The sequence below is a fragment of the Alosa alosa genome, chromosome 16 (genome assembly GCF_017589495.1).
Source record: "Alosa alosa isolate M-15738 ecotype Scorff River chromosome 16, AALO_Geno_1.1, whole genome shotgun sequence".
Taxonomy (NCBI): domain Eukaryota; kingdom Metazoa; phylum Chordata; class Actinopteri; order Clupeiformes; family Clupeidae; genus Alosa; species Alosa alosa.
In genome coordinates, this window is record NC_063204.1 from 32145826 (window position 1) to 32254345 (window position 108520).

General features: G+C 40.0%; 1 protein-coding gene across 2 annotated transcripts; it reads right to left on the reverse strand.

Annotated features, from left to right (window-relative positions):
- Positions 1 to 3418: 3418 nt before the first annotated feature.
- On the reverse strand, positions 3419 to 81644 carry cdk13 (cyclin-dependent kinase 13). 2 transcript variants are annotated; one of them, XM_048266347.1, is made up of 15 exons: positions 79893 to 81644; positions 79717 to 79755; positions 66508 to 67086; positions 66243 to 66404; positions 66023 to 66162; positions 65749 to 65919; positions 44411 to 44600; positions 35926 to 35982; positions 32573 to 32674; positions 32367 to 32444; positions 23258 to 23374; positions 22368 to 22499; positions 22013 to 22200; positions 10897 to 11439; positions 3419 to 4725 (listed from the first exon to the last, which is right to left on the reverse strand). In XM_048266347.1, exons 1-15 carry the CDS (start codon positions 81026 to 81028, stop codon positions 4034 to 4036), a joined length of 4326 nt encoding a protein of 1441 aa, XP_048122304.1. In that variant the 5' UTR covers positions 81029 to 81644; the 3' UTR covers positions 3419 to 4033. The 2 variants fall into 2 exon arrangements, with proteins under 2 accessions (XP_048122304.1, XP_048122305.1); XM_048266348.1 differs by lacking the exon at positions 79717 to 79755 and having other exon boundaries at positions 79893 to 81642.
- Between the last annotated feature and the right edge of the window lie 26876 nt (positions 81645 to 108520).

Sequence of the window (108520 nt, forward strand, 5' to 3'; positions counted from 1 at the left end):
TATTACTCAAGTACAAGTTAAAATACCGATCTGAAAATGTACTTAAGTAAAAGTAAAAAGTAGTTCATTTAAAATGTACGTTAATAAAAGTTACTTACTTTTTTTTTTTTTTTTTTTTGGGGGTACCAGAACAACCAGTTTTACCAGAGACTTTCTAATGAGGAGATACACCACTCAAAAAATCCTCCATAGTAATGCATGGGGTTAGTCAGTTGTCTACAAATATCACAACCCTTCCGCGGCAAAACGTTGACATGTGAATACATTGAGCCAATCATGTGGTGTGTTGTAAAATACATTGAGCCAATCATGTGGTGTGCTGTGAAGACATCGTGCCAATCATCTGTTGTGATCTCGCTGCTGGAGCAAGATTGGTGTCGGAAGCCTTACGCGACACGCATTTCTGCCGCAAATAGATGCACGATAAGTGGCCAAAAGTGTTGCAATATGGCCGAAAGTGGAGGTACTTGCCTGAAAAGGACTTTGGTCCTAGCTCGAGTTGCTGCAGCCAGCAGCTAAGGCAGCCATGTTCATGCTCCCAGTGTGTAGCTGTAGCTGTAGCTTCGAGCTAGGTAAAACCGATTGTTTCAGTTTTGTTCATACCGACAGTACTCGGTGACGTTGAGAAATGGAGATCTATGTGAAAAATCACCGGAGTTCTCCTTTAAGAGCAGTAGTTGATTTTCAAAGTTAGTTGCACTCATCCTTGTGTCGCTTTGCAGTGAACAGTAATCCAGCACAACTGAAATGCCCCTCACAGGCAGCTGAGGCAGGCAGGCCAATGTTGAGTTGCAGAGAGTTTTTTTTATATTTGGAAACGAGCAGAAGGTTCAGCAGATTAAAGGGCGTCAAACTGGGGGGGAGAGTGGGAAGTATAGGGCCCCAATGGAGGAGAGGGCCCTTGAAAAGTGGAATACGGGTGTACAACATTTTCACCAGGCATTAGTAATAACTCAGGTAATCCACACATAAAAAATCCAAACAACTCCATAAGTAGTCATGTGTAATGAAGTGGAATAACACAGGGAAAAAGTATTGAACAAGCTAAAAAAAAGCACTAAGGCAAGGAAAGGGAAGGAACGAGCTGGAATCTGTAAGTAGTTAGAGTAGTTATCCTTTCTATCTGTGCAAATTAATATAAGCTTGGTTAGTATATTGATGGGCTATAAAAAGGTTTTTCATTACCAAGGTGTCACACAAGAAACATTTCATGATGGATAAAAGCAAAAAGCTCTCCCTAGACCTTTGCAACCTTATTGTGGCAAAACATATCAATGAAACTGTTTACAGATGCATTTCAAAACTACAGAATCTTCAGTAAGCAGCATGGGAGCCATTATCTGCAAGTGGAAGAAACATCACTGCCAGGATCTCCGAAGGATCCGAAAGTCAGAAGGATAGACAATTCCAAGAGCCAAGGACCACTGGGAGAAAGCTCCAGAAAGACTTGAAGGCAGCCAATTCAATTCAATTAAACAGTTCTGGAAGTAACTAAAGATCAGGATTCACAAGAGGGACCCCTGGAATCTGTTTAGAACAATGGGCCAAAGTCACACCTGATACTGTGACTAATGCGTTTTGTCATACAGGAAATGTCTTGAAGCTGTCTTTACAAACAAAGGCTTTTCCACAAAGTATTGAAGAAATTTCAGTAGGCACGTTCAATACTTTTTTCCTGTGTCATTCCACTTTAATACACATAACTCTTATGTTTGGATTTTTTTATGTGTGTTTTAATATAATGTATGGTGAAAATTTCAAATAGACAAAATATATATAATATAATATATATATATATATATATATATATATATATATATATTCTAATAGACATATACATATATATATTCGAAGACATATACATATATATATATATCCACCATATATTTATTTTACCTGAATATTGTAACTTCATAAATGTCAAACGAAATTTAAAGTTTGACTAACTGGATTTTGTATACAAAACATAGTGAAAACTGTCTAAGGTCACGCTCACTCTCCCTTGCTAAAATCACTTTCAGAAAGACTGCATGGCGCCAGCTTGATTCATGTCCTGTTGTAGGCTACATGCTGATCATTATCACTAGGCTAGTGGTTTAGGGCGCGATTTCTTTTCTCTCCCTTTCTGTTTTCTTTAGTCTTAACTTTTTTTTTTTTACTCAAGTAACGTATGGGATATTTTATGTACCGATTTTATAAACTACTTAAAAAATACAAAATACACAGAAAAACTACAATACAGTAACGTGAGTAAATGTATTTCGTTACTTTCCACCTCTGCTGTTTGGAACATATCAAATACACCCCGATCCATTCGTCGTACCCACAAATCAAGCTTGGCTTTAAATGCAGCGACTTTATCTGCCAGTTTAAAGACAGTCGTCATTCTCCCCTGCAGTGACAGGTTGAGGTCATTAAGCAACCCGAATATGTCACACAGGTAAGCGAGTTTTGACACCCAGCCCTCATCACTAAAATATGCAGCTAACGGTGACTTTTTCTGTAAGAAATCTCTGCAGCGGCTCTCGCAACTCAAACACTCTGGCCAGTAACCTGCAACCAACCAATATGGATAGCGTACCACGGTGACCCATTCACCTTCTCTAACAACTGTGCCTCAATATCCTCGGACATATCAATTCGCCTATGGACAGTGCTTGCAGAAAGCGGTACCTGAGCTATTTTTTTAGCTGCAGCCTCCCCAAGTTCATTGCACAGGCCTTTACCAGCAGGCAGAATTAACTCTTCCCCAATAGTAAAGGGCTTCTTAGATTTAGCAATCCGACTAGCCACTATGAGGCTTTTAGCGCAGCCACGTTCACCGATGTGGTTGCTTTACGCACTAGTTTTTTGTCCTTCTTGCTCGCGTTTCTTACGCTCAAAGAACTCAAGGGGTTTGTGGAGCAAGTGTAGGATGCTTGGACTCTAGATGTCAAATTAGCTTTGATGGTTTCATTGCTTCGTTTGACAACTTATCGCCAAATACCACACATTAAGGACTTGGTGCATGCGAGTCACCGGTCTCTTGCGAAACCATATTTTAAATATGACTCGTCCATATTCAGTGATTGAATGACCCCTTCTTTTTCTTTGAGGTATCTGGCTCACCATCCCCAGTGGGTATTATTGCGAATGTGACATTATTGCGAATTAAATTGAGTTTATTTAGTTTGCATGCATTTTATTTTAAACTCTTGTCGTAGGCTACGGCCCGGTTAGGAATGTCCCGCGGCCCGGTTGGGGACCGCTGTACTAGGATACATATCAAAAGGATATGAAACAGCAATTCAAAAATGTGATGAATGGGTAATGTGATCATTTACAACCCAAGACAATACAAGACTGGCTAAAATCTCACGCACACGGCAACCCAAGACAATATAAAACTGGCTAATCTCACGCACACGGCACACCAGAGTTATTGTTGGCATTTCTTTAATAAATTCTGGCCAGAGAAAAAGTATAAAAAGACATTGGTTGCACATTTTTTTGTGCTTGGTTAAATGTCTTAAAAAATAATTTTCAACTTTATCAAAGATCTACACAAGGGCTGGTGGGTGTTGTTACCAACACCACCTGATTTTCAACATCATTCAGTAGATTTCCATACATTCAGTCAGCCAAGTGCTTCTGGTCTCTATACAGTCTAATTTAAATCCTCTAGTGAAAAATTAGATGATCTCCAGGTGTTCAAAAAGATCTTAAAAATGATTATTATTTAATGTCTAACGCATACATACAATGATTCTTCCAGCTTTATTCAGTAGTTCAAAACGTCTTAACACAGTTGTCCCTATGGAAGTGCTGGTGAAGCAGTCTTTAGCCATAAAGGTTCTTTTAAATTTCAAACTATGAATGATGATGAAACCAAGCATATACAGACACACACAAAAATTATGAGCAGGAAAAGCTCACCATAAAAGATACCCTGGGAGTGTGTCTATTACAGAGGAGTATAATATCTTCAAACAGTATCTTAATATTATTAAGAATCCAGTAAACATATTCCTTGCATAAGGGCTTAGAATGGCAGTCAGAAAGGAGGACACTGTCCTCTCAATGATGCAGTGCTCATGTGAGGGGCAAATCCATGGGGGAGAGGTGGGGCTCCAGACTGAGAGGGTGATTCCCATGCTTGGCCATGGTGAGATGTCACTGTTGAAGGAGGAAATGGCAGAGCACCATCCTTTCCTGAAATGGTGTGGTTGTAAAGTTGGAGGCTGGAGGAACCATTGACCGGTACTGGGCTTTGACTGTATTCAAAACGGTGGTCTTTATCACCACTGAAGACCATTCTGTTTATGTTATTAGTACCTCCCCCTGACCCCGCTGTTGCAACTCCTGTAACTCCCCCTGGTAAAGAATTCTGGGGCACTGTCGTACCGGCAGCAATTGGCTCTTGCTTATGGATGCCACAAAATGCATCCCTTAGAGTGTGCACTGGTATTTTCCCACTCATCATATGACTTAGGTAGCCATCTGGAAAACTGGAAGAGGGGAAGTGGGCAGGCCCAAGGAAATCACCTTCAGAACTAGGACCCTCCACACCCAGAGGAGGAGGGTACTCGGGCAAGTGACACTGTTTGATTTCAGAGCCTTGTCGATAGTCCAGATCTTCACAATGAGGGGGTGGCTCAGGAGGCTCTGGAGGTCTCTGGTCTGGAGGTAAGATGGGCAAAGACTCCTGTGATCTGGAAGAAGACAGCACCTCACTTCCAATAGATACTGCAAGAGAAAACATATATTAGCCAACAGATCAAAGAAATGCTTGTGCAAAATTAGTAAGAAGCAGGAGCCTCATTACAGAAAATTCCTAACTCTATGATCCTAAACTGAGATAAGACAGGATTTCATTTAGATTTTTGGTATTACAGAAACATGTACCCTAACTACATTTAGGAAAATATCTTAGCTCATTATAGGATAGGAATTTGGCCATCACAGAACAGTCCTAACTTAAGACAGTCCCAAGTTAAGAATTTTAAATTAAATAGGCATAAACCCAGCCCAAAATAACTTTGGCAGTCTTGTCAAGCCTAGCCTCTGACTAAGAACATGATTCTCAGAGACATACAATCATGTCACTAGATTGGGAAAATTGGACAAACAGCCTAAAGATATAGGCTATGGCCTTGTCCTAAATGGAAGGCAGCTGCCTGCTGCCTTCAGCTATCTAACGAGTCACTTGCCGTACCAGCTATGAATTTTGTTTTGGATGGCCTATAAAAGATAGCAACACAAAAAGCTGTTGCTAGGATACCAGAAACCAGAATAAGGTAAACCTCGACTGCACAGCTCTTACCAACAGCTACACATTTTGTTGGCAGCATGAGGGATGCATCTATGCTGGCTTCAAAATGTGTCAAAACAAAGGCATGTTAGAAGGCAGCATTTTATACCACTCTGTGATTCAGACATGCCTTAAAGAACATATATATGAAAGAAGTTAAATTAAGTCTAAATTAATTTCCATAATTTCATAGTCAAGCATGCAAGCTTTAGTTTGTTTTAATATCATTTCTTTAGGTACCCAAATACTTACTACTTACTACTTGTAACATTTAGTTGTAATTGAGTGGGTGTATTCCTTTGGTTGCTAAGGACTTTTAAAGACATCATTACAAAAACTTTAAACGCAATTTTCTATGCAATGTATAGTGCCAAAACATACTGTAGCTTACATGCTATGTAAACTGGTCTAGGGACACTTGTGACAGCATCAAGCACGCATTTGAAAAATCACACTGTGCGCAATTGGATAACACTATACGACCAATGTTAACTGACTGATTCTAGACTTTGGCGCAATTGGATAACACTACGACTGTCATCTGTTCAGCTTGCCTCTGACAGTTGGCCTTTGCCAATTTGGCAACCCAAATAAGAGGACGCGCCAGCCTATTATTAATACGCTATTCTAGAATTCATCGTTCAACATAAACGAAAATACCACGAGATTTCGCCCCATAACTCAATTTTTTTTACGGGTTATAGTAATGTTGTCAAATAAGCCATTACTTCAATTCATCGTGTTTCCTTACTCTCTGACGACATGGTGATTAGCCCATGCCTTGAACATTTGCCGGAAGTTTTCACTTCCCATCTCCGGTAGCCTGGCCTTAATTGCCTTCCTACGTACTTCTGCTCGATTTTCATCTCCACTGTACATCTATAGGAAATAAACTACCGGAGTTTTGGAACGATATATCAGCCACCCCATCTCCTAACTTCTCTTTGGCGTTACAATATGTTATCTTCAACCTTACTGTTGAATAGTAATCTGCTATTTGCTATTCTTCCACTAACTCTTACATTTGTATCGCAAAGCTGGCATGGTCATTTACATCCATCTTGTTCACTTTGGTGGGGAATGATTGTTGTATACAATTTCTGAGCGTTGTAGGGTAGCTTAGTTCACGATCGAACTGGCGCATAACATACGTCACGGCCAAACGTTAGCGATTGGGTGAAATCAGATCCAATCGTTTCAAACTTCTACAGAGTCCACACATCCAGCTTGCAAACGTTCGTCAATAGCCGAGATCCCAGACCCTTGTAGAAGCGAAGCGTACCAAGGGGATGGCAAATGGCCATTTTTATTTAAAAAGAAATACATATGGGACAGGATCATCCAAGTGAATAGCTATAGCTTGACTAATAAGCGCAAACTGAAGCTATCTCCCTTAGTGTCATTGACCGCATAGGCTCATTTGACTTTCCTTGAGTAGGCCAAAGCATTCACGTTATTGTTGTCACACTTGTGTGCAAATTATAGGAATATGATCGAGAAATTGTAATGTTGTGGAAAGGTGGCCTGGATCAACTTTGTTTATTCTATTTCGGGTGGTTTTCGTGTACGAGATGTTTTAGTAGGAATTCCACACAAGTCTTTGTACATGAAGCCCCAGGTGTCTTGCTACGGGCATGAGTAAGAGTTGTTTGGATAAGATATGCAAAAGATATCAGTAAATATATCGGTAAAATAGGCACACATAGGCTTTCGCCGCTCTACTGTAGCCACTCCCCCATCTGCGTGTTTGTGTGTTAACCGCATATCTGTCGAACTGTTCATGGGATTGATTTCAGACTTGGCAGGTGTCTTGATACGGGGTACCAGTAAGTGCAGTGTCACAAAAAGTGCAAAAGATATTGTTAAATATATTGGTATAAGAAGCACACGTTGGGTTTCTCCGCTCTACTGTAGCCACTCCCTCTCTCACAGTACAGCGCGGGACCAGAGACAGAGGATAGAAGCGGAGCTTTGGTAGCACTGAATCAGGGCACAGCATGGGTCAAGATGTTTGGATGATAATCAGAGTATCAGAGATTCCCCTCACCCACGGCGGAATGGGTGGGTGGCGGAATTGTTTTCTGAATCTGTAAAATAGCACCAGGGAATGTTTGCGCCGGAACACGCCTCCTCTTTTCGCTGAACCACCCCCAGGAGCTCAAGTTCATTTCCTAATTTAACGACCTGCGTCTGTGTGCATCTGTGGAGGGGAAATTCCGCTGTGCGTTCAATGCAAAATAGGAATGATACACGCACCAGTGTATGAAGTCAATTGCGCTACGTGCAAGATAGAACCCTATGTGTTTTATGTAATTTAACAGTAGGTCATTATCCCCTCCATCCAAGTTCTATTGTTTAAGTTACTTAGTTTCAGTCAGTCTCTAACAGGCGTCTGTAGTAGGCTAGTGAGTTTGGTCGTTTGGTTATTCTTTGACAAATAAAACATTCCATGCTAACGTGAATTTGAACGTAGCTCGTTTTAAGGCAGAGCATTGTCCCACCTTGAATCAGTTATCTATCAGATTATCAGGTATATGTGGGCTAACCAGCAAACTGTAGCCTACAAAATGAACAGATTCCGTCTTCAGTTTAACTTGTATTTAATCAAATTGTAGCATTACGGGCATGCGTAAGATGCGTGTCTCACACAGTTGATCCGATGCGTGACACTTGAGCCATTCGTGTCGTTGACTTCAATGCTGGCTGCAGGTGTTTTGCTCATTTCTGCAGCTGTGGATACATGAACTCCCGGGCTATCGAACACTGTACTCCTCTGCTCTCATGTATTTTACGACCCTCTCTGATCTGCTGACCACTTCTAGTTAGCATGGCATAGCGGAGCGAAAGCATACGGTTTCTTTCCTTAGAGCAACTGTTGTCACGACAAATCTAACATTACTGCGAGTAGGCTAGTTGGCAAATAGCCTAGATATTATTAATGCTGTTAAGACATCATTTTCATCTATGGTAGCCACAATACATTTTAATAGCATTAAAAAGTTGTTTTTCTGTCACATATGCATTGAACTATTTAAAGTCTTGTTTTACCATTTTGAATGGATTCAGCTCACTCGCGATTCAGAAAGATGGATGCATTTCATAGCACTCTGTCAACGGTCACTATTATTTTAAGTTCTTACCAGGGATACTATCCTGATTCATATTTTATGCCTTCTACTGGCGCAACACATGCAGGTTTAAGATAGCTTTTAGATTAAGGCGAGACACTACAGGTGAATAGGGTAAAATTTTTAACAAGCAGATATCACTATGAAACTTCCCCAGTTGATTACTTACATTAATATGAGAAAAAAATGTATTACAAGTTTGCTGTAATTTAATGTTTACATATGCAAATTAGGCATTATCTAATTAAATACGCGCTAATCTGCATACATTTTTTAAGGCACGAAACCTGAGCATTGGATACAGCCAGTTTCAAAATTATGTTTTCATTGTGTTCAGATATTAGATGGGGAAACATTTACAGAGGGATTTATGAATATCTACTTTTGTTATCCTGTAAATCAGAAAATTATATCACTAGCCCTAAAAAATCTATTTTTTTCCATGTTTTTAGGCATAAAATGTCATGTAAGTCAGGCTAGGAATAATATATCAACAAACCCCTCTGTAGAAATCTTCGACATATAGTTAGGCATAAGTCTAGAAAGTTTGGTGTATGTACGTGCTTCTGAAGTGGAGTTTTTGAGCTCAGAGGAAACTCATTTTGAGAAAACAGCCTTGAAAGACAGCCAATGAGATTCCGTTCTCAGCCTAGACTCGCCTTTGAACTTTCGCCATTGGTTGCTGATACAAAGGAAGTGTCCATATATGGATCACATAGCGTGATACAGGAAAAACAGAGCTTTCCAACGGTAGTGATATCACATGTCACATGATCTGTTTTGGACCACGGTCGCGGGAGTGCATGCAAGGTTAGAATGCTAACTTTTGCTGAATTTAGGAGAAATATACAGGCGCGAGTAGACACAATATAATGAAATAAACACCTAAATGTGTAAATCGGACGTTTTTGTTGTAGTAGTGTGATAGAATACATGCTAAGGTAACATACTAGCTCAAAATCTCGAAATTGACCAGTGCATGAAAAAACGATGTTTTCACCTGCCGTGTCTCGCCTTAAGTGACAAGGGCTGCATAAGAAAGGTGGGGGAGGATTGGGGGGCTAACCCAACTGCCAGGGGTCTTGGTGTGTGTGTTGGGGGGATGACGGGGGAGATGGGATAGTGTGCTGTGTATGTGGGGAGAGGGCAGTGTGCAATATGTGTGTTGGAGAAGCTTCCTCATGAGACAATGTGCTGTGTAGGTAGGGGAGAGGGGGGGCAGTGTACTGCAAGTATGGTGAAGGGACTTACTATTGCAAGCAGAGTACTGTATGTATGATGTATGTGAGTGATGACAGTGAAGATGTGTGTGTGGGCGGGAGGGGATCGGAGCAGTGACTGTGTGTGTGTGTGTGTGTAGTGTGTGTGTGGGTAGGTGGGGGCAGTGTGCTGTAAGTATGTAGAGGAGGTGTGTTGGAGAAGATCCTGAAGACAATGTGCTGTGTATGTAGGGAGGGGGAGGGGGCAGTGTGCAGCAAGTATGTAGAGGAGGCTTACTGTAGCAAGCAGTGTGCTGTATGTATGTGAGGTGATGACCGTGATTATGTAAGTGTGTAAGTAAGAAAGGCTAGGCAATCAAGGACATGGGTAGATAGATGGAGGAGAAATCAAAAATAATAAATAAAAAGTTCTATAGAGATGTGCAAACGTTGGAGAAAGTCAGATATGTGTGTGTGTGTGTGTGTGTGTGTGTGTGTGTGTGTGTGTGTGTTTTGATGTGTGCTGAAATAAGAAAATAAATAAAAGATCTGTAGCATAGGGAGAGGGATGTAAAAGTGCTAAAAAGTCATGTAGGTGTGTGTGTGTAGGGGGTGAATCATGAGTGCTGAGGAGTGAATGAGTGCGAGTTCAGAGTTCGGATGGCCTGGGGATAAAAACTTGTCCCGAGTCTCTCAGTTCTGACTTTGTGACTACATCTAGGCGTCTTCTTGATTTCAGCGGTAGGAATAATCCATTGTTAGGATGAGAAGAGTCCTTCAGAATCTTTTGGGCTCTTAGGAGTACTCTTCTAGAATAGATTTCTTGTAGAGTAGGGAGTTGAGTTCTTATAGTACGTTCAGCTGAGCGCACTACTCTCTGCAGAGTACTACAATCTCTAACTGTGGAGTTCCCATACCAGGTGATGATGCTACCAGTTAGAACACTCTCAACCGCTGAAGTGTAGAAGGCCTTTATTATGTAAGAACATAATGTAATCTTAAAAACGGCTGCCCTGATTAAAAAAAAATGTAACTGATCTCAGCTGGTATTCTGTCTATAATGGAGTGGAATGGAAATTTCTAAATGACCCCAAACTTTTGACCGGTAGTATATCTACAGGGATATTGTTGGGTTTTACATAGCTACAGCTTATGAAAAAGTAAGGATATGTTCAACTGAGAGGTCTACTATGGCTTGTCTTAATATTCCAGTCATCCACTTAGAACAAGCAATCAATTTGGGCACAACAAGATGCATTAACTTTAAATAAGAGTTCACCTGGAGACTTTGGGCTGGGCTTAGTAGGCTGTCTGACTTCGGATGGAGGCAACAGAGAAGATATCACTGCTGACCCAAGTGGGACTCTTCCTTTAGGCAAGTCAGCCCCCTCTCCTCCTGGATTAGGGTTTGGGCCTTCTCCCTCTGGCTGTTGCTGAGGCTGCTGAACCTTCAACAGCTGAGCCAGAAGCATAGTTACAGCTGTCTGTGTGGCAGCTGCTTCTGATGCCTCTCCCCCATCAATTTTACTGTTAACAGGGAGGGGCGACAGAGGTCTAGGGAGTGGTGGAGTACGAGGTATTTTGGGAGTATGGGAGGCGGGTAGAGGTGGAGCAAGGGTCTCATTAAGGTTGTCAAGCTCAACAAGTCCTGTAGGAGGAGCTCTGGTCAACTGCTGCAGAGTTTCCAAGTTCATCTTCGAGCTAATGGCATGGCAAAATTGAGCAGAGGCTGATGCTGTGCCTGTAGTATTCTTGGATTTAAGCAAATTGAACAACACCGCCAACTGCTCTTGTGTCAACTGTGGGCTTACATCTTTAGGATCTGAAAGTGAAAAACAAGGACATAAAACAGATTTGTGAACAAAACTGGAGGATGCACCAATACTGATTTCATCATGCTGTCAGTTTCATGGTATATCACAGTATTTGGTAACACTTTACTTGACAGTATCTCCATAAGAGTAACATGACACTGTCATGAACATATAACACTGTCATGACACATGAACCCTAACCCTAATCCTAACCTCTAACCCTAATCCTTACCTAATCCTAACTCTAAACCTAACTAACTAACCCTAAACCTTCTTATGACAAAAAACAAATGTCACTTAATAACAAAAGCGCTACGTCATAAACATTGACTGACTGACTATATGATATATTCATGACAGTGTCATGTCACTCTTATGTCCATACTGTCAAGTAAAGTGTAACCCAGTAGGTATTTATTAATTTAGCACAACTCACACTATAGGTTTGTATTTTACTTTATGAATATATTGAACACTTACAGAACACACTTTCTTTACATACATACACACACACACACACACACACACACACACACACACACACACACACATTAATAATAATAAGCTTTATTTGTATAGCACCTTTCATACACAGAATGCAGCTCAAAGTGCTTTACATTTGAAGCATGTAACACAATAATAGTCAGTCAGTCATTATCAATCACTTTTCTTCATTGCTGGGTCCGTTTATGATCCACTCAGCAACATATCAAAAATATAGAAAAAATATAGCTGCAAGCAGCAATGAGGGGGCCAAGCAGTTAAGCAGGAGTTGGGATTGGATTGGACTGGACTTGACTGTGTTGTGTTGTGTTAGATTGGATTGGACTTGATTGGATTGAATTGGATTGGACTGGACTGGATTCGAAGGTCACCGAATTTATTGTGTGTCCTCAAGATGTACTCCTAAGTCCACATACCAAGTTTGGTTTAAATCGGTGAAAGTGTTGATAATTATAGCACACCTTGTGGTCAAAGCACACCAAATTAATTGTGGGTCCTTAGGATGTGTTCACGAATCAACGTACCAAGTGTGGTGTCGATACGAAAAAGTGCGTCCTCAGGATCGGGTCCCGAGTCCATATACCAAGTTTGGTTTCGATATGTAAAGGCGTTATTGAGATATGAGCTAATTTCCTGTATCTCTAGCGCCCCCCTAGTGGACAAAGGTCACCAAATGTATTGTGTGTCCTCAGGATGGGGTCCTAAGTCCATATACCAAGTTTGGTTTCTATATGTGAAAGCATTGCTGAGATATGACTCTACTTCCTGTGATTATAGCACCCCCCCTAGTGGTCAAAAGACTACAAATTTATTGTGCGTCTTCAGGATGGGGTCTCAAGTCCATGTACCAAGTTTGGTTTCAATATGTGTAAGCATTGCTGAGATATGAGCCTACTTCCTTTGATTATAGCGCCACACTGTGGTCAAAATGTACCAAATTTCTTGAACCTCCTCCTAATTGGGTCCTGAGCACATGTAGTAAGTTTAGTCCTGACACGAGAAAACCTTGCTGAGATATCACTTCACTTCCTGTTTGGCGGCTTTGCCGACAATTTTAATTGGCTGTTACGGGAAAACACATTTTACCTAATTGCAGCGCCCCCTAGAGGTGAAAGGTCACCAAAGTTTTTGAACATCCTCCGGATGGGGTCATGAGTCCACATACTAAGTTTGGTTATGATATATGAAATGGTTGCGGAGATATGAGCTCACTTCCTATTTGGCGGCTTCGCCACAAATTTCGATTGGCTGTTACGGGAAAACGGTTTTAATTCCGAAGAGGAAAAGGGATAACTTTTGTGCTGCTTGGTCTGAAGATCATATGTACTAAGTTTCGTGAAAATCGGACAAACTATGTGAGGCGTGAAACTTTTTAAAGGTTTTTGACAAAATCCAAAATGGTGGAAAATCCATCATGGCGGAAATTGACATCATAGGGTGCGTTGAACTCCGCTTGGTCCAAGGATTCCAACAGTACTTCATTTTTCAAAATCAGGCCAATGGGTCAGAAGTGTGTGAACGCATGTGCAACTTTGGCCTGTTGGTGGCGCTAGAGCAGTCGAGGTGCCGACTTGAATCTTGGTGAAATTAATCATGAGACTGTGCCTAATTAGTGAACCAAATTTCACAACTTTTCACCAGACGGTTCTATGGGCTGCCATAGACTCCCATGCCAGAGGAATAATAATAAGAAAACTAACAAACACAATGGGTGCCTTCGCAGCTTCGCTGCTTGGCCCCCAATAACATGTCATAAGACTGGCAGCCTTAACCCTTTACCCCCCATAAGCACGCCATATGGCAACTGTGGCAAGGAAAAACTCCCATATTCCAGGAAGAAACCTTGAGCAGAACCTGACTTAATAGGGGGAGCCCATCTGCTTCTGGCTGGCTGCGCCCTCCAATGGCAGCAGATGTAGAATAATCTGAAAAAGTAGTCTACAGGATAAGATGAGTGAACTAAAAGCTTTCCTGTACAGGTATGTTTTCAGATATTTTTAAAAAATATTTACTGAACTCGCCTGCTTGATGTACAGAGGCAGGGTGTTCCATAGTTTTGGGGCATAATGGATAAAAGCAGCTTCTCCACTTTGCTTGTGGAGCACTTTGGGTACGATTAAAAGAGCAGAATTGGATGATCTAAGTTTCCTTTGTGGTTGATAAGATATTAAAGCTCAGAGATTTATGAAGGTGCTATGCCATTCAGAGCTTTGTAAGTAATTAACATAACCTTAAAATGAATTCTATAGGAAATAGGGAGCCAGTGCAGTTCAGCCAACACAGGGGTGATGTGTTCTCTCTTGGTCTTAGTTAAAAGTCTAGCCGCAGAGTTCTGTATGAGTGCCAATTTCTTTAGATGTTTTTTGGGAAGACCAGTGAAAAGTGCATTGCAGTAGTCTAACCTGCTAGTGATAAAGGCATGAATTAGTTTTTCTGCATCTTGTTGAGTTAAAAAGAGCCGCACTTTGGCAATGTTTCTCAGGTGGAAATAGGCTGTCTGAGTAACTTTACTGATATGGGGCTTAAAACTTAACTCTGCATCTAAGATGACATGAGGCTTGTTACTTTTGGTTTGACCTGGTGCGCCAAGTTCCCCAGATTACTAAGAACAATGTCTCACGCTCTCTGTTTTGTCATCATTTAGTTTCAAAAATGTTTTGCTCATCCACTGATTAATGGAGGTTAGGCATGCAGTGAGGGAGCAAAGGCCATCTGGGTTAGTTGGCTCCACAGAAATATACAATTGGGTATCATCTGCGTAGCTATGGAAATTTACATTATGCTGACTTATGATGTTTCCCAACGGAAGCATATATAGGGAAAATAGCAGGGGACCAAGGCAGGTCCCCTGGGCCACACCAAAAGGCAAGTCATGTTTTTCCGACACATGATCTCCTAGACTGATATAAAAATCTCTGCCAGTAATGTAGGTTTGAAACCAGTTTAGAGCATTATCAGAGAGACCCACCCACTTAGAAGTGAATTAGGATGCTATGATCAATGGTGTCAAATGCCGCACTCAAATCCAGAAGAATAAGGATTGAGACTTTGTTTGAGTCAGTAGCTAGTCTGAGATCATTGACTATTTTTACTAGAGCTGTTTCTGTGCTGTGATTTGATCTAAAACCTGATTGGAATTTTTCAAGGATACTGTTTTCGTTGAGGAAGGTATTTAACTGATTACAAACGACTTTTTCAAGTACTATGCTCAGGAACGGTAGATTTGATATAGGCCTGTAGTTGCTCAGATTGGTATGGTCAAGATTTGACTTTTTAAGTAAAGGTTTCACAACAGCGGTTTTAAAAGCAGTTGGAAATATACATGTTTCTAATGAGGTATTTATTACCTTAAGAATAAAGGGAGCTAAGCTATCATATACATTTTTGAGGAATCTAGTAGGGATTGGATCCAAAACACATGTTGAGGAGCCGGTTTGAGTTATAATTTTACCAAGCTCAGATTGAGTAATATTGCTAAAGAACCTTTTTTTTGGGGGGGCTGTTTTTGGGTGTACTATCAAACATATTACTTGTGTTACCAATAGCCTCCCTTATAGAAATTACTTTGTTTTTGAAGAAGTCTGTAAATTATTCGCATCTTAGAGAGGATGCCTGACTGGGTGTATCAAAAGGTGTTTGATGCAATAGCCTCAGGGACGGATCATGGCTTGTGCCAAGTGTGCACGTGCACAGGGGCCCTCAGCCAATGGGGGGCCCTCGGATTTAAAAAAAAAATTGCCATGAATTTAGGCTAGATTATGCCCGGTGCTTCTGTTTGTTAATTTGCGGCACAACTGAATGGTGTTATGGAACCGCGGACCGAAAGAAAAATAAACTAAATGTTTTCCTGATCAATAAATACTTCTTAATTCATATTAAGAGACATAACATTAGGTGGAAGTGGTAGGCTATGAGTGCTCATTCAATGTGTTTGCGAAAGTGAAACTGACCCACTCGTGAATGAATGAATGAAGTGGATTCCTGCAATGTTCATGAAAACAGCATAGCGATTGGATAGCCTATTAAATCGCGACTTGTTGTAGGCCTAACAGTAGCTTATATCGTAGCAAATAGCCTATGGCGATGCCGATGACAGATAGGCCTACACTTATTTCACTCGTCTCGCTGGAGGATCCGCTGAAATTTGTGACCTGCGAAAATTCATACGTGTTTTTGATTAAATCCAATATGGCGGCCGAATCACTTACGATGACATCACAAGTTGGCCTGGGTCGGCCTAAGGACCTCCAACAGTATTACCAGACACCACTAGTGCGTTTTAATTCTAAGCACAACAGCAGCTACAGGCCAAAAGGCATGTTTCTTAATTACGCCCCCTAGAGGTCAAAGGTCACCAGATTTCTTGGCGTCCCCTGATTGGGTCCTGAGTCCATGCACCAAGTTTGGCTTTGATACATGCAAGGGTTGCTGAGATATGAGCTCACTTCCTGTTTGGCGGCTTAGCCACATATTTCGATTATTGTTACGGGCTTAACGGTTTGAGTTCAAGGCGAAAACAAATAACTTTTGTGAGGCTTGGTCTGAAGATCAAGTGTGTCAGATTTGGTGTCGATCGGACAAAAATTTGTGACCTTTGAAGACTTTTTAGTGTTTTGATGAAATCCAAAATGGCGGAAAATCCATCATGGCGGAAATTGACGTCATAGGGTCGCGTTGAACTCGGCTTGGTCCAAGGACTCTAACAATACCTAATTTTTTTGAAAATCGGATCAACGGATCAAAAGTTACGTCGCGTGAACGCGACATCCAACTTTGCCTGTTGGTGGCTAGAGAGCTCAAAGGTGCGGTATGAAACTTGGTGAAATTAATCATGAGACTGTCCCCAATCAGTGTGCCAAATTTCAGAACTTTTCACCAGACGGTTCTATGGGCTGCCATTGACTTCAATGACGGAAGCGTAATAATAATAATAATAATAATAATAATAATAATAATAATAATTCATAGAAACACTAAGGGTTGCCTCGCAGCTTCGCTGCTTGGCCCCCAATAATAAGAATTCACAGAAACACTAAGGGTTGCCTCGCAGCTTCGCTGCTTGGCCCCCAATAATAAGAATTCACAGAAACACTAAGGGTTGCCTCGCAGCTCGGGCTGCTTGGCCCCTAATAATAAGAATTCACAGAAACACTAAGGGTTGCCTCGCAGCTTCGCTGCTTGGCCCCCAATAATAAGAATTCATAGAAACACTAAGGGTTGCCTCGCAGCTTCGCTGCTTGGCCCCCAATAATAATAGTAAGAAATCATAGAAACACAATGGGGCTTGCCCAGCTTCTCCCTTGGCCCCAAATAAGGCAAGCAGCAATGGGGGGCCAAGCAGTGAGATCAACAGGCCAGATTTGCCATGTAAAGTCAATGCTGTTGCATCAGACATATAGCCTTAAGCAGTCACAGCAAGTTCCATGTACAACCCAAGATTGGCTGAGTTACAAGGTCAAGTTTCACATCAAAACATAACTAATTTTGTGGGGCTGAACCAGGGCTGAGTGTCGCCGCCCCTCCCCCAGCCAGCCCACCGCCAAGAACCGCCCCTGCCCATCCCACCCCGTCCCACCCTTGCACACACATTAGAATGAACTAGATGGAACTTGCTGTCATCAGTTTCACATCAAAAATAAAAGATTGACTGAGATATGATCACACTTGCTGTGATTTAAACACAGAAGGTCAAAATTGACGTCATAGGGTTGAACTCGCTTGGTCCAAGGACTCTAACAATACCTAATTTTTGAAAATCGGATCAACGGATCAAAAGTTACGCGTGCGTGAACGCAACATCCAACTTTTGGCCTGTTGGTGGGCTAGAGCCAAGGTGCCGGTATGAAACTTGGTGAAATTAATCATTGGACTGTCCCCAATCAGTGTGCCAAATTTCAGAACTTTTCACCAGACGGTTCTATGGGCTGCCATTGACTTCAATGACGGAAGCGTAATAATAATAATAATAATAATAATAATAATAATAATAATAATAATTCATAGAAACACTAAGGGTTGCCTCGCAGCTTCGCTGCTTGGCCCCCAATAATAAGAATTCACAGAAACACTAAGGGTTGCCTCGCAGCTTCGCTGCTTGGCCCCCAATAATAAGAATTCACAGAAACACTAAGGGTTGCCTCGCAGCTTCGCTGCTTGGCCCCCAATAATAAGAATTCACAGAAACACTAAGGGTTGCCTCGCAGCTTCGCTGCTTGGCCCCCAATAATAAGAATTCATAGAAACACTAAGGGTTGCCTCGCAGCTTCGCTGCTTGGCCCCCAATAATAATAGTAAGAAATCATAGAAACACAATGGGGCTTCGCAGCTTCTCCGCTTGGCCCCCAAATATAGCTGCAAGCAGCAATGAGGGGGCCAAGCAGTGAGATCAGCAGGCCAGATTTGCCATGTAAGTCAATGCTGTTGCATCAGACATATAGCCTTAAGCAGTCACAGCAAGTTCCATGTACAACCCAAGATTGGCTGAGTTACAAGGTCAAGTTTCACATCAAAACATAACTAATTTTGTGGGGCTGAACCAGGGCTGAGTGTCGCCGGCCCCTCCCCCAGCCAGCCCACCGCCGCAACCGCCCCTGCCCATCCCACCCCGTCCCACCCTTGCACGCACACATTAGAATGAACTAGATGGAACTTGCTGTCATCAGTTTCACATCAAAAATAAAAGATTGACTGAGATATGATCACACTTGCTGTGATTTAAACACAGAGGTCAAAAATTGACGTCATAGGGTTGAACTCCGCTTGGCCCAAGGATTCCAATGATACCTCATTTTGCCATTCGAGTCAACAGGTCAAAAGTTACGTCCGTGAACACAAGTCCAACTTTGCCTGTTGGTGGCTTAGAGCTTTGAGGTGCCGGCATGAAACTTGGTGAAATAAATTATTGGACTGTCCCCAATTAGTGTGCCAAATTGTATAACTTTTTACCAGACGGTTCTATGGGCTGCCATTGACTTCCATTGCAAAATAATGCGCATCAGCAACTACTGGCCAAAATGCATTTTTGTCAATTACAGAGCCCCCTAGAGGTCAAATGTCACCACATTTCTTGAGCGTCCTCCCGATGTGGTCTGAGGTACATGTACTAAGTTTGGTTTTGATACATGAAAGCGTTGCTGAGATATGAAATCACTTCCTGTTTGGCTTTGCGCGAAATTTTGATTGGCTGGTACAGGCCAAAGCTTCTGTCAATTGTTCCAGAAAGCAATGCACTCATCAGGCATGGTCTGAAGATGGTCTCTGCCAATTTTGGTGAGGAACAGATGAAATTTGTGACCTGCCAAAACTTTCTTGTGTTTTTGATTTAATCCAATATGGCGGCCGAATCAATTACGATGACATCACAAGTTGGCTTGGGTCGGCCTAAGGACCTCCAACAGTAGTAGCAGACACCACTAGTGGGTTTCAATTCTAAGCACAACTGCTGCGACAGGCCAAAAGGCATGTTTCTTAATTAAAGCGCCCCCTAGAGGTCAAAGGTCACCAAATTTCTTGAGCGTCCCCCTGATTGGGTCCTGAGTCCATGGACTAAGGTTGGTTATGATAGATCAATGGGTTGCTGAGATATGAGCTCACTTCCTGTTTGGCGGTTTCACGCAAATTTCGATTGGCTGTTCTGAACGGTTTTAGTTCAAGGCTAAAAGGAATAACTTTTTGGCGGCTTGGTCTGAAGAGCATGTGTGTCAAGTTTGGTGACGATCGGACAAAATTTGTGACCTGTGAAGTTTTAGTTTCACTTTCACTAAAATCCAATATGGCGGAAAATCCATCATGGCGGAAAATTACGTCATAGGGTGCGTTGAACTCGGCTTGGTCCAAGGATTCCAGCGAAAACTTTTTGATGTTTTTGATTAAATCCAATATGGCGGCCGAATAAAATACGATGACCTCACAAGTTGGCTTGTGTCGGCCTAAGGACCTCCAACAGTATTATCAGACACCACTAGTGCGTTTTAAATCTAAGCACAACAGCAGCTACAGGCCAAAATGCATGTTTCTTAATTACAGCGCCCCCTAGAGGTCAAAGGTCACCAAATTTCTTGAGCTTCCCCCTGATGGGGTCCTGAGTCCATATACTAAGTTTGGTTATAATAGATGAATGGGTTGCTGAGATATGAGCTCACTTCCTGTTTGGCGGCTTCGCCGCAAATTTCAATTGGCTGTTACGCGCGAACGGTTTTAGTTTCGAAGACGAAAAGGAATAACTTTTGTGAGGATTGATGTGAAGATCAAGTGTGTCAAGTTTGGTGTTGATCGGACAAAATTTGTGACCTGTGAAGTTTTAGTTTCACTTTCACTAAAATCCAATATGGCGGAAAATCCATCATGGCGGAAATTGACGTCATAGGGTGCGTTGAACTCGGCTTGGTCCAAGGATTCCAACGATACCTCATTTTTGACAATCGGCCATACGGGTCAAAAGTTACGTTCGTGAACGCACGTCCAACTTTGGCCTGTTGGTGGCGCTAGAGCCCTCGAGGAGCCGACATGAAACTTGGTGAAATTAATCATGGGACTGTCCCCAATCGGTGTGCCAAATTTCACAACTTTTCACCAGACGGTTCTATGGGCTGCCATAGACTCCCATGGCGGAAGAAGGATGTTAAATAATAATAATAATAGTAAGAAATCATAGAAACACAATGGGGCTTCGCAGCTTCGCTGCTTGGCCCCCAATAAGAACAAATAGAAAAACAATGGGTGCCTTCGCAGCTTCTCTGCTTGGCCCCCAATAAGAAAACTAAGAAACACAATGGGTGCCTTCGCAGCTTCGCTGCTTGGCCCCCAAAAAATCTTTTTCCAGTTTTATTTACAAATTTAGCCGTACAACATAAAAATAATGGAAAAAAGGCAACAGGTCTGAAAATTAATAAAAAAAATGAAAAACTAGAATAACAGGGTTGGAAAAGTCATCAATCCCCTGATTTAATACTTCGTAGAGCTACCTTTTGCTTTAATTACAGCCATCAATCTGTTTGAATATGTCTCTATTAGCTTTGCACACCTAGATTGGACTCAAACATGTCTTAAAACAACCCTTAACTTTCGTTTTCAAAACTGTGCAACTCACCCGAGTGGTTAGTGGTGTTCGTCTTTCGTGTTTTATTTGGCATTCTGTAAAATCCCATTGATTTCTGTTGGAAGACTCATTGCACATTGATATTACTGCACCACCGTCTATGCTTCAGGTTCAAATATTGAGCGGAAGTTTATCCGCGGTTGTGAGGTGTCTGAATAAATAGTTCCAAAATAGCAAATAAGACGGCTGGAAATCATACATTGCGCCGATATATTTGCTTTTAATAATCAACGAACACTACTAACCACTCGGTGAGTTGCACAGTTTTGAAAACGAACGTTAAGGGTTGTTTTAGGACATGTTCGAGTAGCCTACAGTATGCCTGTTGGCAGCCACTCTAAGTAGTCAAAGGCGATTCAAAACGAGTCAGAAAAGTCGAGACAGGACCAATCGTCAAAATTTTGGTGTCGACCACTCTAGTTCATCCAAAACAAACCAGAAAAGGGACTCAAAGTGCTAAATACCAGAATTTTCCTTCAAGCCACAGCTTTGTTCTTTTGGCAGTATGTTTAGGATCATTGTTGTGTTGGAAGGTGAATGACCTGCCCATCCTCAGCTGTCTAGCAGAGGGACTCAGGTTTTCCTCAAGAATTTGGGTGTACTTGGCAGCATCCATTATCCCTTATATCCTGACCAATTGCCCAGTCCCCGTTGAAGAGAAACATCCCCACAACATAATGTTGCCCCACCATGCTTCATAGTAGGTATGGTGTTTTGGGTGGTGTGCTGTGTTTGGTTTTCACCAAACATAGCGCTTGGAGTTCAGTCCAAAAAGTTCAATCTTAGTGTCATCTGACCATAAAACCTTTTTCCACATGGTAGCAGAATATTCCAGATGTTTTTTGCATAGTGCAGACGAGAAATAAAATATGTGGCAAAAAAAATATTTTATCTGTAATTTTTGTATATTTTTTATGGTGCTTAATTTATATGAGCATTCCATAGTCAGCTATGCATAATGGTGTGCCACAGGCCCTTACCTGGAAGGGTAGTGGAGGCCACACCTTTGTGTACCACAGGTACCGGGAGACCCTGTGGGGTGTTACTGCGGCTATCATCCAACCCCAGTTCTTTTCGTGGCGCCTTGGGAACAATCTCTTCTGGTATCTGCTTCTGTCTCCGCCGCTTCTTGCTCCACAATTCATGACAATCCTGCCACAAAGGGAGACTACAGGGATTTGTAGGGGGGAATTACACAGAGAACAATGAAATCAAATTACATGAGACGACTACAAAATTTGAAGTGCAGAAGTCATGAGAATGTGCCATTAATTGCTTTGAAAAGGTTTAGGATTACGTTAACTAAAACATAAGGGTTTTCTTGTGCGCACATACCCAGGAGGGGGCATTTTGGCTGGGTTTACATCTTTGAGAAATTCACTTCTTAGGGCCTGTTCTGCTGTGCAACGCTTGCTGGGGTCAAGGGCCAACATGTGATCAAACAGGTCTAGTGCTGTGGAAGAGATACTAAGAGAAAGAGAAATGTGCTCAAATAAAAACCTATATATAATAACAGTCAATTACAAACATGCATGTAGGGCTGGGCAATCTGGCCACAAAAATGAAATCTCTCTCTTTTTTTGGTACTGTAGACAAGTGTCGGATTTATTTTCTCTACCTGAACTCAAGATAAGATACATTTTATCTTGATTTTCTGATTTAGGCATTTTTCACATCAATCAAAAACAAACTCAAATTAAATTCATATGATGTGATCTGATGTATCGCCCAGCCTGATATAAATGTTTCATGTATTTTGGTTTGACAGGAGCAAATGTAGGTCATATTTCCAAAGTAACTTCAAATATATATATATTTTGAGAGTCACAGGTGAAAACACATCTTACCATAGTTTGACAGCACATATGTTGTACAGGAGCATGTCAAAAACTTTTATAAACTAGATTCATTACACATAAAGTAAAATATTTCAAGACTTTTTTTTTATTTAATCTTTATGATTACAATTTACAGTTCATTTATGATACAAAAATGTCAACCTGAGATCAGCTCTAATCAGCTAATTAAGCCAGAACACCAGCAATGGTTTCCTGAGCCTTTAATATCTCAGTCTGTGCAGGGCAATGTACTTTCCCATGATATTCAATTTTTTTGAGATGCACCTGTACTACTGCATACTTGCTGCATACCACAAGTTACTCAGTTCTGTAAATATGACTAAACTTTGTTACGGAGTCCAGAGTCCATGAGAAGACTTAACTCACAAAGAAAATTCTTCTCTCAGACGTCGACGGTACTGTTTCTTTGGCTTCATCGTGTTGAAGTATGGTAGCTTTATGACATCTGGCCACACAGCTGGGCAAGGGCTGCCACATATTCGACTACAAAAAATACAACTCAAAATTTAACTCATTACTCAAAGTACTTAACTTCTTCAGTCATACCTTGCTTCAATAGTCCGCACATAGACTATCTACAGATGCTTAAATTGTCAACAAATTATCTATTGACACCCTGTTAACTATAAACTATGATTAAGGTGATGTTCAGTAATTGTTCAACAAGACATTTACATAAATGCTAACCAGTGTTTCCCACAGAATTTACTATTCTATTTGTGGTGGTAGGTTTGCAGAATTAACTTGAATGCAACATTTTTAACAAATTAGCGCAGCGTGGTTATGATGCAGATTTAAGCACAATTTAGCCAGTCGACTTTTATGCCAACAAGGATTGTTAATGTTTTCTTTAAAGGGGAACTTGGCAACTATTTCAACGTAATAAACCGGTTTAGAAATCATTTGGATGGTTAAATGACCTGTTCATAAATGTTAAATGACCGGTAAAAAAGGTGACTTTTCCCGCTGCCCCTAGCGTCCCCAGGCGGAAAACCAACCTTGCAACATTGAGACTACCGTCCCGGAAAGAGAAGTGAGAAACAAGAAACTCGTTTTAAATCGTGTTTCTTACCTTGTAACATTCACATTGTCTGCCGAACTTATGCTAACCGTTTTTCTAGCTTGTAAACAAATCCATGTGCTTTATCGTTACCTTTTTCCACAGTTTGAAATAGCATAATGCACAATTTCTCCAGCAGAGGGGGAAATCCTGCCAAGTTTCCCTTTAAATGTGCATGTAGGTAGTTGAGATACAATGAGAGGCTGTGCTGCAAAGGTGCACATAGCTCTACTATAAACCAATTCCATCCAATTTAAATAGCACAACATGGAAAATCATTGTATGGTGGTCAGTGTTGATATTGTGGTGGGGCGCCACAAATAAGTCAATGTATGAGAAACACTGCTAACAGATGATCTGTTAAGTCTCTGTGGGCAGAGTATCCAAGTAAAGTGTTCCCTTTTCTTTATGTAACTTTGTAAAATTGAGAATACCTTATGTTGTCTACGTTTCTGTGTGCTCTGATTTACGTAATCCTAAATGGGAAACGAAGGCTACATTCACATCAGGTTCGTTTGATGTGACAATCAGATCGGAATTCATGCATATTATTAGTTTATATGCATGTTCTTTTCCTGTAGGCTACCAATATCTCCTGTTGCAACAGCACACTGAGGAAATGACAAAAATAATAGCCTTGTAGGCTACAGCTGACAAGTCGTTTCCCTGTCCTCCAGAGCAAAATGTGATACAATGATAAGCTACTTTTATAGATGTAAGAGGGGTGCGCTCAAGGCTATTTGGTGCTTACAGTCCAGGACCATAGGATCAGAAAGACAGGCTGGGCTACTTCTAGGAGACTAAACCCAGAGATGACCGGAGCACTCTGAATACTTTTAATACTTTTATATATGTATATTGTTTTCATATTATACTGATTTATATAAGGATGTTCTATCTGCTGAATCAAATCTATTTTATGTCGAAATGGTCTTAAATATACAGTATATTTACTTCCTGTATTACGGGTAATGTTTTTTTCTTATTGACTGTAACAATTGCTTACACAAATGAATGGTTAATTCTTATAGACCAAATAAATATAAACCATTGTGTCTGACTTTATTATTACTTTTTATGCATATTTTTATGTTGCTGGTAAGAAAGAGAATGTGAATTCTGTTAACATCCTAAATCCCGTTTCCTGCATTTTTTTACACTGATCAATAAATTTATCCTAACTTTTGAAAGGTTACACATATTCCAATTCAGTCTTTTTTGTTAAATAGCCCACAACTTGCTGAACATGTCATACACTGAATTTTTGAAAATCCTCTCCAAATGTATATCCAAAATTTGTCAAAGACTGTTCATTACTATATACATTACCATATGCATTTTCAATCATTTCATAGAACTGATCTGATTACAATGGTATATCCCATTGATGGTATGTATTATCCTCAAGAAATAAGGTTTTTTGTGTGAAGTCATCCAGCACCAAAAATGGAATGTTCGGCGCGGGCACAAAAGGATTAACTGAAGTAGGCCTATCCCACTCGTTTTTCCCCCTAATATGGATATTATCTCTTTCATGGCCAGTTAAACCTACAAATTAAACCCATATGCTATTTTCTCCATTTCCCTACCTTTCCCTCCATTTCCCTATCGGCCATTTAGGTTAAATGAGGAGAATCAGGAATTAGTCTTTACAGTTAGCCTAACGCTACTGTGGCTTTGCGTTGGCCCATCTGCTTTTTCCTTCACCATCTTTAATATGCTACGTGTTTATAACTTAACCTACCATGAATTAGAGTTTGATTCATGGTCTTGTTATTTGGACCCTAACGTTCTTCTTGTAGTCCAAATCCAAATAGTAAAACAAAGTAAGCGTTCAAAACAAAACACATCTTTATTTACAACCGTAGACTAGCCATATTTCTAATTGTGCTATGTGATCCACGTTTGTGCTCTGTGCTTTTATGAGTGCACTTGATCTGCCGGGAGGTTGCGGGGAAAACATGCCATAGATAGTCACTGATTTGGCTATTTTCTTAATAAAGTGTGGAATGGATTTAATATGGTAGCGCTCATAAAAAGTCACAGTGAATAAATCGAAGTGATTTTCAACATGGTAGCCATAGCCTAGAAGTGTGTGTGTGTGTGTGTGTGTGTGTGGGGGGGATTGGTGGGGCAGAGATTAAAATGCAATAGGCCATCATGAGATTGTTATAATTATCAGAAAATCCCAACAGGGCGAACCCGACGCCCTGACTTTGTTTGTTGTTCGATTTGTTGGCCTGTACCGTTTCATGGCTTCTGCTGAGAAACAAATATTTTGCTACACACAACTCTGAATTCAATTCAAACATTCTTTAGAATGCAACTGATCAACCCGTCTGCTTTCACTTTAAATGAAATCCTTTAGTGAACGATAAAGACATGAATCTGAAACACAAAACCTGTTGCCTTTGACAGCGGTCTGTTTACACATAGCAAAGGACCTCTGAGCATTGGCGAAATGTGCCCAAACACTCGCCTTTAAAGGAGCATTTCACCGATTAGCATTAAGCTTTGTATCAGTAGAAACCCGGTAGTATCTTTGAATGACCATGCTTCCCTCCCTCATGTCCTCCTGAGAAGAGAGATATCTGTATTTTTTTTGTCCGGAAAAAAAAAATTGTCATTTTGCATCATTGGAGGTTTTTTTGGCCAGAGGCTGGAGACTACAACACTAGTTCCAGATGTTTTCAACCCGCCCATGTGACCAGCCTATGAGTGTGACCTCACTCCTAGAATGTAATAGTAGTTTGACATCTTTTTTTTTTAAGCTAACAGGCTAACTGATATGGCAAAAGGAGATTTTGATAATATGGTGCAGGAATCTGATTCTCATTACTGCCTGTACGATCCGCGATACAGCGATGAACAGGAGGCCTGCAGCAAGACCTGTCTGTCGATTAGTAGGAAAGCCTGGGCCGACTCGAGCAGGGGCAGTGTCAATGCTCTCAACGGTATGTGTGGAGCACCTTAGCTTTGTAAGCTAAGCTGGCTAGGCTAGACAGGCAGGCCATGCTTTTTCCCTGTGGATAAAGCTGATAAGTAACAACGACCAGCTTCCATTGGGCTTGGCTAGCCTGCCTTATGTCTCTGAAGTCCCTTATCCATCCGTGACGCTGCACATCCAATGTCTGGATGGAGGGATTGCTCAGCAAGGGTGCCTAACGTTAATCTGCAAGAGATCTGCAGCTGCCACGACCACCGAGCTGCGACTGCCATGCTAGCATCTACCGTTAAGTGCCTGGAGTCTGGATTGAGTGCTAAGGAACTCTGATGACCGCGTCAACCATGAAACAACAAACGGTTGCTGTCTAGGACCACCGAGCTGATAATTGGCAGGGTCGCCCATCACAAATTCGGACTGTCTTGTTCTTCCAGTGCTCTCCAGACTGCCAGTGAATTCTCCGGGTTGGTCAGTTATAAAGAACTTTGTTGGCGTTGCATCGGTTGTGAAGACACAGCTGTGCGCAGTTTTCACGCGGGTCATCATTGCCCTTGGACATTTTTAGCTGGTTTGGAAATTGGACTAATTTGACACGATTTTTTTTTTAATTGATTTTCTTTTTACTTTTTATTTGTTAATTTGTTTTTTGTCTGTCTTGTATGTCTTGGTGTCACGGGTACGCTGGCGACGCCGCCGCTCCATCCGGCATCTTTTGTCTTTTTGTTATGCGTCTTGTTTGCGGAGCGCTTTGGGTTGCACTCTGTGCATGTTAAATGCGCTTTAAAAATAAAACTGACTTGACCTGGTTCTAGGGCTTAGCTGTGTTTCTCAAGTGCCTCAAGTAACTTAGAGGGCTAAAATGTGGTCAGTTCAAAGATGTTAGTAACTCTGTGCCAGCACTTTCTCTGATTGTTTTCTAGGAAACTACAGGGCCTCAGCTTTTGAAAGAGGTCAAGCATTTGATGATAGGCCAAAAATGGGGGAACAGTGTCCTCTGCAGTAGGCATTGTGCAATTTCGGGATTCTAAGAATGTTCCTTACTAATAGGCTTCTACCTAGTCCTTCTCCTGTAGTCATTGAGATAACTAGATGTACCGCAGAGCGGTACAAAATATGACCGCCGCCCAGTCCAGCACATTTTTTCCACAAAAATAAATCACGCTGAAAGGCCTATATGATTCTAACTGTCTTATGCATTATCCACACTCAATTCTCACTGGTATCTGCTAGACAACAAGTACCAAAACATGATTAGTTCATAGATTTCACATTTAAAATTCATTTTATACAACCCCACCCCCATCTTGCCTGTTCATAATTCTGAGAAATTCTTGAATTGTGTGCATGTGTGCATGTACACGTTTATGTTTATGTGTGTGGGTGTGTGTGTGCTTGTGTGTTTGCCTGCGTATGTGTGTTTGTGCATGTGCATGCATGCGTACATATCTCTACTGTGTGAGTATGTGTCATACGTATGATTACTGTGAATGTATGTGTGTGCGTATCTGTTTATGCACATGTGTGCACATGGAATGGGTCAACATGACCCCTGGAGACAAACATACGGAAAAAATTGGTCATCCTAGGCCCTACGGTTCTCAAGATATTCACAGAAAACTGTGTCTGCCCTACCCTCCTTTCGGGGGGTCCAGTACAGCAGGGGGGGGGCTACAGATCAAAAAACGAAAAAACGATGGTTCCATGCTATCCATGTGGGGTTACATGCCCACCAAGTTTCGCGGTACCCGGTCTTTCAGTGTCCGGGGAATCCTTGTTGGTGTAATGGCCACTAAATGTACACATAAATTATTTTATTGTAAGGCCCCCATGAACGAAAAGTTCACAAAACTTGGCATGCATTAGGAGAGTGTCATAATGATCCTACACTTTCAATTTCGTTGCAATTTTGACCATGTCAGCCAGAGATATTGTGATGACAACACCTAATTTTTTGCTTTTAATTTTTTAACTAGGTGGCTTATACATTAAATAAGTGGTAATGGGATGGGTTGACATGCCCCCTTAAGACCAACATACAAAAAGGTGGACCTCCTAGGCCCTATGGTTCTCGAGATATTCACAGAAAACTGTCTCCGCCACCTACAGGCCAGTTGGTGTATAGTAACATAAATTAATTTATTGTGTGGCCCCCATGAACGGAATTCCACCTAAACTTGGCGTGCATTCAGAGGGTGTCAATGATCCTACACTTCCAATTTCGTGCAGTTCTGACTATGTTAGGTTACAGATACCTGCGATTACAACACCTCATTTTTACTTTTTTGTGTTTAACTAGGTGGCGCTATACATGAAATGAGTGGTTATGGAATGGGTTGACATGGCCCCTTGAGACAAAACATAAAAAAAAAAAATGGTCCTCCTAGGCCTTACGGTTCTCAAGATATTCACAGAAAACTGTCTGCCCTACCCTCCTTTCGGGGGGTGCAGTCCAGCAGGGGGGCTACAGATCAAAACGAAAAACGATGGTGCCATGCTATCCATATGGGGTTGCATGCCCACCAAGTTTTCGGTACCCCGGTCTTTCAGTGTCCCGAATCCTTGTTGGTGTACGGCCACTAAATGTACACATAAATTATTTTATTGTAAGGCCCCCATGAACGAAAAGTTCACAAAACTTGGCATGCATTCGAGAGTGTCATAATGATCCTACACTTTCAATTTCGCGGCAATTTTGACCATGTCAGCCAGAGATATTGTGATGACAACACCTAATTTTTTGCTTTTAATTTTTAACTAGGTGGGCTTATACATTAAATAAGTGGTAATGGGATGGGTTGACATGCCCCTTAAGACCAACATACAAAAAAGGTGGACCTCCTAGGCCCTATGGTTCTCGAGATATTCACAGAAAACTGTCTCCGCCACCTACAGGCCAGTTGGTGTATAGTAACATAAATTAATTTATTGTGTGGCCCCCATGAACGGAATTCCACCTAAACTTGGCGGCATTCAGAGGGTGTCAATGATCCTACACTTCCAATTTCGCGGCAGTTCTGACTATGTTAGGTTACAGATACCCGCGATTACAACACCTCATTTTTTACTTTTTTGTGTTTAACTAGGTGGCGCTATACATGAAATGAGTGGTTATGGAATGGGTTGACATGGCCCCTTTAGATCAACATACAAAAAAAAAATGGTCCTCCTAAAACTTACGGTTCTCGAGATATTCACAGAAAACTGTCTGCCCTACCCTCCTTTCGGGGGTGCAGTCCAGGGGGGGGCTACAGATCAAAACGAAAAAACCATGGTGCCATGCTATCCATATGGGGTTGCATGCCCACCTGTTTCGCCTACCCCGGTCTTTCAGTGTCCGGGAATCCTTGACGGAAATTTTGACATGCAAAAAAAAAAAAAAAAAAAAAAAAAAAAAATCGGACTAAACCTATAAGACCGCCGCTTCGCTGCACGGCGGTCATAATAAACACCAACGCATTCCTGAACTCGCGGTCGCCTACATTAGATTCCATTTTTTTCAATACAGCTCCGCATACCAGCATCGCACTTTGTCGCCGTGTAAATCACGAGTCAGTTCTATTCGGCGCCGGCCGCTCCATAAAATCCATTGTTCATCCAGTGTTTGCAAGTAAAAACTTCGGCGCTGATGCATGTGGCAAGTGCACCATAGTCTGTATAAAATAGCAGTGCACTCATGTCGGCGCTGGTGACATGGAATAAAAATATCACCGAAGCACTTCAAGTTTAAGCTTTAATCTAGCCTACAAGCTATTGTCTACACTCACACTGTTAGGCTACACGTGAACTAAACATGGAGATATGACTATTTCTGTTTGTTATGCACTTAATTTAAATGTGCTCTAGGCCTAGGCTACATTTTGCACACTTGTGCATATTTCTCAATATAAAAAGTTCCTTATTTTCAACTGAACTCAAAGATAATGAATATAGGCTATATGGAGTATTTTCTGTTTGTTATGCCCTTTATAATGTGTGTAGGCCTACATTTTGTGCATGCACTTCTGCTGTAGCATTTATTTCAGTTTATAGCCTATCAGCTATATTTCTGAAGAATACATTGTGCTGCCTCAGGTCTGCTGCATCTTTTGAAATTTGATTTGAAATAATCAAATAGACTTACATCTTAAAGTTAAGTTAAAAATATTCTTTAAGACCACTGAAGTTTGGGGTGTAGTTTGATTGCTTGTTGAGCTCAAATAATAACTATTCACTGGAAACTGCAGACAGTTAGCCTGGGTGAACCCAGATGAACCTGTTAGCAAATTTGAATTTACTCTGCAGGTCCGTCTGGAAAGGATCCCATTGATGCAGCAGTGACATTAAACTGAATTGGGTGCATTCAACTCTTCTTGTACTGTATGTACACACCGCTGCCGACTTGGGCTGCAAAAGAAGCTCCGGCCGCCCAGTTTTGGCCGCTTGAACCTAGTAGCACCTAGGAAATATTCCAGCTGGAATGTTCAGTTACATGTTAGATTTTAAAAGACCTGCTACAGTAGGATAACGTATCCCTACACAAATTAACCTAATTTGATATTAAACACTACTTTATCAAGAAGCGGTAAAAATATGAAATTGGGCTTGCCTCAGTTTTGAATGTTGGTCGAAGACAGCATCTGGCAACTACCTCGGAAAGTATGGCCTGTATATCGCTAATATCCATAACTTAATAATGTATCTTTATTCAGCATATTAAAAAAACATTTTGGACACCATGTAGACCTTGAACAAGTACTACGTTTCTGCAAACACTAAACTTGACCTCAGTAAACAGAACAAATGTTTCATAGGAACCATACAGTCTGAAGTATAGATTTTACTCTCTCAACTGTGTACACCTCATTTTGAATTGTAATTTTGCAGCTCAAATCGGCGGCGGTGTGTACATACCATTAGCAAATCACTTCAAAAGTGCAGCAAACACATCTTTCTTGTAAGTGAAGGTTTTAAATGCAGTTGCTTACTCAATTCCAAAGAAAATACAGATTCCTGGGTTTTTGGTGATTCAGAAACGGACGTCAATGGGATCCTTTCCAGATGGGCGAATCCAAATTTGCCAACAGGTTCGTCTGATTTCACCTCGGCTAGCAGACCGTGCCTTTACAGTTGAAATATGCATGGATGGCTAATTGTTGCCTAGGTTCATTAGTTTGTATTCTTGATTAAAATAAACTTGCAAACTTACATGGATGCATTAAAACAAGCACACCAAGTTTCATTTGTGCCAGTGGTCCAACATCCTGGGAATTGTAACTGCACTTTGGTTCAAAGAACTAAACTAAACATCTAACAACCGGCTAACCGCTGATCCTCAATTAACTGGTCTTGGATGTGTTTATGTTAAGCCATACACAAAGTACGGTGCCCAGGGCAGTTATTGTCTCACTGAACAACAAACCAGTATATTCATGTAAATGAAAAGTTTTTGTTTGATCAAAAAAAAAGACAGATGACTAGGATAATGAAAATACCTAATGAGTTCCAATTGTGCAAGCTCCTGGTTGGCTTGAAAGATGGGCTTCTTGATGAATAATTCCCCAAGTATGCATCTACATGGTTGAAAAACAGGTCAAAGACAAAGAGGGTATCAAAAGTATAATTATGATCTGTATTAACAACACATTCTACAATATGGACTACAGCAATAACAGTTCCATATTCAATAGGTGTATCTTACCCACAACTCCATACATCAATGGCTGGTGTGTATCGCTCCTCCCCAAGCAGAAGCTCTGGAGGTCTATACCAGAGAGTTATCACCTTATTGGTGTATGGTCGGCTAAGGAAAACAAAGGAAAAAGCAATCAAATACTGTTCTGTGGTTCTACTGGAAAATTGTAGGTCATACTGCCACAACATACAGAGGCATCTTCAACAAATTTGAATGTCACTATATAATGATGTAAATGAAAAAATTACAAGCAACCACCTGAAGTGGAGTACAATAAGAGTCTATATTTAGGGGTCACTTTAAACATTATGATGGAATGTAAATTGAACATATTGTTTCCATCCATGTTTATGTATGTAGCCCTACATTTGAATCTTATGGAAGAATATTAGACTCAAATGTTTTGTACGTGTGTATCACGTTTTGAAACTGTAGAAATTATTTGTAACTGTAAAAATGATCTGTACAAGTAATTGTCAATATTACAAATATGCCCTACGCATCTATTCTACTGGTACGGATCAGTTTTACAGCTACAAATCATCCTACAGTTAAAAATATTTTACCATTACAAATATATTCTACAATACAAACATGATGCATTCCTTTTCTGGCCGCTAATGACATCTTCAATGACATTTGCTTTTCGACTATAAATTCCCACTTGGATAGCTATTACAACGTTTTTATTATAACGATTTGGCTTTAAAACAATAGCACGTTACAAATAACCACATTTAAGGTCTATTTTAAATGGTAATTAGTTACATGGTCCAAAAAAAAATCCCACTGTTTCCCCAAACTCATCATTCATTCTTAGGCTACTTTAGTTTTATGAAACAAGTGTCTATTTTTACTATCATAGACTTTTCTGCATATGCATTACATTGAGCAAAACATCCAGACTTACCAAAACTTAACACTTCTGGAAAACAGTATTTCATAATTAGGCCTACATATTTTCCCTGACTTCCCAGACCTAAATTTACATTAACATTTATTAATTTATTTAGCAGACACTTTTATCCAAAGTGACTTACATATGTCAATTATATTACAGAGTCCATTGTCCCTGAAGCAATTTGGGGTTACGCCTTGCTCAAGTGTACAATGGTGGAAGCCCAGAATTGAACACACAACTTTTCTGGCTACTGCATGCTAGCCTAGCTCCTTAGGACAGACCACTCCTAAAATGTCAGAACAGCTTTTATAGCACAACATTGCCAGTTAAAATTCTAGATAACCTAGAAACTAGAAGGGAGAACATTGCAGCGCTTAGGAGCGCTTTAAAGCTCACAGAAGAAAGTAGTAGCGTTTGTGATGCAGTCGGCTCGTAAAATTAAATGAGAATCGAAGTCATTTAAAAATTAAATCGCGCACAGGGGTGAATCGCGATCGCGATTTTATAACGATTTATCGTGCAGACTTAATGCCCAGAACCAATTTGAACACCAGAAGCATGTATGCTTCTGGAAAATCACCCTAAACCCTAAATTCCACATATATGTTGCCAAATGTTCTTTTTCTTACATTACATAGATGGTGATACGGAACAATAATAAACCATACGAAGAGTTTGCACTAATATTTAACCTCATACGAATGGCCTTGTACCTTTGGTGCTCGGGCCCTAATAATTATACTTCCAAAAACAATTAAGCCTTGCACCCTTCGGTGCCCGAGCAATAATAATAATAATAATAATAATAATAATAATAATAATAATAATAAGTAGGGCTGTCAAGCGATTAAAAATATTAATCTAATTAATTACATACTCTGTGATTAATATAAATTTATTGCATGCATCCATTTTGCTATGAACGTATTTTTACAAATATTTCAATTCAAAATTTGTCAGAGTAGTGATTCAATGAAAAGCCAAACCAACATTATAGACTTTAAAGCAATCAGTTTCAGGTATTTTTGTCATCTTTATCGCTCCACATAGTCGCAATATCTATATTTTACTTTGCCTTTGTAAATAGCTTACTACTCATGGCTTGTACCCCTTGTACACAATGAAAATGCTTTTGTTGTGGAGGTGAAGGACTAACTGCAGGCAGAGACTCCAAAGAGCTATAGGCCTATCTACTGATAAGGTAGGCCTAATGTTTCAAGATTCTCACGAGATGTTTTTTTAGCATGGTAAATGCACATTACTGAAGTTTCCACTCACTGTTGACGTGTGCAGTACCCTAACACCGAGGTAATGCAGTCAATCTAGTAAGGGAGTTCATCAGTTAGTTAGTCGGTCATATGTAGCCTAAACAATACATTTGCAAAGTTAACGTTGACATGGCTGGCGGCTAGCATTATTTATTATAATCAAGGGGTGTTCTAACTAGTAGCTTTCCTCCACGTTGTTTTGCATTGAGGTGATACTTCGGACTTGACGAACTCCTACGTTAGGGAAATTCCTTACTGCAGAAATCGCAGAGAACATGCTCTTGTCAACAGTTCCATCTGGGCATTTTTCTAAATGTAAGCTAAATGTTCCATTCACTGGACTAAGCAGTGTTGTTTTCATCATCTTCCTCCTTCAGTCACTGTAGTCAAAACTGCACTTGGTCAAAGGTCACCACGAAATGTGATTAATCAGTGTTACTTTTTAACACTTTATTCTTTCTGTAATTAATTGAAATTGACATATTATTTTGACAGCCCTAATAATAACCCTTACAGAAACAATAGGGCTTTCACACCATCCGGTGTTTGGGCCCTAAAAATATATGTATTACATATTCACCTTATTCCGCGCGCGAACATGAGGGGCGCTAGCTTTGCCCACATTGTCTCCGAACTTCCGATTGAGCAGTACATCCATTGCGATACATTGAGATAGCAGAGCTCTATCGAGATGACTGGCATCATACAGTATGTTATGGGTCATCCTAATGTTAGGAACGTTTATTTAGGATTTTGGTGACCTAAGACATTTCTGTTATACAACTTTCCTATCTGAAGTTAGGAAAACACTGACTTTGGAGCAGCTGTTCTGTAATGACTTTCTAAACTAGTTACCAAACAGATAAGGATTTGCGAGTTTCTCCATACGATACAGCGGCCACTCCGTAGGGGTGAATAGCCTTGGGTAGCGAAGTACAATATTGAAATTTGACCTACTGATGGCATTTGTCGTTTTGCTCCCAAGTTAGCTTCTCGATCCTCTTCTGCCATGTTATCCCAATGAAGCTAACTAGACGTAGCTAGCCGACCGGAAGTTTAAAGACAACGTGGAATTTAAAAAAATGGGCGGGGCTGAATAAGGTAAATAGCACCTTTAGGATTTCTTATGTTATACCAATACTTTTCCATGTAGAAGGTTATTAAATAGACAGATATTAAGTTACTCTCACCTTTCTTCAGAGTTGTAGAGCCTGGCCAAACCAAAATCAGCCAGTTTAATCTGCCCCCTGAAAGACAGAAACACAAATTATACATATTTCATCTATTACATCCTTTACAGTGTACTTCATGATCTTGTGGCACAAAAGGGCTTGTTGTGTGGTTCTGCTATATAGTCCAGATATACAAAATATACACACCAATGTAATCTGGAAACAGCCATTTGGTATAAATTTTACTATTAACAAGTTTCACCTGACATACAATGATTATCTTAAATGAATAAATGGGTAAATAATACACTAAAATGTCAATGTGTCAAGATGAATTATTTTTTAGCTACATTTTTTTCCCCTTTATTGGACAGGACAGTGAAGAGTGGACAGGAAGTCCAGTCCAAGAAGTGGGAGAGAGGGACAGGGAATGGGCTCAGGAAATGACCTGGGCCTGTATGTGGTGCTGGACGGTGACACTGCTACTGCACTATGGCTTAGCGACTTACAATATAACAATACAATACTAACAATACAATACAATAAAAAAGTTGGTAACTTGGACTACATTTAAGGAAAATAGGATAACACTTAATTTTACGGGGTCCTTATATTGTCCATACATCATGCATTTGTGTGTACCTATAGATCATTAGTACATGTCACAATAAGTGCTTGTTACAATACTTTGCCAAAGTGTCATCAATCTTTTGGGAAGGAAAAAAAGCTATGGGGTGAAGTTTGGGACTCTCAAAAGGTTCTCAAAAAATGAGCTTTTGGAGTTTCCAGCTAAAACAGCTGTTCCTCAACAGATTAACATCCAGCTTGACTCATCTTCACTAACCCCAACTGGATCGTCACATAACCTGGGCGTCGTAATTGATGACCGACTTAACTTCTCTGAGCATGTACTGTAGCCTGAATTGCAAAATCATGTCGGTTTATCCTTTACAGCACAAAGAAGACCTGAAAATGACCTGGGCCTGTATGTGGACCTTATCTGACACAAGATTCCACATAACCATGGCCTAGACAAGAAGTTATCTCCAAGCTGGACTATTGTAATTCAATGTGTTATTATTGTTGCTATTGTATTGTAATGTTTAGTAAGAAAGTTACAACTGATTCAGAATGCTGCAGCACGCCTGGTCTTCAATCAGCCAGAGTTACACATGTATCGTCTCTCCTAGTTTTCTCCACTGGCTCCCTATAGTGGAATAAAATTTAAATCTCTCACTTTGGCCTATAGGACACTGACTAGATCTGCTCCCTGCTTTACTGTTAATGTAACTTTGTATTGTTGTTATGCGTCACTTTGGACAAAAGCATCTGCTAAATGCCATAACCATAACAATGTATTTCATTACGTAGATACACTGGAACAAGGACCCTGTAAAAAAGTGTTACTGAAAATGGCAATAATAACATTAAAATGTTTTAAGTATTATCAAACAAAACAGAGAGCTAGCTTGTCTTTCCCTCCCCCTACCTCCCGTGCAACTGAAACGGTCATGAACGTGCATCTCAGCGATGATGGCTGGAACACAGTTTGTTATGTTTCATGCTCCAGGAGCCTGGGCTGTCCACAGGGACCGCGTTTATTTACAGCGCATTCAGGGGACAGGCAGTTAGTGGATCACGAGGAGATGTTTGCTGTATGTGACAAAAAAATTTTATAGCTTAGAAACCGCATAACAAGATTTCGAGAACCTCTGATTAATTAAGTGTAAGCTGAACAGATTCGCTTTAGACCCCTCTTGAAAGACCCCAAACTATTGCAGGAACTCAGAGGACTGGGCAACTCATTCCAGGAACCACTGAGAAGAGGAATCTTGAATTTAACCTTGCGTTCATGGCTGTTCGACACAACAAATCCTCATCAGAAGACTGCAGTGGGCGATTGGGGTGTCCTATAGGCCAAAGTGAGGGATTTAAATGTAATTCTGGTCACTATAGAAAGCCAATGAAGAATAACTAAGAGAGGACTTGTCCAGCCAAGACACGTGTCCTCTTTGGCTGATTGAAAATCAGGGGGCCTCTTGTACAAAGCTTGCGTACGCACAAAAATGTTGCGTACGCCATCTTTCACGCTCGGATGTATCAAGAGTAGATGAGCGTGACAATGTGCGTTCCTCCTGGGAACTTTATGTGTGGCGTACGAACATTTCCAATGTGTATCGTCAGTTGGCGACACTTCAAGGCAATGCAGCGCAACAACATTAGGCCTAGTTGATCACAAGTCTAGGCCTTTATTTGCACAGGATATTGTGAAATGTGGGCTATTAAAAATCAGTGTTTCCTCTACGTTGATTTAGGAGCGCAGGCCCGCCACGGTAAAATGAATGACGCCACTGTATCAGAATTAGCGCAGACGCACAATGTATAGTCGCAGACTGGTTGCCTTTTAAATGATCCTGCCGACGTATCCTGCCCCGGTGGCCGCCGCTCACATTGCAACCCATCCAGTTTCACTTCACATATTGTTGATACAGCCTAGTTTATTGTAAAAACATTAACTTTCTTCCACAGTGTTTCCTCTTCATTTTGTAGTCCACTACTTGAGAATTAGGGCAGGCACACAATATTGTCTGGGTTAATGGTAGGCTATAATTTCCCTCCGCTGGCTGGTGCTCACAGCAGTTCATAGCAGTTAAACAATAGTCAGCCATACTAATCAGCGGTATCTGTATTTTAATTCCATAAATATTGTTTTTATGAACTACGTTAGTGGCATGCGCTTTCAAGAGCTTCCATTTACGGCACCATAGGCTACTGCGGTGCGGGAGGTCTGTCAACGTCGCAAAAACCACGCAATTCCCGCAAAACTTGGTGGAAAGGTGGAGCAGATCCGACTCAAAGGGAATTAGTATTTCTATATAGTAGCCTGGCTATTTTTTTACGATAGCGAAAGAAAAACTTGTAAAGTGGACACTCTCTGTGTCCATTTAGTGAATGATGAATTTGTGCGTAGGCTATTGCCGATGTCATTAATTTCTTCACATCTTACAACATAAATAAATGCATTAATAGTCTAGTGAAGTCAGAAATGAGCCTGTCTATAGGCCTCTTGGAAATCATGTTGCATGTTACATTAAATGCGCACTCAATTGCAATTCGAAGCAAAAAGTATCACTGGTAGATAACGAAGGTAAATTGCATTATAGCAATTTTGTAAATGTGGCGACGGCACACTTGGTGGAAAACGTTTTGTATGCACTTGTGGTTAAAGTGAATCGTAGACTATATAATAACCAAAGAAAGTAAAGGAGCTGATTTGCACCTCCGTTCATCAAATAAAGGCCGTGGTTGTGTTTCTACAATAAGTTGGCACAAAACTTAATTTTCTAAAGTAGTCTAGGCTAAACGTTTTCATTGTCAACGACAACTATGATGATATCCATGTTTTTCATTTAGTCAAGCATTGCATGGGGTAACGTGACGTGCGTCAGACAGAAGATGGGCCTGTCCCTCTCAAATCACATTTAAAAAAGTGTGATTCAATCAAATAAAAAAAATAATAAAAAAATCCCGGGGGAAACACCCCCGGACCCCCGTGTCATTATTATTAGGCTATAGGTCCAAATTAAGCTATAGGTTAAAGCTCCTTAAAGCCTTAGTATAATATGGTGTTGTGTGTAAATAGAGGTTAAGAAAGATATTCTTTTTTTTTTTTTTTTTTTTGGGGGTCCTGAGACTGGCCTGCCCCCACTGCTAAAAAAAATCTAGAGGAAACACTGAAAAATTTCATTTTCAATAACATTTACTGTAGTTATTGAAACACAACAAGTAGGCCTATGTTTCTAGATAAATGGGCCATTTCAGACCATGAAATCAAATATCTGAAAAACAAAGCTTGATTTGTTTGTTTGTATCACATTCATAAACAAATATTGAAATCATTCATAAAGTCATTTTTTTTATTTTTGATTCTAAATGGAATATCAAATGAACGAATCATACACGGACCACCCACAAATGAGTTTTCATTCTTATCAATATTGCGGGATAGGCCATTTTGGCTTCGTGGCAGGTCTGCGCTCTCGAGTGGCCTTTTAGTTAGCATATTAAAATGATTGTGATTGAGGAGAGAGGGTGGAGTGTAATGCTTGTGCATGTGCGCTTACTTTCAAGTTAATTGGGATGTACAAAGAAAAAAGTTTGCTGCGTACACACCGTTTCATACATCTGAATTTTTTTGTGCGTGCGCTACTTTCCAGATTTTCATGTACACAATGTTTTAATCGAGAAAAATCCCACGCAAGTTTTTCTACATGACATGAGGCCCCAGGTGTGCTGCAGCATTCTGAATCAATTGTGACAGTCTCATTACACAAGCAGGCAGGCCAGTGAACAGTGAATTACAATAGTCCAGTTGGGAGATAACCATGGCTTGTACAAGATGTTGTGTGGAATATTGTGTCAGATAAGGTTTGATATTCCTAATGTTTTAAAGGACAAACAGATATGATTTTGCAATTTAGACCTCACTCAATTATGACGCCTCAGTTACGTGCCAATTTAGTTGGGGTCAGTGAAGATGAGTCAAGCTGAATATTAATCTGTTGGGAAACAGCTTTTTTGGCTGAAAACACCAAAAGATCAATTTTGGAGAGATTAAGCTGAAGGTGCTGATCTTTCATCCAGTCTGAAATATCCTTAAGGCATGCAGAAATCCAGACTTCCCAACCTTGAAGAATGTTTTTTGAGTAGCACCTCGAGAAAAAAAAACTTCTCATGTCGGCCTTTATGCATGCAGCCAACAGACATAGCCATGCACACAAGATGCATTTTGGAAAGCGACCCATCCTTAAAGCAACACCAAAGAGTTTTTTGTAACTTAAAATATTGTTTTCATCAACTCGCAACAGGGTGAACGGCACTTCTGCATTCGCTTCGCGGCCCTCTATCGGCTATAATCGCACTATGTAAGTTTGCCAGATCGGGTAGCGGATCTGTAGTTCAATGGAATGAGAACTTTATAATTTCATAAAATCATGCAACATATTCTACCTTGTCTATGGACATAGTTATTTGCAAAGCCGTTGCTGGATAAACAAATTGCGTGCATGCGACAGAGGAAAAGTTCTTTGGTGTTGCTTTAATGTCGGATATCTATGTAATTTTGGTAACACTTTATATTAAGACACACATATTCACCATTAATTAGCTGCCTACTAACATGTATTATAAGTCACTAATTAATACCTTATTCTGCAAGACCTTATTCTACCTTTACTAGACCCTTAATTAAGAATTTCCCCCATGTAAGCTCCTAATTACCCCTTATTCATATATAAGTTGTTGCATATGAATTATGACCTAAATATGCATGGCTTAGTATGGGGCTTGTAAGGTGGTAGTACCACAAGAACAGTTATTCACTCCTAATAATACTTATCAAAGATGCTCTTTTCAAATGGAACTAGACACTAAACCACAAGTGCTAATAGTGTACAAATAACTCATAATTAAGTCTTTGTAATGCAGAATATGTTCCCTATTCTATCTATCTATCCCTTATGTTATGCCAACATATTTAATTCAACTGAATTTTGGCTACAGTAGATAGAGACTTATGGACATATGTTGTTGTCAATGAGCAGTCTATCCCTTAACTCACAATAGCTTACATGTTTTGCTTTCTAATGCAAATGACTGATTTCATTTAAAGAATTTCAATTCTCAGTTTCTTTCAGATGGCGGTGTCTTTCTGCCATCTGTGAGGCTGCAATGATTACAACTAAAGCGATAGGTGCGCCGCCTGGAAGCCTATTATTTGTTCTCGCTTGTTTTCGTGCTAATAAACCAGAACAACAATGATCTATATGCCCCAAAGATAAAACAAATTGAACACTCATCAATGAGAAGCTCAAAATATTTAGCCTAGGTCCACTTTCAGACTCGTTGTTAATGGCTGCATTTGGCCTTGGAAAGGTTTGCGCTCCCTGAGCGCCTTTTAGTTATGAAAACGTTAACCATCAGTGAATCACCATGGAAAATATAATGCTAACTGAAACAACTGATGAACACGTAAAAACTTTCCAAGACAACATCAAACTATTAGGCCTAGGTGAATTCACAATCGCACTCAGTTGAGATTTTTTAGTTTTGCAAAATGGCATCTGGGGAACATGAATTTGCAAGTGAACACTTGTTAAGCTCACCTCATCGTCTTTGCCGTAACCCACCGTTGGCTGAAGAAAATATAGCATAACGAGGGGCCTTTGCCTGTCATTCTCACTTGTCACTTTCTCTCTGTACTGTATCTCACCCTCACATGAAATAGATTTGCGGAAGATTCTAATTCACATGCTCCAGTGAGCTTTTCGGAGAGGTTGGATGTCTACTTGTTTTTGCGTAGTTTTAAGTAAAAAATCGTACCCGCATACTTTGATTTGAAAATGTGTGGTTGCTATACAAAATGCCTACAGGTTGGCAGGTCTGGAAATCTGATGAGAAACAGTAGTCCTCAGGTGGGAAAGACTGGTATAGTTGAGTATCATCCACATAGCAGTAACAGGCAAATTCATGGGAGCGAATGATCTCACCCAAGGTGGTGTAAATAGAGAAAAGAAAGGGACCTAATACTGATCCCTGAGGCACACAGTGGTGGTCATGAAACTTTGATACCCGTCCCTGCCAAGACATGTTAAATTAATGTCCTTTAAGGTAGGATTCATACCAGTTAAGAGCTTTTCCAGTTCAGATAATGTAAAAAAGAAAATGTCATGGTTTACAGTATCAAAGGCTGCAGATAAGTCAAGTAGAATTAATATTGATGACTGAGCAGAGGACTTAGCTACTCTCAATGCTTCAGAGACAGACAGTGGTGGAGGAAGTACTGAACCTCAGTACTTAAGTAAAAGTACAAATACACAGAGAAATATTTACTTTAGTAAAAGTAAAAGTACCACATGACAACTCTACTTAAGTAAAAGTAAAAAGTACCTGCTTTTAAATGTACTTTAAGTATTAAAAGTAAAAGTATTTGCATAATGATTTATTCTCTTAATATCTATATTCTAAAAGGAAAAATCAGTATGGGCTGTGGCATTTTAATTAAGCTAGTTTTAGGTTATACTTTCGACTAGATAGTTTTAAGTTAATGCAATTGTGCTTACCATCTGTGGCCCAGTTTACATTCTGACCTACAATTCTAGAGACTGTAATTCTGGTTATCTACTAGGGTGATCTGCTGAGTAATATCATTCAGCAAAACACGAGAGCCTGAAGTTTAACGGGGTAGACAAGGGAAACGTCGGGTGGATCGTAATGCCAATTATGCTGATTGAACAGAAAAGTTGCTGAGAAAGGTGTCTTTATGATTAAGTTCAGTTTCACTTGTGCAGACGATAGACATTGAATGAGCTCACGTTACTACCCCCAATTGTAGGCTATGCATCTTTATTTAATCACACACAATTAAGGAATATTTCCTAATCTGGAAAATGTTACGTTTTTTCCGCCACGGTTCATTAATAGTCTACCATTCATTTGTGCCGCAAAATGATCAGACGCGGTGACAGAAGCATGGGCATAGCCTAACTTCGCTGATCCGCGGATAGCAATCTCATCGGAGAGGAGGCCCTAACGCTGCAGATAACAGACAGAGAAAGGCACAGAACACAGTTGCATGTACAGTGTAGCCATGGGTGAATATAGCCTACTGAATGCAGATGGCTACAAGCTCACGCTTTGCCTGGTCTAGACTAGAAGCTTGTTTCTAAGAAGGCACGAAGCTCCAGAATATTTGGTAGCAACCCCTCGTAAAACAAAGCGTGTTTTGTCAGAGAAAAAAAAAACTGATCATAAAATGTAATCGTAAAAAGGAACGATGGTGTTGTAGAAATGTAGCGGAGTAAAAGTACAGATAATTGCTGTAAAATGTAACGAAGTAAAAGTCAAAAGTATGCACTATAAATTTTACTTAAGTAAAGTACAAATACGTGGAAAATTTACTTAAGTACAGTAACGAAGTATTTGTACTTCGTTACATTCCACCACTGGAGACAGAAGAACAGTTTCGGTAGAATGACCACTCTTGAAGCCAGGCAGCTTAGGGTCTAGTAGGTTATTCTGATATAGTAAGTCACAGACAGTGTTGGAACAATGGTTTGGTTAAATTACTAAGTAATGAAAATACTTGATAAAAAGGCAATTGAGATACAAATTGAGCACAGAAATGTGTTTGGCACATAGCCTACAGGTGGATGTCAAAAAAAATAGAATATTCATTTGACTTTTTATTTCAAAAAGTTAAACTTCCACATTACAAAGTCTATTCTAATATTTTGAGATACTGGAGTTTTGATTTCCACAAGCTCTGAACCGCAATCAGGATTAAAACAAAAACGGCTTGAAATAGTTCACTTTATTTGTAGTGAATCTAGAATATGTGAAGGTTTCACTTTTTGAACTGAATTATGGAAAATAATGAACTTTTCCACAATATTGTATTTTTTAGATGCACCTGTAAATGGTTAACAGAGCACATGTTACTCACTTGTTATTGAGAAGGATATTTGAGCACTTAATATCACGGTGCAAAAAGTTCTTCTTATGGCAGTAGTCAAGGCCTTCAAGAAGTTGCCTCATGAAGGATTTGATATGACTTTCATTGAAGTGTACCAAGCCAGATTCCAGAAGCCCCATAAGGTCATGGTCCATGTATTCAAACACTAAATAAAATGCCCCTGTAAAAGATCTCAGGATTAACAATAACAAACCGCACACAATCTGAACAAAACAGCCTGAAGCAACACCCTGTAGATTAGAATATTGGTGTTTTTCTTTTAAACATATTTTCTTGTCTCTTTGTCTAAGCCACAGAAACCACAAAAGTTTTATATTAATTCATGGTTGTACAGAGCAACATATACAGTATGTTGTACATGCTAGAAACTATGTGATGGATTATTTACCAGTGTAGTACCGGTGGGATACATTTATATACATTCATTAATTTACCATACTTTTTCCAAAGCGACTTACATGTCAATTATATTACAAGGGCACTGTTACATTCTCCCTGGAGCAACTCAGGGAAGTCCCTTGCACAAGGGCAAAACGGTGGAAGCCGGGAATTGAACCCACAACTTTTCTGGCTACTACACGTTAGCCTAGCTCCTTAACCACAATGCTACCACCGCTCCTGGAGGCATTGCAATACATCTCCTTGTTCTGTGTGTTCACTGTGTGCTGAGTGTGTTTCACTAATTCACGGATTGGGTTAAATGCAGAGACCAAATTTCCCTCACAGGATCAAAAGAGTATATATACTTATACTTTATACATTTTTACATCATCCTCTACCGGCAACCCTTCGCTCAACACCACCATCTACAGGCCGATGGGAGTACGGTCACTAAATGTACACATAATGTACACACACTGTTGGGCAGCCGTGGACTTGTAACCGGAGGGTTGCCGGTTCGAGCCCCGACCAGTGGGCCGCGGCTGAAGTGCCCTTGAGCAAGGAACCTAACCCCTCACTGCTCTCCGAGCGCCGCCATTGTAGCAGGCAGCTCACTGCGCCGGGATTAGTGTGTGCTTCACCTCACTGTATGTTCACTGTGTGCTGTTTGTGTTTCAATAATTCACCGATTGGGTTAAATGCAGAGACCAAATTTCCCCTCACGGGATCAAAAAAGTATATATACTTACACATAAATTAATTTATTGTATGGCCCCCCCATGGATGGAATTCCACAAAACTTGGCATACCCCCAGATGCTGTCAGGGTTATCATACACATGAAATTTGCAGTTCAGAACATCTCAACTGAAGATTAAAGCAGTATATTCCTGCATTTGAATTTTTCACTGGGGGGCGTGCAAATCACAAATGAGTCGTTATGGGCTAGGTTGATGCGGGCCCATGAGACCAACATACCATAACAATTTTGTCATCTTGTGCCACGGTTCGGGTAGTTAAAAACTGCATTTTAGTCTAGTGGGGCTATGTACCAACCAAGTTTCATATGCCCCAGTGTTTCGGTATTCAGGGAAATGTGCAAAAATTGACAGGGGGAAAAAAAAAACAACTCCTACATGTTACACTAGCGGTGGTCATAATAATAGGCGAGTGCAGATGCATGCATATATTAGGTTACTCTGCTAGTCACACACAGGTTTTTACTAAAGCAAGGTTTAGTGGAATCCCTGTGTTGCATACAGTCTCGGGTGCAAGCAGATTTCTTAAGATGCATCAACTGTCAAAAAACTGACATGCTCTTTGATGTTGCACTGCTTGCCACACTCATTGGTGTAAAGGATGTTACGCCCAAAACACAGCCATGACTGATTAAGAAACAAAAGAAAAACCCTTTAGAACAAGGCGCCTGGCGTCTGATCACAAAATCACACTGTTAAATTAGCGAATGTGGATTGGACATGCCTTAAACCTAAATTGGACATGCCTATTTCACTATGATGGCTTCATTTATCCCTTGTTGAAACATGTTTAGGCAGTGTTATACGAAGATTCTAAGACATTTGTCTAGAAATTAAAACAGCTGATAAGAATGTCATTATTATAAGTAAAGTATAACTATATATATATACACTCTTTTGATCCTGTGAGGGAAATTTGGTCTCTGCATTTATCCCAATCCGTGAATTAGTGAAACACACACAGCACACAGTGTATACACCAGGGGTCTCAAACTCAAATGAGCTGGGGGCCAATTCTGCCAACGTCATCTGATTGGAGGGCCGGCTATTTCTGCAAACAGAAAGTGCAAGTGTTTTTATCTAGTTTTAGACACCTGTGCTAGCAACCTTAGCTAATAAATAAAATAATGATAACATAAATATTAATACAAATTATAAAACAAATGAAAAGCATAAAAACAGGTATGTGTGTGTTTCACACCAAATAAAAATATTTTCCTCTCATAACTTTTTTTTTTAACCTGGCAAACTATAGGCGTCAGGGTTAAGAAAGCAACACCATTGGATTTTTATATCAAAATTTCAAAAGGCCATGGCTTGAAAGTGGTCAGAGATAAAGTCCTACTGTAAATGTAAAAATCTTTGAGTAAAACAAAAGTTTATAAAGGCGGTAAATTTACCCATCTAATTTGCCACTGGATGGCAAGCACCTCAAATTATCCACCTTTCAGTAAATACTGGATGAACATATTTGAGCAGGTTTACTTTCCTTTTTTAATATTACCCACATAACAATTTAACAGGAAAACATCTACAATGTATACCAACACCTAAGATGTATATGGTTTCTAAACCACAAGGCCGACAATAAAGTATTCTGGTCAAATCAGTTCCTATCGCAGGTAATCCGAGTACCCAGAAGTTCGCATCATATTGCGGGTGACTTTGTAGTTTAGAGCCCTATTCCTACTAGCCCTGCTGTCTGTACCACGTCCATTACGGACACCATCATCACGATTACCACTGAAACCTCCAAGCTATTTTGGGCAGAGGGTCGAAATAAGCATGGTATGCTTAGTGGACACCGTCGTATACACGCAGACGCACCTCCATTCAATAGACGATCGATCATAATCTCCAAAAGGATATTCTCCTTCAGATTTAAAATAGGTGAGTAACATAGCCTACCTAAGACTTCATCACACGTAAACGTTTTTCAACATTTGGTGTAGGCCTATTTCTGCTTAATTTGTGCTTCAATTTATGCAACAGCATGGCCTGCATCGCTTCCGCGTCATTTAAATGCACGTCTTTGTGTTTCTCGCTAATACAAATATTTCCTGAAAACTTTGCGCAGCAATTTTGGGTTTGGATGAAGCTCTGGATGTCTAGCACATAGTGGAGCAGAGTACAAATGAGATGTCACCGTACTTGGAACTATCGTCTATTTTAATCAGTATCGTTGTTTGTCGCAATTAAAAAGTCTCAAGGGCCGGATTACATTATTATTTTGACATACGTCGCGGGCCGGAATTGGGCCGGACACGGGCCGGATTTGGCCCGCGGGCCAGGTGTTTGAGACCCCTGGTATACACAGTGAGGTGAAGCACACACTAATCCCGGCGCAGTGAGCTGCCTGCATCAACAGCAGTGAGGGGTTGGGTGCCTCGCTCAAGGGCACTTCAGCCGTGCCTACTGGTTGGGGTTCGAACCGGCAACCCTCCGGTTACAGGTCCGAAGTGCTAACCAGTAGGCCACGGCTGCCCACAAATACGTTTATACAGAACTTTTTCAGACTAGAACAAATTGTTAACAGCACTGCAATCTGGCTTCCATTTTATCCATGCATGCAAGCCTATCTAGCATAGCTAACATCAATATAAAGGAATAACACTCAACTACCATCTGAGTTTGTCATCTAAAAAATCTAGGTTTGAATTTTGTACATATCCCTCAATTAGGTACCGGAGTCCATTGACCGATTCAGAAATTAAGGGCCGGATTCACAAATCAGGGTTTCCCGCAGAAAATTGGTTAGGCAAGGTGGTAGGGTGGGGTTTGCGCGGGAGAGTGTGTGTGTGTGTGTGTGTGTGTGTGTGTGTGGGGGTTATTGTTTGTGCGATACACTAAATACTCCACCATACAAACTATATACACACACACACACACACACACACACACACACACACACACACACTATACAAATATTTACAAATAAGAACAGTGAATTAATGTGTGCAATTTTAACAAACAGTATACAAACTATACATCACTGAAGTGCAAAACAACATTTTCAAAATGTGCAAAGGTGATCACAGTCACTGCTTATGACCGAGCTGACAACATCGCTACAGGCATCCTCCTTGGTTTTAAAAATAACAATTCAAGGGCCCTTTTATAATTGCATTCTTTAACAAGTGCAGACCATTTATGCCTTCATGCAGGCTGTCAGACTGTTGTTGCCCTGCAGCCTGTTCTGTAAGTCTGTCTTGATCTATACACAGAGAGTGAATGAAGTTTAGATTATTTTATACTTTTGTGTAAGATTCACAGTTTTGAATTAGAATGTTTAGCGAACGATGATAGATAGCGTGATGACATTCAACCACCAGATGCCACTGATCATACGCATCACACAATTATATAGGCCTACCCGTAGATCCTCAAATTCTGGCCGGAATAAAAATTATAAAAAAGTAGCCTATGACTATCAGTTCAAGAGCACTAAAAAACATTGTTTTGATTTAACTCAATGAAATTAAAGAGCTCTTCTTAATAGTTTATATTGTTGGTTGGTTTAATAGCCTACTGTTGCCAATGAAAAGTCCTAATGGGTCTCAACACATCACTCAAGCTACCAGTCGCTTGGGCTACTACATTTAAACAATAGTTGCCGCGAGGCATTTCAGTCTACGAATTTAATAAAAAAGTAAATCATGCATAATTAAAAAATAACTCAATTTAGGCCGTACGCAAAAAAGTTTACATTACAGCAGCGCACATTCAATGACTGAAAGCGACTGCCTGTGGGTGGAAATCCCGACACTCTTTCAAGTACATGAAACTTAATAGTGAACCATCAAATATCCGCCAGATTTCAATGCCCATCAGTCCCAACATTTAGCAATATAATCAAACAGTGCAAAAGTAAAATAAATCCCAAACCAAACCGAAAAATCGTATGCTTTTGATAGCCTACCGCCGGTATGCCGCTGCAAACAAAACGGATGCCTCACAATAAAACGCAGAAATAAAGGCCTGCCCCAAATAAAGCCCTGTGCTTTGCGCAGCCTAAGTAAATAATAGAACCCGGCCATAATTTGAGGAATTACAGCATTTAAAGATTGTAAAAAACTTCCAATTCATGGCACGTTTATTATTATTTTCTATATGTTCTGCAGAGAAGGGAGACTGGCGTTGGTCACGGTTTGGAATGAAAAGGAGAAAACATCAGCCTAGAGTAACACGGCGGATATCACTCATATACCTATACATTTTTTTTTTGACGACGTAGTTAAGGCGGCAGACATGTGTTTCTAAGGCGGCCACCTTAGCTGCAAAGTACTGCTGGAAACCCTGCAAATATTTTAAGATAAATCTTCTGTAGATTAGTAGTATAGTTAGTAGAATAAGCATAAGAATATAATAAGACTTACCCACTCCACAGTACACCCGATGCAAATAAATTATAACGCCAGCCTATCGATGTAAATGTCTGTGTTGATAGTTGTATTTCTAAAATTATTCTCAGGGTTCCCGCGGGGTCTTAAAAAGTCTACAATTCAGAACTTTAAATTTAAGGCCTTAAAACGTCTTAAACACGCCCAGATTTACATTCCGAGGTCTTAAAATTAATTTAGCCAGGTCCAAAAAATATTTTACCATTGTTCATTTCCAAAAAACGCTGGCCGCAGAAAGTTATTACAAAGTAGCAAAAAAGTATTGAGTCGTAGCTTGCAAAGCAGAGCTCTAGCGTCTTTGTTACAAAACCAGCAGAATGCTGCCCTCAAAACATTGGTTCAGTGTGTTGTAGTTCTTTCTGGGGGATATTGGTGTTGGTATGTAGCCTACGCAGTGATAAATCTACAAATCCTGTGATAAATGAAATAACTGCCCGCAAAATACGTCTGCGTCTCCTCAGAATTTGTTAAAAGTTCGGCTACGTATGGAAAATGGGAAAGTAGGCCTACTTCCAACGAGACATGGCTAGATCCAGTGATGCCAGTAACGCTCTATTTTCTAGCAATCAGATTAAAGTTAATTATCCAAGTCCCTGTGCGTTAGGCCTACTATTTTTGTCATTTACCTTAAGAAAAAAGCAAAGAATATATTTTTTACTGTCTCGGGGATTAACGCTCACGTTTTCAGCATGATGACTCACGTGTAATACCACGCAGCAACACAAACATAAACAACAATAGAGGGAGGATGCACATTTTAGCTATACAGACATTATTTTGAGTTTGTGTCCGCTAAACATGATAACATTAAGGTACGTTGCACACTCTGTGCTGGTGACAAAGTGCTGTCTAGCTAGACATCCCAAGTGTCCCGAAGTTCTGGGAGTCTCCCGATAGTGGCTTCCTGACACCCGCAAATCAGATAAAATCTCCCGGAATCTAGAACGAACAAGAGCGCGCAAGCCAGACCGGGAATTCAAATCGCGTGTGCATCTGAGTTTAGCGAGCACACGACGGAGAGGGAGAGAGAGAGGGGTGGTGCGTGTGTGCCTGAAGCGCATCCAAGACAGAGAGCATCCTGGCCTGTTTTGCTAAATCAACCAATCAATTTTCAGAATAGGTAGGCTTTTATCTTTTTTCTCCCGAACTAAATGAATCAGTTCAGTGTATCTAGGAACAGGAGCGTCATGGCAGAGTCAGTGGCCCCCAAAAAGGAACATTGACCCATTTCACATCAGACTACACAAAAGTGTACCCTTGTCTCATACAGTAAGAGTAAAACATAATGATATTTTTGCACACTGCACTGTTTGTAACATTGCCCATGGCTGCAAAAGACTTGTTGAGGTGAGTTTAACAAGTGTCATTTAATTTGCTATTATTACACGGCTCTTCAGAGTGCTGCAGAACGTTCCATTCACATGAATGGGCCTTCCCAACGTTCGGGCCTATGTTAAATCTACATAAATCACCGGCAAAGCATTTAATGACCGCTGTCAATGGCAACGGGTTTTGTGCTTCTGATTAATGTCTTTCATATCACTACGCAAGGACTGGAACTTCATTCAAACGTGAAAGTAGACGGTTGATCAGCTGTGTTCTAAAGAATGTTTGATTCAAGTTCAGCAGCGTGTGTTGCGAACTATTTGTTTCTCAGAAAATGCCACGATGAACGGTAACAAATAGGCTAGGTTATGTAGACTAAAGTCATATCGCGGGGAGTTTATTATTTCGTTTTGGCAAGTAGTCATTATAAAAGCGGGATAATGTATAGAACGCCCGGTCATTACTGTGAAAATAAGTCCCTTCAGGGCGGAACAAGACCCCTCCGCTGCGCGTCGGGGTCCGGTTCGCCCTGTCGGGACTTATTTTCCCAGTAATGACCGGCGTTCTATACATTATCCCTTACCTTATTCAGGCCTATACTAGATGGCTAGTTGCCAAGGCTACATGAAAAGCCTTTTCTTCGCAAACGCCGCGCTCTCCCGTTTGTTCTCTTGTTGAAAATGAAAAGCCCAAACTACCAAAATCTGCATATTTTATCATCACAATTTCTATAGGCCTTCCTTATTGAGCAAACATATGAATTTCAGTATCTAAGTAGGCTAAAGGGCTACCTCCCTAAAATTACGCAGTCGGCAGCTGCTGAAAGTAACTAATAAAGTAACTTGTAATCTAACTTAGTTACTTTACTGATTACTTGATTTTAAAAGTAACTAGGCCTAACAGATTACTTTTTCAATGTAACTGTGGCAACACTGGGTGGATCACAGCGATGTCTGCTGTTGGTTACCCAGTGGTAGCCTACCCAGCTCCAGGTACGAGGCTCGCTGCAAACTTTGCAAAAAAACTATTCAATTAGTGACTCTGGGTGTGAAGGCGCTGGAGTCACAAGCCAGAGCATGCAGAGAAACATAAACTAGCCGCAAAATGCAAACTGTTTATCAGCACTAGCCGCTATAACATCATTCGAAAACTCCGGTTTCGCTCTTTCAAGTGACGTCTGTGCGACTTGTGCGAGATAAGTACTCCGTGAGCAATTCAACAGAGAATAATGAGTGAGATGAGATAGTACTGCAGCAATTCCTCTCTCAACCTGTAGAAAATGCTGTGAACATCTGATTATGCATTGAAAAAAAATACCGTCATATACCGTGAAACCGTAAGAATTTTGAAAAATATAGATGAGATAATAAGTGAATTTGGACGCATATTAATACTATATATTTTTAGGAGGGCTTTTGATCATCTTTAGGTGGTTTCAGCTCCCCCAAAATACTGTAAGCCTAACGACGTCCTTAACAAGGCTCATACACATACCCCACCCATGCACACTCTCATGCAAACACACACACACACATGCACACAAGTGCAGAGTGTCCACCCAAAACACTTTCACTTTCACACCCAGTTTCAACTCCAGTCTCATTTTTTACTTCCTTGATGAAATCTATTCTATTTGAGGGCAAGTTTGTTTTAGATTATTTTCATTTTGGGCTTAAGGTTTAGGGCATTTGGCACGTGACACGGATATTCCTTGAGTATACTACAAGTGAGCAATGTCAAAAGCAATTGGGTTGTAGATGTTGGGTGTGGAAGGTTACTACTGTGATTGCTTTATCTGTAAATTAAATGAATGCTTTTTCAACGACTTTTCAATTATTTTTTCAGAATTTCTTTGATTTTAATATTTTTTGTGTTGTGTAGGTCTTAAATTTCAATCTTTATGGTCTTAAAATGTCTTAAAAAGGTCTTAAATTTGACTTACTGAAACCTGCAAGAACCCTGTATTCTATCCTTGTATCTCAATGATCCAATTACATTTTGAGGGACTAGTTTCTCAGGAATTTTACATGCTCTGGTTAGTAGTACTGCGCTGAAAAGTAAACAGTGAAGCGCACTCCAATCGGGCCACCTAGTAGTAGCCTAGGTAATATCAGTCTGCTGCTGCATATGCCTACTACCAACTACAAGGAACAAAGTATAACTATTCCAATGCGATGCAAGGGTAGTTTTATTTCGCACTATTCTATCAACACAGACATTTACATCGATAGTCTGGCGTTATAATTTATTTGCCTCGGGTGTACTGTGGAGTGGGTAAACCTGTTTTTAGAGGCAGGTTAGCACATACCATTGACTTGCGCTAGCCTAGCACCAGCGAACTCTGCAACCAGAAGGACTGGATGAAACCTGTTGAAAATGTCCACACAGTACTACAGCCTACAAATAAACATGCTAACGCACCAGTTGCAAAGACTAAGAATGACTTACAACATGTACAGGAAACAGGATTTTAAAGAATATTAGTGCCTACTTTATTTTCAGTTAATTCTATTTTCCAATATTTCGTTTTCATAGCATCATGCTTTGTCATATTTGCATTTCGCCTAGGCTTCTATCAAGTAGCCCATCTTGCAAATTGTTTTCATTTTATTTATTTGTGAATCAATCTGTGGCAAATCCAAAGAGATGGTCATGGTGACCTTAACCTGTCTGACTAAATACTGCCTACTACTAAGCTACTACTAAAACAGCCCATTTTCACTTCCACAAAACATAGCATAGCCTAATGAAATATGTGTATAATTATATGTATTTGAAATATCTCACTGCGTTGGTGAGGGCCATACACAAGTGTTACTTTCATTTTGTAGCCTCCTTTAGCTTGCATTCTTTGTTAACAAGCATGCATGAAAGAATGCTATCGACAACTCCAGACTACCTTGGAAGAAAATAGGAATATTAGGCTACTTTTTTCCCCACTTTATTTATGGTGATTTTAAACAGATATCAGATTACATTTTTACAGTTGTATAATGTATCTCTTACGGCACACTATTAGACAGACATAAGGGAAATAATAATAAAAATAAATAAATAAATAAATAAATACTAATAAAAAAAACAACTAAATTAAAAACACAAGACAAAACCAAACAAAAAGAATAAATCAAGGGCATCCCATATTTCAACATGAATAAGCCAGATCAACAGTACATGGACAATGACCGCATAGAGTTCTAGGCCAGGTAACATACTTACATATTGAGTAAATGGATCCCATGTTTTATGAAATGTATTGATAGAGCCATTCAGGGTGCATCTAATTTTCTCCAGTTTTATATTTTTCATCATATCCCTGATCCATTGACTGTATGTTGGAGGCATTGGATCTTTCCATTTAAAAAGAATGGTACGCCTAGCCAACAAGGAGGGAAAAAAATGAACCGTTGCAGGTAGCTGGTTGATCGGAGTCATCTTGGCATGATGTAATACCAAAGATGGCCATTGAAAGGGAAGGCTGGATATTGTAATTATATGTCTGGGATATTGTGTCAAAAAAAAGAGTTCCAGAACTCAGAAAGCTTTGAACAAGACCACAACATATGGCCGATGGATGCAGGGGCTTGTTTGCACCCATCACTAGGGTTGCAAAATTCCGGGAACTTTCAAAGTTGGAAACTTTCCATGGGAATTAACGGGAGTATATGGTAATTAACAGGAATAAACAGGAATTAATGGGAATAAACTGGAAATTTTTAATATGGCAAGTTAGTCTATAACACGGAACTTAAATGTAGTGGACAAAACCCCATCTTGCAGTCTAATACTGGTTAAAACGACCTGATTTAATGCAATTTCAGTCGAATTTCTACCCTTCACATATGTCAATCTAAGCGAAAATACGAACATACAAATCATATTGCTTATTACGAAACAAAATGTTAATGTTTGTATATGAAACAGTTTGTATGAATAACCCAAAATTCCCAGTAAATTCCCATTAATTCCCATAATTTCCTTTAATTCCATGAAAGTTTCCAATTTGGAATATTTCCAAAATTCCCCAGCTTAACTTTCCATGGTAAGTTTTTTCCATGGTTCCATGGTAAGAAATTTACCGGAATTTTTCCACACCTTTGCAACCCTACCAGTCACATAAAGGATCGACATCTGGAAATATTCTAGCAAGTCTAACTTTTGAATAGTGTAAGCCAGGGATTCCCAAACTGTGGTACTCAAGCTGCCACTAGGGGGTACGCGACATGAAAAGGGCAATGTCGGAAAGGTGCTAAAATGATTAATTAATTATCGAATTAATTCATAAATAATAAATAATTTCAAATCGGGTTATAATGATATGGATATGTGAAATTAAAGGGAATCATTTGTAAACATTTGTAAATACTAGGCTGTTTTCATTAAAAAAATAAAGCTACCCACAATGCACGTGATTTCCTGTGGGTAGCCAGAATATCTGGCGCGTTAGTAGGCTAGGTAGAAGGCTACGCAAACATGGAAAACTGACTAAAAACAGGGACACTGTCCAAAAGCCCTAATTAAAGCGATCGAAGAGGAGAAGTGAAAGAAACAGAGCAGGAGACAGGTAACGATGGGATGGGGGGAGATGAAGGCGGAGGTGGAGAGCAGGGGGATGACTTATGTACACCGATGTATGTACACTGGAAAAGAAAGAATATTCCCTTTTAGATGGAAGTTTCCATGGGTCTATCAGTTTATGTGTATCTATGAATACTTGCACTGTTTGTGCTAATTTAGTTAGTTTTGATGTAGAGTGAGATGAGCGATCTAATACTGGGTCCATTACTAGATTGTAATCACCTGATAATATGAGGTGATTGTCTAGATTGGGGATAAGTAACAGGGAGCTGAAATAGCTTCCCCACAACCATGACATATCTACCATTTGGGTCCGATATGGTATTTGTGGCATTACATTGAATATTTTTGTTAATAAGTATGGCTGCTCCTCTACTTTTGCTGTCAAATTTTGAATGAAACATCTGTCCAACCCAATCTCTATGGATCCTGACCTGATCCTTGTTGCGCAGATGAGTTTCCTGTAACATTGCTAAACCAACTTCCAGGTGTTTTAATTGTGAAAGGACTTTTTCCCTTTTAAAGGATAATTCCGGTGTGATCTTGACCTAAAGTGTGTTGAAACATGATACCGAGTGTGAACGTATGTGTCATACCTCGGCTTGTCCCCTGCACTCAGAAATCTGGCGCTAGTTAGCCAATGCTACCAACAGTGTTTCGTTGCGGTGCCTCGGGCATCGGCCTAGCTAGTGCTGGGCGGTATGACCAAAAATGTATATCACTGTATTTTTCAAAATTCTTACGGTTTCACGGTATATGACGGTATTTTTTTTCAATGCATAATCAGATGTTCACAGCATTTTCTACAGGTTGAGAGAGGAATTGCTGCAGTACTTTGACTAAGGATGGTCTATTTTACTGTCATGATGTAGAATAACTCCACACTAGTGGTAATGCAGTTTTGCATGGCCCCAGAAAATTATGCTGTTTACAAAGAGCCACTCATGATTCTAATGAAGAATCTAATCAGAATGCAAAGACCATTGCAGTCAAAATACTTTACCGTGCAAATTTCACAAACATCTCAAAACCAGTACAAAAAGTAGTGCAACTTGCAATAATTATGGACCCTTTCAAGAGAGTTCCATTATCAGCATCATAGTTGGCCCCACAAGACTTCCTTTTTAACATTCCATATGTTATCTTAATGCAGAGGAAGTAGATTGGGGCCCAAATAGAACGTTCAAGCATTGTTTTCGTTTTTATTGTTGAAAGGGTCTATACTTTTTTGAAAATGATACAATTTAAAATAAAAGCTCTCTGCTAATATGCTTACTCTGTCAAATAGGCCTATCAGAAACATTCCTTGTTATCCTTAGTGTGGTTTACATGACGTTAGTGGTAGGCTAACGTTAACTTCATGTGGATGTCTTGTTGTTGCCATGAGCTTCGGTTCGGTTCGCTAGGCAAAACATTAACAAAAATGTTCGTTTTGGTGCACTGATGACAGAAAGTATCATTTCTAACTAGCCAGCTAGTATTGCTCAGTTCATGTCTATAACATGCATTACTAGCTACCTGGATAATTTCAGCGAATATTCTTAAAGTGAGATTAATGATAAGATCATTAAACTTCACTGTGTTCGGTGGGTTGCTAACTAACGACAATACCTACTAGCCAGCCAGCTAGTTACAGCTGTTGAACAATCTCAATAGAATTTTCCTGACGGTAAATCCCTTTCAATGCAGTATCCCTTAAAGTTTTTGCTTAACTAAAGACACAATTTAAGGTATTCTGTGCAACACTCTAAAATAAACCCCTTACCTAAGGAGAAATTAAGCCTTAAGCTTGACATTTAAAACGAGACATGGAGAACTTTGAAAAAGCACTGGTAGTTTATTTACAAGACGATTTATACAGACAGTACCTTAAGGAATTTTACCGTTCGACGCCATATTGAATTTAGTCACGATAAGTTGAGCGACGAGTACGAACGAACAGGTATGATAAGTATGGAGCTACTTTGAGCCTCGTAAATGGTGTAAAACAGTGATTTATTTGCATGGCTAGGCCGATGCCCGAGGCACCGCAACGAAACACTGTTGGTAGCATTGACTAACTAGCGCCCGATTTCTGAGTGCAGGGGACAAGCCGAGGTGAGCTATGAGACATACGTTCACCCTTGGTATCATGTTTCAACACACTTTAGGTCAAAATCACACCGGAATTATCCTTTAACATTATGGTTAAGAGCCTTTACATTCCAGCTTTTAATATTAACATTAGGGGTGTGAATCTCTCATGTAAAAGACGATACGATTCACATCTAGATACATGGGCACGATTCGATACAAGAAAAGATACATGTTTATAAAAACCGATTCAGTATGTTTCGATGCGATGCGATTCGATGCAGTTCAAGAATGGAATGCATTCTGAAAGATTTTTTATCAAGGTGCACATTCATTTTATATCATCAATTATTAGAGATGCACCGATTGCAATTTTCTGGGCCGATACCGATTTTTCATAGAGTTTGACCTGCCTATACCGATTTTAGCCGATTCCGATTTCATTTCTTCTAACCATTTTACAGCACACACGCAAATAGTTATTTTCTATCTTTTCTTTGATAGAACATGTTAATATAGACGTGTAATCAACTTATCAATGATGAAATGGCTGTTAAAAAAAATGGAACCGGTGAGCAGACAGATTCTTTTTCAAGTCTAACTTCAGATGCAGTATCAAATTATGGATTAAGTTAAGTTATGGAAAACCCATTTTATGCTTCTCACATCCAATATCCAACTAAAGATTTAAGAACAATTTTCATGATACATTTGAACATACTACCATGTAACATATTTTCATATGCATTGATGAATTTATGGGAGGGCGAGGAAAAAGTGGTAGCAGCCTAGGCCATCACGCAAACACAGGGGAGAAGTGCTAATAGCGATTAGGTGCTCCACCATATGAAAACAGTGCACGTCTGTTTTGCGGTGAAAGATTTAAATCCAAATTCCGATTAAATGCATCAATTAGGCTATAGAAACTTTCAGAGACGACTGATTCAGTCTTCAGAGCATCAGTTTTCTTCATTGTAGGCTACTATGTCAAAAGCAACTTTAACGTTTGTTTGCCTTTCTAATAGGCCATCGTTTGTTCACTTTCACGACATCCACTTCTCAATCTGCTAGACTAGCGTATTTTAAGACATAGCCCTAGTCTACGTGCAGTAAATAGTTAGAGTATTTTTTTTTTTCAGTGGAGTAGAACTACTAGGGCTACTGTATGTCGCTGCTTGTTGACATCTTTGATTATTTTTTAATGTCGCAGTCGTTTATCTCCGTTCAGCAGGCTTGTGGTTCAGCTTTGGGCACGCAATTAGCGGCAGTGACGGGCGGTGATGAGCGATGTTTACGTAGCCTAATGAAGTGACAGCTTAGTAAATTCCACGCAGTAGGCCAATGGTAAAGCACAGCGTTTGCTGCATAGAAAAACTCAGTAGCCTATTAGCGCTTTCTTTGTAGCCCTACATCCAGCCCTGAGTGTTGGTCTGGTTGCTAGCTTCTTCAAACTTTGCAAACTCAGCTGGGTGTTGTTACAATTGCGGCGCACGAGTGTATTTGACCGGCATAAAATCGGCATGTCTCAGACTGACGGTCGCCTGTCATGGCCGATCACGTGAAAATCGGCCGATTCCGGTCACCAGCCGATCTATCGGTGCATCTCTATCAATTATCATGGTTGTCAATTAGGCAACAAAATGTGTGAATATGATTATCTAAACTGAGGTTTGTTTCATATACTGTATATAAATGAAAAAAAAAAAAAAAAGTCTACATTTCAGTCAAACACAGCAGCCAAATAAAACATAAAAATACATTTTTATAGACTTTTTTACAGATTTTATATCTGATTGTTTTCATGGAGCTGTAGCCTTGTTGAGGTAAGACAATACCGAAATAAAATAAAACAGTGCTTAAGACACTCTTGGCCTTTTCTCATATAGGCCTAGCCTACTCTACAAGAATAAAATAGGCCTACAAATCAATTAACTCTTAGGGCTTATTTTGTTCCAACAGTAGACCTAATGCAGAAACCTAAAATGCCTAGCCTGGCGGGCCATCCTATATCATTGAAATGTATACAGGCTGAGCAAATTAATTTGCCGCTTAGGGTGCGCTCTAGATTTCTAGGCTATAAAATGCCACAAGTCTGAGTGAATATGAACAAAATCATTGGCTAATAATTTATGCATCGTTTTAGCAGCAAGGGCCAAATTATTATTTAACATTAAGGAAATCCCTTCATTAAAGGTAAGGCTACTCTACAGACTATCGTTGCTGTTTAGGAATGCTGTAAATTAATTTCGCGCTGGATTTCGAAAAAGCCGACCGAGTGCAAGTTGTCACATGCTTAAGTTGCAATAGATGTATGGGTAATGAGGTCATTTGACAACTTTGGGCAATGAATGTAACCAAAAACGAACTGCATTACCCACAATTCCGTGCCACGTATAGTTTTAAAACCAGAAGTGGGGTGAACGCGGTGCTTGAAACGTAAATGAGCGTCTGAGCGAGCAGAAAAGGTTGTGCATCGGTTCATTTCAGTTTTTTTCCGATACGGGGCTTCACGTATCGATGTAGCCGTATCGTACACGTTAAAAACGGATACCGATACGTATTGGTTAATCTTTGCACCCCTAATTAACATCAATGTTACCTGGGATTACCATGGAAATATTATGTGTCATTGCAAGTGGATATGTAGAAAGTACATAGGCCTGTCCTATTTAGGTCACACAGAAAGAGGATGGATGCACAAAGAAAATAAAAGAAATACACACAAATACATCTACAATTAACATTCATGAAACATAGGCCTAATGCCTGAACATGGCACCCCCCTTGATACACATTATGTTTCTGCAAACTGTAATTTGCAACCTTCCTGCTGTTAAACAAGTAGTTTTAACTTAAAACTCTGTGAACCTTAAAGTTTTGAAAATTGGCCAAGATAAAGTCCTCTGACAAGACATTCATTCCTTACTGTTCTGTACTGACCCTAGGCAGATGGGTCAGGCCCTTGAGTCGTGGATCTGCTCGAGGTTTCTTTCTATATGCATCTCCAAACTCTAGGGAGTTTTTCCTCGCCCCTGTTAGTCATGGGCCTTTTCTGATTGTTTAACACTCTGTAAAGCGCCATGAGACATGTGTAATGGTTTGGCGCTCTGTAAGTGATATTGAATTGACATTATAATGTAAACATGACATGTCATGCTATTGATAATGACAGTAGAGTTAGGGGAAAAAGATTGTCCATCATAATTATTGTCCTATTGCTATTCAGAGGCTGAGCTACTGAACGTGTAGCCTGCTCTTGCTTCCTTTCCCCCTATAGACTATTGCAATTAAACAATTTACCGTATTGTTGTTCTGGATTGACTCATCATCTTCAATATCTTCAATGGAATGTGGAGGAGATTGGCCAGCGATGCGATTGTTGATGTAATCGAGCGCTTCTGCAGGGTTGGTGAACTTCACTCGCGCTTATTGTCATGGTTGAATTGTAGTGTGGCTGGGTAGTACCGAATTTGATATGTGCGGTGTGGAGCAGCTGCTTGCAGTCGGAGAAGGCTGCACGACGCTTATTGATGTCCGCACTCAAGTCGGGGAATATGCGAGTTCTTGATCCGTTGTAGGTAAGCGCACCTTTCTCTCGCACAAAGCACCGGATCCACTCTTTAGTCTGGAAGTGATGAAGCTTGACAATGAAAGGTTGGGGTTTGTCACCCTCTGTTGATTTAGGGGCTAAGGTTCTGTGAGCTCTATCGACAGGCAACGGTATTTGGAAGTTTTCTTCTCCAAACAACTCCACAAGTAGATTTGTGATTAACTCCGTTGGCTTCTTCCCCTCTGTATTTTCCTTTATCCCCACGATTCTTATGTTCTGTCGTCTCATGTAGTTTTCTAGGTATGATACTCTCCTTCAGCTCACGATTCTCTCTAGCTAGGGAGGCTTGAGCTAGCTCCACACTTTCCAGTCTGTTATCGAACCCATTAAGTCCTTCCTCCACACTTGTAATTCTATGGCCAAGTGTATTCAGTGTTGTGTGTAATGAAGCATTAGACTCGATGGACGCTTGTATAGCACCAACTGCTTTTGCTAATGCATCGATGGATTTGATATTAGCATCTTTCGAGGTTGTGGTGTTTCTCGAAGTTGACTGGCTTTCTCTGCTGTCCCTGTCGGAGTTAAAGAAGCCCTATGCAGGTCTGGTTATTCCTTCGCTGTTTCGGAGTAAACCCCCACTAGCTAGCGAGCTAGCCATCAAGAAACCAAGCTAAACACATACAGGGCTCACAATAAAACGGTCGAGCAAACACATTGTTCAAGAGACTATCAAATCACATTACAAAAACGAAGTTCACCCAAGGGTAGGCTACTTACAATTTCAATAGCAACAAAGCCAAGTCGGAGTCCGTTTTGCAGTCTTCTTAGAAACTACAATCTGACTACATTTAAGGCGCGATTGGATACTTCCGCTGAGTTAGATCCGGATGTGTTCGGACCGCGACCAGAAAGTTGCATATTCGTTTTTTCCGCGGAGAAGCACTAGGGGGAGACAAAGCACCCACCAAACGACGCAAAAAGTGTTGTAGAACCATCAGAACGACTCTCAACCTGCATAATTAAGGTCATTTTTGCTAACATTGTTGCATAGGGCTTCTTTAACGGTCTTATTTGGCACCCTCTCACTTAATTCACGGCCAATGACCGAATTATTAGAATCCGGGTAATTTAAGGTCCACAAAATACAAATTTTGTAAAAGATTTTGCAGGAGCTGCGGTAGACACGTCTACTCCCTTGGCATGCTCAACAGCACCCTCTCATATTAGGCTACTTTTGTATCAGAATCTCATCTCCTTCTTGTTCCTCCTGAATCTTTCTTTATTGTTGGTATATTTAGACTTTTCCAATAAATTTGGTGATTTGAAGAAATTAGTTACACATCTCATGGTAGGCTAGCCTAAACTGTTGCTTTTTTCCGCATAAGTTAGACACTTGAAGTAACGCGAAACTGCTGATGTTTATGGGAGCTGTGGTTTTTATGCTGCATTTGCATCAGGGTATGATTCGCACTGGTAATGTTTTTCAATGTTTCAGTGATTTTGTAGACAATTTGGTTAGAAGTCACTTATACCAGTGCACCTAAATATATCATGTTGAATTTTGCACAACAGTGGTGCACTTAGTGCTGGGCGGTATGACCAAAAATGTATATCACTATTTTTCAAAATTCTTACGGTTTCACGGTATATGACGGTATTTTTTTTCAATGCATAATCAGATGTTCACAGCATTTTCTACAGGTTGAGAGAGGAATTGCTGCAGTACTTTGACTAAGGATGGTCTATTTTACTGTCATGATGTAGAATAACTCCACACTAGTGGTAATGCAGTTTTGCATGGCCCCAGAAAATTATGCTGTTTACAAAGAGCCACTCATGATTCTAATGAAGAATCTAATCAGAATGCAAAGACAATTGCAGTCAAAATACTTTACCGTGCAAATTTCACAAACATCTTGTATAAAACCAGTACAAAAAGTAGTGCAACTTGCAATAATATGGACCCTTTCAAGAGAGTTCCATTATCAGCATCATAGTTGGCCCCACAAGACTTCCTTTTTAACATTCCATATGTTATCTTAATGCAGAGGAAGTAGATTGGGGCCCAAATAGAACGTTCAAGCATTGTTTTCGTTTTTATTGTTGAAAGGGTCTATACTTTTTTGAAAATGATACAATTTAAAATAAAAGCTCTCTGCTAATATGCTTACTCTGTCAAATAGGCCTATCAGAAACATTCCTTATTATCCTTAGTGTGGTTTACATGACGTTAGTGGTAGGCTAACGTTAACTTCATGTGGATGTCTTGTTGTTGCCATGAGCTTCGGTTCGGTTCGCTAGGCAAAACATTAACAAAAATGTTCGTTTTGGTGCACTGATGACAGTCAGGATCATTTCTAACTAGCCAGCTAGTATTGCTCAGTGCATGTCTATGACATTTACTTGCTTGCTACCTGGATAATTTCAGCAAATATTCTTAAGGTGAGATGAATGATAAGATCATTAAACTTCACTGTGTTCGGTGGGTTGCTAACTAACGACAATACCTACTAGCCAGCCAGCTAGTTACAGCTGTTGAACAATCTCAATAGAATTTTTGTGACTGTAAATCCCTTTCAATGCAGTATCCCTTAACGTTTTTCCTTAACTAAAGAAACTAGTGCTGGGCGGTATGACCAACAATGTATATCACGGTATTTTTCAAAATTCTTACGGTTTCACGGTATATGACGGTATTTTTTTTCCATGCATAATCAGATGTTCACAGCATTTCCTACAGGATGGTCTATTTTACTGTCATGATGTAGATTAACTCCACACTAGTGGTAATGCAGTTTTGCATGGCCCCAGAAAATTATGCTGTTTACAAAGAGCCACTCATGATGCTAATGAAGAATCTACAAATTGCATCTTGTATAAAACCAATACAAAAAGTAGTGCAACTTGCAATAATTATACTTTTTTGAAAATTATACAATTTAAAATAAAACCTCTCTGCTAATATGCTTACTCTGTCAAATAGGCCTATCAGAAACATGCCTTATTGTTATTGTGTGGTTTGCATGACGTTAGTGGTAGGCTAACGTTAACTTTATGTGGATGTGGATGTCTTGTTAGCCTGCCATGAGCTTCGGTTCGGTTGGCAAAACATTAACAAAAAAGTATTGCTCAGTTCATGTCTATAACATGCATTACTTGCTACCTGGATAATTTCAGCTAATATTCTTAAGGTGAGATTAATGATAAGATCATTAAACTTCACTGTGTTCGGTGGGTTGCTAACTAACGACAATACCTACTAGCCAGCCAGCTAGTTACAGCTGTTGAACAATCTCAATAGAATTTTCCTGACGGTAAATCCCTTTCAATGCAGTATCCCTTAAAGTTTTTGCTTAACTAAAGACACAATTTAAGGTATTCTGTGCAACACCCTTAAATAAACCCCTTACCTAAGGAGAAATGAAGCCTTAAGGGTCATACTTCAGGAGAAAAACTGAAGGTGTTTTGTGTTTACCCTCAATATGCCTCGCAGTCGCACCATGCGTGCGTGTGAGAAAAATCCCGTCTGAAACACTGTCGGGCAGCGCAGCGTTCCAAACGTTGTGTAATCAAATACACCGGTATGGCGGTATATTAAAAATTCATATCATAACGAAAATATACACCGGTATACGGTGTGAACCGGTATGTCCCCCAGCAATAAAAGAAACAATTTAAGGTATTCTGTGCCACACCCTTAAATAAACCCCTTCCCTAAGGAGAAATAAAGCCTTAAGGGTCATACTTCAGGAGAAAAACTGAAGGTGTTTTGTGTTTACCCTCACTATGCCTCGCAGTGGCACCATGCGTGCGTGTGAAAAAAATCCCGTCTGAAACACTGTCGCGGTATATTAGAAATTCATATCATAACGAAAATATACACCGGTATACAGTGTGAACCGGTATACCGCCCAGCACTAGGTGCACTCAGGCACAATTGCAAATGAGTGGTTTCCTCTAAATGTGTGTTTTTGGTATGGATTGTGGAGACTGTGTTTTTTTTTTAACACAGACAGATAGATTGCAGGTATTGTATCTTACAGGAGAGAAGGCTATACTCCATGGCATGGTATGGTATGGTATACACTTTCTGCTTCATGTTCAAATCAGACTGATTTACAAAACACAAAGTCTAATATAATTAGCAAATTATGTTAATATCAGTAACACATATTTAACACACCAATTTTTGATTATTGCAAACCCACCCCTAAAGACACAGTTTTAGTGTTGGGTTAATTACCTTTATCGTTTTTGAAGTCGAGAGCATCCTCCTTATCTGTAACAATTTCCTTCATGTTGATTATACTCTTGTGGTTTAGTTGACGAAGGATCTTTATTTCTCTGATGGCAGTAATGGGAAAACCTTCCTTCTCATTGTCTAAACGAACCTTCTTCAGCGCGACCATTTCAGCTGTCAGAGGTCATGAAAGTTTCAAGATATGAGAATTAAAAACAAGCAAAACACCCAAACAGTCCAATCATTTTTCAAAGATGAAGTTAGAGTGACCTCCTACCTGTGTCTTTGTCCTTTGCCTTATACACCTGTCCATAAGTACCCTCACCAGTGATCCCAATGATTTCAAACTTGTCGACACATCGTTTGCCCCAATCAATTTCTGCCTCCTTAATCTCTCCAAACCGAGGGCCACATATTCTGTGAGAAACAATTTCTGAATAATGAAAAAATGACAAAATAAATAGCAAAAAACTTAACATGGTGGCTATAGATCATACTTTGGCCTCCTGCGTAGAATGTTGGGCTTTTTGTCTTCTGATGGACTAGATGTGGAAGTATCCTCAGGGAGTGCTGGAGGAAGTGGGAGGTCAGTAAGGAGGTGTCTCGCTTTCCTCTCTGGCTTCTGTTTTCCTGTGTGTGCCGGCAAGCACTCCTTCATTCTGAGAACATAAACACAGACATACAGTACAACATATCGGATCCATTCAATATATTTTCTTATCTACTGGCTAAGTCACAAGAGTTAATAACCATAACACAAACCTTTTCACCCCATCCACATTTTCCAAAAGGAAGGGTGGCAAGTGCAGAGAGGGCATTGTGCCTACTGGTAGTCTGGTAACCGGTTCCTGCTCTTTACTCTGGCTAGCCATGACTTTATTTTTCTCCTTTTGAATGAGCGGATCCTCCTCAGTTTTTATGCTTTTGCTTCTGGCAAGAGGGACCTCTGATGTCCTCTTGAAGATCTTAGCAACAGGTATATATTGGCTAGACATACTGGAATCCTGGAATCTTGACATTCTCTCCTGATGCGGCAGGGGTGAAAATGGTCGAGTCTTTTTCAAAGTAGCATGGTTTGAAGTGTGGCTGTCTTGAAGCACAGAGGCCGTGGATGTGTTACACTTGACGGATGAGGAGTTCTTCACTCTGGCTGCAACTTCAGCAGCTTTAACTTTCTTCTGTTTGCTGAGCTCAGCTGCCAGTGTACTCTTTAATGTCAGTGTGCTGGGAGATAAGCTTGAGGGTCGGCTGCGAGAACGGGAATGGTGGCGATGGCTTCGGGAACGTGACTGACATGATGAGGCATATGGGCTTCGGCTGCGAGATTCGCCACATCGACGACTAATGGAGCAGAAACAAAGAGCAATATTTGATTACACCTCCCTATTACCCATCCTACAGAATTTACAGTGAAAACAATCCCATGTACCATTAGTGTGCGAATTAAAAGATCTTAAGGCTGCAGGTATAAGTATAAGTATATATACTTTTTTGATCCCGTGAGGTAAATTTGGTCTCTGCATTTATCCCAATCCGTGAATTAGTGAAACACACACAGCACACAGTGTACACACAGTGAGGTGAAGCACACACTAATCCTGGCGCAGTGCATCAACAGCGGCGCTCAGGGAGTAGTGAGGGGTTAGGTGCCTTGCTCAAGGGCACTTCAGCCGTGCCTACTGGTCGGGGTTCGAACCGGCAACCCTCCGGTTACAGGTCTGAAGTGCTACGCAGTGCACGGCAGGTAAACATGATTTTATCTTATTTCTCTTCCTGTTTACATTTTTGACAGAATCTTCCAATAATTGAGTTTTGTAAAAGTTAAGACTGCTCTTAAGATCACTCACACCAGCCCTAGCTTTGGAACAATGTGCAAATTGAGTCTTATAAACTTTTTTTGACCAATATGTTTTATGCTATGCAGATGACACACAGCTCTATCTGTCCTTTCCACCTGATGACCCCTTGGTTTCAGCACGGATCTCAGATTGCCTCTCATACATAGCTACATGGATGAAGGCACACCACCTCCAGCTGAACCTCTCAAAGACTGAACTGCTGGTCCTCCCAGCTAAACCTACCATACACCACGACATCAACATCAAATCTGACTCCCTGTCTGTTTCACCTACCAGGACTGCAAGAAATCTAGGAGTTGTTCTCGACAACCAACTAAACTTCTCAGATCATGTTGCCTCAGTCGCCCGGTCATGCCGTTTCGCACTCTACAACATACGGAAAATCAGGACTTACTTGACTCAAGATGCTACCCAACTTCTGGTTCAGGCAATAGTCATCTCACGACTCGACTACTGCAACACCCTCCTGACAGGTCTCCCAGCCTGTGCAGTGAAACCCCTTTAGATGATCCAGAACGCAACGGCGCGCCTGGTCTACAACCAACCCAAAAGGGCACGTTACCCCGCTGCTCATCCAGCTACACTGGCTACCTATGGCGGCCCGCATCAAATTCAAGGCCTACAAAGCCTACAAAGTAGTCTCCGGTTCTGCTCCCACCTACTTGAATGCCCTCATACAGACATACGCTACCTCCAGACCTCCTCAGACGAACGACGTCTAGCTCTACCACCGGTACGCTCAGGCCAATCCAAACTTTTCTCATCTGTTGTTCCTCGTTGGTGGAACACACTGCCAGTTGCTACAAGGGCAGGGACATCCCTCTCCATTTTCAAAAAACTCCTGAAGACCCAGCTCTTTAGAGAAAATCTCCTCTCATAGCACCACTTACAACAAGTCTTGCTGATCCTAGCACTCACCAGCCGTCTTAAAGTGACACGTAACTGTTAAAAACAGCACTCACTGATGCGCTTCTTCTTACTGTACTCTACCGTTTTTTTAAATTGTCCTAAAATTGTTGAGAATTGCTTTAAAACTTAAACTGTTTTCCATGTTGTTAGTCGCTTTGGCTAAAAATGCGTCAGCCAAATGTAATGTAATGTAATGTAATGTTTTATACAGAGTTACCACAGTGCCACCTGTGGTTGTATAGAGTAACCTGTGGTAACTATACAAAACATATTGATGTCAATGGTGCATTTTTCCCACGTTCAGGGTGGAAAATAAAAAAGAAAGATTTGCATAAGAATTGGTGTTTTTAAAAAGAAGGGATCATGGAGAATGAAGAAAAAAAATCTTTGTATATTCCCACAAGGTGTTTGGGCGCTCTCAAAATGAGAACCAAAATGATTTTTCAGACTTGTGAGGTCTGCTGTTCAGACCCTGAAGGGATTTCTTTTTTGTTCATTGCTTTTTGTGAGTGTGTTTCTACTCATCTCAATAAGGAAAATAAATTAAGAGCCTATGTTGAGTACATATGTCTTCTGAAGGCCTAAACAGAGCCCAGTTAAAAACTCCAATAAAATCTTGATCAACTTTGAGGGACAGCTATGACCATGCAGGATCATCCAGACCAAACGTGATGATTTTACTACATACTATTACTATTTATGTGCCAGCATGCAAAATTTGAGCCTCCTACATGGTTTAGTTCTTGCGCTGTGGGCTTGTGAACTTAGACAAAAAAAAGAGCCCGAACAAAATCGACACCCCCTCCCCCTGTAAAACTGGCTGTATCTTGGAAAGTATTGATCTTACATAAGAGTAATTTTACAGTGTGTCTCCTGGGTAACATAGGTACACCTGGTAATTTTTTCAGATTTTTGTGAGACCCAAGTGCGTGGGCCCTGGTTGAATTGACGTGGAATGACCCTTGTTAATTTTTTGAACAGTTATTGTATCTAATGACACAGAAAACACAAGTCGAACAAAATCTTTCTGGGATCATAGAACAACAACAACAACACGTTACATTTTATATAGCGCTTTTCTCAACACTCAAAGCGCTTCATATGGAAAGGGGGACCTCACTAACCACCACCAATGTGTGGCACCCACCTGGGCGATGCATGGCAGCCATTATGCGCCAGAACGCTCACCACACACCAGCATGAGGTGGAGAGTGACTGAGTGAATGAGCCAATTACAGTGGGGGATGATTAGGGGGCCAAATTGAATGAGCCAGGTTGGAAATTTAGCCAGTACACCGGGGAATCCCCTACTCTTTGCCATTAAGTGCCATGGGATCTTTAATAACCACAGTGAGTGAGGACCTCGGTTTAACGTCTCATCCGAAGGACAACATCTCCTGCACTGGGGCATTGGGATCGATCTTTTTGGCCAGAGAGAAGAGTGGCACCTACTGACGACTAGAGATGCGCGGTTCGTGGTTACAGCCGCGGACTCCGCGGTTAAACAGCGGATCGGGCGGATGACATGAAGAAATATGATATTTTAATTAAATTCGGGCGGGTGGCGGTTGAACCAATCAAATGAAAAAATATATAGCCTATACATTGTTAAATTGTGTTACCTACATCCAGGTGTATTTCCGATGTTTCACTGAGCAACCCCTCTCACGCACGCACACACACACTAAAGGTAACAAAACGTGTAAATGAAGTAGCCTATCGTAGCCTACCAGCATTTTTTCCTCTCCAGTGTGCAATAAGAAAGTAGAATAGGCTACAGTGCAAGTTGACCGATGATTCATCTCCCATGTCGCGTCTCGTTGCAGAGCCTTGGTAGGCCACTAAGCAAATCTGCAACCTATGAGCCTCTGCCAGTACTGGAGGAGGCCTAAACATCTCGTAGATGAGACTGCCTGGGTTATTTTGTTTCGATATTATATATAAAACACATAGTCATTGTAGCCTACCATTCAGGGAATATGCATTTAAAAGAGAGACAGATTAAGGAGTGATATGACTCAGAAATGACATCGGGCAATGGCAGTGCGAGATGTTCAGAACGTAAGAGTTAAAACTTCTACAAGCTCAATAACATCCACAGCGGAAAAAAGAAGGTCAGAAAAATAGTCGGAAAACTTAGATGTGTAAGGCAAGCAAGTTTGGCGGTTGTTACTAAAAATGTGAACATGCACGTTGCACTGTTGTGCGGTGGACTTTCGGAATGAAGAGTCGGCGTTTCTTTAATATCGAGGCGCCATAGTTTGTCCGATCGGCCTGCTGGTATAAAATGAATTGCGCTGTCTGTCTGAAAAAGACACGCTCTCTTCCCATGCAGTCAAAATGAATGGGAGTCTTCAGAGCAGGCTCGTCATAGTGTCACCCTGACATGACGGTGCGTAAAGTAGCCTATAATGTGAATGACTTGTTATTATGACCGCCGCGCAGCAAATTTCCATCAAGGACTCCCGGGACACTGAAAGACCGGGGTACACGAAACTTGGTGGGCATGTAACCCCATATGGATAGCATGGAACCATCGTTTTTCGTTTTGATCTGTAGCCCCCCCGCTGGACTGCACCCCCCGAAAGGAGGGTAGGGCAGACACAGTTTTCTGTAAATATCTCGAGAACCGTAGGGTTTAGGAGGACCTTTTTTTTTTTGGTATGTTGATCTCAAAGGGCCATGGCAACCATAACCACTCATTTCATGTATAGCGCCACCTAGTTAAACACAAAAAAGTAAAAATGAGGTGTTGTAATCGCAGGTATCTGTAACCTAACATAGTCAAAACTGCACGATATCGGAGGTGTAGGATCATTATGACACCCTCTGAATGCACGCCAAGTTTCGTGGAATTGCGTTCATGGGGGGCCACACAATAAATTAATTTATGTTACTATACACCAACTGGCCTGTAGGTGGCCGGAGACAGTTTTCTGTGAATATCTCCAGAACCGTAGGGCCTAGGAGGTCCACCTTTTTTTTGTATGTTGGTCTTAAGGGGGCATGTCAACCCATCCCATTACCACTTATTTCATGTATAGCGCCACCTAGTTAAAAATGAGGTGTTATCACAATATCTCTGGCTGACATGGTCAAAACTGCACGAAAGTGTAGGATCATTATGACACCCTCCGAATGCATGCCAAGTTTTGTGAACTTTCGTTCATGGGGGGCCTTACAATAAAATAATTTATGTGTACATTTAGTGACCGTACACCAACAAGGATTCCCGGGACACTGAAAGACCGGGGTACACGAAACTTGGTGGGCATGTAACCCCACATGGATAGCATGGAACCATAGTTTTTCGTTTTGATCTGTAGTCCCCCTGCTGTACTGGACCCCCTGAAAGGAGGGTAGGGCGCAGACAGTTTTCTGTGAATATCTTGAGAACCGTAGGGCCTAGGATGACCAATTTTTTCCGTATGTTTGCCTCCAGGGGTCATGTAAACCCATTCCATGTGCACACATGTGCATAAACAGATACACACGCACACACATACATTCACAGTAATCATACGTATGACACACTCACACAGTAGACATATGTATGCATGCATGCACAAACACACATACGCAGGCAAACACACAAGAACGCGCACACACACACACACACACACACACAAGAACGCGCACACACACACACACACACACAAACATAAACGTGTACACGCACACATGCACACAATTCAAGAATTTCTCAGAATTATGAACAGGCAAGATGGGGGTGGGGTTGTATAAAATGAATTTTACATGTGAAATCTATGAACTAATCATGTTTTGGTACTTGTTGTCTAGCAGATACCAGTGAGAATTGAGTGTGGATAATGCAATTTAGTGAGACAGTTAGAATCATATAGGCCTTTCAGCGTGATTTATTTTTGTGGAAAAAATGTGCTGGACTGGGCGGCGGTCATATTTTGTACCGCTCTGCGGTACATCTAGTTTTATTAAGGAGTACAATAGGCCTTAATTAGTAGGCTAAATAGCAGCATGTTGAAATTATGTGCCAAATTGCGTTTTTTATTACAATGATAAAATTGTAGGCTACAGGCCGATGTTCTTCTCTCTCCAGGGCCTAAATTTCACTGCGGGATTACAGATATTGCACATAATTTGTCCCACAACTCTCGCCATCATAATGCGAGAAATTCCCGCATACACTTTACAGCCTGTCTGGTGATGTTAATCTAATCATGAAGTGTCGTGAATGCAGGACTATTGACCAGATGGATCAACTAAGGAGTTGAATTGAACATAGCCTCACGCACACGCACAGAGAGAGAGAGAGAGAGAACCACTTTGCGTTTACGCTTGCATGACAAACTTTTACATCTGGAGAGAGCTCCTTGATAACTATTCTGCAGCTCAGGTTACATCTGTCAGTAGGCTGCTCACTAAAATTATTTATGATCCCAGAAAGATTTTCTTTGACTTGTTCGTTTTTTTAACATTGATTTGACATAGAAAACATAATGAATTGCATCCACATACCCTTATGCACTATGCGCAACTTTTATTCACTAGCCTAAAACCGTGAGACTGAAGGTTAATAACCCTCACGTATTTCTTAAAGTAACAGGCACTCAATTACACACATTACCAATGTGCACTCAATTAGATCTACACACCACATTAAAATTGTAAGTGTAATAGTTTAAAAATCAATAACTCTTTTGATCCTGTGAGCGAAATTTGGTCTCGCTTTTATCCCAATCCGTGAATTAGTGAAACACACTCAGCACACAGTGAACACACAATGAGGTGAAGCACGCACTAATCCCGGCCCAGTGAGCTGCCTGCAACAACAGCAGCGCTCGGGGAGCAGTGAGGGGTTAGGTGCCTTGCTCAAGGGCACTTCAGCCATGCCTACTGGTCGGGGTTCGAACCGGCAACCCTCCGGTTACAAGTCCGAAGCGCTAACAATATGAAGTATTCAAATTACTATGTTTAGCTACTAGTATGCAGATTATACATTATTAACTAAACACTTCATATGAATTTCAAAATATGTGTCCCTGCAAGGCGAAACCAGTCGTTTTGTGCACGATAAACAAACGTACAGGTTAAAATGACGAATTTCACGTTTTCGCATAATTCGACAGTATATAGTCTACACTTTCATATTGTGAACAAATTTCACGGATAAACATACATTTTGACTGTTAAACCCTTACTTTATTTAGGTGAACATTCAACACATTAGCAGTCATTCTCTTTGTCCACGCCGCTATAAGGTTTTACGGTAGGGTACGGTAGAGCTACTTTACTTACTAAGTTACTTACCCGTTACTTAATGTGTCAGCTCTATATTGTTCTTGGCAGATGTAACCGAATACGAATGTGAAAGACTTGCCGTTCAGGGCACGAACGGTCAAATGCACAAACTTTTAGAAATATCCTGGCGTCATTTTAGGGACCAGGAGAAGTTTTCCATTGAAGTAGGCTTGTGCATTTTAAAAGTAGGCTAGGCTATACACAATCTGTGTACACAGAACTTCCTCTCCCCTTACTTCCCCCGAAATACATTAATTATATTCTATAGTGACACCTTATGACCATCCCAGGTATTAACTAGGGGGCAGAAAAAGACTCATTGCACGGTTGAAACTGCATAGTCAGTCATCCACTTCAAACGCTACCGTAAGGCTAATCATAGCTGTGCCCTCAAAACTATCGCACGTGACAATTTACTTAAAAAGGTGATTTTCTCCTTTTCTGGTGTATCGTGACAAGAGAACCATGCCAACTTTGGATGCGGTTATCTTAGCGATACTTTTTGCAATACCCTCGATATACATATCATTGGAAAGCTTAGTTTATGGCCGTTTGTGTGAATACAATAACTTAATTTTGTAAATTTTACCAAAGCGACTGATTTGGCCTTGCAGAGTCACATATATGAAACAGAAACATATGACACAAGCCATCATTTTCCATGTGTGTTTGTGTGTGTGTGGAGAGTGTCAAGTAGAATCTAGGATGGCCACTGGCAGAGGTGGAAAGTAACTAATTACATTTACTCACGTTACTGTATTGAGTAGTTTTTTTGTGTATTTTGTTTTTAAGTAGTTTTTAAAATTGGTACTTTTATTTTTTACTTGATTACGTTTTGAGTGAAGTATTGTACTTCGCTACATCACAAATCCCATCCATTACTGAGTAAAAAATGTAAGACTAACGACAACCAAAAGGAAAGGAAGGGGGAAAATTGCGCCTGGAACCACTGCAATGATCAACATGTAGCCTACCATAGGGCATGAATCAAGCTGGCGCCAAGTCTTTTTGAAATAGATGGAGATGGAAGTGAATCACGAGATACCTCAGATTACCTGTGTAACCTAGGAACTCCGCTCTTTCAATGGGTTGCCTCAGTTCTATTGCGGAGACATTCAAGCAGGTTAACACCATGGGATTTCGTGTTACGTGTGTGCTCACCTTTCTTTGGAAAGAAGTTTATTAGCAGCTGTTTCCCCTCATTTTGATCTCTCTCTTTTTCCTGTTTTTGCCTTTGTTTTTTGGTAATCCAACTTGGTTTTCTTGGAGAAAGACATTGTACCAGCAGCACAACAATTAGCTGTCCACTACTAGCGATGCTCAACTATGTAAACAAAATGAGATACCTTATGAATCGTTGTGCAGGCGGACCAAACCATTTTGCGCTTTAGCAAGGGAGAGTGAGAGTGACTGACCTTAGACCTTGTCAAACTCATATTAGGTAGTGGGCCGGATGTGGGGGCTGTCATGGTCATTATCATTTTTCTGCATGGGTATCAGAGTGTTGTTTAATTATCACTTATGAGCAAACAAGTACAATGAAATTGAAATGCCCTACTTCCTTGTTAGTTTTTCTGCTTATTCCCTGCTGAGGATGGTTTGTAGTGCTAGATTTCTTTTATTATTATTTTTACTGTTCAAATAATGGCCATAATAATCTATGATATGACCTAATATGCTGAGAAAATAAATTCAAAAAGGTGCTTCGGGAAGAAGTTTTTTTTTCACTACAAGGCATTTCAGGCCACAGATATAACCTAGGGGACACAATGAAAATAAATTAACACTCCCCTCAATGTCAACACTATTTCTTTGCATTGATGTGCGACTTTACGACGAACTCCGGTGATATGCAAATACATAAAACATATTGATGTCAATGGGGCATTTTGCCCATGTTCAGGGTGGAAAATAAAAAACAAAGATTTGCATAAGACAAGTCAAATTGGTGTTTTCAAAAAGAAGGGATCATGGAGAATAAAGAAAACCTATTTAAAAATCTTTGTATATTCCCACAAGGTGTTTGGGTGCTCTGAAAATGATAACCAAAATGATTTTTCAGACTTGTGAGGTCTGCTGTTCAGACCCTGAAGGGATTTATTTTCTGTTCATTGTTTTTTGTGAGAGTGTTTCTACTTATCTCAGTAAGAAAAATAAATCAAGAACCTATGTTGAATAAAAAATATGTCTTCTGAAGGCTTAAACAGAGCCCAGCCAAAAACTCCAATAACATTTGTATCAACTTTGAGGGACAGCTATGACCATGCAGGATTATACAGACCAAACGTGACGATTTTGCTACATACTATTCCTATTTATGTACCAGCATGCACAATTTGAGCCTCCTACATGGTTTAGTTCTTGCGCTGTGGGCTTGTGAACTTTGACAAAAAAAAGAGGCAGAGCAAAATCGACACCCCCTCCCCCTATAAAACTGGCTGTATCTTGGAAAGTATTGATCTTACATAAGAGTAATTTTACAGTGTATCTCCTGGGTAACATAGGTACACCTGGTAATTTTTTTAGAATTTTTTGAGACCTAAATGTGTGGGCCCTGGTTGAATTGACGTGGAATGACCCTGTTTGTGTTTCACTATTCACCGATTGGGTTAAATGCAGAGACCAAATTTCCCTCACGGGATCAAAAAAAGTATATATACTAAATATTACACAAAAATGTCAATAAAAATATCAGTATCGTTATCGGCCAAAGTGAAATTTTAAATATCGGCCCAGAATGTCAATATTGGTGCATCATTCCTTTATGATGTTGGTGAGCACTACTCAGATTATGTGAGCTAGTGAGATAGTTAGCAAGTAACTCTCCAAATGTAAAAGTTTGCCAATAGGTTGCGTAGCCTAGGTTATTTCTGAAATGTCATTACACCCAACAGTAGGCCTAAATTAACTAAAGGCCCCTTCACACTGCCAAAATCCCCGCAAAATGATGTACCAGATTCGCGGAACGCCTGTCCTTTTTACATAGACCGAGGCGGAACGGCGGGACAAAGTGTCTCCCCAAATTTACTACCAAGCACTAGGGGTGTAACGGTTCATGTATTTGTATTGAACCGAAACGGTACGGGCGTCACGGTTCGGTGCATGAATTTACACGGAGAATACACGGTATAAAAATACATAAAACTCGTGTGCGGATTAATTAATGTCATGCGCAATTACTGTTAAGTAGCCTACCGTACGAGAGTTCTTTAGCGACACTTAACGCTAATCTGTAGCCTCCTTAGCTCTGATTGGCGCCTATGTTTTTTTTTTGTCAGGTAGTCGGTTGAGTCAGTCAGTCAGAGATAGCAGCACTAAGGTGCGACCCACAAGAGTTAGAGGATCCACTGGTCTCTTTAAGATCGCAAGTTTGAGAACTTCAGTTACAGGCGAGCGAGAGAGTGGTGGATAAGATGAAACTGTGTGTCGGCGTTGTTCAGCAGTTGTTGGGTATGTGAGTGGAAATATAACATGCTACTATTCAAAGCCAACACCCAGATGATTGGTAGCCTATCACTGAAACGAGAAAAAAAAAAAAAAAAAAAAAAAAAACTTCCCCTGCGCTTCACAAGCCTTTGGATACACAAATAGGGCCAAAACCTACGGCTTAAATTAAACAATTTCGTAATGACAGAAAGCTATGTAAATCGCTTGGCAATTACCTTTATGTTGGAGTAACTTGTAACTTCTCACATGAGGAGCTGGTAGTGTTAAGTGCATGGACAGTAACAGAAAGTGTCAACGCATTCTGCATTTTTGTTTTGCTTTTCCCTCCATTGTACCGAACTCGTACCGAACCGTGATGTCCGAACCGAGGTATGAACCGAATCGTGACTTCTGTGTACCGTTACACCCCTACCAAGCACCCTAGACATTTTGCCGAACCGATAAGTTCCAGCACCAGTGTGGAAACGTTAAGGCGGAAAGGGGGGACGTGGGCGGACATTTTGATGACACCACATATGCCCAACCCACCACAGGAGATTTAAAATCTGACCGATCAAAAGCAGCAATAGCAGAGATAGCACGCAAGGACAATGAACTCTTACCTTTATGGTCTACAAGTTATCCTCAGTTAGTCCACTGTTATTTCCGTCATGCAATCTTCTCAATAGAGCTAGTTAGACAGGGATCACATCTGCCAGCGGCAGCCGCAAACGTAACGCAACGCTCAGACCATAAGTTTTATCTCGTTCCTAAGCAACACAAACGGTTTGTCAATTAAATACGCTCACGTTGCGCTTTGAAAGTTGAACCAAGTTCAACGCTCAGCTTGTTCAGCAGCGTTACGTGCCGTTGCCACTGTTCCGCTGCCGAACCAAAGAGAACAATAGGAAACCTGCCGCTTGCCGCTGGCTAATGTGATCCCCGCCTTAGAGATAGAGATAGCCTTGCCATATTCTTCTATCACACAAGTCTGACTAAATTCAAAGTTTCACTCCAGAAACACTTTGTTGTAGCCTATGGACGTTGCGCAAAACTTGCAACAAAAGGCTTTACCCATACAAACTGTCATCATAAGAAAAGCATTTGTAGATGAATGGTCAACATAGCGGACTCATCTTCAGGGAATAGCAACGTTGCTCTCCTTCAATAACATGAAGCACAATTTTATTTTCATACATTAATTTGATTAACAGGCTAGACTAAGCTACATGACAATCAAGCACACTGATGTATGACAATCAAGCACACTGAAATGTTTTCTGTTGCTTCAATTTACTGCAAGCAACCGGAATCCATGCATTTCCACTGAATTATTTTTGGAATCTGATCCCTTATCATACCTGTTCATTCGCACTGACGGCTGCGAACGGTAAACTTCATGTCTTCAAACTACTGTCTGTATAAATAGTCTTGTAAATAAACTTCCAGTGCTTTTTCAAAGTTCTCAATGTCAAGGCCCTCTGAAGTCTACCAATGAAGTATGGAGCTACTTTGAGCCTCGTAAATGGTGTAAAACAGTGATTTATTTGCATGGCTAGGCCGATGCCCGAGGCAAATCGGCCCCATCGAAAAACTGTTGGTAGCATCGGCTAACTAGCGCCAGATTTCTAAGTGCAGGGGACAAGCCGAGATGAGCTATGAGACATACGTTCACACTCGGTATCATGTTTCAACACACTTTAGGTCAATATCACACCGGAATCCTCCTTTAACCGTGATGTTGCACACCGTGGTTAATAGTAAAACCGGTTTACCGTGACATCCCTACTATATGTAGTTAGTTAAAATAAAGGTTAGTATTTCTTCTCCTTAGGACAAGCACTTTTGAGTCTTGGAAAACACTTTTCCATTTACAGGGATTTTGCATACATTCAGTGTCAGAGTCAATAAAATGAATAGAGCCCTGCACGAGTAGCCTAATCGAAATTGACAAGCAGCCGTAACTAAACACGGTAAGCTCGACATCCAAACAGTATTCTTACGTTAGCTTAGAGATACGGCTTGATTGCATACAACTTAACTGCTTAATAGCAATTTAGCCCGTTGTCTTTTTATGCAATGTTTCTATGCACCAACAACAATCCTTCAACAATTGTTAATGTTTTGTTAAATGTAGCCTACATGCAGAGGAGGGGCAGCAGGTCTGTTATGAGAGAGCGCGGGGCGGGGCAAGGAAAGGCTGCGTTCATAAATAGCACAGCTCAATGAAAGGATTTTATCTCATTTAAATTATACAGCATAGAACATTATTGTGTAGCGGCCACTGTTGATTTTATGGCAGCCCGCCACAGATTAGTCAATGTATGGGAGACACTGGCAGCATCAGAATTTGCTTTAAGTGACAGTAGACAGTGAGGGTCATTCAAATATTTGCAAAATGTAGACTACTTTACTCGCATTTGGCGAGTGGGTGACCATTTTAAACCCTGTACCAAGTAACGACACTAAACAACGTTGGCGTGATTTCGTAACTTACGACTTTGTACCGGCTTGTATTACCAGTGAAAAACGGGTCCTGGGAGAGAGTAGTTAGTAGAACTGATTTAGAAATGGACTGTTCCTATAACTAAGCTCCTTGTTTACCTGCCCCAAAAAGCTTGACTTCAAACTGTCAAAAATCACAATTATCCAGTAATATTAAAAAAATGTTACCTTTTCCCTGGGCTTGGACTTGAAGACTTTCGGTAGGGACTTCCTGCTCGTCTACAACCACTTGGCCTATAAGGACTAGAGAGTTCTCCTTGTTCAAATGGGCTATGACGGCCATAACTTGGGGATCTCCGCCAACTGTATGGGCTTACAGGGGATCGGTTTCTTTTGTCACATCCGTATGGCCCTGGGGACTTTGCAATGCTGTAGGCACCATACAAATCCACATCTCGACCAGAGTATGCTGAACTGGGGGAAGGTCGCTTGTTGCCAAAACCAGGACTTCTCCTTGATATCAACTGGTAGTTAGAGCCCGGTGACTGGTAGCCGAATGAGCAGGACGTCCCATATGGACTTTCTGCCTTAAATGCCAGACTTCTTCCATAGGCCCTAGGTTCTTCACATTCTTCTTTATATGCTTGTGGTGTATCTCGATATGAAGAGTGAGGATCTTTTTCAGACCTGCTTTTGACTTTGTGTCGTTTAGATTCCCTCTTATCCAGTGACGTTTGTGGCAAACTAAGGGGCGACTTCTGAACAGTGCGGTCACTGTTCCTCGAGCTCTCCTTGTTGTTTCTCTTGTCAAATCTGCCTCCTATATGAACTTTGGAGTCTCTGTCATTGTTTAGACGATCCTTTCGTCTGTGCTCATTTTCTTGTCTGTGCCTTTCAGTTGGAGTTTGCCTTTGTGGGTCTCTATTTAAATACAATGGGTTAGGTTCTTTCCGTTGCCTTCTATCAGGGCACGTAAGGCCGCTACCGTCTAAAAAATCGCCATCACTGAGAAGGTCCAATCTACTAGCACCGTTTCTGGGCGAGGGGCTCCCCGAGAAGCGTTCAGACTGAGAGCTCACATCGTCGTACTCCACCAAAGTCCTTAGCTCCCCGTCTCTTTTAAAATAACATCTACGTTCGCTGTTGGGTTCGTCTGGGGTGTGAATGGGCTTTTCTTTGGCATGTTTGTGCCTCTTTCGCCGTGAAGATGATGAACGCCTCTTCTCCCGATGTTTGTTTCGTAAAGTAACAATGCTTACAGGATTAACGTTAATGTCAATGTTACTTCGCCTCGCCTGCCCGGAATTTCGCTGTGCCAATGGGCTGCGTCCTCGGGCCTCACGAACAACGTCCGAATTAGGCATTTAAAACAGACGTGGATAGAGAATATCCTGATTATATGAACTGGTATACTTCAAACGACCTTCTCAAGCGAACAAAACCAATCACATAAAGATAATTGAACTGGCATGCTACTGTTTTCAAGCTAGCTAAACAGTTAAGTTAACGTTAAGCAGACGCCAGCAGGTTATTCCACCATATATGTTAATGTTAACGTTCCGTATCCATCATCAGGTTAGTGGATAACAAAACTTTAGTAAGTACTTATTTACTTCAGTTTAGTGCCGAGTGACGAACATTATTCCACTGGGTCTTGATTGTCTGCCACCTTGAAACCGTCGCAAACTTAGCTAACGTTGGCTAGCTTAGTGGCTAGCAAGTTAGCCAATGTACTCCAAATGCCCCAACAGCGTGAAGTGCTTTGGTTTTGTCGTTTTCCGTGATGTAGATCTAGTACTCATATAAACATAATGCGCAAAACTAAATTTCACAAAAAAACTAAATGATAGAAGAGAAAATGTTCGTCTGGACTAAAACTTCTAAACGTTTCTCCTCATAGATCAACTCATTAAGTAGGAAGTAGCCACAAGCTTGTCATTCCAAGAGTGAATTAACTTCAGCAGATTCAAGTATGGAATCCGTTGTGAGGAACCAACACAAAATTATATTGAACTTATTACAGGTACATGTCTGCTTATGATAGTCGCTGCTAAGAGCATTTTTATAGATATGTTCACATGTTTTAATTGAACCATCTCCGTCACAGGCGCAAAAAGTAATGAAAATTGCGAAGACGTTTAAATTTTCCTAGAACAATGGATTCTCGGGCCAAAGATTGTGTAAATCAAAGATTGCATGGCTAGCGCTACCTTCCCTTCTGTAATGATGCCTGAAATTCTGGTACTTTTTTATTTGGAAAATGTCAGAAAATATAAACAGTTTTAATGAAAATGTATTAGCATGGTTTATTTTCACTCTCTCTAAAAACTTACCCTGATAGGCCTATAGTGGCCTATTTTTTATTATTATTATTATTATTTTATTTATTTTATTTTTATTTATTACAGTGCATGCACTGTTCTGTTTTGAAGAAGTCTTCTTTTTATTATTATTCTTCTAACCAAAATGACTGAGTCCAATTCAGCTTCAACTGTTTAACGTAGAAACATCGTTCAAACTCTGTAACGTGTCTTGAAAAGGACACTTGGGCAATGTATTTTTCACTTTTGTAAACTTTATACTTTTTGCAATATTAACAAAAAACTACCAAATGTAATTTTGAGGAAATTACCAGTGCATGAAAAAGCAAAAGAGACATTAACATAAAATGCAAAACAAACTTTTATTTGGAAACAGTTGTGGGTAGAGGAAACAGTTGGCGGGAGTCATAGTTGATGACAACTGACAGTTGAAATGAACAGTTAAATAGTTCAATATTTTAAATTGTAAAAATTATTTAATAGGGAATTATTGTAGTGAGGACTTTTATTTTGAAACAGTTGTGGGCAGAGGAAACAGTTGGCGGGAGTCACAGTTGTTGACAACTGACAGTTGCAAAAGAGTGTCCCAGTGACGCCACTTCCATTTGCCTCCATGGGACCTCACCTATCTTTCAAAAATTTTTGAACGCCAGTCTATGTCGAAAAATAAATGATTTTCTGGTCCCGGTTGACTTGTGCCTTGAATTACCCATATGATGTTTGTCAATTTTAAAGACAATTTTTCATGTAAAGACATTTGCAGTTTGTTTCGTAACTATTGAATTACAACACTGTGAAAGATCGTAATTCCAACGACTACAATTGTAGGAAAGCTGAGCGTAAATGGAAGAAGTCTGGTCTTCAGGTTCATTATGACATTATGAAGGAATCACTTAAACACTATAACATCTTGGTTAAGGATGCAAGATCACATTACTTTTCAGAACTTATTTCTGATCATCAGCATAATCCTAGATTTCTATTTAAAACAGTAGAGCAGCTGGTAAAGCCATCTACTGCCTGTGTCCCAGTGGAAAGTGATGCTGATTGTGAAAAGTTTTTGTCCTTTTTTACTGAGAAAGTAGAGTCAATTAGAACTTCTATCACTCCTAATACTATGCACTCTGAAGTCTCTTTCTTACAGGATAGGCATACTTTAAACCACTTCAATACAGTTACTCTATCTGAACTTCTAGAGACAGTGTCATATATGACAGTATCTTCCAGTCCTCTTGATGTAGTACCAACAAAGGTCCTATTAGAAGTAATTGAATCTGTTGGGTCCTGTTTGCTTTCTATTTTTAATAGTTCACTTTCAAATGGCATTGTCCCTGATTACTTTAAAACTGCAAGTGTGAGCCCACTGCTAAAGAAATCAGGGCTTGATCCATCTCTACCTCAAAACTACAGACCTATTTCCAAGTTATCATTTGTATCAAAGATTATTGAAAGATTAGTGTCCAAGCAGCTTTTCTCTGCACTGGAAAATAATAATCTTTTTGAAAAGCTACAATCTGGTTTCCGAAAGTATCATAGCACTGAGACAGCACTGCTGAAAGTTACAAATGACCTTTTAAGAACAGCTGATGATGGCATGTGTTCTGTCCTTGTACGTCTTGATCTTAGCACAGCCTTTGACACTATTGATCACAGCATACTGCTGCATAGACTGGAACATTGGGTGGGAATTTCTGGTACAGCCTTACAATGGTTTTCATCTTACTTGTCAAATAGGAAGTTTTGTGTTTCTGCAAACAGTTACACATCTTCATTTTCTCCTGTCAAGTATGGGGTACCTCAAGGGTCCAATCTTTTTTTTAGGACCAATCTTATTTTGTTTATACATGCTTCCTCTTGGGCACATTATCCAGAAACACTGTGTCTCCTTCCACTTCTATGCTGATGATACACAGCTGTACCTGCCCATTAGTTCCTCTGATCCTAGTATGCTGAATTCCTTAAATGAATGTCTTTGTGACATAAAAAACTGGATGTCAAACAATTTCCTCCAGTTGAATTCTGACAAAACAGAAGTCCTCATCATTGGATCCCAGCACATAGTGAAACAAATTATACCATTCTTAGGTCCCTTTCCATTTTTAGACTGTGTAAAACCTGTTGCAAAGAATCTTGGTGTCTGGTTTGACAGTAATTTGAGCTTTGAACGTCACATCACAAAGCTCATACAGTCTTGTTTCTATCACCTCAGAAATATTTCCAAGATTAGTTCCATCTTAACTTTTAAAGACACTGAGACCATTATACATGCATTTATTTCTTCACGCCTGGATTACTGCAATAGTCTTTTTTTCTTGTCTGAACCAAAAAATCTATAAAGAGACTTCAAACTGTTCAGAATTCAGCTGCCCGGCTTCTTACTAAGACAAAGTACTGTAATCACATTACTCCTGTTTTAGCCTCACTGCACTGGCTCCCAGTAAGCTTTAGAATTGATTTTAAGATTCTTCTGATTACTTTTAAAGCTCTACATGGCCTGTCTCCCAACTACATATCTGATCTCCTAGCACCTTATACACCTGTGCGTACTTTAAGATCATCTGGTAGTGGTTTCCTAACTATTCCTAAGGTCAGTCTCAAAACTAAAGGGGAGAGAGCATTTAGTGTCAGGGCACCTAAGCTCTGGAATGACCTGCCTGATGAAATCAGGTCAGCCAAGTCAGTATGCTCTTTTAAATCCTTCCTTAAAACTCATCTTTACAAGCAAGCCTTCCTTAGTTTTGTTTAAGTAATATACTTCATTTTGTGTTAAGTTTATTAAGTTTTATTTCAGTGTCAAGTTTTATTTCAGTAAGTTTTATTTCAGTATCCTAAGTTTTATTTCAGTGTCAAGTTTTATTTCAGTAAGTTTTATTTCAATGTAAGTTTATTTTCCTTTTTCAAATTTATGTTAAGTTCTAATTGAATTATATATTATTTGATTGTTATATTATTATGTCTTATTTGCATTTTCATTTATGTTGATATTGTACAGCACTTTGTAACTTTGTTTTGAAAAGTGCTATATAAATAAAGATTATTATTATTATTATTATTATTATTATTACAAACCCATCAGTCGCGCTAGTGACGTTAGCTCATTCACAGCCACACTAGATTGTACAAGCACACCAGCAACAGGTCTTAATTGGGCTTTCCTTGCCGATGCAACCGTTAACTAGCATAACAGCTAGCATGCTAATCTTATCGTTTCATTACGTTGGTGACGTACATCGTTCGAGACGAGAGATGTAGTCCACTGAGCGGATTCGCACAAAACCAACATAACTTTTGAAGTCTATCGAACAACAGTACTTTCTTGACGTGGAAAATTATCTTTTAAACAGGGGCGTCATGCAAGCCAAAATTCAGAGGGGGCACAATCAGGCATTTTTTTTCGGGAGGGGGGTCATGTTAGAGGGGGGCCGGAGATTTCTCCCCCTGGAAATTTTGAAAATCTGGCTGCTAAACATACCATTTCAATGCAGTTTGGAAGGGACAGAAATACCTTAACAGAGCAAGCAGCAACCCTCATCTGTCTGAGGACTAAGATAAAGTATCTATTTGTGTAAGGTAATGTACAGTAAAACACATAGGTTGGTGAAAGAACTGTAAGCTCAAATTCAGCTCATTAAAGTGTAAGCTCATTAAAGCATGTTTAGACACACATTGCCGTTGTCATGATTTGATTGATATGTGACCCAAGAACAATCTTACATTAAAAAAGTTGCTGAGGTCTGACTTTGTGGTGCTCAGAAATTAAATTAGTTTAATCTTAATTCATGTGATGAAGGACTTTGAACGAAGTTTGACAGGTCTCAGTGCTGAGTAAGGTTAACACTAAATATTTGAATATTTTACTACTAGTAATATATTTTTCATTACCATTATGGCAAGCAATAGGCTAGGCCTACCTCATTTGTAAGTTGCTAACTGCAAATCATGAGCAAGTGACCTGATAACCTAAGTTATTAGCACATGAGAGAGACTATTATACTTTCTTGCCCTCTATCTACATCACGGTCATAGCGATCCTATTTATATAAAACAACTTTAGGCCTCCTTTTAAAAGGGTAGCCTATCCCTTTTCACTACATGGATTAGCTGCCACATACGTGAAGAGAACAAGTGGAGATTGAGAAACATCCAACGCAATGCCTTGGTAGGCCCAGGGTGCGATTTGTAGGGGGGGATGGTTAGGATTTCCCCCCCTCTGGTTTTCCTATCCCTACCTCTGCTAAATTATTTTTATCGTCGGGGGGGACAACATTTATCCCCCTCTGCCCCACATATTGATTAATGCTACTTCATATAAGTAAAGCGCGTAGAGTAGAACGTAGGCCTATTGTCCGAAGGAACTTACATTAAATGAGGAGATATTTGCTGAATGTCACAAAAAGTGTTACAACAACTTTTAGAAATAATCTGTACTGCAAAAACGAATGCTGGTGGGTATTTAAACTATCTAGCGGGTGTTTTAACAGCTGCAAGAAATAGAAGCTTCATGGTCTTTATGTTCTGGTTCGCGAATTATTTTCATAAAACTTTTCATAAAAAGTTGCCCTATAACTAAACTCTTCACTGCACTGTAGGCAATTAACTGACAGTATGATAGGCTATTTATTTTCTGTAGGCTACAATAAACACATTTATTTTTTCAACTTTTGCAATATTACGCACTTGGCTACTGAACGCAAATCAACAGGAGAGAGAATGCGTAGCCCTACATGGCGTGTAGCGCAATGTGTAGGCTATTTGGTTACCAACTAACACTGTTAGCCAATTCACTAACTTAAGACTTCAGTGCCATCATATACAACGTTTTTTTACACAACAAATACAGAAAGGATGGAGGCAGCAAAAGTAGAGAAGTAATTTCAGATGGGGCAAGAACAAGGTGAAATATAGCTGCAAGCAGCAATGAGGGGGCCAAGCAGAATAGGCCGGAGTAGCCACGGCGACAAGATAGAACTCAGCAGACACTCGCGATCAACACTTTCAACAAGTGTCACATCAAACATAACTGATTTTGTAGGGCTGAAACAGGGCTGAGTATTGCCACCGCCTCCGCCAGCCAGCCCCTCCACCTAATCACCCCTGCCCGTCCCACCCCGTCCCGCCCCGCCCTACCACGCACGCATTAGAATGAACTGGATGGAACATGTTGTCATCAGTTTCACATCCAAAAATAAAAGATTGATAAAACACATCGCAACTACAGATCAAAATGCAATATTGCTAATTGCAGCACCCCCTACAGGTCAAAGGTCAACACATTTTTTGAGCGTCCTCCTAATGGGGTCCTGAACCTATGTAGTAAGTTTGGTTATGATACATGGCAGGGTTGCTGAGATATGAGCTCACTTCCTGTTTGGCGGCTTCGCCGCAAGTTTCGATTGGCTGTTACAGCCGAATGCTACTGTCAATCGTTCCAAAAAAGTGATGCACTGATAAGGCATGGTCTGAAGATGTTCTCTGCCAATTTTGGTGAGGATCCGCTGAAATTTGTGACCTGCGAAAAATAAATGCGTGTTTTTGATTAAATCCAATATGGCGGCTGAATCAATTACGATGACATCACAAGTTGGCTTGGGTCGGCCTAAGGACCTCCAACAGTATTACCAGACACCACTAGTGCGTTTTAATTCTAAGCACAACTGCTGCTGCAGGCCAAAAGGCATGTTTCTTAATTACAGCGCCCCCTAGAGATCAAAGGTCACCAGATTTCTTGAGCAGCTTCGCTGCTTGGCCCCCAATTTGTATGCTTGTCAAAACGTAGTCCTACCCTGCATTAGAGGAGCTGATCATCATACCAAGCACACTCGCTGTTTAAAGTCATACACCACGGTAAACTAAAATTTTACAAAGGTGGCAAAAACAATATAGGGTATTATTAGCCATGACATTACTAGGCTATGAATCGTTCGTTCATTTTTTTTTTTTTTTTTTTTTTTGGGGGTTTACAAACTTATTCAAAATCATCCCCCCCTCTGGTTTTTACACAAATCGCACCCCTGGGTAGGCCTAGTGTTATTATATTAGGTTGGATTTTGTAGTCACTGCAAATGTAACACCCTCGTTTCTATGAAACTGGAAACAATTGAACCAGGAGACTTTGCCAAATATTTGTAATATGTGTAAGAGTAGCCTAGTAACTATTTGATCGCCAAGTCAAAATTTCCTGGTCAACCACAAATAATTCCACTACTTTTTATTGCTTAGCTAGATTACTTATCACTTCAACACCAATGACTGTATCTGTTTAAACTGTAACTGTAACAGTTCAACTGTTCAAACTGTAGCGTTAACTGTAACAGTTCAACACAAGCAAAACATTGCGAGCTCAATGCGCGCGTGAGTTGTTACGGGAACATACACAGACACCAATTTTAGGAAAAGGGCTAATGTTGACCGGTCTTCAGCTATTTTGGTACGGTTTATTACACATCCAGAAGAATGCATTTGAGTCGTTATAGGCTCTGGCTTATTATGGAGCATAATAGGAACAAAGTTAGGATCAAAACAATTATCAGGGAGGAAAAATCCGAGGGGGCACGTGCCCCCTTTATTTCAATGGGCATGACGCCACTGCTTTTAAATTCACACACATCATATGTGAAATTCGTGGCACAATTCAAACTGGACCAAAAAATAATTGATATCCCTCCATTAACTCCCGTTCATATTTTTTTGAAAGACAGGTCCCTTGTAGCAGAAGTAAAACGGAAGTCACTGGGACACTCTATAGTTGGATAGTTTAAATTGTTAAATTATTGAATAGGGAATTATTGTAGTGAGGACTTTTATTTTTAAACAGTTTTAGGCAGAGAAAACATTTGGCGGGAGTCATAGTTGATGGGTGTGTTCCAAACGGGAGACAGCTGCCTACTGCCTCCCTCCCTACATAGAGAGCTGTCTCACTAGACATGACTTTGGATTAAATGCATCTTTTAAAAATGAGCGTCGCACTCTAGAATCTTTGGTTAACACTACGGTATGACGTTAGCAAAGGCCTGATGTTAAACTAAATTAGCTTATGTAAGCTAGCAGGCTAACGGTATAAATTAGTTTTACGGCCGGCAGATATATCAGACCAGACGCTATTAATGGTTACAACAATGGCATAATCAGATAGTAAATTGTTTATTTATAATCTGTAATCTGCAAATCTAAGCAAAATAAGATCACACAAATTACATTTTAAACAGATTCAGCAGCCATTACCGATGTCATCCGCCATGTTTGTTTACCTTTCACAGCTGTTTCAGACGTTGCCGCAAGGGATTATGGGTAGGAGGCAGCTTGAAGTGTGCATCGATGCTGCCTTCAAAAATGACCGTTATTTGGGAATTCTAAGATATCTTAAAAGGCAGCAGAATTTGTTTTTTCGGTTTCGAACCGCACTTGCTGCCTTGCTCCCCAGTTAGATATCTTAAAAGGCAGCAACTTTACCCGTTTCGAACACACCCTACGTCTATGTCAAAGTCTATGGGGAAAATAAGCTTGATTTATGTTAATATCTCAAAAAGTATAAACAGAGACTTTCTAATGAGGAGACACAGCACTCAAAAAATCCTCCATAGAAATGCATGGGGTTAGTCAAAGTCCTTTTAGGCAAGTCCCTCCACTCGGCGACCATATACCAACGTTTCTGATCCGGGTTGAACGAGTCACTTGAGTTAGTATTGCTAAATCGCAAAGAAATTCAATCCTACCTCTGAGTTGGTCAGTGAAAGATCTTTGTTGGTCTTGCATTGGCAGTTTCACGCAGGTCATCATTGCCCTTGGACTTTTTCAGCCGGTTGGAAATTGGACTAATTTTAACATGATTATTATTATTTTATTTATTTATTTATTTTTTAAATCAATTTTCTGTTGTGTTTGTTATTTTTTAAAAATCATCATCTGGTGTCAACGCTGGCGACTACGCCGCTCCGTCTGGCATTTTTTGTCTTTTGTTTTTTGTCAATGTATTGTATGTAGAGCGCTTTGGGTGGCACTTTGTGCATGTTAAATGCGCTATACTAAATAAAACTGACTTGACTTGACTTGACTTGACGTTCAAGCAGTGCAGTGGGGTGCTTCATTTCGTTAAGTGCCTTCTCATGTTGGATGTGGATCCTCCATGATTTGAAACCAGGTTTTTGCAGTCCTACTTGCATTTAGCCTTTAGAGTTTTGCTCTCCTGGTCAAAGTGCATCCACACATTGTTCATCTTTTTGGTGCTCATGTTCAGAACATTTGATCTTATTGACAGAGAGGGTAGCCTATATTATAATAATTAATTATTTGTTGTTTTGTTAACAATAGAAAAGTTTGCCTAGAATGTAGCGGGTAGGACGTAGGCAGTGGGACTTGCGCCTTGATTGGACGTCTTGATTGAATCAGGTGGTGGCCGCTTGGCGCTACACCTTTAAATCCAGCAAACTGCCGGTGCCTCATTAGTGTGTCTCGCCACCCAGACTCTTGGAGTATCGCTTGGTCATAGAAGTTAATGTGAGTTCTTATCCTTAAATGTATTTTAGCATTACATGTATCTTAGCCATGGTTGCCATGGACCTGGTCTGACTCAGGACTATGCATTGTTTTGTTGCTTGGCCTGGTGTTTGTGTGGTTAGTGCCGTGGTTACGTCCAGCTCCTTGTCTCCACAAGCCCTCGCCGGCTACAAATTGTGTCTGCGTGTTTCAATGAAAATGTAAGTTCTCTGCTTTTACACATGAGCAACGTTCAGCCTTTTATCCTTAGGCACTGGCTGTAATGAATTCACATTAATTTGCGTTCTGTTTATATTAGTCACCGGTCTAGAGTGTGACCGCTAACTTGCTGAGTGCTGTTTGTTGTGCTGAGAGTAAGTTCACTGGCTTCCTTTCTCCCTCACGTGTGTACATCTGTCACAGAAAGCTTGTTCATATGTATGTAGCAGTGTTGACTCGCCACGTCTGTATTATAGTTTGGCCTGGGTATGTACGAGTAAAAACCTGACGGCTTAAAGTGATCGCTACGGAATTATAACTAAACAAGCTAGACACCGCGGCCTGCGTTCATACAGGTTGGTAATGTAGGCTACTTTAGCATCTTGACCTGTTCCGACTGCTTATACCCAATTGAGGACCTTTGCGGCTTAAGCCCATTGATGCATAGGCTGCAAATTAGGCATAGCTTTGATTTGACCTATATAATTACTTGTATGATATCATACCCATGTTTTCTTTGCAGGAGGACCGTTGTACGCCACCTTGGCCACAGTTTTTCCTGTGCCCTGTTTTAGTTTTCAGTTGTGTGTGTGTGTGTGTGAGAGAGCGTGCGAGCATGTGTGTGTGTGTGGGGGAGGGAGGCCCACCGTGCTGCCCATCAGTCTCTTGTATGTGTTGCTGTATGTTTCATGTTTGTCTGTTGCATGTTGTATGTATTCTAGGCCATTGGGTTAGTGCAATATTCGGGGAGGGGGGGGGGATGACAACAATCTTGATGTATGATCACTGGATTGCTGTGTATAGTAAATGCATTGCTGTGTGTGACCTGTGACGTGTCCTATATATATTCTGTGTTTGCTGATTGAAACTTGCTGAATCTTTGAGTGTCTTATCCAAACACCTTAATTTTACACATTGTTGTCCCTGTGAGTTTACTGCCCAGAGGCCTGGTGTCTGTTCTAATGTATGCATCTACGTGAATAATAAAATAAACTGTTTTGTTACTTTTATAATACTCCAGTCCCTTTTCTCCATTTATTTCCCTTTTATTGGGATAACCTGCTTGTAACAGCTAAACTCAGATTGTTGGTTACAAACTGTAACTGGTTTGAAGGCCCCCCCCCCTAGGGGTCACATAGGTCTAATGCTACTCTGCTACAACGTTTATTACCACTACTATATACTCCTAGTAGGCTACTAGGAATCTATTCTAATAAGTATTATAGGCTGCTAATACTAGGCAACTAATATTACTATTAATCATAGCTATACTGTTAGGTAGCCTAATATAATATAATATAGCCTAATATAATAGCATCAAAACCTCCACCCACTCACGGGAAAGAAAGCAGTTTGAGCCAGACTGTTTATTTATTGTCTTAACCTAGCCTAAGCAATTGACTTTCAATGTAGACATAGAAACAGGAACGTAGAAATGCCCTGCAGTAAATAAATTATTAGGGCCCGAGCACCGCAGGGCGCAAGGCCCTATTGTTTTTGTAAGGATTATTAGGGCCCGAGCACCGACGGTGCGCGAGGCTGGGACGGCCTTGCACACCGAGAGGTGCGAAGCCCTATTGTTTTTGAAAGGATTATTATAAGGGCCCTATTGTTTTTGTAAGGATTATTATTATTGGGGGCCAAGCAGCGAGGCTGCGAGGCAACCCATAGTGATTCTATGTGTTCTTATAATAATAATAATAATAATAATAATAACGAAATGCTAATTTGCAATTGAACCATACAGTAAAAAGTTGGGAAATTTGGCACATTGATTCGGTATAGTCATATGATTAATTTAACTAAGTTTCATGTCAAGTGCTCTAGCGCCCCCAATGTGTCAGATTTTGCATTACATCTATGCGCTTAAAGTACAAACAAATTGAGGTATACTTGGAATCCTTGGATGAGGCCGAACTCAACGCACCCCATGACGTCAATTTCCGCCACGTTGGATCTTCCGCCATATTGGATTTAATCAAAAACACTTAAAAGGAATCAAAGGTCAAAGTTTGTCCGATTTTGACGAAACTTGCAGATAATCGTCAGACCATGACTCACAAACGCATTGCTTTTTGGAGCCATATTCAAAACCTGTCGCCTGTCATGACCAATCAAGTTTGAAATATTTCAGTAAAGCTTTAACGTATCAAAACCAAACTCAGTACATGGGCTCAGGACCCAATAAGGAGGAGGCTCAATAAATTTGATTACTTTTGACCTATAGGTGGCGCTATAATTAGCAAAATTACATTTTGGCCTGTAACGGGTAATGTGTTTGAAATTAAAACTTGCTATTGGTGTCTGTTAATGTTAATGTACTAGTGGTGTCTGTCGGGGGCCCTAAGGATGACAGATGTGATTTTGTGACATTAACATAATTGATCTGGCCGCCATATTGGATTTAATCAATGTAACTTAAACGTTTTCACAGGTCACAAAGTTCATCCGATTTTCATGAAACTTGGCACAGATGATCTTCAGACCATGACTCAGAAAAGCATTGCCTTTTGGAGCCATTTTGATAACCCGTCGCCTGTGGTAACCAATCAAGTTTGGTGGCGAAGCCGCAAAACAGGAAGTGAAGTGATATCTCAGCAAAGCTTTCGCGTATCAACACCAAACTCAGTACATGGTCTCAGGACCCAATTAGGAAGAAGCTCAATAAATTTGATGACCTTTGACCACTCTGTGGTGCTATTATCACAGAAAGGGGGCTCATATTTCAGCAATGCTTTCACGTATTTAAACCAAACTTAGTATATGGACTTGGGACCTTATCCTGAGAACACAAAATACATTTGGTGACCTTCAACCACTAGGGCGCTTAGAGTAACACAAGATTAGGGTCATATCTCAGCAATGCTTTGACGTATCAAAACCAAACTTAGTTCATGGACTTGTGACCACATCCTGAGGATGCACAATCATTTTTGCGACCTTTGACCACTAGGGGTGCTATAATTTGCAACACTTTCTCGTATCGACACCAAACTTGGTACGTGGACTCGGGACACATCCCGAAGACGCCAATATATTTAGTGACCTTTGAACACTAGAGGCTTATAATTATCAACACTTTCTCGTATCGACACCAAACTTGGTATGTGGACTCGTGACTACAACCTGAGGACGCACAATACATTTGGTGATATTTGAGGTATGCGTATGTGTGGGAAGTCTTGGAATTTGGCACACACATCTGGTATCACAATGGCTACACAGGCATAAAGGCTTGGCCCCGGGCGTGGCCCAGGGACTCAGTAGCGCCCCCTTAGGTGATTGATCCAGTGGTTGGCACATACTTTCAGCTAGACACACCAAATTTGGTAGGTGTGTGTATCTCCCCAAGATGAACAACTTTCGTATGTACAATGCATTAGCCACGCCCAACAGGAAGTGAGGTATTTGGGATTTTGTGCGGACTAAAATGTGACGAATTGTGATGCCAAAAGAGGTGCTTCCCATCGGTGCAAACGCATGAAATTTGGCACACACGTCAAGAGGTACCGTGAATACACAGGGGAAAAGCCTTGGCACCGGGTGTTGCCCAGGAACTCCATAGCTCCCCCTTATGTCACTGTGACTTGTGGTTGGCATATAGTTTTAGATACACACACCAAATTTGGTGGGTGTATGTAACTCCCAAAAACAAACAACTTTTGTATTAACATGCCATTAGCCACGCCCACAGGAAGTGAGGTAATTTTGAAGCTTTTTTTGATATGTTGTAGTTTGAGGAAATGGCAAAACTATGAATTTTAATACCCTTCCACATAAACAATAAATGTGTCTTAATTCACAATGCATGGCTTGAAATGTTTTAAATTTCACAGGTCTTTGAATACCATGGGATTGATGATATTGACATGCCCATAATGCATATTTGGCATAGCGCCACCACCTGGCAACAGAAAGAATGGCAATTACACTGATGTCACATGATCATTTTTAACATACTCCTCCTAGACGGTTTGTCAGATTCATGTGAAATTTGGCAAATATGATGCCAAGATGTTGCTGATGTTAAATTGCGAAGGGATTTTTGATATGTTGTAATATGTCATGCTTTTAATATCTTACCACATAAACAGGAAATGTGTCATAAAGTCACAGTGCATTGAATGAATGGTCTGAAACTTTCTACTACTAGATATTATGATAGTGATGTTCAGACACCCAATGGGCCTGCCTGGCATAGCGCCACCACCTGGCCAAGTAGGAAATGTACCAGAAATGGACAATGCCTTAAGTGACTGATCTGAAACTTTATAAAATATTGGATATCATTATTGTGATGATATTCACACATATAATTCATATGCCTAGCATAGCGCCACCATCTGGCCAAACAGGAAATATGCCAGAAATGCTCTATGCTTTGAATGACAGATCTGAAACTTCTCAGGTTAATAGATATTATAATTATAATGATATCCAGAGATCCTATGGGCCTGCCTGGCATAGCGCCACCACCTGGCCAAGCAGGAAAATGTGCCAGAAATTGGTAATGCCTATATTGGTTGATCTGAAACTTTGCAAAATATTGGACATCATTATTGTGATGATATTCACATGTGTAATTCAAATGCCTAATATAGCGCCACCATCTGGCCAAAAAGTGTATCAGCAATGTTCTTTACTTAAAATGAATGGTCTGAAATTTCTCAGGTTAATATATATTATGATTATGATGACACCCAATGGGCCTGCCTTGCATTGCGCCCCCACCTGGCCAAGCAAGTACATGTGGCAGAAAATAAAATACACGCGTCAAATATGTACATTTAGCAAACGCACCACGTCGGTGCTTTGTTGGATTCCGACATGTCACGGGTTGCGGCCCGCAGGTGCTCGGGCCCGCCATTGCCGCTTGCTTTTTGTAAGGATTATTATTATTATTGGGGGCCAAGCAGCGAAGCTGCGAAGGCACCCATTGTGTTTCTAGCTTTTCCTATTATTGGGGGCCAAGCAGCGAAGCTGCGAAGGCACCCATTGTGTTTCTATGATTTCTTATTACAGTGCATGAAAATGCACTGTACTGTTATTCCAAGGCATTTTATTATTACAGTGCATGGAAATGCACTGTACTGTTCTTCCTAGGCTTCTTCTTATTACAGTGCATGAAAATGCACTGTACTGTTATTCCAAGGCTTTTTACAGTGCATGAAAATGCACTGTATGTTCTTTCTAGGCTTCTTCTTATTACAGTGCAAGAAAATGCACTGTACTGTTCTTCCTAGGCTAGGATTAAACCTCATCTACCTAGTTCAGTCATTCCAACTATATTAAACCTCATCTACCTAGTTCAGTCATTTGAACTATATTAAACCTCATCATGTTGGTTGTCAATTAGCACATCATCTGTTTTAACAATATATTTCACACCATATGTTTTGCATTTTCATGCACTGGTAATTCCCTGGAATTGCGTTTTCTAGTTACAGTGCATGAAAATGCACTGTACTGTTCTTCCAAGGCTTTTTCTTCTTCTTCTTCTAACGCAGTTAATGCAGCTTAAACCGTTTAACGTAGAAACTTCATTCAAACTATGTTACGTAGGTCTTACTTAGGACATGTGGGCTTTGTATTTTTCATCTTTGTAACTTTTATACTTTTTAAACTATTAATTAAAAACTAGTCAAAATTTCCCCATAGACTTAACATGGGCTGATGACATCACAATAGAGCCGTTAAGCAATTAGAATCCTATGGCAGGTGTTCGGGCCACCTGGATCAACTGCCAGTCTCAGGCTTTAAGCATACAAACTGGCCCTATTAAGACTACACATCCTGTTCAACTGCTTCCTCTGCCAAAAACTGTTTCAAAATAAAAGTCCTCACTACAATATTTCACTGTTAAACAATTTAACCCTTTAAACTACTGAACTTTTTAACTGTTCAGCCATTGTAACTGTTACTTGTCATCAACTATGACTCCTACCCACTGTAGCTAGTTAGCATGGTTAAGATAGTTAGCATGTAAAGCATCTTAATCAAGATTTTTTAGCAAAACTGCTTAAAATGATTAGCTAAGTTAGCTAAGTCACATGGTTAGCATGTTAGCATTCTAGTTAGCATTTTTAGTAAAACTGCTAACAATGATTAGCTTAGTTAGCATTTTTAGTAAAACTGCTAAAAATGATTAGCTAAGTTAGCTAAGTAACGTGGTTAACATAGTTAGCATGCTAGCGTGTTAGCATGTTAGTTAGCATTTTTAACAAAACTGCTAAAAATGTTTAGCTAAGTTAGCTAAGTCACATGGTTAGCATGTTAGCATGCTAGTTAGCATATTTAGCAAAACTGCTTAAAATGATTAGCTAAGTTAGCAGTCACATGGTTATTATAGTTAGCATAGTTAGCATAACTGCTAAAAATGATTAGCTAAGTTAGCTAAGTAACATGGTTTTTTACCATGTATACCATGTATTTTACTCTGCCAAAAACTGTTTCAAAATAAAAGTCCTCACTACAATATTTCACTGTTAAACAATTTAACCCTTTAAACTACTGAACTTTGCAACTGTTCAGCCATTGTAACTGTTTGTCTGCTTGTCATCAACTATGACTCCTACCCACTGTAGCTAGTTAGCTAAGTTAGCTAAGTAACATGGTTTACATAGTTAGCATGCTAGCATGTTAGCATAGTTAGCATAACTATTAAAAATGATTAGCTAAGTTAGCTAAGTAACATGGTTAGCATAGTTAGCATGCTAGCATGTTAGTTAGCATTTTTAGCAAAACTGCTAAAAATGATTAGCTAAGTTAGCTAAGTCACATGGTTAGCATAGTTAGCATGCTAGCATGTTAGCATGCTAGTTAGCATTTTTAGCAAAACTGCTAAAAACTATTAGCTATGTTAGCTAAGTAATGTGGTTAGCATAGTTAGCATGTTAACATGTTAGCATGCTAGTTAGCATAGTTAACAAAACTGTTAAAAATGATTGCTAACCATGTTACTTAGCTATAGTTAGCATGTTAGCATGCTAGTTAGCATAACTGCTCAAATAATTAGCTAAGTTAGCTAAGTCCCATGGTTAGCATACTTAGCATTTTAACATTGTTAGCATGCTAGTTAGCATAGTAACTTGGTTAACATTATTATCTTTGTTAACATAGTTAGCATAACTACTAGCAAACATTAGCCATTCCAAGTGTCAGTTATCGTCAACTATCTACCTAAATAATTTAAGCATTTAAACTATCCACTTATTTAACCGTTCAATCATTCCAACTATATTAAACCTTATCTACCAAGTAAATCATTTACCTATATAAACTATCCACCTATTTAACTGTTCAGTCATGCCAACTATATTAAACCTCATCTACCTAGCAACCAATATAGTTTGTTTTTACTCTGTATGATATTTGACATCATATTTTTTGCATTTTCATGCACTGTATTTCCTTCAGGAAATGCTTTTCTAGTTATTATTATTCTTCTTCTAACGCAGCTAATGCAGCTTCAACCGTTTAACGTAGAAACTTCATTCAAACATTGACGCGTAGGTCTTAATTAGGACATGTGGGCTTTGTATTTTTCATCTTTGTAACTTTTATACTTTTTAAACTATTAATTAAAAACTAATCAAAATTTCCCCATTGACTTAACCTTATGATTATGACATCACAATACGGCCGTTAAGCAATTAGAATCCTATGGCAGGTGTTCGGGCCACCTGGATCAACTGCCAGTCTCAGGCTTTAAGCATACAAACTGGCCCTATTAAGACTACACATCCTGTTCAACTGCTTCCTCTGCCAAAAACTGTTTCAAAATAAAAGTCCTCACTACAATATTTCACTGTTAAACAATTTAACCCTTTAAACTACTGAACTTTTTAATTGTTCAGCCATTGTAACTGTTACTTGTCATCAACTATGACTCCTACCCACTGTAGCTAGTTAGCTAAGTAACATGGTTAGCATAGTTAGCATGCTAACACATTAGCATATGAGTTAGCATTTTTAGCAAAACTGCTAAAAACAATTAGCTAAGTAACATGGTTAGCATGTTAGCATGCTAGTTAGCACAGTTAGCATAACTACTAAAAATGATTAGCTAAGTAACATGGTTAGCATAGTTAGCATGCTAACATCTTAACCTGCTAGTTAGCATTTTTAGCAAAACTGCTAAAAATGATTAGCTATGTTAGCTAAGTATTATGGTTAGCATAGTTAGCATGATAGCATGCTAGTTAGCATTTTTAGCAAAACTGCTAAAAATGATTAGCTAAGTAACATGGTTAGCATAGTTAGCATGCTAACATTATAGTTAGCATAGTTAGCATAACTGCTAAAAATGATTGGCTAGGTTAGCTAAGTAACATGGTTAGCATAGTTAGCATGCTAGTTAGCATTTTTAGTAAAACTACTAAAAATGAAAACATTAGCTAAGTTAAGTAACTTGGTTAACATTATTATCTTTGATAACATAGTTAACATAACTGCTAGCAAACATTAGAGCCATTCCAACTGTCAGTTATCATCAATTATCTACCTAAATAATTTAACCATTTAAATGATCCACCTATTTAACCGTTCAATCATTCCAACTATATTAAACCTTATCTACCAAGCAAATCATTTAACTATATAAACTATCCACTTATTTAACTGTTCAGTCATTCCAACTATATTAAACCTCATCTACCTAGCAACCAATATAGTTTGTTTTTACTCTGTATGATATTTTACATCATATTTTTTGCATTTTCATGCACTGTATTTCCTTCAGGAAATGCTTTTCTAGTTATTCTTCTTCTTCTAACGCTTTTTGTGCGTTTAATACAGCTTCAACTGTTTAACGTAGAAACTTCATTCAAACTGTGTTGCGTAGGTCTTACTTATGTGACTTCAGCTATGTATTTTTCAACTTTCTAACTTTTATACTTTTTAAACTATTAATTAAAAACTACTCATGACATCACAATACCAATTAGGCCTAACCCACGTAAAAACCTAGTGAAACGACATTTTCAACCATATAAACATGATATAAATGGGAAAGCTTACCGTTCTAGCTATAAACATGGCAGAATCATCCACAGGGCATGATATTTCAAAAACCGCTTCATACACACTTCACGATGATGGCAATGTTAACAGACATGCACAAAGACGTATAGCCCTGCAACAATCTATCTAGAATAAAACCTTTTGGGAGTACCATTCATGATATATGTAGTAAAATGTCGAAGTTGTTGGACGTTAATATGGCTTATGTTTCTTTCGTCCCCTTATGTTGTTTCAACTGTCCTGACCAGGAGGGACGAATGAAACATTACGCACGTCCCACTTTTGTTGTAATAATTCCTGAACAGTTTTGTTCAAAGCTGAAAATGCATCTGTATTTGACAGAGGACAGATGTAGGTTACTAGTGACCAAATATTAGCTTTCAGTGTGGTACGATCGCTTTGTAAATTACGTTTAATTAAAAAGTGTTTCAACTGTCCCGGCTCTCCCCTACTCTCCCCTACTCAACGGCCGGCTGATCCGACTAACCCGGATTGCTACTCAGCCGCTCCAATCTGAGTCCCATGGTCTGTGAGTCTGCAATGTTTCCGGCTCTGCGGGAAGTTAAGCACATTTTTTGTAACTATTGGCTAATTTTGCAAAACTCTACACACAAATAGGAAAACCGTTAACCAAATCAGCAAAACATTGTAGTTCTCTTGTAAAGAGTGCTAACACTTAACTCTTCTAACTGCCTTAACTCTTCACACCTTCGTAAAAATGGTGTTTTCATATCATAAAAAAAAAAACAGTAAACACAAGCCATCACGATAATAAGCACACAATGTGCTAACTACACACTGATGGTATGAATAAAAAACACATTTGGCGTTTGCTTTCTCTGTGCACAAGGTATGTCAGTTTGAGGTCATACTTTTGCCATCGTTCTGTAAACATCCAAGTATTGGTTTTCCAAGTCAAAACACAAAATAGCAATTTCACTGAGAAAGGAAAATCAGTCTACATCGTGTCGTCTCTCTCAAAATTTTGTATACATCACATGCAATGTCCTCTAGTCCGAGGCACGGGGGGAAATATATTCTGGAATGCCGTATCCAGGCCTAACATGATGCCTGGTCAATATCCCCACATGTAGACTGATTTTCTGCGTGTGAAAGGACTATTTCTTACTCTTCATACTCTTCCCCTTCCTCGTCCTCCTCTTGCTCCTTCCTGTCCTCTTCCTTTAACTTCACCTCCTTGTCGTCCTCTCCCTCTCGCTTCTTCACCTCTGCGTCCTCTTCCTCCTCCTCTTCCTCCTACTTCTTCACCTCCACGTCCTCTTCCTACACTGAAAAAAGTGTTTCTGAGCATGTGTAGATATAACATAAATGAAATCTGTGAAATTAACAATAAAAATTTCAGTTTGTATCTTTACATGAAAATGTATTGTTTGAAATCAATCTGCATTTGTTCAAATTACAATAAAATTGTGTGTTTTTTCATTTACATACATTATTAAGTTATCCCAGTCGATCTTCTCAAGTACAAACACTCAACAAACAAAACGCTTTGTTTCATTTACGGCTGTTTCAGACTCCGCCAACTGGCACGATCTGTTGAAAAGAGCATAAGACCACCGTGATTTCCAGAAGCTGGGTTTATGATTGAGTCCACTGAACGTTAAGGTAAGAATAAAAGTTTGCCAAGTATCGATACCTGGTTATATTTATTTTACTGTCTATGGTTAGATTAGCTTCCATCTTCAAGTTAAACTAAAAGACTCTAGAACAGTAGAACTAGTCAAGTCTTTTTTGTTTAATTTGAAAATGAATGTTAACGTTAGCAAGTGGCCTTACTCAACTAGTGGACTTAGCCTAGCACTACTAGTCGTGTGTGACGTTAAAGCAAAACCCTCGCCAAAATGCATTTGTGTAAATACTCGAGGCAAACGTTAGGTTAAAAGGATATTGACAAAGGCTGCACTTAAGATTGACGATGGTTTAGTTTTCTGGTCAAACGACTTCTTGAATTAGCCAAATTAGAACTACATTTGCTGCCGCTTAGGGTGCGTCTGGATTTCTACGCTTATCTTAAATGGGGCTACTAATGGGCACAGCCAACAGTGATAAACTTGAGTGATTAAGGGACCGTAACACTACAACCAACTGCCCGTGGCGAACCCATTCAAAAAGCCATTTGAACCGAAAACTAAACCATGGTCAATCTTAAAAGTGCAGCCTTTGTCGTCAATATCCTTTTAACGTAACGAAAGTTTGCCGTTTTTACATCATTTAAAATAAATCCAAGGTAGCCTACACGTAATCATACCTGGGAATAGGTAACATTTAATATACACCGAGTATATCATGTCAAAACTATCAAATGTTTTAGAACTTTCTCGAAGTTGAGTAAGATAAGGAAAGGCCAAAAATGTACATGTAAGACTTAAGTCGAGAGGCAAGGTCTTTCTGTAACCAGTTCTGCAACCAGCAGAATGATTTATTCAGTGTGGTCTTGTGTGGATTCATTTGTCCATGTCTTTGTTCTGTTTCTCTTGCCCATGTGTGTCTGTCTCATTATGTTTCTACATCTCCATGTCTTGTCTACATCTCTTGGTCTCTCAGATTGAGAAGGAATTCTGCAGGATCACACTGAAGCTATTGCAGTCCACATTCCTGGGCAAGTTGGAGCAACACACACCCAAGCTGTTGCCTGTACAGGAGGAAGGGTGGAGCCGTTGGGAAGAAACTTGATGAGACCCTTGACATGTTAAATGAGGCATGTATTTACAACAGTGTGGTAGTAATTAGTTGTATGTAGTAGCTTTCTGATGTCTGTAATCTCATATTTTATATTAATCTCATATTTCTCGTATTAATTAGTAATCTCATTCCATATTTTTGTAGGACGACACAATTGAGTCGCGAAGAGAAGTTGTGATCAGAGGACTCACACTCTACCTTGGTGAATACACTGGAGAGTTAATGAAGGACTACCAGGTAAAGAAGATATTACTATGCATGAAGGACACAAAGTATAATCAAGAATAAAAAAAAACACAAAGTTCAGGACTTTTTTCCATTGTGGTACTGATAATATTTTAGTATTTAATTATTAAAAATGCTGTAGTGAAACATGGGAAATCCTCACAGATATCTAGTGACATGTACACAAATATCCTAGGGTTTGTTGATAACACTGATGTATAACCATTTGTATAATTATGTAGTTAACAGAACCAAATATATGATACTCTTTATACTGTATAAAGCTGCATTGCTTAATTACTCCAACAAATTGAATTAAAATGGCCTTAAATGGCATTTGATTGAACTCTGTGATACCTGTAGACACCCTTGTTAAGCTACAATACTACTCAAAAGCACCACATAACAATCTGATCATCTGTTTGGAGAGGGGAACAAAGAGTTATGCATCCTTCACATTACTATACAATAAAAAGGTGTTATTGTATTTCACAGGTTATTAATGACGACGATGCTGCGACCATCCAAGAAGCTATTACTACATTTGCCCTCGGCATCTTTCTTGTCAGCAAAGCCAGGGATGGTCTCCCCAAGCAAGCTGGAATAGCCATCGAGGGACCTTTTTGGTATCCCAGATGTGGCACATGCTTGCACCTATCTGATGGGCCTTATCTATGCCTTGGAACTGAGGTACCCTAATAAACTGAAATACACGTTTGAGGTCTTTCAGAAGATCTTCCTAGAGCTAGAGGATGCAAACCAAAAACTGTCCTCCAAAGTCCATGATCTCAAGGTCTGTTTGCAAGCTTAAAATCTATACAGATGGTGTATACAGTAGAATGTATTTTGATTTGTTTGTAATAGAATGTATTTTGATTTGTTTTTTTGGCTTTTGTCAAATAAATTTATTTATTTGAGCTAAATGACTTCCAAGTCTTGTTTTGGGTTAAGATGCATAATTATATCTGAGATTGTTTGAGTCATGTGGGTTGCTAAGTTTCCAGTGTTGGGCTGCAACCAATTCATTAATCTGTCGATAGTCTTGATAAATTGATTTGTGGATTCGTCCATACAATGTAAGGAAATGGTGAAAAATCGATCACTCTTTCCCAAAGCCCAAGCTGCAACCTAAAATGTCTTGTTTTGTCCTGATCACCAGTTCTCAATTTAAAACATTCACATCAGAGAATCTGGGATTCTTCTTCTTAAAAAAAATGACTCAAAGAAAATTCTAATTACTGACAAATTATTTAGTTGTTAGCAACTAATTGATCAATCAACTAATTGTTGCAGCTCCTGTCTTTTTATCAGTATGGTCTACACTTGGCTCCACGGCAGCATATCTTGACATGTGATAAGAGGATTGTCTTTTCGAACACATAGATGACACATACTTAAGTTTTTAAGTAGACCAAACATGATACAAAATATTGTGCCTGATCTACTTAAAAAAGGTAAGGCAACTTTTTGCATCAGATGATTATGTATATAATGCAAGGCTAGTCTTTGTATAGGCTACTTAATTTCTTGAATGTAAGACATGAGTTTTGGAAGTAAAGTCTACTTAACTTTGCAAGTAAAGTCAACTTAGTTTAATTAAGTAGAATTTACTTATAAAATAAGGTTCAGTCATTTACAAAACTAAGTTGACTTTACTTGAAAGATTAAGTTGAATTTACTTGATAAATTAATATTGACTTTACTTACAAAACTCATTTCTTACACACAATAAATTAAGTAGCCTATACAAAGGCCAGCCTTGCTTTAACTACATATTAATCTGATGCAAAAAGTTGCCTTACCTTTTTTAAGTAGATCAGGCTCAATATTTTTATCAGTGTAGGCCTCCTCTAATTCTCATTCTTCTTACTCTTCCTTCTCCCTCCATTGTACTCCACACGGACAACTTATCTGTGGCTTATTTACACTGCTTAGGCTGATTGCAAAGTGAACTAATTATCTAAAAAGTTTTCATGATGTGAGTGTGCCAGACAGTTGGCAAAATAGTGTAAATAATAGGCATACATGTGTATAGTTTTGCTAGGAGTGTGTTGATCATTTGGAAATTGAGTGTAAAGCAGTGAGTTGTGTTTGTTCAGTAGAGTGCTGTACAGTGGATTGTACCTACAGTACAGTGTTACAAAATTGGTTTTGCTATATAAATTAATAGTTTTAGAAATTGTGCTATAAGAATCACGGGTAGCGTTTAAGCATTCAGAAAAAACTGTAATACTTAACTTGACCAGTAACCCTATTACTTCAACCTATTCTTGCACTGCTATAGTTTGTTATATTACTTTGTCTACATTATTCTCTTATATGTCCATTTATTTTATGCTAGTCTCTAGACTTTATTCTTGCATTCAGGCGCGCGGGAACCTATTTTTGACCAGGGGTGCTAAATAACAAAAATAAGGGATGTCCGACGAATTCTCCCCTCCTGGACATGTTTCGGATTTTGACTGCTAAATACGTAATTTTAGTGCGGTGTGCGGGTGATAGAGATAAGTTTTAGAAAAGTCCTGGGCAGCCACAAATTCCAATGTTCCGCGACAGCAATCCGAAGCCACCTGGCCCACCCTAACCCCACAGAAGCGCACTTGACATCATGAGCCTATTTCAGTATAGCTAAGGAAAATTACTTTTCTGATCGTCAAAACCACACTAGTGATGTTTGGCTTTAAATATAGGCTAATAATCAGGCTGCAATGATCTTGCAAATAATTTCTGAATAGCCTAAAGTGTGTCGTCTCCACAGCAAGTGTCCTAATAATTTCTATCTTAGCGACTAGGATAGTGAAATGATTTCACTAGCTATACATTTATTAATTTTGTAAAACTGTAAAACACAATTAAAGTTTCTTTCAGCTTATCCATGCTTTTTTGAACGTGTAAATCGCATAGAATATGTATACCTATATCAACCGTAGATCGCTATCACATAGGCCTAGGCCTGGCTGAAACCACGCTACGGTTCTTACAGTAGCCTAACTGACTCACGTTCACGTTGATCTCTATAACTGTTCATTTTTAGTAGCCTATATTCGAACCTATCCATAACCCTTTTTTGTTATTTGACTCATCATTTCACATACAAAAATATAAATAATGTCAGACAGCGAATTAGTAATTATTTAAACATCTATATATATATTTTTTAAAATCGATCTCCTGCCAGCAGGGGGTGCTGCAGCACACTCAGCACCCCCCTTCCCGCGCCCTTGCTTGCATTGGACTTACTTATTTGCACCATCACCATGACACTCACTCTCATACAGCACCTTACAATGCATATAGAATCACAGGCTCAGTCCCTGCCCTGTCACTGCAAGCGCCTCATGCTTAATCATCCTTAAGCACACTATGTGGATATTTGATTTAGCTTTATTTAGTATATTTAATATATTATCTTCTACTGATCTATCTATCTATCTATCTATCTATATCTAGTTTTGTTACAGAAGATATAGGTGATAAAATGATATTGGTCCATGGCCAGACATTTGATTGATGAGTCTTTGAAATGGAGCGACAAATCAAAAACCTGAAAAGTAGTTTATGTCAGTATGACCTATAGATGATGTATGCCTTTTTTGTGACATTCAGATGTTTGGCCTCAGATGAGTTTGTTTAGTTTCACTGACAAGTTTTTTGACAATGCTGGGAAATGTGTACATTTGTGGAGCAGAAAATCAATGTATTGAGCATGCAGAAGACTTTGATTATGTCGATGAAAGAATTTTGACCGTAGGCCCACCCGTTTAGGAAATAACTGCAAAAACATAAACTTGATCATTACCTTTAGGCCAGTGTGTGCCATTTCATGCACCTTAGTAGCAGGAGGTGTTTTCAACAGACCTGCAAATTTTGGTGCGCTTTGACCTGCCCAATCACTTTTAGCCCTTTCTAAAAACTAACGAGAACAAAAACAATAGTGCTTGGGCCCCTAAGATAATTTTGATGGCACACAAACTCTCAATAGGGTGAATGGCACTTCTGCCGCACTCTGAGCAGGTCTTATACTTGTAAAACAGTATAGGAAGTCACTGCCCCACCTCCGAAATGGAAATGTCTGCTATGCTATAGGAATTTGGAGCTCTTTTTCTGCAGACTGCTGTCGGTGCATTCCCTAGGAACGTAATTGCTACCCGGATGTGCTACCTTCTATCTTTCCTGTCTTCCAGGGCGCATAGTAGTTTGGCGTGGATCACAACTTGGCTGGTGCAGCCGCCATCAGGTGAATGCTCTCACAAGTAAGAGCTTGGTCTGTTCTGTCGGCGTTGAGGCCGGTGTAGCACTGTTGAGCCTGGTGTCTGCCTTAAAGCAGCTTGAGCAGTGTTGTTGGAGCTAACGCAGCTTCCCCTCCCTCTCCCTCAACTTGATGGTCAGGAATAAAATCTTTATAACTTGATGTACGAAGTCGGCCGGCATCACCAAGTGTCTCCACGCCACAAGGCTGCAAGTTTATTGCGTCCTCTTCAACCATCGGTTTGACGCTGGGGTTATTGTTTGCCCTACTGATTGTTGGTCCTGTCCTGGTATTATTTATCGTACCAGTTTGGTTTGATTGTGCATGTAATTAATTTAGGTTTATTTTGCATAATGCATGTGTAGGGTGGCCTAGCCGTGTGGTGCGTGCTTTGCATGTCTAATTGAGTACTTACTTTTCTGTTTATTTGCATGTAGTTTATTGTGTTCTTTTCTGAGTTAATCCTGTGCCTTGTTTCTTGTTTAATGCATGTTTAGAGCTGCATGGCTTTGTGCTGCATGCACATTTGCATATTTGCTGGGTTAACTCACCTGTAACTAGCCTACTTAGCCTCCTTAATTGTAGTGTTTCATTGTGGGAACGGCTGCGGTGCATGTGTGTTTGTTAGGGGTGTGTGTGTGCGTGCATTTGTGTGCAGTGATGTTATTCCCCCCATCGCCGTGACCAGGGTGGTTGCACTGCTCCGGCTTGGCCTCTGGGGCCTTCAACGTCTGTGGGACGGCCATCCCAGCCTCCAGCCCCACTGCTCAAAAGCTAAGTATAATCTTACCGCCTAATTCCCCCCATCGCCAGTTCTAACCATAGTCTCTCCCCCTCGTTCTCTTTTGGACAGGTGCGGTGTGGTCCAAGCGAGCGGCAGGCTAACCCTCAGGTGGTAGGGTCCCTTCACGTTTCCTGTAGCACACCTCGGGTGTCAGTCCATATCTTTAGAGTACAGTGTGATTGCAGTGTGAGTGCAGTGATTGCAGTGTGATTCTCACGTGTGATGTGGGTGTGTCTTCTGGACCGCTTTCCCCTCCTGTAGTTCTGCCGGTTGTGGTAAGCCCTCACCCTGCTCCGTTTTCCCTTTTCTTAAGAGTGATAGACCTTGTGTGCCAGCTAACGTGCAGCCTCGTTGATCACCGTATGTACAGTATTATGCGTGTGTGTGTGTGTTTTTGTGTCTTTCATACCGGTATCGTTCAGGGAAATTGGTGTGACATTTCCTCAGAGTTGTGTTTTTATTAGGGCTGTCAATCGATTAAAAAAATTAATCTAATTAATTACATACTCTGTGATTAATTAATCTAAATTAATCGCATATATAATTTTTGCTGTGAAAGTATTTTAAATATTTAAATTCAAATGAATCATTGAATAATCAGCATTAGTGACATTAAAGTTCAAAAACTCTTTTATTATTTTCACTGTTCAAATAATTGCCATAATAATCTAATGATATGACCTAATATGCTGAGGAAATAAATTCAAAAGTGCTTCGGGAAGAAGTTTTTTTTTCACATACAAGGCATTTCAGGCCACAGATATAACCTAGGGGACACAATGAAAATGAATGAACACTCCCCTCAATGTCAACACTTATTTCTTTGCATTGATGTGCGACTATAGAGTTGATGAACTCCGGT

What these genes read in the sequence shown, in the direction of transcription:
- cdk13 (XM_048266347.1), bottom strand. Translation starts at nt 81,028, where the DNA reads ATGCCTAATTCGGACGTTGTTCGTGAGGCCCGAGGACGCAGCCCATTG. An exon ending in CGACTTCAAAAACGATAAAG is followed by an intron (nt 44,601 to 65,748) that starts GTAATTAACCCA and finishes GATCTTTTACAG; the next exon opens with GGGCATTTTATTTAGTGTTT. An exon ending in GCACAATTGGAACTCATTAG is followed by an intron (nt 23,375 to 32,366) that starts GTATTTTCATTA and finishes TATTTTTTGTAG; the next exon opens with TCGAATATGTGGCAGCCCTT.